Genomic DNA, 144,179 nt, shown 5'->3' with positions numbered 1-144,179 from the left:
GTTTTGGAGCAGTAATAGAAAAGGCCCTCTAGGAGACTGATGTTAGCCTAGATTTTTTTGGCTGTAGTAGATTTCTTCCAGAGGACCTTAGTGTGCAGGACGGACAATAGGGAAGAAGGCGTTCCTTCAGGTACTCTGGGTCCAAGCAACTTTAGGAGTCATCCTGTTCCGGACTCCCCACCCCCGGCGTTAGGGGAATTTGTGTATTCTTGGGCCCTATTTAAATGAATGGGACTCCGCGCAGTGGAGCGGCCACTCCTGCCACAGACACAGGCGCCATTAACCCTTATGGGGCACGTCGCCCCTTTTCCCAGTGTGGCTTTTAGTGTATGCTGAAATCCACGTAAGGTGTGCCCGCGTATGACACAGGTGCACTGTACACGCATGCACACACATATAGGTGTTCACAAAAACACACAAGAACTAGGTAACAAAGGTAGGATTGGTGAGTAGATGTTAGACTTTGCTAATGGTAATACATAACCTAGACGGAACTTGATTCCAATTGCTGAGGGTCCAAAATCAGGAGAGAAGTCAATAACTCCCAAGGCAAGTGGAGCTGGCGAGTGTAGAGAGCTGTTTAGCAATGTAAACCAACGAAATATCTGCCTGCAACTGGACTGATCCAGAAGAACAACCAGTTGGTATATTTATACTGATAATAATAATAATAATAATAATAATAATAATAATAATAATAATATGTTTTATTTATAAACCGCTATTCCAAATAGATCATAGCGGTGTACAAGAAATTTATAAAACAGTACAAGAAAAATCTACAATTAAGATACACTGTATCTTCAGGCTAGCCCCTGATGATGTTGGGCCAGCCTGTTCTCTCCCTCAACGGCCGAAAGATGACAGTTATGGAGGGAGGGCACTCTGTCTTCAGGCCAGCCCCTGATGACGCTGGGCCAGCCTGTTCTCTCCCTCAACGGCCGAAAGATGACAGTTACGGAGGGAGGGCACTCAGTCTTCAGGCCAGCCCCTGATGATGCTGGGCCAGCCTGTTCTCTCCCTCAATGGCCGAAAGATGACAGTTACGGAGGGAGGGCACTCTGTCTTCAGGCTAGCCCCTGATGATGTTGGGCCAGCCTGTTCTCTCCCTCAACGGCCAAAAGATGACAGTTATGGAGGGAGGGCACTCTGTCTTCAGGCTAGCCCCTGATGACGCTGGGCCAGCCTGTTCTCTCCCTCAACGGCCGAAAGATGACAGTTACGGAGGGAGGGCACTCAGTCTTCGGGCCAGCCCCTGATGACGCTGGGCCAGCCTGTTCTCTCCCTCAATGGCCGAAAGATGACAGTTACGGAGGGAGGGCACTCAGTCTTCAGGCCAGCCCCTGATGACGCTGGGCCAGCCTGTTCTCTCCCTCAATGGCCGAAAGATGACAGTTACGGAGGGAGGGCACTCAGTCTTCGGGCCAGCCCCTGATGACGCTGGGCCAGCCTGTTCTCTCCCTCAACGGCCGAAAGATGACAGTTACGGAGGGAGGGCACTCTGTCTTCAGGCCAGCCCCTGATGACGCTGGGCCAGCCTGTTCTCTCCCTCAACGGCCGAAAGATGACAGTTACGGAGGGAGGGCACTCAGTCTTCAGGCCAGCCCCTGATGATGCTGGGCCAGCCTGTTCTCTCCCTCAACGGCCGAAAGATGACAGTTACGGAGGGAGGGCACTCAGTCTTCAGGCCAGCCCCTGATGACGCTGGGCCAGCCTGTTCTCTGTTGCTAGTGGGCAGAAAGCAAGTATTCTATAAGGTTTAAATCATTTTAGAAAGTTTCCTGGGTGGGAAAAATATGGTCCAAAATCAAATTGAATGCAATGGGTGCTTGGTGCAAATACCTCAGACATAAGGGATTAGCACACCGGTCCTCAGGTCCTTGTTGGCTATGAATTTCAGTTCCGTTCACAAGCCAATGTACAGCGCAATGTGAACACGATGCTCCCAGATGCAGCTCAAGAATAACATAGCACAGTATGGAAACAACTTTCCAGATACAGGTATTGGCAATGCACTGACCACTTTTCACACTTAAAAATAAGTCACAGACACAGTTGATTTCATCCGAATCTTTGGAGGTTCTCTATCTTGAGTTGCAATATAATAAAAATATTTGCAAGCTCTCCTCTCTGACTTCCATCATGTTCACCATCTCTTCTATAAACAACTCCAATCCTATCCACAGCAATCCACATGTGACCTGTATACTCTATTGGTTGTGATTCATCTCCTGGTGCCACACAGCATGAAGCGTCCTCTGCAGTTAGCTTGCATCATGCCATGTGCTCAGGCTCAGCACTCTCTGGCCGTCTCACAGGATATGATGCCACTTTTCAATCAAAATCTTTTTACACATGTTTAAAGGAATCTTTTTTCAACAGTCTGTATGACTATCTGCTTGTACTGATTACCTCAAGGTAGTTCCTCACAATATCTTCTTTGCCAGCTCCTCTGAGTAAGGACGTAATGGTTTCATGGATTTGGGGCATCTGCAACAGAGTCATGCTCAGGTCACCCACTCCAACTTTATTAATTTAATATCAAATAGGGAGGTGTGAACGTAGGGCTAAATTTTGGGCTAACACTTTCCTCTCTTAACTCTGATATTCAGTATTATTTTCCTTGTTTACAGAAGAACTTGTCAGTCATGAGAGAGTCCACACATTAGCGAAGCCATACAACTGCCAGAATTGTGGGAAACATTATGCATACAAGTCGATCCTTGTCATGCATCGGAGAGTCCACACAGGAGAGAAGCCATACAAATGCCAGCATTGTGGGAAATGTTTTTCTTTGAAGGGAGTCTTAGTGAGACATCAGAGAGTCCACACAGGAGAGAAGCCATACAAATGCCAGCATTGTGGGAAATGTTTTTCTTTGAAGGGAGACTTAGTGAAACACCAGAGAGTCCACACAGGAGAGAAGCCATACAAATGCCAGCATTGTGGGAAATGTTTTTCTTTGAAGGGAGTCTTAGTGACACATCAGAGAGTCCACACAGGAGAGAAGCCACACAAATGCCAGCATTGTGGGAAATGTTTTTCTTTGAAGGGAGACTTAGTGAAACACCAGAGAATCCACACAGGAGAGAAGCCATACAAATGCCAGCATTGTGGGAAATGTTTTTCTTTGAAGGGAGACTTAGTGAAACACCAGAGAGTCCACACAGGAGAGAAGCCATACAAATGCCAGCAGTGTGGAAAATGCTTTTCTTGGAGGTCAGGCCTATTCAGTCACCAGAGAGTCCACACAGGAGAGAAGCCATACAAATGCCAGCAGTGTGGAAAATGCTTTTCTTTGAAGGGAGACCTAGTGAAACACCAGAGAGTCCACACAGGAGAGAAGCCATACAAATGTCAACATTGTGGGAAATGTTTTTCTTCAAAGTCATACCTAGTGTTACATCAGAGAGTCCACACAGGAGAGAAGCCGTACAAATGCCAGCATTGTGAGAAATGTTTTTATTTGAAGTCACACCTAGTGACACACCAGAGAATCCACACAGGAGAGAAGCCGTACAAATGCCAGCAGTGTGGAAAATGCTTTTCTTCTAAGGGAGACCTAGTGACACACCAGAGAGTCCACACAGGAGAGAAGCCACACAAATCCAAGCAGTGAACGAACATTATTTTTGTAAAGATGGAATACAAAAATATTTTTTCAATCCAGCGGTGCTAAAAAGCCCTTATGAATTTATTTGTACAGTTTTTCTGTCCATATGTCTGTTTATGTTTTAAAGTTATGTTTTGTTGAGTTTAGGTTTTAATTGCTACTAGTATAGATAATTGCTTTGGGTTATAAATTTGGCTGGGGATTATGGGTCATGGTTTAGTTTAGTTTAGTTTAGTTAGATGGGGGGCTGGGATTTGTTGTGGCTGGCTAGAATAGCAATGATCGCACTCGGAATTTGTGGGATGTTGGCTGAAGAAAGTTGGGGACCTGTAGTAACAGAAAGGGATCTAGCTTCTTTGAATGTCTGGGGCAGGGAGAGATTGCGCGTGTGAGAAGGATGGCAAAGTGGGGCTGGTTAATAATGGGGATAGATGGTGGGAATTGTAGGTGGGAGCTAGGTTTGGTAGAAGGTGGAGTTTTAGGTATTGGGGTTTCAATCTATTCTTTGGCTTGGGGAGGGCAGTTCTGGCTTAAATACTGATTTTCTGACTATGTGTTTTCAATAAAGGTCTTTGCTATTTGAACACACTGGACTCTTTGATGGACAGAAGTTGTGAATTTGCACAAAACTCACACTTTCTTCTCTCCTCAGTCCTCAGCTCCATTCCCAGCCATAAGAACAGCAAAGGCAAACACACACACGAGGTACGAGCGACTTGGATGCCAGCATAATATAATAATAAAAGATTTATTTCTAGCCCGCTCTATGAAGGAGAAACTGGGCTGTTTACAACAATAAAATACATTGAGGTTACAATAAAATCCCAAAGAAATCAATCCCTATGCCTACTCCCCTCCCGATCCCAGTACTAAAACTGGATTAAACAATGACAGTATAAATGTTGGGAGAAACTGCAGAGATGAACTCAGAGTAATCTTGGAAGCTTGTGAGTAGATAGACAAACTGGCAGACTGGAGCTTTGCCAGGAAACACAGCTGCTAGATTAAAGCACCGTAGGCTGGCTTTTCTCCAAAGAGGCACTGTTTATTTTTGGTTGCAAAACATACAGGAGAGCTAGACCAACACCATCCACCAATTACAAAACCCACACTGTACAATGATGATTTGAGCTTATATACACTTTTGCCATGTGGCAATCTAGCTCAACCCCTTCCTGTACAATTTCCTGTGTTACCTGGACTACTGTCAACCATTTCAGATGCACAGCATATTTCCATAAGTGCTATGCGCTCTCTGGCACACTCCGCCACAATCTTGGACAATCACCTGCTGTCTGGAGCCACAGCTGCACCAATTCCTGGTTAAGAGCAGTGAGTGTCCATTAGCTTCTCTGCCACATCTGAACATTTTCATTGCTGCTCCATACCTCAACAATAAAAACAGTAAAACAGTAAAAGCATTTGATTAAAATTATATAGGCTATAGGTGAGGTGTCCAGTGACTCCGTGAATAAGATCATACTGGATCAATTTGAATCTGTGAGTACCGAGGATGTGGACAAGCTCCTTGGAAGTGTGAAGAAGACAACTTGCCCTCTCAACCCTTGCCCTTCATGGCTGATCTTCCAAGGAGGAGATGCTTTGAGGACTCACCTGAGATATATCATAGATGCATCTCTTAGGGAGGCTATTTTCCATCTTGCTTAAAAGAAGCAGTGATACGGCTGCTTCTGAAAAAGCCCTCCCCAGATCCCTTGAACATGAAGAATTACAGAGCGGTCTCCCGTCTTTCATTTCTCTTCAACTCCAAATGGTCTTGGATGAAACAGATTACCTAGATCCATTTCAACCTGGCTTCAGGATGGTATACGGAGTCAAGATTGCTATGCTCTCCTTAGATGATCTCCGCTTGAGTATTGACAGGGGAAGTGTGACCCTGTTGATGCTTTTGGACCTCTCAGTGGCTTTTGATACTATTGACCATGGCATCCTTCTGGAAGGCCTGAGGGAATTGGGGATCGCGAGCAGTGCATTGCAATGGTTCCGGTCCTATTTCTCAAGCAGATTCCAGATGGAGATGCTTGAGGACAGTTGCTCCTCTAAAAGGATCTTAAATCCAGCATTGCCCAGGGCACCTTCCTATCCCCAGTGCTATTCAACATCTACATCAAACCGCCAAGAGAGTTCATCCAGAGGCATGGGGCGGGTGCTATCTGTATGCTCATGACATCCAGAGATATCTCAGTGACAACTAAAGAAGGCATCTCCCTCTGAATGAATGTCTTGAGGCAGTAATGGGCTGGATGAGGAAAAACAGATTGAAACTGAATTCAGATTAATCGGAGGTGTGTATTGTTGGAGGTCCTATTCTGGGTATGGGGGTCTGTCAACCGGTCCTGGATGAAGTCACACTTCCCCTAAAGGACTGTGTTTGCAGTTTGGGGGTGCTCCTGGATCGGTTGCTCCAGATGTCAGCTCAGATAGATGCGATGGCCAAGAGGGCCTGTTATCAGCTTCAGTTGATACGCCAACTGCGTCCCTTCCTGGAACCAGAAGACCTAAAAACTATGGTTCATGCGCTGGTGATCTCAGGTCTTGACTTCTGTAATGTGCTCTACATAGGGCTACCCTTGTATCAAGTCCAGAAACTTCAACTAATCCAAAAGATGGCAGACAGAGTGGTCACTGGAAGATCTAGAGGTGGCCATATCATACCTATACTAACGCCTCTTCACTGGCTTCTCATTAATTTCCAGGGACAGTACAAGGTGTTGGTTATAACCTTTAAAGCCCTTCATGGCTTGGGTCCAGCTTACTTACGGGATCTCCTCCCATACAATTTGCCCCAGACATTGAGGTCCTCTTGGAAAAGCTTACTGCAGCCAGCAATAACAAGGCTCTCTGCAGTTACCCAGAGGACCTTCTCTTCTGCCGCTCCCAGTTTATTGAATAGCCTCTGGAAGAGATCTGATATATCACCCGTCTTGAAGGCTTTGAAAAGGCGATCAAGACGTATATCTTCCGGCAGATTAACCTTACAGCAATCTCCTATTATTTTAATAAATGGTTCAACAACTGCTCTAACTGCCTCTGCTCTATTTTTAATAATTATTTTAATAATTGTTTAAGAATTTAATTGTATTTTAATGGGGAAGGGAGGAATTGGGAGAGTTCTGGATGCAACAATGTTTGTTTATGTGCTTTTTCATTTAATAAACTTTATTAAAAAAAGAAGAAATAAGAGAAGAAGGTAAACAATGGAATTGGCTTATTTTCAGGCAAATAAGAGAGAGGTTTTTGTTGGATATGAAAACATATGGAATAGAAATAATTAGTACAGAAATACAAGGAAATGTGCTTGCTATCGGGAAAGGTTCACTTGTGAGATTGTATACAATCCTGTTAAAACATGAGATGGAATCTGAAGTGGTTAAAGAAAACATGGTTCAATGGCCAAGAAATCTTGGACACAATATTGAGATGGAAGAATGGGAGTTAACCTGGAAAAGGAGGATAAAATAAACAGCTTCCCATGCTCTAAGGGAAAACTACTACAAAGTATTTTTCCATGGTATCTGAAACCTGAAAATATACCTTAAACATCTAAGACTTGTTCTGACGGGTGCTGGATCTGCGGAAATGAAAAAGGCACAGTTTTCCATCTCTGCTGGTCCTGTGTCAAAGTGAAAGAATACTGGAATATAGTACATTGTATAATAAGACTGGTAAAATGGGATAAAGTGATGGACTATAACAAAATGATGGAAGATTTAAGGGGATTCAAAGAATCATAGAGTTGGAAGAGACCCCAAGGGCCCTCCAGTCCAACCCCATTCTGCCATGCAGGAACTCTCAATCAAAGCATCCCTGACAGATAGTCATCCAGCCTCTGCTTAAAGGCCTCAAAGGAAGGAGACTCCAATACACTCCGAGGAAAAAGTCTGTTCCACTGTTGAACAGCTCTTATTAGCACAAAGTTCCTCCTAACGTTGAGGTGGAATCTCTTTTCCTGGAGCTTACATACATTGCTCCAGGTCCTGTTCTCTGGAGAAGCAGAAAACAAGCTTGCTCCCTCCTCAATATGACATCCCTTCAAGTAATTAAACAGGGCTTTCATATCACCTCTTAATTTCTAACTATACTTCTATTGATGCAGCCTAAAATCGCAATTTTAGCTGCCGCATTGCACTGTCGACTGATGTTCAATTTGTTGTCTACTTGGACTCCTAGATCTGACTTGACTTGCCTTGTAAAATTCATTGCATGGCTCTCACTAGAGACAAAGCTCTGTGTCCCATTGTATCCAACCCCCTTAGTGGTTTCCATCTTAGTGGGACAGTGAATCCATGTTGGTTTTAATCTTGACTGTCCAAGGCATTGAATTTATTGGGGGGGAACAGAATTCAGTAAAAAGTTTGGGGTGGATTTAATGTTCCCTTGCCCTGACCTCCATTACTATAAGGATAAATTCTCAGTGGGGAGGAAAAACTAACTCTCTTTGCAAGACAGCCAGATGTGAACACGCTGCCCAACTCTAAAACACATGGAAAGTGCATAGGCTTCTTCTGTACCTTGTCATTTAGTTCCAGGTCGTCCTCTGATTCAATGAGATCCATGTTTCTGTAGCCATGCCAGTAAGATCCCAGAGGAAAATGTGAGTCATCCTCCAATCCGCATTCAACATCCAAATGGCTGCTTTGACTCTGTAGGTCAGAGAAAACCTGTCCATTTGAACAAAGAGTAGAAAGATGAGGTGGTGCCCCTTTTCCATATTGCGGCTTTTCTCCTAAGGCCAAGAACCTATTGCATAAAAGTGTCCCAGACTCACTTGGCTCCTTCCTCTGGGTCAGAAAGAATTGTCTGGTTCACGATCGCTGTCTCTTCTTCATTTCACATGATGCCTTTGTCATCCATCTCAATGCCTGACAATTTTGTGGAGGGACCTTTTTCTTTCCAAGTCCTTTGGAGAAGATTTTTTTTAAAGGATAAGAACAGTCTAACAAATAAATACAATTTTACCTGAGCAAATTAAGTGAAACTCAGAAGAAGCATCATAGGATCCATCAGGCAGAACTCTCTTCATCATGTGAACGTTTAACAGGTTCGCTAGTGGTCAAGTTGAAGGCAGTTCTCCATTTGTCTGTGTTCAAAGGAGGTTTGTCATAGGCCACCTCCACCATAAAACTGTGGATGAAAAAGCCCACCAGCCTCTATGCCTAGAAAAGAAATTGAGGGCACCTTCCTGGTAGGATTTTTCTTCAACTGCCTCCCAAATAATATGTCTTCTGTGAAATATTACAAGCCTTGTGTTTTTTAAGGAGCAAAACTGTGACTAAGCATGGCCATGAAAGAGGTTCATACATTACTGCATGAGGTTGAAAAAGTGGAAGGAGACCCAGTTTTCTCCTTCTCTCTTCTTGCTTGATCTTGGGGTCATTTGGTGGAGATGGGAAATTCAGGACAGACAACAGCAAAACAAAAACCACATTTCACACAGTTCATGTAAACTTTGACAGACTGTGACTTCCATATTATTGGGGCATTGAATTTCCTCCAGGTTTTCATCCATGGGGCTGGAGCCCAGTTCCAAAATAGAGTCAGCACCAGAGAGAGCTCAGACTAAAAGACAGAGCAGATTCACCAACCCACTAACATGGAAGTCTCCATTCACTACTGTCTATGTGATACAACTCCAAACTATTGTCCTCCAATGTCCTCTTTCCCTCCCAGTTAACATTTGTAGATTATCCCTTGCAGATCTTGGAGAACTAACTTCCAACCAAAGGAATAGCAGCATCCTTATTTTACTAGCATGTGTTCTTTTTAAAGAAATGCTTTTGTTTAACCTTTATTTTGTATCCTAAGCCACCTTGAGACCCACCCATGGGAGAAAGGTGGGATGAAATGTAATAAATAACACAACCATACAGTTCAATGAATGTACAAAAGGAATGGATGAATAAGAAGGATGCTTTCAGGTGAGATCAACCAGTCCAACTTGTGATGCCTTCACAAAGCAGGAGTAGGTTCCCCTGTAAGAAAGACGGTACTCAAAACACTAACATAAAATAGGAAACAGGCAAAGTAACCCAGAGAAATGCTCTTGTCCTGAGGTCTCTCCTCCTTCTCTCACCTTCAACTGACTCAACTCCCACCTTGGCCAAGATTCTCAGTTCTTTCCAGGGAAACCAACCAAAGAAACACATTCTCCTTGGTTCCATCTGACCACTTCTCCATGAGTCCAATTACATGGGTTGCATTTCTCTTAATAGGATGATTTCAACTGCTTTTTAACATTTCACAGTCAGCTCTCAGGATCCACAGATTCTGCATCTCAATATATGCCCCAAAAGCCAGCCTTGATTTTGCCATTTTATGTAAGGCACATCATACTACAACCCCATTGTTTGTAATAGGACTTGAACATCCAGGGATTTTGGTTACTTCGTGGGGTCCTGAAACCAAACCTCAGCAGAAACTGAGGTCAAACTGTAAATAATGTTCAAATTCCTTTTATTTTCAGAATAAAGAACCATACAATCAATAAAATTACAATTCAAACATGCATCACACTTGTTCTTATTTTTGTTCTTATCATTACCATCTGCTTCTTCCATCTACATCTTTCTCCTTCCTACCTCCTCTATTCTTTAAACCACATGTCATCCTACCTTCCTACTACCTTCTTTCTCATTCTTTCCGCCTCTCTCCTCCTTTCTCTCTCTCTCCTTCATAACTGTACCACTCTCTTTCTCATCATTCCACTCTACCCAACTCTAACCTCTACCTTCTACACTTACAACTACCTTCAACTACACACATAACTCTCTTTTTACCAAATCAATCTTCTTTCTCCCTTTCTGTTTCACTTCTAGAAGACTAGGAAAGAAGAACTTATTTCAGCTTCCTCACTTCTAATTTAGTCTATACTTCACCATGTATCATAACTTTCCTTTCTTTCTCTATGTCATATTTACTTTACTACCACACTTCTATCTTGTTACTCAGTTTACATTCTTCTACTCTATCGAAAGTTCAGTTAATACACAGAAAAGAATCTCCAATGTCATCTCCTTCTATCTCCTTTGAAGGCTGACTTTATACAACAGTGATGACTCCACTCCACTCTTATGCCCTCTAACTCTGGCTGAATATAACAACAACAACAACAACAACAACAATAATTATTATTTATTTAAATTCCGCCTTTTCCCATAGGAATCAAGGTGGGTTACAAGAAAGAGTAATAAAATACAATATGTGTAAACTATCGAAGAAAAGGTCCTCTGGGTTGTTGTAGCCAATCTAGTCTTCTTAGGCTTTAGGAGATTTTTTCCAGTGCAGGGAGGATTGTGTGGAAGAAGGCACTTCCGCAAGTAGTCTGGACCCAAGCCATGTAGGGCTTTAAAGGTTACAACCAACACCTTGTATCTTGCCCAGACACTAATGGGCAGCCAGTAGAGGGATTTAAGAACCAGTGTAATGTGAGCAGTTCTAGAAACTACAAATTCCATGATTTCACAGGATGTTGCTATAAAAATTAAACTGGAACCAGTGTTGCATGCAATGTAGCTTTCTAGAGCACTTTCCCCCATTCTATAGGAAGGGCAATGGGTCCTTACCCACAGAAGACACATTTTCATAGGTTTCCATCATCACCTCTTTGTACAGAAATTTCTGCTTTGGACTCAAGGATGGCCATCCCTCCTCTGTGAAGAACACTGCCACATCTCAAAAGGTCATCTGCAATAGAAAATAGCCTTCGCTGAAAGACAGAGGATTGTAAATAACAGCCCCATTGCATCCTAGTCAGTCAAATTCCCAATGGCTCCACCACAAAAAAGGAGGTCTGGGCACTAACCTGTCCGGAGGTCTTCTTTCCTCCAGTTTCTTTCACAAAGGAGGAATTGAGGGTTGTTTCTCTTCTCTCCCTTCTTTGGAAGCCATCTTGGTTCTTTCCACACCTGCAGAAAATACAAAGTGTTTTTATGTGCACACATTTATGCAATCTTTCATGGACCACCGAAAATACAATTCAATAGCGCTAAGGGCAAATCAAACCTGAACCTTCCCTAAACTTCAAAATAAATCCATTGGAAAGCAGGATATTAATTAGTGATGATATTATTATTATTACTATTATTAGTCTCACCTCCAAACCCTCAGAGAGAGAATCTTGTGAATGCTGGAAGACTAAGACAGTTCACTGGGCCTTTTGGGGTGTAGAGACCAGCATCCTTAGCCGGCATGAGGGCGAAGATGGCGTCTGCACAGCGCACTCCCTGACTCTTCCCGCATGCCGGTGTGATGCTGCACATTGCACCACATCGCAGGTGATGTCACGGCGTTCCTCTGGTGCTACATCCAGATGACGCATTGCCAAAGGAGTGCAGAAAAGAAGCACCGTTGGCGGATATGGCACTTTTTCCCCAGTGCAGAAAGGAGCTCCTTTTTGCACCATGGAAAGGCCACATCAGGGCCACACTGTACCTTATCATAGTTCAAAAAAGAGCTGCAAAAAGCAGCGTGTTTGCCATGGCCTTGATCTGGCGCTAAAAGGGGTGGCCTGTACATCCCCTTAATTTCTAGAAAATGGGTCTAGGATTGGAGTCCTAGGGTTGGCCCCAGCCTTCATGACTCCCAAAGATGTCAATAAAAGGAGGGCTGGGTGGGAATCATGTGTCTGATTGATTTTAATGGGTCTATTTTTTTCTTCCAATAATCTACTAAAAATCATAATGTATAGATAGACAGCAATAACAACAACCCAATAACAACAACCATAGCAATTGCAATATTTAAATGTCTATATTTAATGTTTCCCATTGCCTTCCCCTAAGGCTGAGAGAGTGTGGCTTGCCCAGTCACCCAGAGAGTTTCTATGTTGGAGATGGGATTCAAACACTGATCTCCAGAGTTGTACTTCCACTATGCTCAAAACACTAGGCCACACTGGCTCCTATATCATGGACATCATTTCACTGGACCATTGTATGCCATGGACTTGGGCAGCTTCCTCATCCATGGAGGTCATTTTGCAAGCCCCCTCCTCCTCCTCCATTTCCAGGCCCAGCTCCTTCTGCATACCCTCCATCTCTCCCAGTCTGGCAGGGACCCTCCCCTTGTTCATCCTCTGCCCTCCCATCTTTTCAGCTGCTCTTCAAAGGCCACAGTTTCTTCCTCCTGCTGCCATTTCTCCCCTTCTCTTCAGCTCACTGCCATTGCTGCAAACTGAGTCCAAAGGGCAAAAGGAGTTTGCCCTCCATGAAGACAGTGAAGGAGAAAGGAGAAGAGGGGCCCTTCCCAGAGGCTCAGGCAAAAGCAAACAGCTGCAGCCTCTCCTAGTTTGCCTCTCCTTCCTCAGAAAGAACCTTGCAATCTTGATCATATTCTGAGGTTGTTTGGTCCCAGCCTCCCTTTGATTCTCTTGGATCCCTCTCCAAATTCTCAGGGCCCCACAGAGACTCCCAAGAGAGGAGAGGAGGCCTGGCAGCTGGAGAAGAGGGGAAGAGGAGGGGGGCTTCCTTGCTTCCAGCCCCCAAAGCTGCCTCCCTACCGAAGACCCTCCAGACCCCATCCTTGGCTCCAAAATGGGGGCTCTTCCCTTTAGCCATCCTTCTCACAGAAGACCCAAATTTGGGGGTCCCCCATCACCCTCTCGAGGCCCCCACCTTTCCTTCCCTGCCAAGGAATCCCAGAAGGAGCTCTTCTTCTTCCTAAGCAGCCAACGGTGAAAGCCACCAGCCTTCTAGAACCCTATTCAGGCTCCAAGCCAACCGCCAGCCTTTCCCAGAATTCCACGCTCTCCCTCCTCCCAGCGGAGGAGACCGGGAGACAGAGCAATGGGTGCAAACGCCAGGGAAAGAGAGTTTATTGTCTTAAACTTGTAATTCCAGTTGTGTCCCTTTATGAGGGAGAATGAGATTATTATTATTATTATTATTATTATTATTATTATTATTATCAACAACAATTATGATAATTAGTGTCTTGTTCCCAAAACCACAGAGCCTTGTGAAATCTCAAAGACTGTGTTTATCACACGGAGGTTTTTGCAGCTCTATGCAGCTCAGATCCGAAGCCACTGCGGGTCCAATGATGCGAATTCAGGCGACAACGTTTTGTGTTATCACACGCGATTCCTTTCTATGGGGCTCCTTCCGAGGGGCTTCCGAAGTGATTCCAAAGTCACCCCTCATTTTGCTGAAATCGGTAACAAGCGAATGCACAGAAATCGCTTCCAAGCTCACTCCGATTCCACTCCGAATTGGTCTGGTGTGGAATGTAGCTTCGCTTCTGCTCTGTTTCACCACCGCAAACCCCCCGGTTGCAAATTTCCCATGATGCAGCGCTGCAATTCCCCCCATTTCCTTCCGGTGCTCCTTTCACTTTCAGGGCAACCAGGGGGGTGCGTTGTTCGCTCCATTGTTGCTGGGATAAGGCTGAAACCTTTCGTGGGGAATAGGCAGCCAATGGGAGTGGAGGAAAGTCCAGGTAATGGGAAGGAGGCCACACCCCCTCAGGAATGGGGAGCCAATGGAAAATCACATTAGTCCCCATAGACTAATGTTTTAATCAATAAAGAACATTCCTAATTCAACGCTGCCCTCTGGTGGATACTCAGGGCACTGCAGCCTCTTTGGGCTTCTCACCAACTTCTATTCTGGAGCGCCACCTGGTGGCCACTCTTGGCAATTCACTAATAGCAGTTAACCAAATTAAACAAGCACTGGGCCCCGGACAGAACCCCACTGGTCACTTCTCTCCAGGATGAAAAGGAGTCATTCTTGAGCACCCTTTGGGTTCGGCCGGTCAATCAGTTACAAATCCATGTAACAGTTGCCTTGTCTAACTTGTTTCATGTTTTTGTTTTATATGCTATTCAACATCTTTATCAATGACTTGGAGGACAGAATTGGGGACATGCTTATCAAATTTGCAGATGATACCAAATTAGGAGGAGTAGCTAATACCCCAGAGGACAGGATCAAAATTCAAAATGACCTGAATAGACTAAGAAGCTGGTCCAAACCTAACAAAATGAAATTCAACACAGAGAAATGTAAGGTACTGAATTAAGGGAGGAAAAATGAAATGCACAGATATAGGATGGGGGACACCTGGCTGAATGAAACTACGTGTGAAAGGGATCTAAGAATCAAGTAGGCACAAGTTGAATATGAGTCCACAGTGCAATGCAGCAGCTAAAAAGGCCAATGCGATTTAAGGCTGTATCAATAGAAGTATGGTGTCTAGATCAAGGGAAGTAATAGTGCCACTCTATTCTGCTCTGGTCAGGCCTTACCTGGAATATTGTGTCCAGTTTGGGTGTCCCAATTCAAAAAGGATGTTGAGAAACTGGAGCACCTCCAAAGGAGGGCGACTAAAATGGTGAAGGATTTGGAAACCACAATGGGACAGTCTCAAAACTTCAGGCAAGGAGCATCAGACTGAAGTCACAATGGGACAGTCTCAAAACTTCAGGCAAGGAGCATCAGACTGAAGTCACAATGGGACAGTCTCAAAGCTTCAGGCAAGGAGCATCAGACTGAAGTCACAATGGGACAGTCTCAATGCTTCAGGCAAGGAGCATCAGACTGAAGTCACAATGGGACAGTCTCAATGCTTCAGGCAAAGAGCATCAGACTGAAGTCACAATGGGACAGTCTCAATGCTTCAGGCAAAGAGCATCAGACTGAAGTCACAATGGGACAGTCTCAATGCTTCAGGCAAAGAGCATCAGACTGAAGTCACAATGGGACAGTCTCAATGCTTCAGGCAAAGAGCATCAGACTGAAGTCACAATGGGACAGTCTCAATGCTTCAGGCAAGGAGCATCAGACTGAAGTCACAATGGGACAGTCTCAATGCTTCAGGCAAGGAGCATCAGACTGAAGTCACAATGGGACAGTCTCAATGCTTCAGGCAAGGAGCATCAGACTGAAGTCACAATGGGACAGTCTCAATGCTTCAGGCAAAGAGCATCAGACTGAAGTCACAATGGGACAGTCCCAATGCTTCAGGCAAAGAGCATCAGACTGAAGTCACAATGGGACAGTCTCAATGCTTCAGGCAAGGAGCATCAGACTGAAGTCACAATGGGACAGTCTCAATGCTTCAGGCAAAGAGCATCAGACTGAAGTCACAATGGGACAGTCTCAATGCTTCAGGCAAGGAGCATCAGACTGAAGTCACAATGGGACAGTCTCAATGCTTCAGGCAAAGAGCATCAGACTGAAGTCACAATGGGACAGTCTCAATGCTTCAGGCAAAGAGCATCAGACTGAAGTCACAATGGGACAGTCTCAATGCTTCAGGCAAGGAGCATCAGACTGAAGTCACAATGGGACAGTCTCAATGCTTCAGGCAAGGAGCATCAGACTGAAGTCACAATGGGACAGTCTCAATGCTTCAGGCAAGGAGCATCAGACTGAAGTCACAATGGGACAGTCTCAATGCTTCAGGCAAAGAGCATCAGACTGAAGTCACAATGGGACAGTCCCAATGCTTCAGGCAAAGAGCATCAGACTGAAGTCACAATGGGACAGTCTCAATGCTTCAGGCAAGGAGCATCAGACTGAAGTCACAATGGGACAGTCTCAATGCTTCAGGCAAAGAGCATCAGACTGAAGTCACAATGGGACAGTCTCAATGCTTCAGGCAAGGAGCATCAGACTGAAGTCACAATGGGACAGTCTCAATGCTTCAGGCAAGGAGCATCAGCTGCCCTCAGTTTGCTTCTGACGTCTTCCTCCTCCACATCTTTGTTATGCCCAAGTTTGTAAGGGCAACCTGTTTAACCTGAGAGCGTGTAATGAAAATGTCTCTTTCTGTGGACTGATTCAGAGAAGGGATAACACAGATAGTGAGACACCAAAATTTGAGTTTAAACATAATACATGTAACATTTATTAAATCACAAACATAATACAAACATTGATTATCAAGAGGTCTTTCATTCACTCACAGATTCATACAATACTCTCACACACTTTCCTTCCGCCGGACATTGATCAGTTGTCCTCGAAGGCTGGGGATGACATCATTGCTGCGCATTTGGTGCCAACGAAATTAGGGTGAAAGCCAAGGCTCCTTATACTTTTCTTCTCTCTGGCTTTTGGTTGCTGAAGTCTTGCAATATTGCCGCCCATTACTCAACTTCTTCTTTTCGGGAGGAGACAGCTGTTGAAAGGCAGGTCGTTCTGTTCAAATTAGTCCATTGTCCTGTCAGTTCCTCTTTATTGTGACTCGGGAGAAAAGGCACCTTCCCTGTCATAGTTCGACACACCTGAACAGCACCCGGCTTCAGCTTCCAAATTCCTCAGCCTTTCCTCATCTCAGTTGCCAAATCCCTCCTTCACATCAATGCTCTGTGCGGAACCATCTTGTTTAGTTCATTAGCTTGTTTTAAAACACCATTCCTTGGTTCTTTGGTTCTTCAGCTCTGGGTTTAAGTCAGAACTCACACATTTCTCTTACATCTTTAACTTGGACACCATCCCCTTCATACGGTCCTTTAATTCCTTTCTGTATTCCTCCATTCAATAAACTTCTACCTGGGGTTCTTCTTTGCTGGGGCGGCTATCAAGCGACTCCCCCACTGCCAGGTCCCAGGCTGTCACTTCCCCCCCCCCCCCGACAGCCTTCCTTTCCCCAGTTTGGGGCCGGAAACCCAAATCCTCCAGTGGTGGCCTGGGTGCTGTGAGCTTCAGGGGGTTTCCCAGTCTTGGGCTTGGCCCTAGTTCCTCTGAAGAAGGCACCTGCTCAGACTGAAGTCACAATAGTACCGTCTCAATCCTTCATCCAAGGACCATCAGACTGAAGTCACAATAGGCCAGACTCAGTCTCTCAGGCAACGAGAATCAGCCTGAGATCACAATGGGCCAGTTTCAATCCTTCAGGCAAGAAGCATCAGCCTCAGGTTGCAATGGTCAAGTCTCAAACGTTCAGGTAAGTAGCATTAGCCTAAATTCACAATGGTCCCATCTCATTGCTGCAGGTAAGGAGCATCAGCCTGAGGTTGCTATATGTCACGAATCCCTTTATTCATGCATTTATTAATTTAGGGATTCATGCCATAAGGGTTTAGGATTGAATTAGAGTTAAGATAAATGGGATTTATGGTGGGTTGAAATAATATGTTTGAATATGTGCTTTAATAGAAGATAATAGAAAGAGGTAGAGAGATCATGGCTAAAGTATGTTCTTGTTTGCTAGGACTGGAATGTGTGGGAATCACCCTTCTAACAGAAGCTGGAGTTTAAAAGACTGGTCTCTGTAAAAGGAGGGGGAACATAGAGAGTTATTGGTATTTTTATATTGTAATATGTTGTCATGGGTTTATGCTTATTATATTTTCATATGGTATCATATTAGATTGGGATTTATGGAGTTTCATATATATATTGTTAAGCCATGATGTTAATTAAAACTATTGTGTCGCTGAGTTCTGTGGTACAAGGCCACAGGTGCAGTGGTTGAGATAAGGCTCATGAGAGCTCAATTGTTTTTAGAAACACTGCCAGAATCCCGGATGAAGGGCTATCTAATTAATTAGCTTTATTGGTTATAGGATGGGGTTAACTGATATGGTTATAAAAGTGAAATGTATATACATACTTTCTTTCATTCCTGACCAAAAAAGTCACTTCTATTGCATGTATCTTCTTTTTCAATAAAAGCTGTTCCTTTTTCAAAGTACTGCCTTTTCTGTTGCAAGAGGGGCTGCAATTAGGACCCTGACAAATATCTCTCTCCCCTTCCATTCACCCTGCTATCCCAAAAGGGCTGGAGAGCATACCAAACCAACCACAGAACCTTTCCCTGCTCTTGTGTAATGCCTGGTCAGTCCAAAATAAAACGCACATAGTCATGATCTCCTTCTGGATGAAGAGGCTGACCTGCCTTGTTTCATGGAGACCTGTCTGGGTGATGATAGCTCAGCCACCTGGGATCAGGCCTTACCAGCCGGGTTCTCAGTCTTTGAGCAGGTAAAGGGACATCGCTTTGGTCCATAAAGACAATCTTGCTTTGGCCAGGATCCCTATCCGTAAGATGGACCACATCGAATGTATTTGCCTCAGCTTAAAGACTAGGGAAAGTCTGGGGATTCTGTTGGTTTAATGTCCACTCCGTTGCTTAACATGAATACTCTCTGGAAAAGATAACATCAGAATTAACACAAACCAGGGAAAGAGTGACATTCCTGGAGGAAGAATATTAAAAATTGGGAAAAGAGATAGAGAGATTAACAAAAGAACATACTGAAGATACAGCAGAAAGAATTAAATTAGAGCAAAGATTTAGGGAGGGATGTCTTAGAATAAGAGGTCTTCCCGAACAGAAGAAGATCTATATAAAAGGATAATACTGGCCTTGGCTGAATTTATGGACCTAGATAATGAAACCTTTCTCCTTGAGGTGGACAAGATGTTTAGAGTAAGCTCCTGGGTCGCAAAACAGAAGAGACTGCCCAGAGATATCGTGATTTATTTTGTTAGGACTCAAATGAAAGAAGCAATTCTTCAACAACACTTTCATACAAGATTGAAAAGTGAAGAAAATTTTATTGTTTAAAGATATCTCTGGGAAACTGTTAAGGAAGAGGAAGGAATATGGACCACTGACTAAGGTTTTGCGCAGCAATGGAATCTACTACAAATGGGAACTAACTCAGGACCTATCTTTTAAATTCAAGCAAAAAAGATACCAAATCAACTCCGTACAAAAAGCAAGACATTTTCTACATGAGAATGAAAAAGAACTTAATAAAGGGGACAGTCAGAAAGAAGAAATAAACAACCCCGGAAAAGGAGAAGAGGATAAGGAGGAAGAGAGCTTAGAAGAAGAAAGAGGAGAAGGAGAATTGCTTAGGAAACCAGATCCAAACACAAGAGAGGATGATATAGATGGAGAATATGAAGATGAAACGGAAAAAGACGGACATCCTATCATCGAATGTTAAAGGAATCAACAGCCCAAAAAACAAGGTAAACTTTTCCATTATTTAGGGAAACAGAGAGTTGATGTCATTTGCCTTCAGGAAACCCATATAAAGGAAGAGGATATAAGATTGTTGGAAAATGACAAATTGGGGAAAGAATACATAGCAGCCTCAAAAAAGAGGAAAAAAGGTGTAGTGATATATGTAAAGGATAAATGAGAATCTAAAGAGGTATTCTCAGACCCCAATGGATACTTGGTTGGTGGAGAAGTTACTTTACAAGACCAAAAGATCCTAATGGTGGGAGTTTATGTACCCTTAGGAAATAATGGCCTGTTTTTTGGAAAACGGAAAAAACAAATGCCAGACCATATTTGCTATAGGACCTTAATGATGTGAGATTGGGGTGGGGTGATATGCCCGCAGATAGATAAAAAAGCAGACAACAAAATATACTTATATAAGAAAGGGAAATTGCCGGAATCTTTCTTTGAATTAAAAGAAGCCTTCACGTTAGAAGATACTGGAGAATGAAGTAGGGTCTGTCTAAGGGATTCACGTTCTTTTCAAACACCCATCAATCCTGGTGGAGAATAGATATGTTCTTGACTTCCCCAACTATTAGCACAATGGTGGAAGCAGTAGAAACCTTACCAAAAATCCTATTGGATCACAATCCAATTTTATTGTCTTTGAAGAATAAACCTAAGGAACTGATATGAAGACTAAATGAGACTTTGGTGCTTTACAGACCGCCGCTTTGCCGGCGCTGTTGTTTGCTCCGCGAGGGAGCCGCAGCAGCCAAACTGTGCGACTCCCTTGCGGAGCAAAAAAGAAGCTCCAAAATGTCCAAAAACATCATAAGCGCTGCATGACGTGCAGACACACAGCGTCCGCTACGTCAAGATGGCGGCGGCCGTGTGGAACGGCCGCTGCCATTTGTTACAGACAGAGTCCGTAACAGGAGTAGGGGCATCTAGAAGAGATGCCCCCTTTTTAAACTGGGATGTCCTGGGGACGTCCCAAATGGCGGTATGTAACCCACCTTTGATTCCTAAAGAAAGTAAAGAAGTGCTGGCGGTCAAAAATTTCAGACCGATTTCTCTCCTTAACAACGATGATAAAATCTGTGCAATGGTCTTAGAAAGATTTTTAAAAACCCTACAAAATATCATAAACGGAGACCAAACGGGCTTCCTCCCAAAAAGGCACCTTAGAAACAACACGAGGAATTTACTGGATATTATAGACTTCTATGAGAAGAAAACAGATTAAAAAGCAGCTATGATTTTTCTTGAGGCCGAAAAGGCGTTCGATGAAGTTAATTGGAACTTCATGCTGGAAACCTTAAGAAACATGGTTCTAGGAGATAACTTTATAAGCTGGATAGATGCAATCTATAGAAAACAAACATTGAGACTTATTATTCATGGGGATAATAAGAGAGATACCCCTCTCACCTTTGTTATTTATGGCCCCTTTAGAGACTCTGAGTCCTAGCATTAAAGAAGATAAGAAGACCAAAGGCCTGGAAATAAAACAGGAAGAGTTGAAACTTAAACTATACGCGGACGATATGGTGATATACTTATCTGACCCAATAGAAAGTGTTAATCCCCAACTTCATAAATTAAAGGAATATAGACAGCATTCAGGTTTCTGGATTAACAGGGATAAGACAAAAATTTTACCAATGGATTTAACAAAAGAAGGATCAGGAAAATCTACAAGAGGAGACTGGCTTTAAAGTAGAAAAAAGGGTCAAATATCTAGGTGCTGAGTTCACCTCTAAAAACCGAGACCTCTTTAAAAGCAACTACAAGAAAATATGGGGTGATATCAACCAAGATTCCAATAGATGGGCTAAACTCAACCTATCCCTCTTGGGAAGGATCAGGGCAGTTAAAATGAACGTACTGCCTAAATTACTATTTTCATTTCAGACTATAATATCCTTCTTAATGACAAACCATTTTTAGAACGGCAGAAGGACCTGCAAAAATCCATCCGGGAAGGGAAAAAACCTAGAATCAGATTTAAATCTCTATGAGATGATGTAAGGATTCACAATCCTCTCTTCTATTTTGACCTGACACCTCTTTGGGTGTTTGAAGGACAGTCGTGTGGATGGATTTTAAAACACAGACCAAGCGGCTGATTTAACAACAATGTAAGTTTATTTTAAACACAGAATAGGCAAAGGTATCTTTGAGATGGAATTGTTACTTTGTCTTCTTTTGTTATTTATATACAGGTCTGGTTTTAACTCTATAGTAATAATAAGAATAATAACTCCGCCACACAGGCTATACTATCACTCAAGAAATGATGTAAGCCAAAGCCCTCTTCCTGAGTCTGGTTCCCCTGAGTCTCTCTTCTCCAGACTCTCCAGAACTAATACTGTCCCTCTCTGGACAAAGCTGTTCCTTAAGTAACCATCCCTCAGGAACTATGGGAACCCACTCCTCTCTTGGACTCTGCCGTTCCCATCCTCTCTATAACTATCTCCCACTGAACTCCCGCTTCATCCCTCAGGATTGCAAACCCTAACTGACTCCACCCAACTGCCAAGCGGAACCTTCGAACGCCTCAGCCAGCACCTGATTGGCTTAGAGTCTCTGGCTTCTGATTGGCTGGTTTGTAAGTCAGTCCGTCACACGCCTCCCCCTTTAATAGGTTCATTGAGACACAGAACCAAACGGTTCTATGGTCCAAGGAACTCCCAGTTATCAATTATACTTACCCATCATATATAACATTATACACACATCAGGTGACACAGGTGATATACTTCATATACCTGTTTTATCAATAACCATTACCAAATTAAATATCTTTGGTATTTTCCTGTATGTTCCCCTTTTAAACATATGTCTAATATCAGTTCTACCTGTTATAACAACTTACCATCATTTTCTGATAAGTTTAGCATATTATATCCATATCCCTTATCACTTGTTGGGTTTTAATATTTTAATAACACTTAAATAACCTTTTTCCCCAACTTTAGATCTTTATATGTTCCATTTAAATGCTGTTATCAAACATATTTAAGCTTTTAACTCTTTTCTCTTATTGATGGAGCATCATCTCCAACTACTTTGCCCCGTTCCCAGTATGGTTTTGAAAACATTTCATCTTCCATTATACTAATGGCAAACTACAATATATTGGTTTTCCAGTCTATCAACTCAATTATATCCTTGTCCTTTTTAGGAGTCTTCTCTGGATCAGTCCTTGTAACTGACCACGTGTTTCTTTTTACCGGCTGTGGACTTAACACCTCATCTAGTAAAAAGTCTTTGCTTCCTCCTGTTTCACTGGACCACATTCCTTGAGTGCGCTGAGCAATCTTTACATCTTCTTCTGTAGACCGTAAAGTGTCCCTTATCAAAATCATCCCGTTCTCTAGATAGTTCATCACAATCTTTGGTCTTTTTCCCTCTGTTGAATCTCCTTTTCCAGTTGGTTGATGGCTTTTGGGGTCCCACCAACGCTTGTCTGTCATCTGGTCGCCACCAGTATGTTTGACAGTGAAGTTTATAGACGTGAACATGTTCTGCATATACACATCTATTCTTTCAACTTTCACTTTAAGATTCTTCCAGTCTCTGTGAACTAAACCTTTTTCTTGGGTTATATCACCCATTTGCCAAACTACATATCTTTCAACACTGTCCTATTTAATATATAGCTTCCAGAACCCTGAACTCTTTATTAGAACCTACAAAAGCCTGCTGTGATGTTTTTAATAACTACTTGGCAGACAAAATCTCTCAGATAAGAGCCACTTTGGATGCTGGACTTACGACAGAGGCGACAGGAGAGGTATCCAGAGCTTTTGCCTATACTCTTCTTCTGGATGAATTTGAGTCAGTTAGTACAGAGGATGTGGCCAAGCTCCTTGGGAGTATGAAAAGGAAGACTTGCTCTCTCTCGATCCTTGCCCATATAGGCTGGCCATCCAGGGGAAAGATACCATCAAGAGGCTGCTAAAAACATAACTAATGCATCTTTGAGGGAAGGCTGTCTTCCATCTTGCCTCAAAGAGGCGGTGGTTAAACCACTTCTAAAAAAGCCTTCCCCTTGACCCTCTGGACAGAAACAATTACAGGCCAGTTTGGCTCTTACCATTCTTAGGCAAGGTAATGGAGAGGGAAGTGGCCATTCAACTCCAAGCAGTCTTGGAAGAAATGGATTTTTCTACATCCATTTCAAACTGGATTTAGAACGGGTTACAGAGTTGAGACGTCCATGGTCGCCTTAGTCGGCGATCTCGGTTTGAGCATCGACAGCTCTTTGAAAAGGGGAAGTGGGACCCTGCTGGTGCTCTTCGACCTCTCAGCGGCCTTCAATACCATTGACCACAGTATCCTTCTGGAACATATGGGAGAGTTGGGAATTTGAGTATTACATTTCGTCAAGGTTCCAGATGCTGTCACTTAGGGACAGTTGTTCGACCAAGAGAGAGCTCAAGTTGGGCGTCCCTCAAGGTGCAGTTCTGTCCCCAATGCTATTCAACATTTACATGAAGCTGTTAGGTGAGATCATTCGGAGACATGGGGCGGAGAGCAGGGAGACCTTGAAACAGTAGTACATGCGCTGCTCACCTCTCGGCTCAACTTCTGTAACGCACTCTACATGGGGCTATCCTTGTGCCAAGTTTGGAAACTTCAATTGGTACAGAATATGGCAGCCAGGTTGGTTACGGGCTCTTCTAGAACTGCCCACATTACACCGGTTCTTAAATCCCTTCACTGGATGCCCATTAGTTTCTGGACAAGATACAAGGTGTTGGTTCACTCTGGAATGACTTGCCAGATGAGATCCGTCCTATTAACACCTTGGAAGCCTTTAGGAAGGCTATTAAGACGGACCTCTTTCCAGACTAGATGAGATCTATTGACTTGCCTCCCCATCCTCCTGACCCTTACCTTGCCATCGTTAGTGTGATGGAAATTGCTATTGATGTATATCGTTCCTGCCCTCCCACCTCTCCTTCACAAAACGACCCATTTCTTGCCCCAAAAACTTTTTTTACTGTATTGTGTTATGAAAGTTTTTAATTTTCTTGCTGTTTAATAGGATTTTTAAGGGTTGATTAATGTTTTTATAATTGGGAGAAGGGTTGGGGTTTTGGCATTTTAATTGTATTTCTTAAATTGTTATTTTATTACTGTAATCCTCTTTGATTCCTTTGAGAAAAGGTGGAATATTAATAATAATAATAATAATAATAATAATAATAACATCTCTTCAAGGGGGTCAAAAGCCCTTTCAGTATGCTCCCAGAACTGGGGGGGGGGGATGTTTCTGGGGCTGTGGTTCTCTCTGTTGGTCCTCCTCTGCAGGGTTGTTGTGAAGGAAAAGGTAAGTATGTGAGGGAGGGTGCCCAATCTGGATCCTGTGGGTCTCTAAGCCTAGTTCCCAGGTTGACAGGGGATTGCCAGAGTTTTGAGGTCCCTCCATCTCCCTCCTCTTGGCTTTGGCCAAGAGGATTTTGGCTCTTCTCCCCCCCGCCCCCAGAGCCCCCTCTCCCAGGACTCCAGAGAAAACTCCCCCCCAAGAAAAATGCCATTGAATCCTATCCTGTGCGATGCTTTCTATTTGGCACAAAACTCTTGCATAAATGAGGCATCAGAAGAGAGGGGTTCTCCTCGGCCCCACTTTCCACGAGGGAGGGGGCTCCTCAAAGACCTTTTTCCCTTTGGATACCCCTCCCCTCCATGGCCATGCCTCTCTCCAAGGGTCCCACCGGCCTTCATTTCTAATAATAACTCCCCAAGTACCCGGGACCCAAGGAATCCCCCAAGGAGGGGGCAGGGAAGGAAAGAGGGAGAGGAGGCCTTGCAGGACCACAGCCTTTCTTTGGGGGGAGAAGAGGGGCTTCTCCCCTCCAGCCATTCCTCTGAATGAACAAGGGCTCTCCCCACTTCCCTCCCTCCCTCAGAACAGACTGTGAGGGCAGAAATGGCTTCTGGGGCTGAGACTGTGCAGGCGCATATAGCCCCAAAGGCCCCTCCTCAGCATGCGCAGGGATTGCCAGGGCCTAGATGCTGCTGCTTATTCCGCTGGCGGCCTTTGTGGCAAAGGAAGGTATGCGCCGGGGTTCAGTGGCCTCCCCTTCCTTCCCTCCTTTCTTCCTTTGAGGAGACCGCAATGGAGGCCAAGGTGCAGAGCTGGACTCAGGAGGGAAAGGCAGGAAAGGAAGGCTCTGCTTTGGAAATATAGCTCTCTCTGTGTATCCTGTATGTTTGTGTCTGTGTGTCTGTGCTGTTCTTATGGTTGGGAATGGAGATGAGAACTGAGGAGAGAAGAAAGGGTCAGTTTTGGGCAAATTCAGAAATTCTGTGCATCAAAGTCCAGTGTGTTGAAACAGTAAAGAACTTTATTGAGAACACATAGAAATTCAGTGTTTAAGCCAGAACTGACCACTCCAATACAAACAATATATTAAAACCCCTAAAACCTAAAACATCACCCTCTTCCAAACCTAGCCCCCACCTCCAATTCCCACAGTCTATGCCCCACAGGTAACTAGGCCCCCTTTTGCCATTCCCAGAAACTAGCCCTTTCTGTTAATACCTGCCCCCAACTTTCTTAAGCCAAAATCCCAAACATTGCAAAAGCTATAATTCCCATAACTATTCTAACCAGCTGCAACAAATCCCAACCTCCCATCTACCTAACCTATACCACAACCCACAATCCCCAGCCAAATTGACAACCCAAAGCAATTATCTATACTATTGGCAATTAAAACCTAAACTTAACAAAATCCAACTTGAAAACATAGAGACATATTGACAGAGAAATTTTACAAATAAGATCACAAGGGCCTTTTCTGTATTCTGTATTTTTTGTATTCGTTATTGACAAATATAATGTTAGGATTTGTGTGGCTTCTCTCCTCTGTGGACTCTCTGATGTTTCACTAGGTCTGACTTCTGAGAAAAACATTTCACACAACGCTGGCATTTGTATGGCTTCTCTCCTGTGTGGAATCTCTGATGTATCATTAGGGTTGACTTCCGAGAAAAACATTTCCCACAACGCTGGCATTTGTATGGCTTCTCTCCTGTGTGGACTCTCTGATGTTTCACTAGGTCTGACTTCGAAGAAAAACATTTCCCACAACGCTGGCATTTGTATGGCTTCTCTCCTGTGTGGACTCTCTGATGTTTCACTAGGTCTGACTTCTGAGAAAAACATTTCCCACAACGCTGGCATTTGTATGGCTTCTCTCCTGTGTGGACTCTCTGATGTTTCACTAGGTCTGACTTTGAAGAAAAACATTTCCCACAATGCTGGCATTTGTATGGCTTCTCTCCTGTGTGGACTCTCTGATGTTTCACTAGGTCTGAATTTGAAGAAAAACATTTCCCACAATGCTGGCATTTGTATGGCTTCTCTCCTGTGTGGACTCTCTGATGTTTCACTAGGTCTGACGTCTGAGAAAAACATTTCCCACAACGCTGGCATTTGTATGGCTTCTCTCCTGTGTGGACTCTCTGATGTTTCACTAGGTTTGACTTCGAAGAAAAACATTTCACACAACGCTGGCATTTGTATGGCTTCTCTCCTGTGTGGACTCTCTGATGTATCATTAGGATTGACTTCTGAGAAAAACATTTCCCACAACGCTGGCATTTGTATGGCTTCTCTCCTGTGTGGACTCTCTGATGTTTCACTAGGTTTGACTTCGAAGAAAAACATTTCACACAACGCTGGCATTTGTATGGCTTCTCTCCTGTGTGGACTCTCTGATGTATCATTAGGATTGACTTCCGAGAAAAACATTTCACACAACGCTGGCATTTGTATGGCTTCTGCCCGGTGTGGACTCTCTGATGTATGACAAGGACTGACTGGAAAGGAAAACATTTCCCACAATGCTGGCATTTTTGTGACCTCTTTCCTGTGTGGACTCTCTCATGACTCAAATGTTTTTCTGTAAAGAAGGACAATTACAGATGAGACTGAAAATCAGACTTAACAAAGGAGGGTGTTACCACATGATTTAGCCCTCATTAATCCCTCCTTCTTAGAGATTAAATTAATAAAGTTGCTGTGAGTAACCCAAGCATGACCCTGCTGCTTATGCCTCTAAATCCATTGAACGGTTGCATTCTTACTCATAGGAGCTAGCAAAGAGGAGACCGTATGGGGACTGCCTTGAGCGAATCAGTGGAAGAAGATAGTCAAAGGACTGTTGAAAAAAAATATTTAATTAAACATGTGCAAAAATACTTTGATTGACAGGTGGCATCATATCCTGTGAGACGGCCATAGACTGCTGAGTCAGAGCACATGGCATATGCAAGCTAACTGCAGAGGATGTTTCATGCTATGTGGCACCAGGAGATGATTCACAACCAATACAGTATGCAGCTCACATGAGGATTGGAGTGGATTGGATCTGAGTTGTGTGAGCAAGAGATGGTGAAGTTGATGGAAGTTGGAGAGGAGAGCTTGCAAATATTTGTATTATTTTGCAACTCAAGATAGAGAACCTCCAAGGATTTCAATTAAATCGACTGTGTTTGTGGCTTATTTTTAAGTGTGAAAAGTGGTCAGTGCATTGCAGATGCCTATATCTGGATATTTGCGTCCGTACTCTGCTATGATATTTTTGAGCTGTATCTGGGTGCATCACCCTCAGATTGTAGCGTACATTGGTTTGTGAACGCGATCAAAATTCAGAGCCAACAAGAATCTGAGAGGCAGTGTGCTAACCCCTTTTGTCTGATGTATTTGCATCAAACACCCATTGCATTCAGTTTGTTTCACACCATTCTTCCCCCACAAAGGAAATATTCTAATGTGATATAAACCTTTCTGAACCCACAGTTTCTGCTCCCAAGCAGAAACCAATTTCAGTATAAATATCAGCCCCGACTTGCTGTTCTTCGGTGTCAGTCCAGTTACAAATAGACACTCTGTTTGTTTTCATGGCTAAACACCTCAATGCACTCACCAACCCCAATTGTCGCAGGAACTACTGACCTCTCCTTATTTCAAATCCTCAACAATTGGAATAAAGATCTGGATAGATAACGTATCACCATTATCAAAATCTTATATCTATTCACCACTCCCACCTTTGTTACCTAGTTCTTGCGTGTGTGCGTGAACACTTCTATGTATGTTTCTGTGTGTTTTGCTTTCCCCCTAAATAAAACACAAAAAAATATTTCAAATCCCACTGAAGATCTGTTTGATTCAGGAACTGCTATAGATTGGCTGAGTCCAGAGGTCACTATTGCCCCAGTAAAACTATTTCACTCTATTGAGCTAAGTACCAAACTCCCCTAAAAGCATAGCGCTTGCGTCCCACAACATTCCAGAATTGGCAGTTTAGGATTGGATATTTAGAAACCTTACAAAGTGGAGACAATAGTGCCTCTCTAAAACTAGAAATTCCAAGATTCCACAGGAAGTTGTTATGTCAATTAAATTACGTGTGAAAGGGAACTAGGAATTGTAGTACAGCACAAGTTGAACATGTGTCAACAGTGTGATGCAGCAGCTAAAAAGGCCAAAGTGATCCTAGGCTGTATCAATAGGAGTATAGTGTCAAGATCAAGGGAAGTAATAGTTCCACTCTATTCTGTTTTGGTCAGGGCTCACTTGCAATGATCTTGTGTCCAAATCTGGGCACCACAATTCAAACAGATGTTGAGAAACTGGAGCATGTCCAGAGGAAGGAAACCAAAATGGTGAATGGTCTGGAAACCATGCTCTCTGAGGAATGACTTAGGAAGCTGGTCATGTTTAGCTTGGAGAAGAGAAGGTTAAGAGTGGATATGACAGCCCTGTTCAAATATTTGAAGAGATGTCATATTCAGGATGAAGCAGGCTTGCTTTCTGCTACTCCAGAGAAAAGGACATGGAACAATGGATGCAAGCCACAGGGACAAGAGATTCCACTTAACCTTTTGGAGGAACTTCCTGAGAGTAAGGGCTCTTCAACAGTGGAATATACTCCCTCAGAGTTTGGTGGAGTCTCTTTCTTTGGAGGTCTTTAAACAGAAGTTGGATGGCCATCTCTTGGGGGGGTGCTTTGAATGTCTATTCCTGCATGGCAGAAGATTGAACCGGATGATCCTTGTGGTCTATTTCAACTCTTTGATTATATCATTCTAAAGCAGAATCATAGCGCTCTGACAGTAAATTATGAAAGGGCCCTCAGTCTTAACGGGAAAGGCAATGGATTCAGGTTCCTTACCCACAGAGGCCACATTCTCGTAATTCTCCATCATCACATTACTGTACATAAGTTTCTGCTTCTTCGTCAACATTTTCCATTCCTCTTCGGTGAAATATACCGCCACATCCGCAAAGGTCACCTGCAAAGAAAATAGCCCTCATCCAGAGAGTGACTAAGTAAAAGGGGAGGAAAGCACATGGTGCATTGCAAATATTATTTGATCACTTTAGAATTCAGTCCAGGAAATAAACTTTAAATTCTGCAAGCCAGAAAAAAGCTGCAGCCTTTGAGATCCAGTTTGTCTCGAATCCTATCAATATAATATACAATATAATAAAGAATATAATTTAGGCCATGTCTGATATATTATTGATTGATTAGGATACTGACTATCACAACATTGTATAGTACATTTAGTCACCAATGAATTATAGTGCATTTAGCCATATCTCACCTAATTTGAGAGGTATATTTCATTGTTAAAAACAGTTCTGGGGAGTGCTCTGGGTCTGAGAGCCACTGGGCCCACCCTCAATTTAGGCCTAGACATATTCTCCCATATCCCCCAGCATTTCACAGATGAGGAAAGCAAGACACATGTGGCTAAGCAACACCAGAAGATGGTCAAGATGGCCAAAGTTGTATGATAAAGATCACACAAGCGAGGAAGGGTACCGCAGTTTGCTTTTGCCTCCGTCTCCTGGCAAGGGCAAGACCCTGCTTCCTCCTCTCCTCCCTTCTCCCCTCTTTTGAGTGGAAGGGATGAACACTCTTTTGAATTTGGAACAAATTTTTCAGCAACTGAACTGACCTGAGGAGAATGGGGAAAGTGGGAGGAGGAGAGAGAAATAGGACATTTTCTAAGCCCCTGAAAAAATGAGGTGACAGAGGATTACCCAGGACTCTTTCTGCCAAACTGGGACAGTATGTTCTCCGCTTGCTTTCATTAGCCGGACCAGACATAGATGAAACTAATAGTAAGGATGGCAACTTACCAAAGAGCTGTTGTACCTCAGGAGCCTCTTTCTGTTGGAGCCCGACTCCCTCCGCTTGGCCTCTGTTTCGGCCATCAGGTGGGCAGGGGGATCCTGGTGGCCCTGCACTTGAGTCACTTCTAGCAAGAGAGGCCCAAAGCCGTGTCCAAGGAGGCCGAGATGAAGGTCCTGAGAAAAGGGACCAGGATTATGATTGACTTGGCAAGAAACCCTGCAGTACTCAAAGACACAGAGAACAGCATCCTGCTGGTGACACACGCAGATGACATATGCCTCCTTTGGGCCGATGCAGAGGTGGGCATTCCCTTCCTCCCTCTCCACCAAACAAAGCTCCCTGGACCTAGCATAGATTTACTTCAGCTCCCCTACTCAACAGATACTCCATGCCTTATTAGAGTGGGGGGGGGGATTAGGGGATGGGGAATTGGAGAGGGCCCTGGTTATGTCCCCGTAGCTATATGTGAAATGAGGGCATCACAAATAAATAAATCATGTGCTGAAACCTCCAGAGGTCCCCAGTGCTTTCCCCCATCATCAGCCCCATTCCCAAGAAGGCTCCATCTGCACTACAGAAATAAGGCACTTTGACACCAGTTTAACCACTCAGTGCTATGGAATCCTGGGATTTTACATTCTCTGCCAGAGAGCTCTGGTGCCACAACAAACTACAAATCCCAAGATTCCACAAAATGGAGCCAGGAGAGTTAAAGCGGTTTCACACTGGATTATTTCTTCAGTGCAGATACAGCCTGAGTCGGTTGAAAAAGGGCAGAAGCACCCAAGTCTTGTTTTTACCTTCCTAATAATGGATTTACTTTTAAAAAATAAGCAGTTTGCTTATCTGTCTAATCCTTATTTTTGTTGTTCTTGTTTGTTTCTATGTTTATTTAGTAATAATATGAGTTATTCTGGTCTGCCTCCTTCCTTCTTCCCTGAAAATCTCTTAATAAGGAAACTGGGGAGACTTTTAAAACCTCCAAAAGGAGCTACTTTTGGCCTTTTTGGGGGGACAAGTCTCCTCTTAGAAGCCAAAGCCCAATGTTTGTGAAGAAGAAGAATAAGGCTTGTATGAAAACTCTCCTCCCCATTTCTGATCCCTTTTAAAACTCATGTTCCCCAGAAGGAGCAGAGCTGTGTAATAACAAAACCCTCTCAGAAAAGACACACAAAAGAGACACAAAGAGACACACTTCCTTCCTTTTGGCCCAAGGAGCCTGGCCTCCTTCTCTCTCTGGAGCCTCAGGAGAGAAAGAGAGGCCTCTGTTCAACTGAGGCTCAGAGAAGGTTCCGGAATATTATTCCCCACAGTCACAAGCAGAACAAAATGGCCGCCAGAACACAAAATGGCCACCTCTGGCTCAGCACTTGGAGGCCTCAGTGCAGTAGTGAAACCTACCACTTCCAGGCCTTGTCCCTCTGCTCCCTCTCCCCCCTCTCTCTGCCTCCTTCCTCTCTCTCTCTCTCTCTCTCTCTCTCTCTCTCTCTCTCTCTCTCTCTCTTTCCTTCCTTCCTTCCTTCCTTCCTTCCTTCCTTCCTTCCTTCTCTCTGTCCCCTTCTCACTCACTCTTCCACGTGCAGAGCTAAATAGAGAGGCAGAAGCTCCTCCCCTTCTTTAATCTGGCCAATGGGAGCAGAGGAGCTGGGAGGCCCCGCCCCCTGCCCCACCCTCACAGGCTCCTCCTGCAGTTAATATGGAACAAGGCAGGAGGGACTGAGGGACCCTGGGGCCCCAGCCACACTGGCGGCCATTTTGTGTTCTGGCAGCCATTTTGTGTGCTGTTTGTGACTATGGAGTATGTTCTAGAACCTTCTCTGAGTCCTCAGTTGAACATGCATAAACACACACAGATACACACAGAGAGAGAGAGAGAGACATATAGACACACATATACACACATTATATATATACACACACACACAGAGACATATATACACATACATATACTGTATATATATATACATACGTGTCACAACAAACTACAATTCCCAGGATTCCCTGATTTGAGAAGGGAATTGCCTCCACGCTTCCAGATCACAGCCCCAGAGAAAGAGTCTCTACAGTATATCAGCATTGCCAATTTAAGTCCACTTTTTCAGCTGCATTTGAATTTAATAATGATAATAATAATGGTGATGATGATGATAGATAGATAGATAGATAGATAGAGTAGCACATTTGAGACTCACTAAAAGAAAAGTTGGCAGCATGAGCTTTCCTAGACTTAAGCGTACTTCCTCACATGTATGGGAATTGTAGTTTATTGTGGCACCAGAGCTCTTTCTCACAAAACTACAATTCCCAGGGTTCCCTAGCACTGAGCCACGGCAGCTAAAGTGGTCTTGAACTGGATTATTTCTGCAGTGTGTCTTGGAACCAACTCAGGCTGCATCTTCACTCCAGAGACAATCCAGTTTCATACCGTTTTAACTGCCATGGCCCAGTGCTATGAAGTCCCGGTAATTGTAGTTTGTTATCATACCAGAGTTTGCTGAGAGAGAAGGTTCAATGTCTCACAGAACTAGAATTCCCAGGATTCCATAGCACCGAGCCTGGACAATTAAAGGGGTGTCAAACTGGATTATTTCTGCAGTGTGGTTGCAGCCGAACACGTTTCTATTTTGCATAAATCTTCCTGGCCCCCCTTCATGTCCAAATAAGTATCTTAAAGGTATTAGAAGGACTGAAAGATTCTTTGCTTGGTCCAATGGTAATTTTGAGAGTTGAAATAAGTTACAATTATTTTTATTCAATTAGGTTTACATTTATTTGCTAAAGATCCACCATATTAATAAAAATATAAATAAATCCTATTATTATTATTATTATTATTATTATTATTAACATTACGGGAACTTTCAAGGGATTTTGACTGAATATTCCGTGTAATATGGGGTGGATTCCATGGATTTTGGTAAAACATGCCGGGAAATACAGTGGTACCCCGGGATACGAATTCTCCGGGTTACGAAATTTCCGGGTTACGAAAAAAACCCATAGGAAATTATTGTTCCGGGTTACGAAAGTTTTTTCGGGTTACGAAAAAACTTTTGGTGCTTTTCGGCGCTATTTTGCACGGAATCGCGGCTTTTCCCCATTAGCGCCTATGGCGATTCGGCTTACGAAGGCTTTTCGGGTTACGAACGGCGCCCCGGAACGAATTAATTTCGTAACCCGGGGCACCACTGTAAGTTCAAGGCTTCTTACCAACACTGGTCCTGCCCTGCAGTAAGGCCACTCCAATCCCTCTCAACCGAGGACTACAACTCCCAAGTCTTCTTTCTTTCTTTCTTTCTTTCTTTCTTTCTTTCTTCGTTACTTTCCTTCTTCCTTCCTTCCTTCCTTCCTTCCTTCCTTCCTTCCTTCTTTTCTCCCATGCTGCCTTCTGTTAGTGCTGCTACTGCTCTTGTTGTCGTTCTGTGCTTCTAAGTTGTTTCTGACTTATGGTGACCCTAAGGGAAGTCCATTGAAGGCTTTTCTTGGCAAGATTTGTCCAGAAGTGGTTTTGCAAGTGCCTCCCTCTGAGGCTGAGAGAGTGTGACTTCTTGCCTAAGGTCACTCAGTGGATTTCTGTGGCCAAGAGGGCATTCGGACCCTGGGCTCCAGGGTCATAGTCCAATGCTCCAGCCACTAAACCACCGCTGGCTCTTTCTTGAGGCTTTGTAGTTTTTTGTGGAGTGGCTCTAAGTCATTGCCGACTTCTGGGGAGCCTTCCCTGGGGTTTTCTTGGCAAGAGTTGTTCAGAGGAGGTTTGCCATTGCCTTTCTCTGAGGCTGAGAGAGTGTGACTTCTTGCCCAAGGGACCCAGCTGGTTTCATGGAGGAGTGGGGCACTGGAGCCTGGACTCCAGAGTTGTAACCCAACACTCAAACCACTGTACCACACTGCCTCCCATTCCCATGTACAACTTGTGAAATAACTGCAGACATTTTCTGTTCTTCATGTGTGTCTTCAAGTCTAATCCAATTTATGGCAACCCTAAGGCAAACTTATCATGGGGTTTCCTTGGCAGGTTTATTCAGCGAGGGGATGCCATTGCCATCCTCTGAGGCTGAGAGAGTGTGACTTGCCAAGGGTCACCTAAGTCCAAAACACACTGCAGCAATAATCCAATCTGAGATTGCTTTAACTGCCCTGGCCCAGTGCTAGGGTATTGTGGGAGATGTAGTTTTGTGAGACATTGAGCCTTCTCTGTCAGAGGGCTCTGGTGCCACAATAAACTCCAGTTCCCAGGATTCCCTAGCACTGGGCCAGGGCAGTTAAAGCGCTCTCAAAATGGACTATTGCTGCCGTGTGTTTTGGACCTTACTTGGCCGCAAACTGTCCATAGCCTGCAATGCATCTCCTAATTCTGTTGGCAGTCCCTCCCTCCCAACACTTTCTCATTTACCCCCAAAACCAGCACAAAGCTGGCAGATGGAAAGAGGTTTTAAAGCAGCATTTAAATCTGCCATATTTTAATAAAAGACTAAATGTCCCAAATGCTATTATCAGTTTTGTAGCTATTATTACAGAAAGACGTAGAGTGCAAACTCCTCAAGTACCTTTATTTTCTGGAGTGAGATGCGTTTTTGCAACTGACTCTCTGTGATGATCTCCGGTGGTCCAAGCAGCCAAACTGCGGTTCTGTAATAATAATAATAATAATAATAATAATAATAATTTTATACCCTTCTCTTCAGCCAAAAGGCTATCAGAGTGTCTTACAAACTGTTAATTAGACATTTAGACATTATGGCTCTTAGCCCAGCAGACCCTTAAATTCCTTAAATCTCGCTGCCATCATCCAGCGAATTATAAAAGGACTTCCCTTAACCTACACTGGGACCAGTAAAGGAACCTTATTTCTCCTTCTTTACTGATCTTCCCAAGCATCAACTGAGCCAAAAGACGTGTAAAAGGAGCGTCGAGTAGTAGATACTCCAAGGAGATATTTACTATAAATAACAAAATATAGCTAAAATGTAAGTCCTACAAGATATTAAGAATCTTGCAGGTTACAATATTTGTAAGTATATAATATACAATTCACACAAGCTATTAAAAAATAAATAAACCCAAGCGTCCAATTCTGAGACTAACTTCCAAGATCCGCTCTTTAACTCTCTCTCTCGATCTCCAACCGACACAATTCCCCCAACTGCCTCTTGGTCTCTCAGGCCTTATATCTCCTTCTCACGGAAGCTTCCAGAAGAACCTTTATCTTGCTCTCTGATTGGTCAAGAGAGCCTTCTGTAGCAGTGATGTCATTCTGCATTTGCATAAACCTCCCTTTTCTGCCTGAAGGAGACCTCCATTGACTGGAGCCCAGTCATTACACTTTCCCAAGGCAAGGCTTGCACCTATTTTCCAATGTTGTTCTTGGGGTCTGCCTTCCAGTTGTTTCCAGGTCTTATGGTGACTTTATGGGAGTCTCTGAAGGGGTTTTCTTGGCAGGTTTCTTCAATGTGGGTTTCCCATGGCCATCCTCTGAGGCTGAGAGAGTGTGACTTGCCCAAGGCTTCAGTGGTTTTGAAGCCTTTTTGCTTTATCTTCTAGAAGGAAGCTGAGGTGTTGCTTCTTGCATTGAAGAATGAGAGGAACCTTGTGGCATCCAAAAGGCTAACATTCTCTGGTGTTATGTCTGATAATATGAATATATAGGATTGCAATCCGTGTTCGTTTATTAAAAGATTTATAGTGCACCCCATATCATAGAATCTCATAGCTATGTCCCTTAATAGCAGTTAACCAAATTAAACAGTATATAAAACAAAAACATGGAACAAGCTAGACAAGAGGCCTCCAGGCTGCACCTGGCTCTTTTGCATTGGTGGCGGCAGTGGAGCTGCGGCTGTGAGGAGGCCAAGCCTCAGACACCTCTCCGCCGTCGCCGCCGGCAACTCCTGTGGTGGTGATAGTGACGGCGGAGAGGAGGCCAAGGAGAGTGCCAGAGGCGTCCTCTCCGCCGCCGCCTTTGCGTGAGGGCCAGGTGCTGGGCTGGAGTCTTCTTGGCCTCCAACACCCAAACCTGGCTGTTTTGTGCTTGCGGTGGCAGCGAGGAGGCTGAGGAGGCATCTGGTGTTGCTGCTCCGCCACCTCGGGCTCCTCGTTGCCAAGGCCAGGGGAAAGGCGAGGTGTTTCTCCTGGAGGCCAAGTGTGCTGGCAGGAGACTGGGACTCCCCAAAGGGGATTTCATTGCTTTTAATGGTGGCTCTCATCCTGTAGCAAAGAAGAAGAAGAAGATAATGATGATATCAGGGTGGGGGTGGGGGTGGGGAAGATGGAGCTGCTGCCAGACCTTAATGACCCTTAATGTCGCCATCGCTGGGCATTCTTGCTTTGCTCCACTGTAATGGCCATGGCTCAGTGCTATGGGACTCTGGGAATGTTCTTTTGGTTTGGCATTTTAGGTGTTATTAAGGTTTGGAAATCCTGTTTGAGGACCCTTCTGACTTTGGGGCCCTTTCATCCTCCATTTTGGGTTCCCTAAAGGCCTCAAACTGCCATCTGCCAAGCGCTGAGACAGAGGCAGCCATTTTGTGTTCTGGTGGCCATTTTGTGCTGCTTGTGACTGTGGGGAATATTGTTCCAGAACCTTCTCTGAGTCTCAGTTGAACAGAGGCTTCTCTTTCTCTCCTGAGGCTCCAGAGTCAGAAGGAGGCCAGGCTCCTTGGGCCAAAAGGAAGGAAGTGTGTCTCTTTGTGTGTCTTTTCTGAGGGTTTTCTTATTACACAACCCTGCTCCTTCTGGGGAACATGGGTTTCAAAAGGGGTCAGAAATGGGGAGGATAGTTTTAATAGAAGCCTTATTCTTCTTCTTCACAAACATTGGGCTTTGGCTTCTAAGAGGAGACTTCTTCCCCAAAAAAGCCCAAAAGGAGCTCCTTTGGGAGGTTTTAAAAGTCTCCCCAGTTTCCTTATTAATAGATTTTCAGGGAAGAAGGAAGGAGGCAGACCAGAACATCTCATATTATGACCAAATAAACATAGAAACAAAGAAGAACAACAAAAATAAGAATTAGACAGAAAAGTAAACTGCTTATTTCTTTTAAAGGAAAACCATTATTAGGAAGGTAAAAACAAGACTTGGGTGCTTCCGCCCTTTTACAACCGACTCAGGCTGTATCTGCACTGCAGAAATAATCCAGTTCGAAACGGCTTTAACTCTCCTGGCTCCATTCTGTGGAATCCTGGGATTGTAGTTTGTTGGGCACCAGAGATCCAGAGCCACCCAAGGCAAGGCTCTCCAGGGCTCTCTTGGCCCTCCTTTCCTTGAGAATACTGACTATCTCAGGGAGTCTCTATAATAGAGCATCAAGAAAACCTTTAGGTATTGTTAAGGTTCGGAAATCCTGTTTGGGGTCACTTCTGACTTTAGGGACCATACATCTTCCATTATGGGTTTCCTGAAGGCCTCAAACTGCCGACTGTGAAGCGCTAAGGTTGAGGTGGCCATTTTGTGTTCTGGCAGCCATTTTGTGGTCCAAAGGCCATTTTGAGACTGGCCCGTTGTGACCTCAGTGTGATGCTCCTTACCTGAAGCATTGATAGTGTCCCATTGTAATCTCAGGCTGATGCTCCTTCCCTGAAGCATTGATAGTGTCCCATTGTGACCTCAGTCTGATGCTCCTTACCTGAAGCATTGATAGTGTCCCATTGTGACTTCAGTCTGATGCTCCTTACCTGAAGCATTGATACTGTCCCATTGTGACCTCAGTCTGATGCTCCTTACCTGAAGCATTGATAGTGTCTCATTGTGACTTCAGTCTGATGCTCCTTACCTGAAGCATTGATAGTGTCCCATTGTGATCTCAGTCTGATGCTCCTTACCTGAAGCATTGATAGTGTCCCATTGTGATCTCAGGCTGATGCTTCTTGCCTGAAGGATTAGAATCATAGAATCATAGAGTTGGAAGAGTCCAACCCCCCTGCCATGCAGGAAATCCAAATCAAAGCATCCCCAGTAGATGGCAATCTAGATTAAGATGGGACTATTGTGACATCAGGCTGATGCTCCTTTCTTGAAGACTGAGACTGGCCCAATGTGATCTCAGATTCAAGCTCCTTGCCTTAAAGATTTAGATAGGACTATTATGAGTTGAGGCTGGTGCTCTTTACCTAAAGGATTGAGACTGGCCCATTGTGACTTCAGCCTGAAGCACCTTCTCTGAAGGATTGAGAATGGCCCATTGTGACCTAAGGCTGATGCTCCTACCCTCATGCATTGAGTCTGCCCATTTTGATTTCTACTCTGATCAGGACTAAGTAAGAGGCATATGTCTTCTGCGTGTGTCACCAGCAGGATGCTGTTCTCTGTGTCTTTGAGTGCTGCAGGGTTTCTTGCCAAGCCAATCCTAACCCTGGGCCCTTTTCTCAGGACCTACATCTGGGCCTCCTTGTACACGGCTTTGGGGCCTGTCTTTCTGGAAGTGACCTAAGTGCAGGACCACCAGGACCCCTGCCCACCTGATGGCCAATACAGAGGCCAACCGGAGGGAGTTGGGCTCCAAGAGAAGGAGGCTGCCGAAGTACATCAACTCTTTGGTGAGTCACTATTCTATTAGTTTCATCAGTGTCACTGCTGGGCCAGTTTATGAAAGGAAGCAAATAAAGTACTGTCTGAGTTTGGCAGAGACAGTCCTGGTTAATCCTCTGTCATCCCAATATTTCAAGGGCTTTTAAAATGTCCTGGTTTCTCTCTTCTCCTCCCACTTTCCCAATTCTTCAACTCATTTCAATTCCTGCATAATGATTGCCAAGGAGTTTGCAGCCCATCAACTCAAAAGTGGGAGTTGGAGAAGAAAGAAGGGGGCAGGGACTTGCCCTTGCTAGGAGTCTGAGGCAAAAACAAACTGTTGTGCCCTTTCCCACTTGTGTGATCTTCTTCATAAACAACTTTGTCTATCTTCACCACTTTCTGCTGTTGCTTTTTAAAAATGACATTTGCCTCTGAAATTTGGCAACAGATGTCTAAATGCACTATAATCTTTGGAGGCTAAATGTACTATACGTGTCGGGATAGTCAGTATCCTAATCCATCATTAATATCCCAGCCATGGCCTAAATTATATTGTATATTACATTGAAAGAATTTGAGACAAACTGGATCTCAAAGGCAGTAGCTTTTTTCTTGCTAACAGAATTTAAAGTTTATTTCCTGGACTAAATTCTGAGGTGATCAAATAATTTTTGGGATGCATCATGTGCTTCTCCCTCCCCTTTTACTAGTCATTCTCTGGATGAGGGCTATTTTCTATTGCAGGTGACCTTTGCGGATGTGGCTGTATATTTCAATGAGGAGGAATGGAAGCTGTTGACAAAGAAGCAAAGACTTATGTACAAGGATGTGATGATGGAGAATTACGAGAATGTGGCCTCTGTGGGTAAGGAAGCTGAATTCATTGCCCTTTCTATGAAGACTGAGGGGCCTTTCATTCTGCATTATCATGGCACTATGATTCCACTTTAAAATTATAGAATCAAAGACTTTAAACAGATAACAAGGACCATGTAGTTCAACCCCTTGCCATGCAGGAATACACATTGAAAGCATCACCAGCAGATGGCCAGCTAGCCTTTGTTTAAAGACCTTCAAAGACCTTTAAAGACCTTCAAAGAAGGAGCGCTTTAGAAATTAATAACAACAACAACAATAATGAGATGCCACCATGCTCTGAGGGAGTATATTCCACTGTTGAATAGCACTTACTGTCAGGAAGTTCCTCCTAATGTTTTGGTGGAACCTCTTTTCCTGTGGCTTCCTTCCATTGTTCTATGTCCTTTGCTCTAGAGCAGCAGAAAGCAAGCTTGCTCCATCCTCATTATCTCTTCAAATATTTGAACAGGGCTATCCACTCTTAACCTTCTCTTCTCCAGGCTAAACATTCCCAGATCCCCAAACCATTCCTCATAGGGCTTGATGATTTCCAAACCCTTCACCATTTTTATTGCTCTCCTTTGGATAAACTCCAGCTTCTCAACATCCTTTTTGAATTGTGGTGACCAGAAATGGACACAGTATTCCAAGTGAGGGCCTGACCAAGGCAGAATAGAGTTGCACTATTACTTCCCTTCACCTATACCATAGAATCATAGAGTTGAAGGAAACTAGAAGGGTCATCCAGTCCAACCCCTGCCATAACACTATACCCATATTTATGTGTCCTAGGATCACATTGGCCTTTTTAGCTGCTGCATCACACTGTTGACCCAGGTTCAAGTTGTGGTCTACCAGGACTCCTAGATCCCTTTCACACATAGTTTGTCGTAGCAGCTTTCTGTGAAATCTTGGAGTTTGTAGTTTAGTGAGTCACTATTGCTCTCCACTTTCTAAGGATTTTAAATATCCTATCCTAAACTGTCAATTCTAGGATTTTGTGGGAAGGAACCATGGAGATAAATGCTTTTTGACTCCAAATGCTCCTCAGCCCATCCCTGACCAAGTTTCCTGGCTTTTTTGGCCCCTCTTCAAGCCTTTTGAGACTCTGGAGAGACTTCTTGAGTAAAATCCCTCTGTTGGCCCTGCAATGGCTTAGAGAACAATGGCAATGTTCTCTAATGTTTCTTTTCCTACCTGAGCTTGCTTACTTCCATGGTTGATTCAAGAGGCCCTTTGTTACCCAGAATGCTGGAGTCTGGGGAGGACAGCTGCAAGTGCTATGCTTTTAGAGAAATTTGTTACTTAGCTGAAAGGAGAGATATAGTTTGTCTGGGGCAAGAGCAACCTTGGGATTCAGTTCAACTATACCAGGCCTGGAAGCACACAGAACTCCAAAGGCATTTGAAATAGGTTTTTTATTTTTTATTCAGGGGAAAAGCATAATACACACACACACACACACACACGTTCACACACACACACGCACAAGAACTAGATAACAAGTGGGAGTGGTCAAGAGATGTAAGACTTTCATAATGGTAATACTTTACCTAGGTGGATCTTGATTCCAATTGCTGAGGGTTCGAAATGAGAAGAGAAGTCAGGACAGGAGCTCATGCAACAAATGGGGTTGGCGACTGCATTGAGGTGCTTAGCCATGTAAACCAACTGTCTGTCTGTCTGTAATTGGACTGAAGTCAAAGAACAGCCAGTCAGGGCAGATATTTATGCTGTAATTGTTGCTTGTGGGCAGAAACCGAGTGTCCAAAAGGGTTTAAATCGCTTTAGGATGTGTCCTGGGGGGAAGAATGGTCTGAAACCAAATTGAATGCAATGGGTGCTTGGAGCAAATAAATCAGACAAAAAGGATTAGCACACTGGCTCTCAGTCCTTCTTGGCTCTGAATTCCTATCGTGTTCACAAGCCAATATACAGCACAATCTGAGGGTGTTGCTCCCAGATGCAGCTCAACAATAGCATAGCAGAGTACGGAAGCAAATATCCAGATATAGATATTGGCAATGCACTGACCACTTTTTACACTAAAAATCTATCTCTCTTGAGTTACAAAATAATACAAATATTTGCAACCTCTCCTCTCCGAGTTCCTTCAGCTTCACCATCTCTTGTACACACAACTCCAATCCAATCCACACCAATCTGCATGTGAGCTGTATACTGTATTGGTTGGGAGTCATATTCTGGTGCCAAAGAGCATGAAGTGACCTCTGCAGTTAGCTTGCATCATGCCATGTGCTCTGACTCAACACTTTATGGCAGTCTCACAGGATATGATGCCACCTGTCAATCAAAGTATTTTTGCAAATGTTTAACGGAATATTGTTTCAACAGTCCTTTGACTATCTGCTTCCACTGGTTCCCTCAAGGCAGTCCCCATTCTTTGCTAGCTCCTATGAGTAAGGATACAATCGCTCCATGGATTTACGGGCATAAGCAGCAGGGTCACGCTTGGGTTATTCAAGGCAACTTTATTAATTTAATCTCAAATAAGGAGGGTTTAATGAGGGCTCTCTTAACTCTGATTTTCAATCTTATCTATCATTGTCCTTCTTTGCAGAAGAATATTTGAGTCATGAGAGAGTCCACAGAGGAAAGAAGTCACATAAATGCCAGCATTGTGGCAAACGTTTGGCTTACAAGTCTATCCTTGTCGTGCATCAGAGAGTCCACACCGGAGAGAAGCCATACAAATGCCAGCATTGTGGGAAATGTTTCTGTCAGAAGTCATACCTAATGACACATCAGAAAGGTCACACTGGAGAGAAGCCATACAAATGCCAGCATTGTGGGAAATGTTTTTCTACAAAGTCATACCTAGTGACACATCAGAGAGTCCACACAGGAGAGAAGCCATGCAAATGCCAGCATTGTGGGAAATGTTTTTCTCGGAAGTCAATCCTAGTGACACATCAGAGAGTCCACACTGGAGAGAAGCCATACAAATGCCAGCATTGTGGAAAATGTTTTTATTCGAAGTCAGACCTAGTGAAACATCAGAGAGTCCACACAGGAGAGAAGCCATACAAATGCCAGCATTGTGGGAAATGTTTTTATTCGAAGTCAGACCTAGTGACACATCAGAGAGTTCACACAGGAGAGAAGCCATGCAAATGCCAGCATTGTGGGAAATGTTTTTCTCGGAAGTCAATCCTAGTGACACATCAGAGAGTTCACACAGGAGAGAAGCCATACAAATGCCAGCATTGTGGGAAATGTTTTTCTCAGAAGCCATACCTAGCAATACATTGGAGAGTTCACACAGGAGAGAAGCCATGCAAATGCCAACTTTGTGGGAAATGTTTTGCCTACAAGTCAGTCCTTGTCATGCATCGGAGAGTCCACACAAGAGAGAAACCATACGAATGCCAGCATTGTGGGAAATGTTTTTCTCAGAGGTCAAACCTAGTGAAACATCAGAGAGTCCACACCGGAGAGAAGCCACACAAATCTCAGCAGTAAACTAACATTATTTTTGTCAAAAAGGAAATTAAGAAAAATATTTTTGTTTCAGTGGTGCTAAGAAAAGCCCTTTTGATTTGTTTGTAAGGTTTGTCTGTCCGTATGTCTGTTTATGTTTTAAAGTTGTATTTTGTTAAGTTTAGGTTTTAATTGCTAATAGTATAGATAGTTGCTTTAGGTTCTAAATTTGGCTGGGGATTATGGGTCGTTTTATAAATTAGCTAGATGGGGGGTCTGGGATAATTTTACAACTGGCTTAATAGTTATAGGGATGATAACTTTTGTAATGTGTGGGATGTTGGCTGAAGAAAGTTGTATGCTGGTATTAACTGAAAGGGGGCTAGTTTCTGGGGATGACAAAGGGACCTTGTTTCCTGTGGGGCAGAGACTGTGGGAACTGAAGGTGGGGGCTAGGTTTGGAAGAGGGTGGAGTTTTAGGTTTTGGGTTTTAATGTATTGTTTCTCTTGGAGTGGGCACTTCTGTCTGAAACACTGAATTTCTGACTCTGTGTTCTCAATAAAGTTCTTTGCTATTTCAACACATTGGACTCTTTGATGCACAGAAATTCCGAATTTGGGCGAAAATGACCCTTTCTTCTCTCCTCAGTCCTCAGCTCCATTCCCAGTCATAAGAACAGCAGAGGCAAACACACACACACACAAACATACAGGATACACAGAGCTTGATGTCCAAAGTAGAGCCTTCATTTCTGCCTTTCCCTCCTGAGTCCAGCTCTGCACCTTGGGCTCCATTGCAGTCTCCTCAAAGGAAGAAAGGAGGTGTTAGAATCCTAGTTGTATTCTACCAGATATATGCTTCATATTCTGTTGGTGGGGATGGTGGGGGTTGCTTTTGCTGGGGCTAGTTTAGTTAGAGCATGTAGGAGCTGAGGGGTGCCAGGTGGGTCTTATCTTAGTGGCCTTGGAGATCTCTCTCTCAGAGAGTTGGAATGCAGCATAGAGCAGAGGGAGTTGGAAGCTGAGGGGGGAGAGAGATGGACGAAGTAGTAACGGTGGGAAAGAGGTGGAGATGTTCTTTTGCGTGCTTTTGGCTGGGGGTGGAGTAGACCTGATTGAGGGTTTTAGCTACTGCTTCTGCGGGGAGGGGTCAGTCTCAGCTAAGACGCTGAATGATTTGGAATTGCTGATTCAGGAGCTATTAATAAAGTTCTGTTTATTCTTCATGAAGCTGACTGGTTCATTTTCCTGGATTCTGGTCCTGCACTCTGACAGGAGGGAAGGAAGGGGAGGCCACTGAACCCCCGACACATACCTTCCTTTCCTGCAAAGGCCTTAGCGAAAAAAGAAGCAGCAGCAACAGCTAGGCCATGCGCAAGCTGAGGAGGGTCCTCGAGGGGGATGTTGCGGTCAGCCAGGACCAAAAGCCTAGGCAACTCCAGCTCAGAGACCAGTTGTGTCAGCTTGGCTAGGGAGTCTGTTAAGGAACGGGGCGGAAGTAAACCAACAATCCCCAGACTTTCCTAGTCTTTGAGCTTAGTAAATACATTCAGTGTGGTCCATCATACAGATAGGTATCCTGCTCAAGGCAAAATTGTCTTTATGGACCAAAGGCATTCCCTTTACCTGTTCACTGACGGAGAACCCGGCTGGTAAGGCCCAATCCCAGGTGGCTGAGCTATCATCACCCAGCCAGGTCTCCGTGAAACAAGGCAGGTCAGCCTCTTGATCCAGAAGATGATCATGGACTATGTGTGTTTTATTTTTGACTAACCTGGCATTACACAAGAACAGGGAAAGTTTCTGTGGTTGGTTTGGTATGCTCTCCAGCCCTTTTGGGATAGCAGGGGGAATGGAAGAGGAGAGAGATATCTGTCAGGGTCTTAATTGCAGCCCATCTTGCAAAACAAAAAGCAATACTTTGAAAAAGGAACAGCTTTTATTGAAGAAGAAGATACATGTAATAGAAGTGACTTTTTTGTCAGGAATGAAAGAAAGTATAAACATATTCTTTTATAACCATATGAATCCACCCCACTCCATTTACCCATAAAGCTAATTAATTGGATAGCCCTTTCCCGCACAGCGTTCTCCCACCCTTTTCTGTGCAGTGTCCTCCCATCCGGGATTCTGGCAGCTTTTCTAAAAGCAATGAAGCTCTCATGTGCCTTTTCTCAACCACTGAACCTGTGGCCTTGGACCACAGAACTCAGACACACAACAGTTTTCATTAACATTATGGCTTAACTATATATATATATATATATATATATATATATATATATCACCATCGATCCCAATCTAGTATGATACCATGTGAAAAGATAATAAGCATAAACCCATAGCAACATAATACAATATAAAAATACCAATAACTCTCTAGGTTCCCCCTCCTTTTCTAGAGACCAGCCTTTTAAACTCAGTCCTCTGTTAGAAGGGTGATTCCCACACATTCCAATCCTAGCAAAGAAGCACATTCTTTAGCCATGATCTCTCTACCTCTTTCTAGTATCTTCTATTAAAGCACATATTAAAACATATTATTTTAACTCACCATAAATCCCAGCTATCTGAATTCTAATCTAAACCCAAACCTATAACCCTTATGGCATGAATCTCTAAATGAATAAATGCACGAATAAAGGGATTCATGACATATTGTGACTTCAGGCTGGTGCTCCTTCCCAGAATAAGACTGGCCCATTGCGACCTCAGGCTGATGCTCCTTGCCTGCAGCAATGAGATGGGACCATTGTGAATTTAGGCTAATGTTGCTTACCTGAAGGTTTGAGACGTGGCCATTGGAACCTGAGGCTGATGCTGCTTGCCTGAAACACTGAGACTGGCCAATTGTGACCTCAGGCCGATGCTCCTTGCCTGAAGGATTGAAACTGGACCATTGTGATCTCAGCCTGAATTTCCTTGCCTGAAGAATTGAGACAGTACTATTGTGACTTCAGGGTGGTGCTCTTTACCTGAAAGATTTAGACTGGCCCATTGCAACATCAGGCTGGTGCTCCTTGCCTGAACAATTGAGACGGGAGAATTGTGACTTCAGACTGGTGGTGTGTCCCAGAAGGATTGAGAAAGGTCCATTAGGTGTCAGAGCTAGTGTAAAAGAGTTCTTTCATAAAGGATAAAAATGTTAGGGTTTGGTTATTAAAGTAGGAGTTATAGTTGTAGTTCATAGTAGGTAGTGTAGAGTGATGGGTTATAGAAAGGACATCATGGAAAATGATAGAAGGGCAGATGGAGTGGCTTTTAGATGAAGGAGGGCGTTTGGAGAGAGGGATGGGGTTGGGAACACTGCTCTTCAAGTTGAGGCTGTCTGGGAGAAGGGAAAGGTATCTATGCAACCTCCGCTTGTGTTGCTTTAGCTTGGGAATTGGGGGCTGGCTTAGGGAGGGGTTGAGCAAGTTCCTTTGGACTTCAGACTTTGCAAAAAGGTGTTGATGGATGTTTCTGCCTGGATTCATCAATAAAGCTTCTTTTGTTTCAAATGAGTTTTATTTTTTGAGCACAGGACTGACTCCAGATCTCACCGTTTGCAAAGTCTCACAGTTTTAACTCCAATGGAGACCCAGGAACAAGAAGAGTTCTTGGGGAACCCAGTGGTTCTGGAGATCCCGGTGGTGGAGGAGCAGGTGGCTTTTTCAGAGGAACTAGGGCCAAGCCCAAGGCTGGGAAACCTCCTGAAGCTCACACCATCCAGGCCACCACTGGAGGATTTGGGTTCTGGCCCCAGACTGGGGAAAGGAAGGCTGTCGGGGGGCAGAGTGACAGCCTGGGAGCTGGCAGTGGGGGAGTCGCTTGATAGCCGCCCCAGGATAGAAGAACCCCAGGTAGACGTTTATTGAATGGAGGAAGACAGAAAGAAATTAAAGAACCTTATGAATTGGATGGTGTCCAAGTTAAAGATGCGGAGGAGAAAGATGTCAGTGGTGAACCGAGGGCAGCTGATGCTCTTTTCCTGAAGCATTGGGACTGTCCCATTGTGACTTCAGTCTGATGCTCTTTGTCTGAATCATTGAGACTCTTCCATTGTGACTTCAGTCTGATGCTCTTTGCCTGAAGCATTGAGACTGTCCCATTGTGACTTCAGTCTGATGCTCTTTGCCTGAAGCATTGAGACTGTCTCATTGTGGTTCCCAAATCCTTCACCATTTTAATCGCCCTCCTTTGGGTATGCTCCAGTTTCTCAACATCCTTTTTGAATTGTGGTGGACAGAACTGGACACAATATTCCAGGTGGGGCCTGACCAGAGCAGAATAGAGTGGCACTTTTACTTCCCTTGATCTAGACACTATACTTCTATTGATGCAGCCTAAAATCGCATTGGCCCTGTTAGTTGCCGCATCATACTGTTGACACATGTTCAACTTGTGGTCTACTTGGACTCCTAGATCCTTTTCACGCATAGTTTCATTCATCCAGGTGTCCCCATCCTATATCTGTGCATTTCATTTTCCCTCCCTTAATACAGTACCTTACATTTCTCCGTGTTGAATTTCATTTTGTTAGCATTGGCCCAGCTTTCTAGTCTATTCAAGTCCTTTTGAATTTTGATCCTGTCCTCTGGAGTATTAGCTACTCCTCCTAATTTGGTGTCATCTGCAAATTTGATAAGTATGCCCCCATTTCTGACATCCAAGTCATTCATAAAGAGGTTGAATAGCACTGGGCCCTGGACAGAACCCCATTGGACACCCCACTGGTCACTTCTCTCCAGGATGAAAAGGAGTCATTGTTGAACACCCTTTTGGTTCGTCCTTTCAACCAATTACAAATCCAGGTAACAGTTTCCTTGTCTAGCTTGTTTCATGTTTTTGTTTTATATACCGTTTAATTTGGTTAACTGCTATTAGTGAATTGCCCAGAGTGGCCACCAGATGGCGTTCCAGGATAGAAGTTGGTGAGAAGCCCAAGGAGGCTGCAGTGCCCTGAGTATCCACAAGAGGGCGGCGCTGTATTAGGAATGTTCTTGATTGATAAAACCAAAGTCTATGGGGACTAATGTGATTTTCCCATTGGCTCCCCATTCCTGAGGGGCCGTGGCTTCCTTCCCTTTCCCTGGACCTTGCTCCGCTCCCATTGGCTGCCTATTCCCCCCCCCCCTCGGTTACCCTGAAAGTGAAAAGACCACCGGAAGGAAATGGGGGGGAATTGCAGCCCTGCATCATGGGAAATTTGCAACCGGGGGGTTTGCGGTGTTGAAACAGAGCAGAAGCAATGCTGCATTCCAAACCAGGACAATTCGGAGTGGAATCGGAGTGAGCTTGGAAGCCATTTCTGTGAATTCACTTGTTACCGATTTCCCCAAAATAAGGGGTCACTTTGGAATCACTGAGGAAGCCCCACAGAAGGAGCCCCATAGAAAGGATAACACTCACGTTGTTGCCTGAATTTGCATCGTTGGCCCCACAGTGGCTTTGGATCTGAGCTGCAAAGAGCTGCAATAACCTCCATGTGATAAACACAGTCTTTGAGATTTCACAAGGCTCTGTGGTTTTGGGAACAAGAAACTAATTACCATAATTGTTGTTGATGATAATAATTATTATATCCCTTTCTCCCTCATAAAGGGACACAGCTGGAATTACAAGTTTGAGCAAACAAACTCTCTTTTCCTGGCGTTTGCACCCATTGCTCCGTCTCCCGGTCTCCTCCGCTGGGAGGAGGGAGAGCGTGGAATTCTGGGAAAGGCTGGTGGTTGGCTTGGAGCCTGAATAGGATTCTAGAAGGCTGGTGGCTTTGACCGTTGGCTGCTTAGGAAGAAGAAGGGCTCCTTCTGGGTTTCCTTGGCAGAAAAGGGAAGGTGGGGGCCTCGAGATGACAATGGGGGACCCCCAAATTTGGTTCCTCTGTGAGAAGGATGGCTGAGGGGGAAGAGCCCCATTTTGGAGCCAAGGATGGGGGTCTGGAGGGTCTTCTGTAGGGAGGCAGCTTTGGGGGCTTGAAGCAAGGAAGCCCACCTCCTCCTCCCCTCGTCTCCGGCTGCCATGCCTCCTCTCCTCTCTTGGGAGTCTCTGTGGGGCCATGAGATTTTGGAGAGGGATCCAAGAGAATAAAAGGGGGCCTGGGACCAAGGAACCTCAGAATATGATCAAGATTGCAAGGTTCTTTCTGAGGAAGGAGAAGCAAACTAGGAGAGGCTGCAGCTGTTTGCTTTTGCTTGAGCCTCTGGGAAGGCCCCTCTTCTCCTTTCTCCTTCACTGTCTTCATGGAGGGCAGACTCCTTTTGTCCTTTGGACTCAGTTTGCAGCAATGGCAGTGAGCTGAAGAGAAGGGGAGAGATGGCAGGCTGTCTCAAAGCCATGGGTTCAATGCTCTTTTAGGAGGAGAAGAAGTCCTCTTGAGGACACGCTATGGTCTGGGACTGGAATCCCAGTCCCTCCCACCATCCCTGGCCCTGATTGGCTGGAATCCCAGTCCCTCCCACGATCCCTGGCCCTGATTGGCTGGGAGGGGAAGCAAGGGCAAGATCGCAGGAACCACGGATCAGCTAATTACTGATGTTTATCACACTATACTCTTATAGTGCTACTATTCCACTTTGACTGCTCTAGCTGCCTCCTGTTGCATTCTGGGATTTGCAGTTTTAAGGAGGGGTATTTAGAATTATCAGGCAGTGATAAACATCACTGAAAGACAGAGGATTGTACATAACTGGCTCCCATTGCATCCCAGTCTGTCAAATTCCCAAGGGCTTCACTATAACAAAGAAGGGCTGGACATTAACTGTCCCAGGCCTTCTTTCCTCCAATTTCTTCCACGAAGGAGGGACTGAGGGTAGTTTCTCCTCCCTTCCTTCCTTTGGAGGCCACCTTGGTTCTTTGCACACCTGCAGAAAGTACAAATGGAGGTGTTTTACATGTGCAACATTTATGCAGTCTTCCATGGACCACCAAAATTATAATTCAACAGCTCTCAGAGCAAATCAAGCCTCAACCTTCCCTAGAAGTCCAAATAAATCGAGTGTATGGGACTTTAGGCATAGCTCTAAAATTCCACTCCCAGAATTCCATGCTCTCCCTCCCCCCAGAAGACCCTTCCAGAGACCGGGAGAAGGAGCAATGGGTCTCTATAGGGAAAAGAGACCCCCTCAACATTTACCCCTTCCCTAGGGTTGCCATAACCCGGTTGCAACTGGGTTTTTCCTGGTTTTGGCTGCACCTGTCCGGTCACGGCATGGGTGCAGCCAAAAACCGGGAGAAGCCCGGTTGCAGCGGGGTTGCTGGGCAACCCTGGGGCCTCGCTGCCCTCCTCCTCCTCCACCGCGCATGGCCGCGCGGAGGAAAAGGAGGGCAGTGAGGCCTGGGGCGGAGGAGGCTGCAGGGAGGCGGCACCTCTTGGGCGCAGCCGCGCCAAACTCCCCGCCTCCCTGCAGCCTCCTCCCTCCTTCCTGGCCTCCGCGGGGGCCAGGAACGAGGCAAGGCTGCGGCGATCGCTGCCGGGCTCCCCGCCTCCTTCCTGGCCTCCGCGGGGGCCAGGAACGAGGCAAGGCCGCGGCGATCACCGGCGGGCTCCCCGCCTCCTTCCTGGTCCCTGCGGAGGCCAGGAACGAGGCAAGGCCACGGCGATGGTCAGCGGCCTGCTCGCCTCCTTCCTGGTCTCCGCGGGGGCCAAGAAGGAGGCGAAGCCCCGGCCATGGCCGGCGCTCTCCTCGCCTCCTTCCTGGTCCCTGCGGGGGCCAGGAACAAGGCGAGGCCCCGATCCTGGCCTCCGATCGCGGTGAGGCCCGGGGCCCAGGCGGGGAGGAAAAGCCTCCTTAAGCGGAGGCTTTCCCTCGCTGCTTGGCCTCCACTCCCCGCTGCGATCGCGAGGGAAATGTAGGACAGAATTTTCAAATGTAGGACACATTTTCCGTGTGCCCTACATTTGAAACTTCTGTCCTACATTTTTCCCGGTTTGGAGGTCCGGCGCTATGGCAACCCTACCTTTCCCCCTTCTTCCCATTTAATGTCCCTTCCAGGCCTCTTTGCTTACACTTTCCAGAAAGGGAGCTGCGTTTGTTCAATTCGGTTTTAATTCTATTTTAATGTCTACTTTTTATGTTTTTATTCAATTTTTATTATTTAATTGTTATTTCATTCTATTTTTATTTCTATTCATCATTATTAATATATTTGTAATTATTAGTCTCTTCTAAACTACAAAGCCTTATGAAACTTCAAAGACTAAAAGAGGTCCAAAAGACACTGCAGAAATAACCTAGTTTGGGACTGGTTTAACTGCCCTGCGACATGATAGGACTCATTGAAAGAAAGATGATGGTCTGTAAGGTGGAAGGCAGCAGGAAAAGAGAAAGAGTGCACTCCAGGTGGACTGAGTCAACAAAGCCAAAAGGTTGAGCTTGCAAGACCTTGTTCAGCCAGTGAATAGCAAGGCATTTTGGAGGTCCCTCGTTCTTAGGGTTGCTCTAGAGCAGGCCTGCAAACCATATGGCCCACGGGCCGCATAAGGCCCACCAAATGATTTCAGGTGGCCCGCAAAGATTTGGAGGATGTTGGTGGCTATGGTCAAGGCTGCATGTTGTGCTGACCTGCACCAAGCCCCATAACCCTTGCAAAACAGACCCTAGTAGCCATTTTCTTCCCTTCCTCCCTATGCCTCCTCTTCCTCCTCCTCCTCAGGCCCTGCCCCCAAGCCTTCAGACTCCCATGGGGCTCTGAAGCTTCCTCCCTCTCCCTCTTGAGTCCCTGGGGCTTCTGCCCCATGGGATTCTGAGCCCCCCCCCCACACACACACACACTCCCCCCACATGCACACTGCCTCCTGAGTCCTGGAGGGGGACATGCCAGGGAATTCAACCCTGGTCTCCAGAGTCCTAGTCCAATGCTCAAATCACTGTGCCACACTGGCTGGCCCCACAGGAAAGTAGCATAAAGTTGGAGTAGTGGGGCACCTCCCTCTATTCCTTTTCCCTCTCCTTTACTCTGAAGGCCTGGGGGTTGGAAGCAGCAGTGCCTTTGGAGATCCACCAGGCAGCAGCTATGTGGGGCTCTGAAGGCTGGGGGGAGGCACTGCCAAAGGCACCTCTGCCCATCTTATAGCACCTCTGAGACTAACTCAAAGTTCATGCATCTGAGGAAGTAAGCTCAAATCTACAAAAGCTCATGCTTCCAACTTCTTCCTTTCAGGCTGCATTTACACTATAGACCTCAATGCTTGCCCCGCAAGGCTTTCCAGCTTTCTCCTGGAAAGGAGCTGGACATTGGCGGCAGAGGAAGGGTCAACACTCGCCTTCAAGTGAAAAGTTGGAAAGCGAGCCATTAAAAACCTATCTGCGGCCCAAATAAGTTCAGCCTTCAAAATGCTGGCCCTTACCGACTGCCACGTTGAGCAGTCCTATTCTAGACTGAAACCAACTGAACAGAACAGAGGAACAGGAAAAGGGTCTTGTGTTCCTTCTTTCTTCAACAGAAAAACAAAACCCCTCTAGCTGGGATTACGCACAAGGCTTAGTCCTAAACTAGGGATGGGAATTCAGGTGTCAGGTACTACAATTCCCAGCTGATGAGAGCTATAGTCTGTCAATATCTGGTGGGCTATAGGATGTCCATCCCAGTTGAAAGAGAACCAGCTGTATGCAATGAAGGAAACAGAGTCAGAGGCCCCTTCCTCCGGGTTTCAGCCTTCAGTGAGGAGTCTGCAAAGAGATTCAACAACAGAGTAGTCTTCTTTTTCCTGAAACATCCATATAGAGTCTGAAACAGTAGATAGATAGATAGATAGATAGATAGATAGATAGATAGCATCACCCAAAAATCTGTACCCAGTGAGCAGCTTTTTTTCCTCATAAAAACAAGAGTTTCTGCCAGGAAACTGGCTCCTCAGTCCCTCCAGAAGAAGGAGAAAGAAAGAGGAGGAGGAGGAGGGGGCCTAGGCCATTCCCAGGAGGAAAATGGCTGCCAAAAGGAAGAAGATGATGCTCAGTCCCTCCTCCTCAGCCTGGGATCCAGTAGCCCTTCCCAGTCCAGCCCCACTGTCTGTCTCTCTCTCTTTGTAGGGAGAAGGAAGGGAGACCCTTCCCTTCTCAGTCTCAGGCATTTCACAGGAGCCTTTTGTGGGATTTGAAGAGGATGAACCTTGGTCCTCACCTGGGACGATGATGCCTCCATTTCCAGCAGAGGAGGTCCGAACATCCCAGTCTATAGGAGGACCTGGCCTTCTCTGCTGGGAAGCCTGCCTTTCACCAAGGAGTCTGAAGAAGAGGATGGAGATCCATGGAGCTCAGGCTGAAATAAACAAGTTGGCTTCAGAGCAATTGCTTTTCAAGTTTGCTTCCATACCACACATGCATCTTCCCTTCTTAATCCTGGCCCCAAAAGCTCCACCAGGAGCTCGGGAATAGGAGACAGAGAGGAGAAAAGAGGCTCTTGTGACAAAGGGAGCCAGGAGAGCAGTGCCTTGGACCCACCTGGCCACCTGCTTGCCATCTGGTGGCTTATACGGTGGGCCAGGTGGCAACACATAGGCTGCATCCACATGGCAGAAGTAATCCAGTTTGACACCACTTTAACTTCCATAGCATTTCCAAGGTTCCTCTCCTGTGTGGACTCTCTGATGAACTGAAAGGTTTGAACTGTGAGCAAAGCATTTCCCACAAGGCTGATATCATTAGCTTTGGCCCAGCTTTGCAGTTTATTCAGGTCATTTTGAATTTTGTTTCTGTCACAATAGAGACTTCAGGATTGCCTGTCACAATAGTGACTTCAGGCTGATGCTCCTTACCTGAAGGATTGAGACAGGACCATTGGGTGCTCATACTGATGCGCCTTGTCTGAAGGATTGAGACTAATCCATTGTGATCTCAGGCTGATGCTCCTTGCTTGATGGATTGAGACGGGACTATTATGAGTGCAGGCTGGTGCTCCATACCTGGAGACTGGTCCATTGTGACTTTAGCCTGATGCTTCTTGCCTGAAGAATTGAGACGGTACTATAGTGATTTCTCTCCCTTAACATCCCTGGTTCCCGGTGGCTGGAACACGGTGGTGACTGGTGGCTGTGGCTGTGGGTGCCACTATAAAGGGTCCCTTCAGCCTGCCCCGGGAACAACCCTCACCGGTCCAAGGCCAGAGGATGCCAATTGGCTGTTCTCTTTTTCCTTATGTACTATTATTTCCTATGTTCTTGTACAGATCTGTGGTGGGAAACTTGGAGGGAGATGGGAATGGACAAGGAGAATATCATTCAGATGGCGACTTGGGGGAGGCAAGGGATATTGATTATGGAGTGGCTATACAAGTTGTGTGGGGTAACGGAAGATATGGTGCTAACAGGGTGAAATGTCGTTACAGAGGAAGGAGAGATCAATGTTTGATATCTCTCTCCTCTTCCATTCAACCTGCTATCCCAATAGAGCTGGAGAGCATACCAAATTAACCACAGAACCTTTCCCTGCTCTTGTGTAATGCCAGGTCAGTCAAAACTAAGACGCACATAGTCCATGATCACCTACTGGACAAAGAGGCTGACCTGGCTTGCTTCACGGAGACCTGGCTGGGTGATGATAGCTCAGCCATCTGGGAGCAGGCCTTACCAGCTGGGTCCTTTGTCACTGAGCAGGTAAAGGGATGTGGGTGATGGGGAAAGTGGCTTTGGACCATAAAAACAATCTTGCTTTGGCCAGGATACCTATCCATAAGATGGACCACATCGAATGTATTTACCTCAGCTTAAAGACCAGGGAAAGTCTGGGGATTCTGTTGGTATACTGTCCACCCCATTGCTTAACAAGGCACTGCAACAGACAGAACATTCAAGAAAATGTACAGTATTACATACATTCGTTTCATATGGCTTATTGACAGCTATATTGCATATACTGTACTATATTTTATTATGTGTCGTTGTTGTTGTGTGGCTTCAAGTTGTTTCTGACTTATGGCAACCCTAAGACATTCACTTATCTTTGGGTTTTCTGGGCAACTTTCTTCAGAGGGGGTTTGCCATTGCTATCCTCTGAGGCTGAGAGAGTGTCACTTGCATGAGGTCACCCAGTGGGCTTCTATAGCCTAGCCATGAGTGCCCTAGTCCAACACTCAAGCCACTAAGCCAAGCTAGCTCTCATTTTTAATTATTTAATTATCTCATTTTATTATGTACTCAACTGTATTCTTCTGATGCAGCTAGCTTCATTAAAATGCCTTGTTGGCTTGCAATATACCTATAGAACTCTGAGCAAGGCAAATGCTTAAAGTCATACTTTACTAGCAACAACCTCTTGCTGGATCTATATTTAAATTATTCCTTTCATCTGTCCCTTATGCTGAAATTAAGGAGGGGGAACCCTTCCAACATTTGCATTGTGTCCTCAAGGAGCCCATTTATTTGGAAAAGTGGGATGAAGTCTATGTATACATAAAGAAGAAGTGGGGAGGATTTCCCATTTATAAGTATCTGGGGGGAAAGGGGGGAAAGAAAGTGAGCAGAAATCAGAGTACCAGAGTATAAGACGATCATGTAGAAAGTGGAAAGATAAACTGATTAAAATATGGAAAAAGAACTATTTAAAGAAGATATGCTTTAGTGAGTAAATGAATCGGTGAAAGGTTAGTTTTAGGAAGTATCAAATGTACTTTATGAGTGATTTGTTTGTTTGTTTTTCTATGTATTCTTTGTTATTATATATATATATATATATATATATGAATAAATTTGATTTTTTTAAAAAGCTTGTGAAATGGAGTTGTCCGCCAGGAAGGGTGGTATGATCCCAATTTCACCTTCTTCCCCCAGTTTTTGAAAGTTGCCCTAGGTCTCCTCTTCCTCCTCCTCTGGCCTTTGTAGACTCTTGCAGCCTAGATGGTTCTTTGTCTCCATGCCCCCACCTTCACAACCTCCAGAATTACCATAGAAACAGAACTAAACCATTTTTCATCTTCCTACTGGCCATTCCTTACTGGACACTTCAACAGTGAGGAGGCCAGGAGTCCAGGTCTCCAGCCATTTATAAAAGAAACTGAGAGGATCTTTGATTTCAGCATGGCAGGTAGGCAATGAGGATACCTAGATGTTCAGATGGACCATCAATTCATTTATTGCAGTTAAAACCTAGCGGTGGAAAAAGGTTTGGAGAAAGGATAAAGTCACAGGGCTAGCCTAGGGAAGGGGAAACTCTTGGAAACGGAGGGAGAAAAGGGTGACAGTAAATCAATAAAAGGGGGGGGGTAAAGGAGATCCAGAACTAGAGGACACAGTGCTGCCCCAATAAGATCGGCAGGAGTTAGGTTGACCAAAACCTTCCAGGTTCAGTAGGACCTTGCCTTGACCAATAAGACAAGAAGTACTGAATCTCTATATGTTAAATTTGAGTGAAAATACCAAGAATTGAGAGAAAGAGGAGCAAAGACACAGCAGAACTGAGGGGGTTCTCTTATTTATTTATAGCACAGGGGAAGTACTGAAGTGTCTTTGAAAGGTGACGGGAGATTTAGAAGACTGCCAGTGTTGTGTCGTGGTTTGGGTGTTCGACTATGGCTCTGGAGACCAGGGTTCGAGTCCCAGCCATAAAACCCACTGGATGAGCTTGGGCAAGTCACTTGCTCTCAGCCTCAGAGGAAGGCAATGGCAAACCTCCTATGAACAAATCTTGCCAAGCAAACCCTATGACAGGTTTGCCTTAGGGTTGCCGTAAGTTGGAAATGTCTTGAAAAGCACACAACAACGGATTCATTGAAGAGTAGTTCTGATGTCTACAGAAAATACAGATATGTATCTGTATTAGGAGAATATTTAATTTAATTCAGGTGCTGATTTTTACTCTTGTTTTGGTTTGAGTTGCATAACAGACATTAGTCCTCCAGGCACCTTCAGTTCAGTTCAGTTCTAGCCAACTGACTGTTGCTCTGGAATCCATGTTGCATCAAAACATTCTCTGGCTTCCTAGGATCCAGGGGTTACTCTGGAATGTGGAGGTGGTCCTAGTTCTATGGGGTCTCTTGGTTGCAAGATGGATCGATCCAATCCCTCTACATTATTTTCTCTTAGGATGGGTCTACACTATAGAAATACAGTGGGCCCTTGGCATCCACTGAGGTTTGGTTTCCAGAATACCTTGTGCATACCAAAATCCATGGATGCTCAAGTCCCACTAAATGCAATGGCATAATCAATTGGTGTAGTTTAGGTCAAGTGTCTTCTTATGGCTGATCAGGAAGGGCCACCATTTATGTGCCTGTCTTCTTCCTTTTTGTGTATTACAGATCAGTCGCCAAACACACAGCCAGCCGAGGGTTCAACCCAAACATCTCAGAGCAACTCCTCAGTGGTGATGGTCATGCCAAGAGCAAATGGAGGGCAAGCTCCTTGGAGCATTAGTGCAACTTCACCTCCATCACTGAGTGCCACTTCTGTCCAGGTTGAGTCCGTTCCGCCGAACCCTGAAGGACAAGGCGATGGTGACGGCTGCTCCAAAGGCAAAGCCCCAAGACCTAAAATCTGAGAAAGGTTTGTCTAAGACTGTTGATCAAGGCAAAGGGAAGCCCAATGCTCCTGTCAGAGGCGTTCAAGGGAAGAAGAGACACATGAAAATGGCAAAAGCAGAACCGCCCAAGACATCCCCAAGAGCAGTCTGGCTCTGCAAATGATGGAGTCCGTCCATGTGTTCTACCCCTTGGGGAAGAAGCTTCCAAGTGTCCCCAGGAAAATGACTCACCCCGAAAAGAGGCCACCATCGGGAGCCATTGCAGAGAAACACCTGCCTATACTGGCCTTCTTGGGGGGAGGCATGGGGAAGCCACTGCCCAAAATACCACGGAGCCCGAGCTCAAGATCAGTAGCGGAGCCACCAGGATCTTCCTTGCCTCAGCCAACCTTACCCAAAATGAAGCCGTCTCTGCCGAAACAGGTGCCTTTCCCTTCTGTGCCATCACGGCCGTACGCAGGGACCTCAACCAAAGCCACACAGCTGAGGCCACCAGAAGCTCTCTGCTCCCAGTCGCCACCACCAGCAACAAGGAAGCCAGCCCTACTCAAGCCTGCCGACATATCCTTTTTTGCAACCCAGATACCTCATCCCAAGCTGCCTTCTTCTCAGCCTTTCCAAACCAGAAGAGACAGAGTGCATCACCCCAAAACAACAACTCTCTATTCTGGGCCAGCTTTGACCATGGAGAAGATTTGGAGGCCTACCTGCAGATCTTCCTCACCCCCAGCCAGAAGAAGTGACCTTCTCCCTGTTGACCCTCCTCCATCTCCACCCTACAAAGGGGACACCTTCATCCCATGGAGGACACCCCCTCCTGACCTGGAGGTCTCCAAGCCCATCACGGAGGAGCAGTGGCCCATCCGAGAGAAGATGAAGTGGCAGGCCCAGAGGGAGAGAGCAGAGGCGGCCTGCTGGACCAAGCTGGGCAGGGACAGGTTTAGGGAAAGGGAGAAAGAAATGGCGATTGCCGACCACTACGGCTACCCTTAGGCTGAGGACTCTTAAAACTAAAAGAACTCTATTTAGGCACTGAATAGCTTCCCATCCTACAATTAGGGACACATTAGTTCATTTGTGGTCAACTGTCATCAAGTCGACTTTGACTTATGGGAACCCTATAAATGACAGACCTCCAAATCTCACCTTCTTTATCAATCACCTTGCTTAGGTCCTGCAGGCTCAGGGCAACCGTGATTGAGTCTATCCTTTCATTCATAATCTTGGGAAATTATCCTGCCTTTAGTTTCATTAGTATTCTTAAAACATATTCACATTTATTTCCAATAAAATATATATATTCCTATTTATTATTTGTTGCCTTGATTGTTACCTTTAAGGTTACTTCCCATTGGAATGATAGTACCAGGGAATGTCTGAATTCGTGGCTGAGGTTGCAATCCAGGGCTTGCTTAAGTAGGAGTAGGTCCCATTGGCCTTACAAGAACTGATATCCATTATAGCAGTGCTTCCCAAACCTTGGCCCTCCTAGTGTTTTGGACTTCAGCTTCCAGAAGCACCCACCAATTTGGTCCAAAGTCAGGAATTCTGGGAGCTGAAGTCCAAAACATCTGGAGGAACAAAGTTTGGGAACCACTGCAATATAGGATGGCTCAGTAAAGGTTCATTACAGTGTGCAGGGATGGGAGGTGAATTTTGATCACTTGCCTTCAGTAGTGGGTTTCAAAAAATTATATTATTTCAAATATATATATATATATATATATATATATATATTGCACTGTTGAACATTTCCTCTGGTTCTGATGCTCAGTTGTCACATAACTGGGTTCAATTGTACTTTTACCTTTAGCTGCTAGATAGTTAATAGTACACTAGTGGAAATCAGGAAATGTATTAAACGTCATCTCATGGTATGTAAGAATATGGAACTTTGCTCTATTGGAAAAGTTAACACAAACAGTCAAGGAACTGAATGAAAAGTACATTTTCTGCAGAGGGAGTTTGAATAGATGCAATTTTGCATGGAGGGCTTTAAAGGTTATAACCAACACCTTGTACTGGAACTTGGTGAAAAATAACACTTGAGATCTGTGTAAGTATGTGAATATCTGAATATATAAAATTATGTTGTGATAGATAAGATTTAAAAGGTATACAAAGAAAGATATGCAAAATAAATTAAATAACAAGAAATGTTAATGGTGAAGTAATTTAGGGGGTTAGATAGACTGAGATAATGTAATATGATAGACTGCGATATAGATTTCGACTTCAGATACATACGTACATATATATGATCAAGGATAAGGACCTAGAAGTATAGATTAATATGTATGTATATAAGGAAATAAAGGAATAATAGATATAAAATAAAGTAAGGAAATATAGAAATCACCATTTTAAGACATATATATGCAAAACAATTACATTTTTATTATGAATAAGGTTTATATAAAAGCCAGTATACATAAATATAAGAACCAACAGAGAGGAGTGGAAGTGATATATTTCCATGGTATTAGTGTGTTTTATTTGTATTTTTGTTGTCTGATGAGTTAAGTTTTATGTTTATTGTTTCTGACTTTTAATAAAAAATATATTTTTAAAAAATACTGATGTTCCATAATTAATGCTGTCTTTCACAGATTCAAGATATGAAATGAAGAATGAGAATGCTTCAATTAATGCAAAGGTTTATTGAATGTCCCTATAAGGGCAAGATACTTTCAAACCAACAATTTTGTAGCAGAAGTAGTATAAATGAAGACCTTTAAAAAATACAACAAAATATATGAAGGTTGCTTCTCCAAAAAAGTATTTTCAACCACTAACATTTGCACACTTTGTCCCTAATGTGGATTTCTGGATGCCTCTAAAAGTGTAACTTCTGAGAAAAACATTTTCCACAGTCTTTCTTTTCTATAGCTTCTCTTCTATATGAATGCTATGGTGGCGTGTAAGGTTGGTACCTGAATCAAAACACTTGGCACACTCCTGGCATTTGGATGGTTTTTCTCCTGTGTGGACCCTTTGATGTCTCAAAAGGTCTAAGCAAAGCATTTTCCACACTGCTGGCATTTGTAAAGTTTCTCTTCTGTGTGGACTCTCTGATGTTCCATAAGGTGAGTTCTGAGGAAATCATTTCCCACACTCCTGGCATTTGGGTGGTTTCTCTCCTGTGTGGACTCTTTGATGCCTGAAAAGTGTTGACTTGCAAGCAAAGCATTTTCCACACCGCTGGCATTTGTGTGGTTTCTTTCCTTTGTGGACTCTCTGATGTAAAACAAGGTGAAACCTCCAAGCTAATCATTTTCCACACTGCTGGCATTTGTATGGTTTCTCCAGAATATCGATTCTCTGGTGAGCCACAACTTCTTCTACAAAGAAGAGGAAAGACAGAAAATACTCATCTCAGCATCATGAGAGGAGAGGTCTCTGGAATCTACAATGGATCTAAGCAAGCTCTACTATGAAAAGAAACAAGAGAGATAAAGGATGTTTAGTGTTCCCTTTCCCTCTCTTCATAGATATGAGTCATAATTGCTACATGGAATACCTTAAAATGTCTGAAAACAAGGACTTGAGCTGGTTCCCACCAGTTTACTTATTTAGTTGTTAATGTTTTTCAGGTTCATGGCTGTCTGACAATACTCCTCTAGCTGTTTTATGGACACCTCTCCTGGCTCTATTGTGGACTTTCCCTGAGTTACTTTCCTGTCCAAAGAGAGCTAGACTTTGCTCCTGCTCTCTCCTCCTGGCTTCCACTTTCCTGATCTCCTTCCATTTCTCCCTCCTCTCTCCAATTTTCCTTCCTGCTCTCTTTCCATCTGCACTGCTTCTGTATTTCAGCTTCAGCATCTCCTCCTGCCATTCTGTCTTTCACATTCTCTCTCTCTCACACACACAAAAAGTATGGTGCAGGAAAGAGACATTTTCATTCCCATTTAGTGAGACATGTAAGATAATGATATAGCAATCAATCCATAGGAAGGCTGAGGAAGGGACCTGAGGACTCCCAATTTGGTGGGGTTAGGGCTCAAGAGAGGAGCCTTGAAACAACCTGAAGACACCTCCAAGACAGGGCTGGGCAGCTGTTGGGGATTAGGAGCCAGACTGGGCCCAAAAGGGACCTCAGAGGCAACCCCCATTGGACCACCTTGAAAAAACCTAAATGACGTTTTGCCCCTCAATATCCCCCAAATGCCTTAGGAGAAGCGGAGGCAGTTTTGTCACCGTTGGGCCACTCTGAGCCCTTGTAGGAGGACCAAGGGAGGCCTTCTTCCCAAGAGGCTATTAGAGGCCTCTCCAGAACAGAGAAACACTGAAACACAGATCAAAAAGACCTGAAACCTTGCTAAGGGATGTAATGAAGAGCATTTGGGTCCAAAAGATATCAAGTGCCATGGTTCTTTCCTAGTATATCCTAAGATTTGCAGTTTAGCAAAGGGCATTTACAATCATAACTAGAGAGCTCTATTGGCTCCGTAAAGTAAAGTACAAATCCCAAGATTCCCAGGATGTTGCTTTGACCATTAAAGTGGAACCATAGAGCCATGTATGTAGCATGCAAGGCCCCCTGTTCTGAAGCAAGAGCAATGGATCCAAGTTCCTTTCCCAGAGAGGAGACATTTCCATAGGTTTCCATCATCACGTCATTGTACAGAAACTTCTGCTCCGGACTCAAGAGAGGCCCTTCCTCCTCAGAGAAGAAGACTTCCACGTCTCTGGAGATCTGCAACAGAAAGTAACCCTCATCCAGAGACTGACTGAGCAAAAGGGGAGGAAGAACACAGAGCATCCCGAATATGATTTGATCACTTCAGGATATCAATTGAGTGGGATACATTGGGATATCCTCCCTTCCCTTTTCCTTGGCTCCCTGGATCTTCAAGAATGGGGAGAGAGGGAAAGACAAGGCTGCCATCTGGGTCCCTGATCCTCTAGATTTCTCCTTGATGGAGACTGTGTTTAGCAATGGAGGCTCTTCCCTGGAACTCTTCCCAATCTGCTTCACTGAACTGACAGAAGTCTAGGGCAGCCTTTGTAGTCTGTCTGGAGGCCAAGTTCTCTTTGGATTCAAGGCAGAGAGCACTCCAGGGCCCTCTTCCCTTCCCTGGGAATAGAAATAGGAAGACCACTATTCAGTCATTAGGAATGGCTTCCTTTCATCATGGCTCCAAACCAACTGCCTTCATCAGGAGCCTCACTGCATCAAGCCCTATCTCAAAGCCATGGGTTCAATGCTCTTTTAGGAACAGAAGAAGTCCTCCTGAGGACACTCTGAGGGCTGCCATTGGCTGGAGTCCCTGTCCCTCCCACCATCCCTAGATCTCATTGGGTGGAATCCCACATCCAACACAGAGTGACATCACTGCTACGGAAGGCTCACTTGACCAATCAGAGAGCAAGATGAAGGTTCTTCTGGAAGCTTCCGTGAGAAGGAGATATAAGGCCTGAGAGACCAAGAGACAGTTGGGGGAATTGTGTCGGTTGGAGATCGAGAGAGAGAGAGTTAAAGAGCGGATCTTGGAAGTTAGTCTCAGAATTGGATGTTTAGGTCTATTTATTTCTTTAATAGCTTGTAGGAATTGTATATTATATACTTACAAATGTTGTACCTGCAACACTCTTAATATCTTGTATGACTTATATTTCATTTATATTTTGTTATTTATAATAATCATCTCCTTAGAGTATCTACTACTCGACGCTCCTTTTACATATGGAGCCCTGGTGGCGCAGTGGTTAAATGCCTGTACTGCAGCCATTCACTCGAAACCACAAGATTGCGAGTTCAAGACCAGCAAAAGGGCCCAAGCTCAACTCAGGCTTGCATCCTTCCGAGGAGGGAGCTAAAATGAGTACCCAGACTGTTGGGGGCAAATTAGCTTACTTGCTAATTAGCTTACTTGCTGTTCACCACTATGATCTTTGGAATAGCAGTATATAAATAAAACAAATTATTATTATTATTATTACACGTGTCTTGGATCGGTTGATGCTTGGAAAGATCAGTAAAGAAGTAGAAATAAGGTTTTGAGTTCCCTAAAGGCCTCAAACTGCCAACTGCCAAGCACTGAGGCAGAGGCGGCCATTTTGTATTCCAACCACCATTTTGTGCTCCTTGTGACTGTGGGGAATAATGTTCCAGAACCTTCTCTGAGTCTCAGTTGAACAGAGGCCTCTCTTTCTCTCCTGAGGCTCCAGAGTCAGAAGGAAGCCAGGCTCCTTGGGCCAAAAGGAACGAAGTGTGTCTCTTTGTGTGTCTTTTGTGTCTCTTTTCTGAGAGGGTTTTCTTATTACACAGCTCTGCTCCTTCTGGGGAACATGGGTTTTAAAAGGGACCAGAAATGAGGAGGATAGGTTTAATACAAGGCTTATTCTTCTTCACTAACATTGGGCTTTTGCTACTATCCCTGTTTTAATAACTATTTCAATAACTGTCCAATAATTTAATGGTATTTTATTTTGGATGGGAGTCTTAGGGTTTGGAATATCATGAAACATGTTTTTATTGTATTGTATGGATCTTTTTATTGTAAGCTGCTAAAAGGTGGCCATTCTTGTGTAGCAATTGTCTTGTCATTAACTCCCACAACAACCTTGTAAGGTAGGCTTCATAGGCTCCTAGAGCTGGAAGGGAGTCCCAGGGGCCAAACAGTCAGCCCCATTCTGCCCTCCAAGTCCTCCGAAGAGATGGCCATCCAGACAGAGACTCCTCCAATGCTCTTTGAGGCAGCATCTCCCATAGATTTGCTCAGAGGTCATGGGGCCCCATGGGAACTGGTCCTTTCAACCCACTTTGGGAAAGGAGACAACCGCCCCCCCTCAGCCTCCTGGACTATTTACTACCAGGAGTTACTATGGCTGTGACTCAGGGGAGTTTCCTAGGCACTGTCACCTTCTGCCCTCCATGGCCATTGGCACTGACCTTTCCCCATTGCCTTCCCTCCCTCAGCCCTTGGACCTCCTCCTCCTTCGCACTCAGAACAACCCTTCTCTACGGCTGAGGAGACGGCCTCTGACCCAGGGAAGCTCCAGCCATAAAAGACTGAAGGAGAGGCCTTTCTGGGGCTGCAGGAATCAGGGTCTTTGTACTGAAGGTAGGCCTTTATTCCTGGAGCTGAAAGAGGACCTTTCTTTAAATGTTTCAGTCCAGGATTGTGTGGAAGGGCTGCAGCTGAGAGACTGAGCCCAGGCTTTGCAGGCATAAAGCCCCAAATTCAGTCTCTGGGAGCATTGTCTTCCCAGAAGGTGGAAGGGAGATTTCCAGACCTCAGACACACTGTGCGCCAGTGAGTTCTTTGTGTGGGGACTCTGTGTGTCCATGTTGTTTACTAGAGCTTTGTGAGATATTTGTTTCACTGGGTTTACAAAATGAATTTACATAGGTCTTCACTTCCCAAAAATGAGCATAATCAAGGATGCAATCTTCACTCATAAACCTATACATTTATAGATTTTTGTTGTATAAGTGCAATATATTTAGCATTGTGCATCTTTTAAAAAAATATACAAGGAAAAGTGAAGAAATTGTGATTTTGACAATAGATCCATTCAGAAACAATGCACACAAATGTACATGCCTCAATTTCTATGTGGCTTTAGCAAGAAGAGGGAGGAGGTGCATACTTCATGCTCCTGCTATGACTGACACACACAAACACACAAATCTTGTAATTGTCCATTTGTAAACTGCTTTGATCTTTTTGGAAAAGTGGCATATAAATAAATGTATTATTATTATTATATTATTATATTATAAACACAGCAGTTAAGCTCAGAGATTTGTCTCATTTGTAAAAATGAAATGATTATTTTCACCAGTGTCTAAATGGGGAAGTGGCGTAATGAGGGGAGGCCATTGATCAGATCATTGAAGAAATGCAGGTCTTATCCAGCCCAGGGACCGGAGTTTCTCCATCTGGGAAATAAATCATAGAATCATAGATTCATAGAGTTGGAAGAGACCCCAAGGGCCATCCAGTCCAACCGCATTCTGCCATGCAGGAACTCTCAATCAAAGCATCCCTGACAAATGGCCATCCAGCCTCTGATTAAAGACCTCAAAGGAAGGAGACTCGACTGCACTCCAAGGAGGGAGTTTGTTCCACTGTTGAACAGACCTTACTGTCAGTTAGTTCCTCCTAATGTTGAGGTGGAATCTCTTTTCCTGTAGTTTCCATCCATTGTTCTGGGTCCTAGTCTCTGGAGCAACAGAAAACAAGCTTGCTCCCTCCTCAATATGACATCTCTTCAAAAATTTAAACAGAGCTATCATATCACCTCTTAACCTTCTCTTCTCCAGGCTAAACATCCCTAGCTTCCTAAGTCATTCCTCATAAGGCATGGTTTCCAAATTCTTCACCACTTTAGTTGCCCTCCTTTGGACAAGCTCCAGTTTCTCAATGTCTGTTTTGAACTGTGCCCAGAACTGGACAAAATATTCCAGGTGGGGCCTGAGAGAGCAGAATAGAGTGGCACTATTACTTCCCTTGATTTAATATTTATTTAGGTATTTATGCCCTGCCCTTCAGCCCTAATAGCTCTCAGAGCGGCTTACGATTATTATTTTTAATCAGACTGTTCCCTGCCCTCAGGCTTACAATCTAAAAGACACGAAACAAAAGGAGAAGGGAATGGTGGAGGGAAAGGGGATGAGGTCCAGTGGTTCTTCGCTCCCTCTGAGGCCTGGACCAAGGCAGATAATAATAATAATAATAATAATATGTTTTATTTATATACCGCTATTCCGCGATGATCATAGATGGATTGGAGGGGGGGCTCTTCCTTCTTCCAAGCTAGCCCTGATGGAGCTGGACCTGCCTAGCGAACTCCCTCTCAGGCTGGCAGATGGCAGTTATGGAGGGCGGAGTCTCCTTCCTTCAGGCTAGCCCAGATGGAGCTGGACCTGCTTGGTGAACACCCTCTCAGGCCGGCAGATGGCAGTTATGGAGGGTGGAGTCTCCTTCCTTCAGGCTAGCCCAGATGGAGCTGGACCTGCCTGGTGAACTCCCTCTCAGGCAGAAGGATGGCAGTTATGGAGGGCGGAGTCTCCTTCCTTCAGGCTAGCCCTGATGGAGACGGACCTGCCTGGTGAACTCCCTCTCAGGCCGGCGGATGGCAGTTATGGAGGGCGGAGTCTCCTTCCTTCAGGCTAGCCCTGATGGAGCTGGACCTGCCTGGTGAACTCCCTCTCAGGCCTGCGGATGGCAGTTATAGAGGGCGGAGTCTCCTTCCTTCAGGCTAGCCCTGATGGAGCTGGACCTGCCTGGTGAACTCCCTCTCAGGCTGGCGGATGACAGATTTAGACACTATACTTCCATTGTTGCAGCCCAAAATCGCTTGTTTGCAAGAATGACAAGGGGATACTTGTCAAAGGCCTTACTGAAATCAAGATATACTATATCCACAGCATTCCCTTCATCTACCAGGATCATCTATGGAGATTAGATTTGTCTGGCATGATACCCACCTCTGCATCGGCTCAAAGGAGATATATGTGACCTGCGTATGTCACCAGCAGGATGCTGTTCTCTGTGTCTGAGCGCTGTAGGGTTTCTTGCCAAACCAAGCCTAACCTTGGTCCCTTTTCTCAGGACCTTCATCTCGGCCTCCTTGTACACGGCTTTGGGCCCTCTCTTTCTGGACATGACCCAAGTGCAGGACGACCAGCCCCCCCCCCCCCCCGCAGACCTCATGGCTGACACAGAGGCCAACCGGAGGGAGTTGGGCTCCAAGAGGAAGAGGCTGCCAAGGTACAACAGCTCTTTGGTGAGTCACTATCCTATTAGCTTCGTCTGGATCACTGATGGGCCAATTTATGAAAGGAATGAAATACAATACTATCCGAGTTTGGCAGACACAGTCCTGGTTAATCCTCTGTCACCCCATTATTTGGGAGGCTTTTAAAATGTCCTGGTTTCTCTCTCCTCCTCCCACTTTCCCCCTTCTTCAGCTGACTCCTATTTCCGCATAATGAATGCCAAGGAGTTTGCACCCCATCAACTCAAAAGTGGGGAGAGGAGAAGAAAGAAGGGGGCAGGGACATGTCCTTGCTAGAAGTCTGAGGCAAAAGCAAAGTGCTGTGCCCTTCCCCGCTTGTGTGATCTTCCTCATAAACAACTTTGACCATCTTCACCACTTTCTGGGGTTGCTTGTCCACATGTGTCTTGTTCTTTCCATCTGTGAAATGTTGGGGGATATGGGGAAATGTCTCTGGATCTAAATTGGGGGTGGCCCCATGGCCCTCAAGCCCACAGTGCTCCCCAGAACTGCTTTTTAGAAATGACATTTGCCTCTGAAATTTGGCAACAAATGGCTAAATGCACTATAATGTTTGGAGGCTAAATGTACTATATGTGTTGGAATAGACAGTATCCTAATCCATCATCAATATCCCAGCCATGGTCAAAATTATATTGTTGATTATATTGTATATTACATTCAAAGAATTTGAGACAAACTGGGTCTAAAAGGCAGTAGCTTTTCTCTTACTAACAGAATTAAAAGTTTATTTCCTGGACAAAATTCTGAGGTGATCAAATAATTTTTGGGATTTGCTCCTCCCTCCCCTTTTATTAGTCATTCTCTGGATGAGGGCTATTTTTTATTGTAGGTGACCTTTGCGGATGTGGTGGTATATTTCACTGAGGAGGAATGGAAACTGTTGACAAAGAAGCAAAGACTTATGTACAATGATGTGATGATGGAGAATTACGATAATGTGGCCTCTGTGGGTAAGGAAGGTGAATTCATTGCCCTTACTATGAAGACTGAGGGCCCTTTCATTCTACATTATCATGGCACTATGATTCCACTTTAGATCTGGAATAGACCACAAGGACCATCTGGTTCAACCCCTTGCCATGCAGGAAACACATTGAAAGCATCCCTGACAGATGGCCACCCAGCCTTTGTTTAAAGGCATTTACAGACCTTCAAAGAAGGAGAACTTTAACAATTAATAATAATAATAATAATAATAATAACAACAACAACAACAACAACAACAACGAGATGCCACCATGCTCTGAGGGGGTATATTCCACTATGGCATAGCTCTTACTTTCAGGAAGTTCCTTCTAAAGTTTAGGTAGAACCTCTTTTCCTGTGGCTTCTGACCATTGTTCTATGTCCTTTGCTATAGAGTAGGGTTGCCATATTCTTCTTGGGCTAAACCAGGATGGGGTGGACGCTCCCCCTTCCCAGCCTCGCAACCAATCAGAGAAGCTTCTGGGGGCGGAACTTCAGGTCGCAATGACCGCTGGGGCTTGTAATCACAGTGGGTTCCTATTGGAAACTACAAGCTTCAAGGGCCAGGAAGAAGGCCAAAATGGAGGAGGTTAGTGGGCTGGAGGACAAGGGCAGCAGGCTGGAGGACAGGAGGCCAAAACATGGGATTGTCCCACCTAAATCCGTGACATAGCAACCCTACTCTAGAGCAGCAGAAAGCAAGCTTGCTCCATCCTCAGTATCTCTTCAAATAGTTGAACAGGTCTAACATATCCACTCTTAACCTTCTCTTCTCCAGGCTAAACATTCCCAGCTCCCTAAACCACTCCTCATAGGGGCTTGATGGTTTCCAGACCCTTCACCATTTTCATTGCTCTCCTTTGGATACACTCCAGCTTCTCAACATCCTTTTTTGAATTATGGTGACCAGAAGTGGACACAGTATTCCAAGTGAGGGCCTGACCAAAGCAGAATAGAGTTGCACTATTACTCCCCTGAATCTCTAACATAGAATCATAGAGTTGAAAGAAATTAGCTTAGCTGAAAGGAGATATATAGTTTGGTTGGGGCAAGAGTGACCTCGGGATTGAGCCCAACTACACCAGGCCTGGAAGCCCACAGAACTCCAAAGGCATTTGAAATAGGTTTTTATGTTTTATTTAGGTGAAAAGCAAAATACACACACACACACAAGCATTCACACACACGCACAAGAACTAGATAACAGGTGGAAGTGGTGAAGAGATGTAAGACTTTCATAATGGTAATACTTTACCTAGGTGGATCTTGATTCCAATTGCTGAGTGTGTGAAATGGGAAGAGAAGTCAGGAGCTCCTGCGACAAATGGGTTTGGCGAGTGCATTGAGGTGCTTAGCCATGTAAACCGACTGTCTGTAATTGGACTGACGTCAAAGAACACACACACACACACACACACACACACTGGAATTGTTGCTTGAGGGCAACAAGGTTTAAATTGCTTTAGAATGTTTCCTGGGGGGAACAATGGTCTGAAACCAAATTGAATGCAATGGGAGCTTGGTGTAAATATCTCAGACAAAAAGGATTAGCACACTGGCTCTCAGTCCTTCTTGGCTGTGAATTCTGATCGCGTTCATGAGCCAATATACAGCACAATCTGAGGGTAACGCTCCCAGATGCAGCTCAACAATAACATAGCAGAGTACGGAAGCAAATATCCAGATATAGATATTGGCAATGCACTGACCACTTTTCAAACTTAAAAGTAAGTCACAAACACAGTTGATTTCACTGAAATCTTTGGAAGTTCTCTATCTTGAGTTACAAATTAATACAAATATTTGCAAGCTCTCCTCTCCGACTTCCATGAACTTCACCATCTCTTGAACACACAACTCCAATCCAATCCACACCAATCCGCATGTGAGCTATATAATGTATTAGTTGTGACTCATATCCTGGTGCCAAACAGCATGAAGTGACCTCTGCAGTTAGCTTGCATCATGCCATGTGCTCTGACTCAGCACTCTATGGCAGTCTCACAGGATATGATGCCACCTATCAATCAAAGTATTTTTGCACATGTTTCCTGGAATATTGTTTCAACAGTCCTTTGACTATCTGCTTCCACTGATTCCCTCAAGGCAGTCCCCATCCAGCCTCTTCTTTGCTAACTCTTATGAGTAAGGATACAATCATTCCATGGATTTAGAGGCATAAGCAACAGGGCCATGCTTGGGTTCCACACAGCAACTTCATTAATTAAATTTCAAATAAGGAGGGGTTAATGTGGGCTAAATCATGGGGTAACTCCCTCCTCTATTAAGTCTGATTTTCAGTCTTAACTGTCATTGTCCTTTTTTACAGAAGAATATCTTAGTCACGAGAGAGTCCACACAGCAAGGAAGTCACATAAATGCCAGCATTGTGGAAAATGTTTTTCCTCGAAGTCACACCTAGTGACACATCAGAGAGTCCACACAGGAGAGAAGCCATACAAATGCCAGCATTGTGGGAAATGTTTTTCTTTGAAGTCACACCTAGTGAGACATCAGAGAGTCCACACAGGAGAGAAGCCATACAAATGCCAGCATTGTGGGAAATGTTTTTCCCAGAAGTCAAGCCTCCTGATACATCAGAGAGTCCACACAGGAGAGAAGCCATATAAATGCCAGCATTGTGGGAAATGTTTTTCTTTGAAGGGACACTTAATGACACATCAGAAAAGTCACACAGGAGAGAAGCCATACAAATGCCAGCATTGTGAGAAATGTTTTTCTCAGAAGTCGCACCTAGTAAGACATCAGAGAGTCCACACAGGGGAGAAGCCATACAAATCTCAGGAGTAAACTAACCTTATTTTTGTCAATATGGAATATAAAATACTTTAATTCAGTGTTACTAAGAAAAGCCCTTGTGATTTTGTTTGTAAGGCTTGTCTGTCCATATGTCTCTTTGGGTTTTAAAGTTGTATTTTATTAAGTTTAGATTTTAATTGCTAATAATATAGATAGTTGGTTTGGGTTATAAATTTGGCTGGGGATTATGGGTCATGGCTGGGGATTATGGGTCATGGTATAGGTTAGCTAGGTTAGCTAGATGGGGGGCTGGGATTTGTTGCAGCTGTCTAGAATAGTTATGGCAATAATAGCTTTTGCAATGTTTGGGATGTTGGCTGAAGAAAGTTGGAGGCTTGTATTAACAGAAAGTTTCTGGGGATGGCAAAGAGGGGCTTGTTTACTGTGGGGCATAGACTGTGGGAATTGGAGGTGGGGGCTAGGATTGGAAGAGGGTGGAGTTTTAAGTTTTGGGGTTTGAATGTATTGTTTGACTTGGAGTGGGCAGTTCTGGCTTAAAGACTGAATTTCTGACTATGTGTTCTCAATAAAGTTCTTTACTTTTTCAACACACTGGACTCTTTGATGCACAAAACTGACCCTTTATTCTCTCCTCAGCTCCATTCCCATCCGTAAGAACAGCAGAGGCAAACATACAGGATACACAGAGAGAGCTTTATTTCCAAAACAGAGCCTCCCTTTCCTGCCTTTCCCTCCTGAGTCCAGCTCTGCACCTTGGGCTCCATTGCAGTCTTCTCAAAGGAAGAAAAGAGGGAAGGAAGGGGAGGCCGCTGAATCCCTTTCCTTTCCCACAAAGGATGCCAGCGGAATAAGCAGCAGCAGCAGCTAGGCCCTGGCAATCCCTGCGCATGCTGAGGAGGGGCCTTGAAGGGGATGTTGCGGTCGCCCAGGACCAAAAGCCTAGGCGACTCCAGCAGCAGCTCTGAGACCAGTTGTGTCAGCTTGGCTAAGGAGTCTGTTACGGAACAGGGAGGATGGTAAACCAACAGATTCCCAAGACTTTCTCTAGTCTTTAAGCTGAGGTAAATACATTCGATGTGGTCGATCATACGGATAGGTATCCTGCTCAAGGCAAGATTGTCTTCATGGACCAAAGGCATTCCCCTTACCTTCTCATTGATGGAGAACCCAGCTGGTAAGGCCTGATCCCAGCTGGCTGAGCTATCATCACCAGCCAGGTCTCCATGAAACAAGCCAGGTCAGCCTCTTGGTCCAGTAGGAGATCATGGACTATGTGCGTTTTATTTTTGACTGACCTGGCATTACACAAGAGCAGGGAAAGGTTCTGTGGTTGGTTTCGTATGCTCTCCAGCCCTTTTGAGAAAGCAGGGTGAATGGAAGGGGAGAGAGATATCTGTCAGGGTCCTAATCGCAGCCCCTCTTGCAACACAAAAGGCAGTACTTTGCAAAAGGAAGAGCTTGTATTGAAGAAGAAGTAATGGAAGTAACTTTTTTTTCACGAATGAAAGAAAGTATAAAGATATCCAGTTTATAACCATATGAATCCACCCCACTCCATTTACCAGTAAACCAAATTAATTGGATAGCCCTTTCCCGCACAGCGTTCTCCCGCCCTTTTCTGCGCAGTGTCCTCCCATCCGGGATTCTGGCAGCTTTCCTAAAACCAATTACGCTCTCATGTGCCTTTTCTCAACCACTGCACCTGTGGCCTTGGACCACAGAACTCAGCCACACAACAGTTTTCATTAACATTATGGCTTAACAATATATATAGCTATCTATAATACAAAACCCCATCAATCTCCACATAATATGGTACCATATGAAAATATAACAAGCACAAACCCATAGCAACATAATGCAATGTAAAAAATACCAATAACTCTCTAGGTTCCCCCTCCTTTTACAGAGACCAGTCTTTTAAACTCAAGCCTCTGTTAGAAGGGTGATGCCCACACATTCCAATCCTAGCAGAGAAGCACATTCTTTAGCCATGATCTCTCTACCTCTTTCTAGTATCTTCTATTAAAGCAGATATTAAAACATATTATTTTAACCCACCATAAATCCCATCTATCTTAAGTCTAATCTACACTAAAACCTATAACCTTTATGGCATGAATCCCTAAATGAATAAATGCATGAATAAAAGGATTCATGACATATTGTGACTTCAGGCTGATGCTCCTTGCCTGCAACAATGAGATGGGACCATTTTGAATTTAGGCTAATGCTGCTTACCTGAAGGTTTGAGACGTGACCATTGCAACCTGAGGCTGATGCTCCTTGCCTGAAGGATTGAAACTGGCCCATTGTGATCTCAGCCTGAGTTTCCTTGTCTGAAGAATTGAGACATTACTATTGTGACTTCAGGGTAGTGCTCTTTACCTGAAAGATTTAAACTGGCCCATTGCAACCTCAGGCTGATGCTCCTTGCCTGAACAATTGAGATGGGAGAATTGTCACTTCAAACTGGTGGTGTGTCCCTGAAGGATTGAGAAAGGTCAGAACTTGTGTATAAGAGTTCTGTCATAAAGGGTAAAAATATTAGGGGTTGGTTATTAAAGTAGGAGTTATAGTTGTAGTTCTTAGTAGGCAGTGTAGAGTGATGGGTTATAGAAAGCACATAATGGAAAGTGATAGAAGGACAGATGGAGTGGCTTTTAGATGAAGGAGGGCGTTTGGAGAAGGGGATGGGGTTGCAGCTGTAGACTGGTTATCAAGGAGGAGTGAAGCAGGTTTGGGAAGACCGCTCTTCAAGGTGAGGCTGTCTGGGAGAAGGGAAGGGAAGTATAGACAACCTTGGTATCTATGCAACCTCTGCTTGTGTTGTTTTAGCTTGGGAACTGGGGGCTGGGTTGAGTGAGTTAAGAAGGGAGCAAGTTCCTTTGGACTTCTGACTTTGCAGAAAGGTGTTAATGGATGTTTCTGCCTGGATTCATCAATAAAGCTTCTTTTGTTTCAAATGAGTTTTATTTTTTGAGCACAGGACTGACTCCAGATCTCACAGTTTGCAAAGTCTCACAGATTTACCTCCAGTGGAGACCCAGGAACAAGAAGAGTGGTTCTGGAGATCCCGGTGGTGGAAGAGCAGGTGCCTTCTTCAGAGGAACTAGGAGCCAAGCCCAAGACTGGGAAACCTCCTGAAGCTCACACCACCCAGGCCACCACTGGAGGATTTGGGTTTCCGGCCCCAGACTGGGGAAAGGAAGGCCGTCGGGGGGCAGAGAGACAGCCTCGGACCTGGCAGTTGGGGAGTCGCTTGATAGCCGCCCCAGGATAGAAGAACCTCAGGTAGACGTTTATCGAATGGAGGAAGACATCAAGGAATTAAAAGACCTTATGAAGTGGATGGTGCCCAGGTTAAAGGTGCAGAGGAGGAAGATGTCAGAGGCGAACCGAGGGCATCTGATGCTCCTTGCCTGAAGCATTGAGACTGTCCCATTGTGACTTCAGTCTGATGCTCCTCACCTGAAGCATTGAGACTATTCCATGGTGATCTCAGGCTCTCATGGATGACTACGTTGGGGCACGTCCATGACATACAATGGACCAGTGAAACGATGTCCATGATATAGGAGTCAGTGTGGCCTTGTGGTTTGAGCATAGTGGAACTACAACTCTGGAGATCAGGGTTTGAATCCCAGGTCCAACATAGAAACTCACTGGGTGACTGGAGAAGTCACACTCTCTCAGCCTTAAGAGAAGGCAATGGGAAATATTTAATAGCAACATTTAAGTATTGCAATTGCTATGGTTGTTGTTACTGGGTTGTTGTTATTGCTGTCTATCTATACATTATGATTTTTATGTAGATTATTGGAAGAAAAAAATAGAACCATTAAAATCAATCAGACACATGAGTCCTACCCAGCCCTCCTCCTCTTGACATGTTTGGAGTGATGAAGGCTGGGGCCAGCCCTAGAACTCCAATCCTAGACCCATTTTCTGGAAATTAAGGGGATGTACAGGCCGCCCCTTTTAGCACCAGATCAGGGCCATGGCAAACACACTGCTTGTTGCAGCTCCTTTTTGCACTATAATAAGGCTACGCTGTGGCCCTGATGTGGCCTTTCTATAGTGCAAAAAGGAGCTCCTTTCTGCGCCAGGGAAAAAGTGCCATATCCACCAACATTGTGGCTTTTCTGCACTACTATGGCACTGTGTTATCTGGATGTAGCGCCAGAGGACTAGCACTACGTCGCCTGTGATGTAGTGCAGTGTGCAGCGTCACACTGGCATAGGAGAAGAGTCAGGGAGTGCGCTCTGCAGACGCCATCTTTGCCCTCATGCCGGCTAAGGATGCTGGTCTCTATGCCCTCAAAGGCCCAGTGAACTGTCTTAGTCTTCCAGCATTCACAAGATTCTCTCTCTGAGGGTTTGGAGGTGAGACTGATAATAGTAATAATAATAATATCATCACTAGTTAATATCCTGCTTTCCAATGGATTTATTTTGAATTTTAGGGAAGGTTCAGGTTTGAATTGCTCTTAGCGCTGTTGAATTGTATTTTCAGTGGTCCGTGAAAGATTGCATAAATGTGTGCACATAAAAACACTTTGTATTTTCTGCAGGTGTGGAAAGAACCAAGATGGCTTCCAGAGGAAGGGAGAGAAGAGAAACAACCCTCAATTCCTCCTTTGTTGAAGAAATTGGAGGAAAGAACACCTCCGGACAGGTTAGTGTCCAGACCTCCTTTTTCGTGGTGGAGCCATTGGGAATTTGACTGACTAGGATGCAATGGGGGTGTTATTTACAATCCTCTGTCTTTCAGCAAAGGCTATTTTGTATTGCAGATTACCTTTTGAGATGTGGCAGTGTTCTTCTCAGAGGAGGAATTGCCACTCTTGAGTCCAAAGCAGAAATTTCTGTACAAAGAGGTGATGATGGAAACCTATGAAAATGTGTCCTCTGTGGGTAAGGACCCATTGCCCTTCCTATAGAATGGGGGCAAGTGCTCTAGAAAGCTACATTGCGTGGGACACTGGTTCCAGTTTAATTTTTATAGCAACATCCTGTGAAATCATGGAAATTGTAGTTTCTAGTTTCTAGAACTGCCCACTTTACACCGGTTCTTAAATCCCTCCACTGGCTGCCCATTAGTGTCTGGGCAAGATACAAGGTGTTGGTTGTAACCTTTAAAGCCCTACATGGCTTGGGTCCAGACTACTTTCAGGAGCGCCTTCTTCCACACAATCCTCCCCACACTGGAAAAAGTCTCCTAAAGCCTAAGAAGACTAGATTGGCTTCAACAACAGAGAGGACCTTTTCTTCTGCCATTCCTAGGCTTTGGAATGACCTGCCAGAAGAGATCCATCACATCACCACTTTAGAAGCCTTTAAAAAGGCTGTTAAGATGGATCTCTTTCGGCAGGTCTTTCTAGAACACTGTCACCGACACTGTTATTGATACCGATACCCCGGCTGCCCTGCATAGATAGAAGTTCTCCCCTCAGCCTCTCCACCCAATCTAGTCTTCACATGTCTTTAAAGAACAAAGGAGGTAGGAAGGAGAAAGATGTAGATGGTAATAATAAGAACAAAAATAAGGAAAAGTGTGATGTTCGTTTGAATTGTAATTTTATTGATTGTATGGTTGTTTATTCTGAAAGTAAAAAGAATTTGAACATTATTTAAAATTTGACCTCAGTATCTGCTGAGGTTTGGTTTCAGGACCCCACTTAGTAACCAAAATCCGTGGATGTTCAAGTCCTATTACAAACAATGGGGTTGTAGTATGATGTGCCTTACATAAAATGGCAAAATCAAGGTTGGCTTTTTGGGGATATATTGAGATGCAGAATCTGTGGATACTGAAAGCTAACTGTGAAATGTTAAAAAGCAGTTGAAATCATCCCATTAAGAGAAATGTAACCCATGTCATTGGACTCATGGAGAAGTGGTCAGAGGGAACCAAGGAGAATGTGTTTCTTTGGTTGGTTTCCCTGGAAAGAACTGAGAATCTTGGCCAAGGAGGGAGTTGAGTCAGTTGAGGCTGAGAGAAGGAGGAGAGACCTCAGGACAAGAGCATTTCTCTGGGTTAGTTTGCCTGTTTCCTATTTTATGTTAGTGTTTTGAATACTGTCTTTCTTACAGTGGAACCTACTCCTGCTTTGTGAAGGCATCACAAGTTGGACTGGTTGATCTCACCTGAAAGCATACTTCTTATTCATTCATTCCTATTGTACATTCTTTGAACTGTATGGTTGTGTTATTTATTACATTTCATCCCACCTTTCTCTCATGGATGGATCTCAAGGTGGCTTAGGATACAAAATAAAGATTGAACAAAAGCATTTTTTAAAAAGAACAGATGCTAGTAAAATAAGGATACTGCTATTCCTTCAGTTGGAAGTTCGTTCTCCAAGATCTGCAAGGGATAATCTACAAATGTTAACTGGGAGGGAAAGAGGACATTGGAGGACAATGGCTTGGAGTTATATCACATAGACAGTAGTGAATGGAGACTTCCATGTTAGTGGGTTGGTGAATCTGCTCTGTCTTTTAGTCTGAGCTCTCTCTGGTGCTGACTCTCTTTTGGAAATGGGCTCCAGCCCCATGGATGAAAACCTGGAGGAAATCCAATGCCCCAATAATATGGAAGTCACAGTCTGGCAAAGTTTACATGAACTGTGTGAAATGTGGTTCTTGCTTTGCTGTTGTCTGTCCTGAATTTTCCATCTCCACTAAATGACCCCAAGATCAAGCAAGAAGAGAGAAGGAGAAAACTGTGTCTCCTTCCACTTTCTCAACCCAGTGCAGAAATGTATGAACCTCTTCCATGGCCATACTTAGACACAGTTTTGCTCCTTAAAAAACACAAGGCTTGTAATCTTTCACAGAAGACATATTATTTGGGAGGCAGTTCAAGAAAAATCCTACCAGGAAGATGCCCTCAATTTCTTTTCTAGGCATAGAGGCTGGTGGGCTTTTTCATCCACAGTCATACGGTGGAGGTGGCCTATGGGAAACCTCCTTTGAACACAGGCAAATGAATAGCTGACTTCAACTTGACCACTAGTTAACCTGTTAAAAGTTTACATGATGAAGAGAGTTCTGCCTGATATATCCTATGATGCTTTTTCTGAGTTTCACTTAATTTGCTCAGGTAAAATTGGATTTATTTGTTAGACTGTTCTTATACAGTTCTCCAGACAAAGGACTTGGAAAGAAGAAAGGTCTCTCCACAAAATTGTCTGGCCTTAAGATGAATGGCAAAGGCATCATGCGAAATGAAGAAGAGACGGCGATCGTGAACCAGACAATTCTTTCTGACCCAGAGGAAGGGATCCAAGTGTGTCTGGGACACTTTTATGCAATAGGTTCTTGGCCTTAGGAGAAAAGACGCAATATGGAAAAGGGGCACGACCTCATCTTTCTACTCTTTGTTCAAATGGACAGGTTTTCTCTGACCTACGGAGTCAAAGCAGCCATTTGGATGTTGAATGCGGATTGGAGGATGACTCACATTTGCCGCTGGGATCTTACTGGCATGGTTACAGGAACATGGATCTCATAGAATCAGACGACGACCTGGAACTAACTGAGAAGGTACAGAAGAAGCCTATGCTCTTTCCATGTGTTTTAGAGTCGGGCAGCATTTTCACATCTGGCTGTCTTGAGAAGATAGTTATTGCTCCCCACTGAGAATTTATCCTTAAAGTAATACAGGGCAGGGCAGAACATTAAATCCACCCCAAACTTTTTACTGAACTCTCTTCCCCCCAATAAATTCAATGCCTTGGACAGTCATGATTAAAACCAACATGGATTCACTGTCCCTCTAAGATGGAAGCCACTAAGGGGGTTGGATACAATGGGACACAGACCTTTGTCTTTAGTGAGAGCCGTTCAATGAATTTTACGAGGCAAGTCAGGTCAGATCTAGGAGTCCAAGTAGACAACAAATTGAATATGAGTCGACAATGCAATGCGGCAGCTAAAAAGGGAATGCTATTTTAGGCTGCATCAATATAAGTATAGTTAGAAGTTAAGAGGTGACATGATAGCCCTGTTTAAATACTTGAAGGGATGTCATATTGAGGAAGGAGGAAGCTTGTTTTCTGCTGCGACAGAGACTAGGACCCAGAACAATGGATGCAAGCTACAGGAAAAGAGATTCCAGCTCAACATTAGGAGGAACTTTGTGCTAATAAGAGCTGTTCAACAGTGGAACACTTTTTCCTCGGAGTTTATTGGAGTCTCCTCGCTTAGAGGTCTTCAAACAGAGGCTGGATGGTCATCTGTCAGGGATGCTTTGATTGAGATTTCCTGCATGGCAGAATGGGGCTGGACTGGATGGCCTTTGGGGTTTCTTCCAACTCTATGATTCTATGAATCCCCTTAAATCTTCCATCATTTTGATATAGTCCATTACTTTATCCCAGTCTTATTATACAATGTACTGTATTCCAGTATTCTTTCACTTTGACACAGGACCAGCAGAGATGGAAATATGTTCCCTTTTCATTTCCGCACATCCAGCACCCATCAGAACAAGTCTTAGATATTTTATGTATATTTTCATGTTTTAAATACCATTGAAAAAAATACTTTGTAATAGTTTTCCGTTAGGGCTTGGGAAGCTGTGTATTTTATCCTCCTTTTCCAGGTTAACTCCCATTCTTCCATCTCAATATCGTGTCCTAGATTTCTTGGTGATTGAACCATGTTTTCTTTAACCACTTCAGATTCCATCTCATGTTTTAACAGTATTGAATACAATCTCCCCACAAGTGAACCTTTCCCGATAGCAAGCACATTTCGTAGTATTTCTGTACTAATTATTTCTAATCCATATGTTTTCATATCCAACAAAAACCTCTCCCTTATTTGCCTGAAAATAAGCCAATTGCATTGTTTACCTTCTCTTATTTCTTCTAATGTTTTTCAATTTAAAACATTAGCTTGGCTTATTGCCTTGCTTATTTATCATTGTATTATTATTATTATTATTATTTATATCGCGCTTCTCCAAACAGATCAAAAGAATCAGTAAAATGCAATAGCAACTTATCATTGTTGCGTCCAAAACTCTCCCAATTCCTCCCATCCACATTAAAATACAATTAAATTCTTAAACAGTTATTAAAACAATTATTAAAAATATAGCAGAGGCAGTTAGAGCAGTTGTTGAACAATTTATTAAATTAATAGGAGATTGCTGTAATGTTAATCTGGAAAGGCCTGCCGGAAGATATACGTCTTGATCGCCTTTTTAAAGCCTTCAAGACAGGTGATATATCAGATCTCTTCTGGAGGCTATTCCATAAACTGGGAGCGGCAGAAGAGAAGGTCCTCTGGGTAACTGCAGGCAGCCTTGTTATGGTTAGCTGCAGTAAGCTTTTACTAGAGGATCCCAGTGTGTGGGGCAGATTGTATGGGAGAAGGGGATCCTGTAAGTAAGCTGGACCCAAGCCATGAAGGGCTTTAAAGGTTATAACCAACTCCTTATACTGTCCCCAGAAATTAATGAGCAGCCAGTGAAGAGACGTTAGTATAGGTGTGATAGGGTCACCTCTAGATCTTCCAGTGACCACTCTGGCTGCCATATTTTGGATTAGTTGAAGTTTCCGGACTTGATATAAGGGTAGCCCTAAGTAGAGCACATTACAGAAGTCAAGATGTGAGGTTACCAGCACATGCACCATAGTTTTTAGGTCTTCTGTTCCAGGAAGGGACGCAGTTGGCGTATCAATCAAAGATGATAGCAGGCACTGTTGGCTTACTTGACATCTGGAGCAATGGATTCAGGAGCACCCCCAAACTGCAAACACAGTCCTTTAGGGGAAGTGTGACTCCATCCAGGACCGGTTGACAGACCTCTATTCCCAGAATAGGACCTCCAACAATATACACCTCGGTTTAATCTGAATTCAATTTCAATCTGTTTTTCCTCATCCAGCCCATTACTGACTCAAGACATTCATTCAGAGTAGAGATGCCTTCTTTCGTTGACACTGAGATATCTCTGGTTGTCATGAGCATACAGATAGCACCCTGCCCGACGCCTCCAGATGAACTCAATTGGCGGTTTCATGTAGATGTTGAATAGCATTGGGAATAGGATGGCGCCCTGAGGAACGCCTGACTTAAGCTCCCTTTTAGTGTAGCAACTATCCCCAAGCATCTCCATCTGGAATCTGCTTGAGAAATAGGACCGGAACCATTGCAATGCATTGGCCCCTATCCCCAGTTCTCTCAGGAGTTCCAGAAGGATGCCATGTTCACTAGTATCAAAAGCCACTGAGAGGTCCAAAAGCATCAACAGGGTCACACTTCTCCTGTCGATACTCAAGTGGAGATCATCTAAGGAGACCATAGCAATCTTGACTCTGTAGCCAATTTGAAGCCAGTTTGAAAAGGGTCTAGATAATCTGTTTCATCCAAGACCACTTGGACTTGAAGAGCAACTGGCCTCTCACTCACCTTGTTTAGAAATGGAAGATGGGAGACCGGTCTGTAATTGTTCATGTCCAAGGGAACTAGGGAGGGCTTTTTCAGAAGCAGCCGTTCCACCACTTCTTTTAAGCAAGATGGAAAATAGCCCTCCCTAAGAGATGCACCTATGATATAGCTCAGTCCTAAGTGCATCTCCTCCTTGGAGGACCAGCCATGAAGGGCAAGGGTCGAGAGGGCAAGATGTCTTCTTCACACTTCCAAGGAGCTTGTCCACATCCTCGATATTCACAGATTCAAAATGATCCAGTATGATCTTATTCACAGAGTCACTGGACACCTCACCTATAGCTTCTGCAATTTGAATAGAATATTTTTACTGTTTCCTGTTTTTATACTATCGTTGTTTAATCCAGTTTTTGTATTGGGATCGGGGCATAGGGATTGATTTCTCTTCGATTTTATTGTAATCTCAATGTATTTTATTGTTGTAAACTGTCCGGTTTCTCAGTGATAGGGCAGGCTAGAAATAAATTATGCTAGCAGCCAAGTCGGCTCTTATTTTAGAGGTTTTATCTGTGAAATGGTCATTTAAAGCATCACACTGATTTGTGGTAGGCTCTAATAATGCATTCTGGGAGGTGGATTTCTGTATCAGGTCCCAGATGCTCCCCACTTCAGCCGTCCCTTTATGCTTCTCTTCCCTTGGCACTATCCCTTCCTCTCTCCTTCCTTCCTTCTCATCCATTCTCTTACATCCCTTCAAGGAGGTCCAAGGCCCTTTCAGCATTTTCCCAGAACCGGGAGGGGGGGGGTAATCTTTCTGGGGCTGAGGGTCTTTCTGCTGGTCCTCCATCACAGGGTTGTTGTGAAGGAAAATCCAGATCTTGGGGGCCGCTAAGCCTAGTTCCCAGGTTGCCAGGGAGGTGTCCCTCTCCCCAGAAGGGTCTTGGGTCCCTCCGTCTGCCTTCTCTTGGATGTGTCCTAAATTGGGGCTCTTCTCTCCCGTCCAGATAGAGCCCCTTCCCCCTAGACCCCAGGGAAAACTCCTCCCACCTGAAAAATGTTGTTTCCAATGCTATCCTGTGTGGTGCTCTTTATTTGGCGCAAAAATATTCTCCAAATGAGGTATCAGAATGGAGGGTCTTTCCTCTGCCTCACTTTCCAGGAGGGAGAGGGCTCCTCAAAGCCCCTTTTACATTTGGATCCTGATCCCCTCCATGGCCATGTCTCTCTCCAAGGCTCCCTCCTGCCCTCTTTTCTCAGAATAACCCCACAAGTAGCTGGGCCCCAAGGAATCCCCCGAGGAGGAGGCAGGGAAAGAAAGAGGGAAGGGAAGCCTGGCAGCCCCCTGCCTTTCTTTGGAGGAGAAGAGGGGCTGCCTTCCTTCGTATAACTCCCAGGGCCCCCCAGAAGACCCTTCAGCCATTCCTTGTCCCCCATGTCCATCCCTCAGAACAGACTGTGAGGGAAACAATGGCTTCAGGTCTGAGACTGCGCATGCACACATACATCCAAAGGCCCCTTCTGATCATGCACAGGGAGCATCAGGGCCTTACTGCTGGTACTGTTTATTTCACTGGCAGCCTTTGAGGGAAGTGCGCCAAAGGTTCAGCAGCTTCCCTTTCCTTCCTTCCATTCTTCCTTCCTTCTTTTGAGGAGCCCAGGAAAGGCAGGAAAGGAAGGCTTTGCTTTGGAAATAGTCTCTCTGTGTATACTGTATGTACAGGTTTGTGTGTGTGTGTGTGTGTGTTTGCCTCTGCTGTTCTTATGGCTGGGAATGGAGCTGAGGACTGAGGAGAGAAGAAAGTGCCAGTTTTATGCAAATGCAGAACTTCTGTGCATCAAAGAGTCGAGTGTGTTGAAATAGCAAAGAACTTTATTGAAAACACATAGTCAGAAATTAAGTATTTAAACCAGAACTGCCCACTCAAAGCCAAACAATACATCAAAACCCCAAACCTACAACTCCACTCTCTTCCAAGCCTAGCTCCCACCCACAATTCCCACCATCTATCTCCCACTATTAACCAGCCCCACTTTGCCATCCTTCTCACATACACAATCTCTCCCTGCCCCAGACATTTGAAGAATCTAGCTCCCTTTCTGTTACTACTGGTCCCCAACTTTCTTCAGCCAACATTTCACATTGCTATCATTGCTATTCTAGCTAGCTGCAACAAATCCCAGCCCCCCATCTAGCTAACCTATACCATGACCCATAATCCCCAGTCAAACTGATAAACCAAAGCAATTATCTATACTAGTAGCATTTAAAACCTAAACTTAACATAACATAACTTTAAAACATATACACACACATGGACAGAAAAAACATACAAATAAAACCATAAGGGCCTTTTCTTAGCACTGCCCGACTGAAACAGAATTTTTGTATTCCTTCTTTACAAAAATAATGTTTGTTCACTGCTTGAATGTGTGTGGCTCCTGTCCTGTGTAGCCTCTCTGGTGACTGAATAGGCCTGACCTCCAAGAAAAGCATTTTCCACATTGCTGGCATTTGTATGGCTTCTCTCCTGAGTGGATTCTCTGGTGTGTCAGTAGGGTTGACTGCCGAGAAAAACATTTCCCACAATGCTGGCATTTGTATGGCTTCTCTCCTGTGTGGATTCTCTTATGTGTCACTAGGTGTGACTGCTGAGAAAAACATTTCTCACAATGCTGGCACTTGTATGGCTTCTCTCCTGTGTGGACTCTCTGATGTCTCACAAGGCCTGACTTCAAAGAAAAACATTTCCCACAGTGCTGGCATTTGTATGGTTTCTCTCCTGTGAGGAGTCTCTGGTGTGTCAGTAGGTTTGACTGCCGAGAAAAACAGTTCCCACAATGCTGGCATTTGTATGGTTTCTCTCCTGTGAGGAGTCTCTGGTGTGTCACTAGGTTTGACTTCAAAGAAAAACATTTCCCACAATGCTGGCATTTGTATGCCTTCTCTCCTGTGTGGATTCTCTTATGTGTCACTAGGTGTGACTGCTGAGAAAAACATTTCCCACAATGTTGGCATTTGTATGGCTTCTCTCCTGTGTGGACTCTCAGATGTATCACTAGGTTTGACTTCAAAGAAAAACATTTCCCACAGTGCTGGCATTTGTATGGCTTCTCTCCTGTGTGGACTCTCTGATGCTTGACAAGGACTGACTTGTTAGCAAAATGTTTCCCACAGTGCTGGCATTTATGTAACTTCTTTCTTTTGTGGACTCTCTCATGACTGACAAGTTCTTCTGTAAACAAGAACAATGACAGACAAGACTGAATCTCAGCATTAAGAGAGGAAGATGTTACTCCAAGATTTAGCCCCACGTTCCCCCCTCCCTATGTGAGATTAAATCAATTTGGATGCGTTACAGTCATGCCGAAAGTACACGCTCCGCACATATTAGGGTTAGGAAGGTACATACTAGGGTTAGAAAGGGACGTCTATTCTAGACACCTCTGAACCCTAGTACATGCAGAGCACGTACAAAATGGCAGCATCCTTCCATACGGGCGCCGCCATTTTGATGTCGCGGACGCATAGCGTCTGGACATCGCGCGGTGGAAGTGATGCCACAAGTGCACAACTAGCACCTCATGGCACCACTTCTGGGGTGCAGAAAGAAGCACCATTTTCGAGCTTCTTTTTTGCTGCGTCCAGGAACCACGCCGTTTGACCGCTGCGGTTCCCGGATGCAGCAACCAGCAGCGCCGGCAAACCACCACTTTCAGGTGGTCTGTAACGTGCCATAGTGGGTGTGAGTGACCTAAGCATAATCCTGTTCTGGATGCCCCAAATCCATATAATGATTGTATCCTTACTCCTAGGTGCTAGCAAAGAAGAGATTGTAGGTGAACTGCCATAAGGAAATCAATGGAAGCAGATAGTCAGACAGTTGAAAAATATTCCAATAACTACATGTAAAAATACTTTGATTGAAAAGTGGCATCATTTCCTGTGAGACTGCCATAGACCAGTGTTGAGTCAGAGCACATGGCATGATGCAAGCTAACTGCAGAGGATGCTTCATGCTGTGTGGCACCAAGAGATGACTCACAACCAATACAGTATACAGCTCACATGCGGATTGATGTGGGTTGGAGTTGTGTGTACAAGAGATTGTGAAGTTGATGGAAGTTGGAGAGGAGAGCTGGTACATATTTGTTTTCTATTGCAACTCAAGCTAAAGAACCTCCAAGGACTTGGAGGAAATCAACTGTGTCTGTGAGTTATTTTTTAAGTGTGGAAAGTGGTTAGTGCATTGCCAATACCTATATCTGGAGATTTGCTTCTGTTCTGGCTGTGTTATTGTTGAGCTCTGGGAGTCAGAGCCAAGAAGGACCTAAAAGCCGGTGTGATAATCCTTTTTGGCTGAAGCATTTCCACCAAGCACCCATTTAATTTAATTCAGTTTCAGACAATTCTTTCCCCACACAAAAAACTTTCTAAAGCAATTTAAACCTTTTTTAATGCTCGCTTTCTGCCCTCAAGCAACAATTTCAGTATAAATAGCAGCCCCAACTGGCTGTTCTTAAGCGTCAGTCCAGTTGCAGACAGACCTTCTGTTGATTTACATTGCTACACACTTCTCTACACTTGCCAGCCCCACTTGCCATTGAAATTACTGTCTTCTTTCCTCATACTGGACCCGCAGCAATTGGATTCGAGATCCATCTAGGTCAGTGATGGCGAAACTATGGCACAAGTGCCAGAGGTGGCACTCAGAGCCCTCTCTGCAGGAACGTGTGCCATCACCCCAGCACAGATTTTGCCAGAGTTTGTTACTAGAAAGCCAGAGGGACATGGCAATTTGCAATAAATAAGTGGCTTTTGGGTTGCACTTTGGGCACTCAGACTCTAAAAGGTTCACCATCACTGATCTAGGTAATGTATTACCTTTAGCAAAGCCTCACACTATTCACCACTCCCACCTTTGTTACCTAGTTTGTGTGTGTGTGTGTGTGTGTGTGTGTGTGTGTGTGTTTTACTTTCCCTCTAAATAAAACACAAAAACATATTTGAAATGCCTCTGGAGTTCTGTGTGTTTCCCGGCCTGGTATAGTTGGGATGAATGAGGTAACTCTTGCCCTAATATCTCTTTTGAGCTAAATATGAATTTCCCCTAAAATCATAGCACAATGATGGCGAACCTTTTTAGGTTCATGTGCCAAGGGGCGGGGCTTCTGCCCCCTCGGAATGGGGCTGTGTGTTGGGGCGGGGCTTCTGGCCCAGGGGATGTGGCTTCCACCCTCTAGGTGGGGCTTACCAGAGACAGCTGGGGGTCAGCAAAGGCCCATGAGGGGGCAGAGGTATGAGCACAGCCCCAGTCCTCCTCTTCCCGGACCTTTCTTCACCCCAAGGGGCTCTCTGGAGCCCTTTGGGCATGAGGAAAAGCAAAAGGGGAAGAATAGGAATGGGCAGGGCCCCTCTCTTCCTTCCAACAGATCTTTCCCTGCCTTCCAAGTGCCCCATTTGGGACACCTGGAGGGCAGGAAGGGTAAGTGGAGAGATAGGTGGCTGGGGAGCTCACCTGCCTCCCTCCCCCTGGATCTTTCCCTGCCCTCCAAGTTCCCCGTTTGGGACACTTGGAAGGCAGGAAGAGTAAGTGTAGAAAAAGAGGGTTGGGCAGCCTCCCTGCCATCCTCCCCACAGACATTTCCCTCTCCAAGTGCCCTCTTTGGGAGACTTGGAGGGCAGGAAGAGTAAGTGGAGTAAGTGGAGAGGAAGGGAACAGGGCAGACCCCGTGCCTCCCTCCCCACGGACCTTTTCCTGCCCTCCAAGTGCCCCATTTGGGATACTTGGAGGGCAGGAAGGATAAGTGGGGAGGAAGGTGGTTGGGCAGCCCCCTCCCTCCCTACAAACCTTTCCCTGCCCTCCAAGTGCCCCATTTGGGGTACTTGGAGGGCAGGAAGGATAAGTGGGGAGGAAGGGGGCTGGGCAAAGTGCCACTTCTGGCACGCGTGGCATAGGTTCACCATCACTGTCATAGCACTTGTGAGTGTCCTCCCCAGACTCCAGCATTTCGAGTGACAAAGAGCCTCTGGAATCAACCATGGACCTAAGCAAGCTCAGGTTGGAAAAGAAACATTAGAGAAAAAGGAATTTATGTGTTGCCATTTTCTCTCTTCATAGACATTGCTCATAACTGCTAAATGGAACCCCTAAATATGTCTGAAAAGAAGGGTCTGAGCCGGTTCTCACCAGTTCAGTTCTTAAAATCTGTCAGGTTGGTGGTTGCCTCCCAATCCCCAAGGCCTCTCTCCTGGCCCTTCCCAGAAGTCCCTTCATCTCCGCACAGAGCTAGGAGATCCTGGCTTTGCTCCTGCCTTCCCCTCCTGGCTCCCAGAGGCCTGAGCCCCTTCCCTTTCTCCCTCCGCTCTCCAACCTTCCCTCTTGCCCATCTGCACTGCTTCAGCATTTCACCTTCATCATCTGTTCCCTGCCTTTCTGTTTTTCATATTCCCTCCTTCTCTCTGTCACAGACACACACCCACAGAGTGTGATGCATAAAAGGGACACTTTGAGGCCCATTTGTTGAGAAAGGCAGTATAATCAATATACAAATGATTCATTGGGAAAGGCAGAGCAAGGAGGCTGGGAACTGGACTCGAATTTTGGTGAGGATCAAGCACCAGAGAGCAGCCTTAAAACAGCCTAAAGACATCTCTAAGACAGGGATGGACTACTGTCACATGGGGGGGGGGGTCATATTGGCTCCCAGGGGATCTCAGGGGCACCCCCACATTGTATTGCCTAAAAATATGGAATAATGTTTTGCCCCTCAGTATCCCATTGCATCCCTTTGGGGAAGTGGAGGCCGTTTTACCACTGTTGAGCCCTCGCTGATCCATTGCATGGCCAAGGGAGATATTTTCCCCAAGAACCCTCTCCAGAGCCTCAAAAGGATGGAAGAGGGACCAAAAAGGGTAGGAAACTTGCTCAGCGATGTGCTAAGTACCATTTGGGTGAGGAAAGCATTAATCTCCATGCTTCCTTCCCACAAAATCCTAAGTTTCAGAGTTAAAAAGTCCTTTGCTTGAACCAAAAGGTTTATTGAGAAACTCCGTCAGAAGCATCCATTAAGATGTCTAAGCAGTCTCTGAAGAGTCGAAATCTTTTCCCTCCGTCATTTACTATCTCCACACTCCTCCCTTTCCTCCCCCTTCAGCCTCTAACCAACCCAGCTGCCAAGGTACCTCTTGCCTTCTCCTTCCACCGTTCTCATATGCCTCTCCCCCTGGGGCATGCCTGCCACCCAAATCTCACAAACCAGGCAGTTAATAGCCTCCACAACTGATTCCCTTCCCCCAAGCCGTTCTAGGCCCCATTATACTTACCTACTATTTAAAACTACTAACATTTAAACTACTAACAATTCCCCCCTAAATCCCAATACCATTGTGGATCAACCACAGAAGCTGGTTCGGAAAATTGGCCGTTTACAATGGAGTATTTAGTATCCTTATAAAGTGGAGAGCAATAGTGCCTCACTAAACCACAAATTCAAATATTCTACAGGATGTTGCTATCTCAATTAAACTACACTTGACAGGGATCTAGGACTCTCAGTAGACCATAAGTTGAACATGGGCCAAGATAGTGATGCGGCAGCTAAAAAGGCCAATGTCATTCTAGGCTGCATCAATATGAGTATAGTTTCTTGATCAAGTTAAGTAAGTGCCACTCTATTCTGCTTTGGTAAGGCCTCCCTTTGAATAATCCTGTGTCCAGTTCTGAGCCCCACAATTCAAAAGGATGTTGAAAAGTTTGAACATGCCCAGGGGAGGGCAACCAAAGTGGTGAAGGATCTGGAAACCATCAAGCCCTATGAAGAATGGCTTAGAGAGCTGGGTACGTTTAGCCTGGAGAAAAGAAAGTTAAGAGTGGATATGATATCCATGTTTAAATATTGGAAAGGGTCGTATTGATGGAGCAAGCTTGCTTTCTGCTGCTACAGAGAAAAGGAGACACCACAATGGATGCAAGCCACATAGAAAAAGGTTCCACCTGAACATTAGGAGGAACTTTGGGACAGTAAGAGCTCTTTGACAGTGGAATATACTCCCTTAGAGCTTAGTGGAGTCCTCTTCTTTGGAGGTCTTTACACAGAGGCTGGATGGTGCTTGGAATGTGTATTCCTGCATGGCAGAAGGGGGTTGAACTGGATGGCCCTTGTGGTCTATTCCAACTCTATGCTTCTATAATTCTAGTGGAATCATAGCACCATGATAATTTAGCATAAAAGGGACCTCAGTCTTCATAGAAAGGAGAATGGATTACGGTTCCTTACCCACAGAGGCCACATTCTGATAATTCTCCATCATCACATAACTGTACATCAGTCTCTGTTTCTTCGTCAACAGTTTCCATTCCTCCTCAGTGAAATAAACCGCCACATCCGCAAAGGTCACCTGAAATAGAAAATAGCCCTCATCCAGAGAGTGACTAAGCAAAAGGGGGGGAAAGCACATGGTTCATCCCAAATATTATTTCATTACTTCACAATTCAGTCCAAGAAATAAACTTTAAATTCTGTCAGCAAGAGAAAAAAAAAACTACTGCCTTCAAGATCCAGTTTGTCTCGAATCCTTTCAATATAATATACACTATAATAAACAATATAATTTAGGCCATGGCTGGGATATAGAGGATGGATTATGATACTCACTATCCCAACACATACAGAACATTTAGCCACCAAAGAATTATAGTGCATTTAGACATTTCTTGCCACATTTCAGAGGCAAAAGTTAAGTTTAAAAAACTGTTCTGGGGAGCACTGTGGGCTTGAGGGCCACTGGGCCCACCCCATATTTAGACCCAGAGATGTTCTCCCATATCCCCCAACATTTCACAGATGGGAAAAGGAAGACACATGTGGACAAGCAACACCAAAAGGTGCTCAAGATGGCCAAAAGTTGTTTATGATGAAGATCACACAAGCTAGGAAGTGCACAACAGTTTGCTTTTGCTTCAGCCTCCTGAGAGCAACTGGGACATTTTTAAAAGCCCCTGAAAAAGTGGGGCGACAGAGGATTAACCAGGACTGTCTCTGGTAAACTGGGAGAGTATTTTCTTCATTTGCTTTCATGAACTGGCCCAGCAGTGACACAGAGGAAACTGATAGTCAAGAACCTTGACTCACCAAAGAGTTCTTGTACCTCTGCATCCTCTTTCTCTTGGAGCCCAACTCCCTCCGCTTGGCCTCTGTATCGGCCATCAGGTGGGCAGGGGTCCTGGTGGTCTTGCACTTGGGTCACTTCCAGCAAAAGGTGCCCCAAAGCTGTGTCCAAGGGGACCGAGATGAAGTTCCTGAGAGAAGAGACCAGAGATTCAAAAAAGGACGCAGATTGGATCTCTTATAAAGAATCAATGCAAATAGAACTGGTTATAGAATAAAGACACAAGAAGATCCTAATGATCACGGTTATGATCTTTCATGGTTCTTTTACAGACAATTAAAAGAGCTCTTCCTAATGGATAAAAAACAATATGGTATTTACAAATCAGACTCTGATCTGGAACAGGAAATAATGTCGAATAACGATGACTTATTAGCAAGACTTTATAATTGTACAGAAGAAGTTATTAAAGAAAATGTGATGAGATGGTCTCAAAACTTTGGTTTTGCAATTGAATTAGACCATTGGGAATACACTTGGGAAAAAAGACTGAACTATACTTGCAGACAAAACATCAAAGAGAGTTAATATAAAACATTTAGATGGTATTTAACACCAGAGAGAATAAGCAAGATGTATAAGAATTGCAGTAATTTGTGTTGGAAATGTGAAAAGGAGCAGGGCTCAATCTATCAAATGCTTTGGACTTTGGGAAAGCGATACAACTTTGGAAGTTGATTTAATTTGAAATTAAGAAAGTTGTAACTATATCTTTTAAAATCTCACCTGATTTTTTTTTCTTTTTCTTAATAAAATAGAACAATCCATAGGGGGGAAAAACATGGCAAAATATTATTTTATATATTGTCAGCTGCAAGAATAGTGTTTGCTCAGAGATGGAAAACTAAAGATATACCTTCAAAAGAAGATTGGATATTTAAGCTTCAGGACATGATGGAAATGGACAAAAGAGGAATTAGAAACGAACCATCAAATTTATATAAAAGAGACTGGAATAATATAATTGAATGTCTCCAGAAGCATGGAGGGAAAATGCTACTTTAGAGACAGAACTAATTTAAGTTGAAGTGTTTTAATTTATTCAAAGAAATATAACAGCTGTAAAACAGAAGTATGTTGGGAGGTTAAAAGCCCAATGGTGTTTAGTTTAATCTAATTGGAGCGATTTTGTATCAACTGTTTTACAATTTAAATGAGGACTGCAAGAGAAAATAAATGATTCGTAAGGATAAGTATAAGTAGAACAATATATATTTACTTTCTACTTATTAACAGATAATTAAAAATGAATGAGACAGGAATAAAAGTTAGTCTAATAGTTTGGAAGCAGCGGATGGTAAATGCGAGTAATAGGTTTGTCTTCAACCCTCAGTGCTATGGAATCCTGGGATTTTACCTTTGGACACTTAGCCTTCTCTGCCAGAGAGCTCTGGTGACACAACGAACTACAAATCCCAGGATTCCACAGGAAGGAGCCAGGAGAGTTAAAGCGGTTTTGAACCGGATTATTTCTGCAGTGCAGATACAGCCTGAGTCAGTTGTAAAAGGGTAGAAGCACCCAAGTCTTGTGTTTACCTTCCTAATAAGGGATTTCCTTTAAAAGAAATAAGCAGTTTGCTATTCTGTCTCATCCTTATTTTTGTTGTTCTTGTTTGTTTCTATGTTTATTTGGGAATAATATGAGATGGTCTGGTCTGCCTCCTTCCTTCTTCCCTGAAAATCTATTAATAAGAAACTGGGGAGACTTTTAAAATCCAATGTTTGTGAAGAAGAAGAAGAAGAAGGCTTGTATGAAAACTATCCTCTCCATTTCTGATCCCTTTTAAAACCCATGTTCCCCAGAAAGAGCAGAGCTTTGTAATAAGAAAACCCTCTCAGAAAAGAGACACAAAAGACACACAAAGAGACACTCTTCCTCCCTTTTGGCCCAAGGAGCCTGGCCTCCTTCTGACTCTGGAGCCTCAGGAGAGAAAGAGAAGCCTCTGTTCAACTGAGGTCTCAGAGAAGGTTCCGGAACATTATTCCCCACAGTCCCAAGCAGCACAAAATGGCCACCAGAACACAAAATGGATGCCTCTGCATCAGCGCTTGGCAGTTGGCAGTTTGAGGCCTTCAGGGAACCCAAAATGGAGGCTGAAAGGGCCCCAAAGTCAGAAGGGTCCTCAAACAGGATTTCCAAACCTTAACAACACCTAAAATGCCAAAGCAAAAGAACATTCCCAGAGTTCCATAGCACTGGGCCATGGCCATTACAGTGGTGCAAACCAAGAAGGCCCAGTGATGGTGGCATTGATGATGATTAAGGTCTGGCAGCAGCTCTATCCTCAACCCCCCAGGCCTGATATCATCATCATCATCATCATCTTTGCTACAACATGAGAGTCACCATTAAAAGCATTAAAAATCTCCTTTGGGGAGTCCCAGTCTCCCACCTTCAGAGAGAGTGGGCCTTGCCTAGAAGGACTGCTGGGCCTCCTTCCTCCCCTCCTTAATGGCAGTGGCCAAAGGAGAGCAGCAGCAGCAGTAGACCAAGCCAGGCCCAGCCAGACCTCAGGGCAGCAGTGAAGCCTAGTGGTTCCAGGCCTTGTCTCTCTGCTGTCACTTCACTCCACTCCCCTCTCTCTCTCCTTCCTTTCCTCCCTTAATGTCTGTCTGTCTCTTTCTCCCTCTAAAACTCTGCTCCTCTCTTGCTCTTCTGTGAGCAGAGCTAAATAGAGAAGCTGAAGCTCCGCCTCTTCTTGAAGCTGGCCAATGGGGCAGAGCAGCTGGAAGACCCCGCCCACTGCCCCAGACTCACATTTTGTGTTCTGGCGGCCATTTTGTTTTCCAGCACCCATTTTGTGCTGCTTGTGTCTGTTGGGAATAATGTTCCGGAACCTTCTCTGAGGCCCCAGTTGAACAGAGGCCTCTCTTTCTCTCCTGAGGCTCCAGAGTCAGAAGGAGGCCAGGCTCCTTGGGCCAAAAGGAAGGAAGTGTGTCTCTTTTCTGAGAGGGTTTTCTTATTACACAGCTCTGCTCCTTCTGGGGAACAAGGGTTTTAAAAGGGTCCAGAAATGGGAGGATAGTTTTCATACAAGCCTTATTATTATTATTCACAAACATCAGGCTTTGGCTTCTAAGAGGAGGACTACCCCTAAAAAAAGGCCAAAAGTGGCTCCTTTGGGAGGTTTTAAAAGTCTTCTCAGTTTTCCTATTAAGAGATTTGAACTCATGAAGGAAGTTGACAAACCAGACCATCTGATATTACCAAGAATGAAACAATCAAATATAGAAACAAACAAACAACAACAAAAATAAGGATTAGACAGAAAAAACAAAGTGGTTATTTTTTGAAAGTAAAACCATAATTAAGAAGGAAAAACCAGACTTGGGTGCTTCAACCCTTTTACAACCAGCTCAGGCTGTATCTGCACTGCAGAAATATTCCAGTTCGAAACTGTGTTAACTCTCCTGGCTCCATCCTATGGAATCCTGGGATCTGTAGTTTGTTGCGGCACCAGAGATCCATAGCCACCCCAAAGCAAAGCTCTCCAGGGCTCTCTTGGTCCTCCTTTGCTTGAGAATACAATCGGCCCCTGGTATACGCGGCGGATCCGTTCCGGACCCCCCCTCGCATATACCAAAATCCGCGTATGCTCAAGTCCATGCGCACCGACATTGGGGATAAAAGTCCCTCTCCCACCCTCCCCAGCTTTTTCCCTCCTCGCCGCCACGGTTGGAGGAAAGGTCACTTTGGGGTGTTGTAGGTCTTCCCAGAAAGTGGAAGTGAGATTTCCAGACACACAATGCACCAGTGAGTCCTTTTTATGGGGACTGTGTGTACATGTTGTTTATTAGAGCTTTGTGAGATATTTGTTTCACTGAGTTTACAAAATGAATTTACATATGTCTTCACATCCTAAAAAATGAGCACAATCCAGGATGCAATCTTCCCTCATAAAGCTACACAGAAGAAGCAATGGAAATACAGAATAAACTTAGATATCTAAAACAAAGGAATTTTGAACAAGCGAACAAGTCAAGAAGATGGCTTGCCAATAAAATAAAGAAGTTAAAAGAACAAAACATCATAACACAATAAAAAAAGATTCGACATTAACATCTGGCCAAAATAAAATTAAGAAGACCTTTTAAGAATTCTATGCTAAACTGTATAAAGGATCTCAAACGTCTAGAGCTAAAATAGATGGGTTTTTGGAAATTAGTGTGTTTAAAGTGGGAAAGAAAGTTAAATATCTAGGAATCAACTAAACAAATAAAAACTCAGATCCATTTCACAATAACTATGAAACACATGGAAGGAAATCAGAAAAGACCTAGAAAAATGGGGGAAATTACACTTATTGCTATTAGGAAAAATATCACTGATCCAAATGAGTTTCCTTCCTGAAATGCTGTTTCTGTTCCAAGCGATACCCATCATCCAGAATGAAAATCCATTGAATCTAAGGCAAAAGGAAATCTCAAAATTCATTTGGAATAAAAAAGAGCCATGGTAAAAATGAAAATACTTTGTGATGACAAAAGTAGAGGAGGACTTTATTATGCTGCTTGTTGTTTAGTTTGGATTAGAGTTAAAGAAGGAACAGTTGTTATGTCTGGAGGGTGAACATTTCAGATTTGGGTTGAATGGATACCTAATTTACGGCAAAGAGAAAGTTCATAAAGAAAGCTCAAATCATTTCATGAGAAAAGCTCTATTGAAGATCTGGGGAAAACAAGTGTAGAATATGTCCAAAAATACCTTTATGGTTGTAGTAAGGTACTCACCCAGGTGGAGAGAGCTGAAGGGGCTAAGGGCAGCCAGGTGGTGGAGGTTGAGGGGAAGGAGGAAGTTAACCCAGAGGTGGAGCCAGTGGAGGAAGGAGGAGGAGCTGGAAGGACTATAAAAGCAGAAGGGCTGAGGCGTGCGGGGAAAGAGGATGGATGCGGAAGAGCTGTTCGGGCAGCGGCGGCCGGGGAAGGGAAAGAACAGGGTTTAAGGAGGCCAGAGAGGGACAGAGTCCCTGTGCCTCTTCCAAGAAGGGCCCTACGGCCAAAGCAGAGACCCCAAGAGGAGGAGAGGCTACAGAACCCTCAAGAGGAGGGAGCCTGGGCTTTTGCGGGCTCTAGGGAATGGACAACCAGAGACCTTGAGGATTTGGAGGATGAGTGGTGGAGTCCACATGAGAAGCTTTGAGAAACAAGCCATGTCATAATGGGAAGTAGGAATGTCTGACTTGAAGACTGGACTTTATGTTTTGAGTTATCATCTACTTGATACGAAGCTATTTTCTTATTAAAGGTACAGTTGTACCACACTTGCCTGAGTAAGCTTGTTGTGCATGTGGGAGAGAACATAAGGGGAGGAGTCTGTTTCCTTGCAAGATGGAGTCTGCTATGCCAGCCCCGCCCACAGTGGTGTTTGCCGCATGAGGCTCTTTTCAGGAGGAAAGGTATCCAGAAAACTAACTGGTTAAGATAAAAGGATGTAATGAAAGAATCGCAAGGAAAACTAGAGATCAAAACACAAGAAGAACTTAAAGAATCTGGCCTAGATTGTCACTGGTCTCTTTATCGTCAAATGAGGGAGAGGTTTAAAATAGATGTGAAATTAGAAGGAATACAAAATGAAAAGTGGGAATTGTGGAAGCCATGCTCCATGTTCATTCCATGCCTGATGAGAGTGTTGGGTGCGAGGCATTGGAGAAGCATCCAGCTGTGTTTCTCTAGCCAGAAGCCAAAGGAAGGCATTCTCCTCTGAGGGCCACTGGGGAGGTCAGGAGGTTTCAGCAGATGATGCGCTCATTTCACATCTAGCTACAGAGACATAGCCAGGGTCCTCTCCAATTCCCCATCCCCTGACCCCCCTCCACTCTCACAAGGCATGGAGTGTCAGGACCATGGTGAACAGGTCTCAGGAAATGACATGCATGTGGCCACTAGGTGGAGCTGTTGTGGAAGTCATTTATAGCTCTAGTGGCAGTTAGATGTCTCAGCATTTAAACAGTGCATCATTGGAATGTTGATGCAACTGTCAACTGTCATTCTCAACTGTCACTGAGGAAGAGTCAGACAGTGTGTGCCTCAGAGTGGGTTGTTACTGGTGTGGGTGGTGTCGATGTATATAGTGTTGTACACGCTGGAACTTCTTATATGAATAAAAGCCTCATCTGAGAGAAGATTACAGTGTCTCTTTGCTCATTGAGAAAGCGACAGGTGTTTCTTCAGCTCACAATCTACTGACTACAGTCAAGGTGGAGTATCTGGCGTCATATGTTAACGTGTTGCCTCACGTGCTGCGCAACATAGCAACGTCAAAAGTGTTTTAACATGGAGTATGTGTTGTGTAGGAGAGTTGCAGTGAAGCTATGCTAGGTCCATGGGGCTTTGTTTGGTGAAGAGGGAGGAAAGAGATACCCACCTCTGCATTGGCCCAAAGGAGGCATATGTCACCTGAGTATCTCACTAGCAGCATGCTGTTCTCTGTGTCTTTGAGTGATGCAGGGTTTCTTGACAAACCAAGCCTAACCCTAGTCTCTTTTCTCAGGAACTTCATCTCGGTCTCCTTGTACACAGCTTTGGGACATATTTTGCTGGAAGAGACCCAAGTGCAGTGCCACCAAGATCACCCCTCCCCTGCCCAACTAATGGCCAACACAGAGGCCAAGCAGAGGAAGTTGGGCTCCAAGAGAAAGAGGCTGTTGAAGTACAACAACTCTTTGGTGAGTTGCCATCCTGACTATTAGTTTCATTTGTGTCATTGTTGGGCCAGTTCATGAAAGTGAGTGGAGAACATATTGTTCCAATTTGGCAAAGAAAGTGCTGGTTAATCCTCTGTCATCCCACTTTTTCAGGGGCTTTAAAAAATGTCCCGGTTTCTCTCTCCTCCTCCCACTTTCCCCCTTCTCCTCAGCTCTCTTGAGTTGCTGCAAAATGACTTCCAAGGTGTTTGCACCCCATCAACTCAAAAGGGGGGAGAGGAGATAAGTTGCCAGGGTCTTCCCTTGCCAGGAGGCTGAGGCAAAAGCAAATTGCTGTGCCCTTCCTAGCTTGTGTGATCTTCCTCATAAACAACTTTGGCCATCTTCACCGCCTTCGGGTGTTGCTTGTGCACATGTGCCTTGCTTTTCCTGTCTGTGAAATGTTGGGGATATGGGAGACCATCTCTGGATCTAAATTGGGGGTGGGCCCAGTGGCCCTCAAGTCCAGAGTGCTCCCCAGAACTGTTTTTTAAAAAGGAAGCCACCCACCTCGGCGGGCCGGCCCGGTTGCCGCTGAGGGACGTCCCCGCAGCGGGAAAGGGTCCTTCCCAGCGAGCGGCTCCCAGCAGACTTGGCGCGGGGGCCGCTCGAGCCGTGATTGGCTCCGGGGGGGGACCATAGGTGGGACTTCCACCCGCGCTGTTGGGACTACAGGTCCCAGCAGACATCGCAGGAGGAAGGGCTCGCCGATTGGGCGGCGTCATCGGATGGCGCCGCCCGTTGATTTGGGGAAGGGTCGGGAGGCGGGCGTTGCAGCCCTTTCCAGGCCTCCCATTGGTTCGTGGGCCTACAAAAGGCCCACGAGGCGGCAAGGCGGGCGCCATTGCCAAGGAGCTCACCCACCCACCCTCCCTATGTGGGTTGGGCTATTGTCACAACTTTGTGGGGCGGTTGCATAGGTCTTGGATCTGGTGGGCGTGGTTTCCAGGGCTGCGTAGCACTGGATCGGGAGTCCGTCCAGACACGGAGGTGCTGCAAGAGAGGCGGTGTTGCCATTGCGGGGGCATCATCAACACAGCGTCCCCGGTGGCAAGGGATAGTTATGTGTCGATGCACATCTGCGGATATGTGATCAATCACTTGGGCGACCGTTGGTACAGGAGCGTAAAAGAAATCCCTTGCCATCCCGAAGCTTGGCCATGACCAAGCACTGGGGTTCATCCACTCAGCACTGGGCTGATGAATGACAGATCCAGACCTCATGCATTGGAGCCAACCCTACCTTATGGATTGGGGATATACCTTTTGTTATGCTAATAAAGTTGTGGCCTTTCCTCCAAATATGTGCTGTTCTCTTTTGTCCGTGGCGGCGTCCCTCTTAGGCAAATGACATTTCCTCTGAAATTTGGCAAGAAATGGCTAATTGCACCATAATTCTTTTGTAGCTAAATGTACTATATATGTGTTGGAAATGCCAGTATCCAAATCCATCCTCAGTATCCCAGCCATGGTCTAAATTATATTTTTTGTTATATTTTATATTATATTTAAAAGATTCAAGACAAACTGGATCTCAAAGGCAGTAGCTTTTTTGCATATGTATGATGGGTATGATGGGCACAAATGGGACAAAGTCTTTAAAGAACATCTATTGAGGAAACCTTTCATTAATAACTGGCTAACTGTGAAAAAATGTTTTACATTGGACTTCCACTTTGGGTTTCCCCATAGGAGGCTTTTTTAGGCCAATGGGGAAAAGATCAGAGACATATTAACTCATAATAATGAAGGAAATGTTATATTAAGGTTAAAGGAAGAAATCATATCTAAAATAGGCCATATGAACTGGTTGAATTATATTCAACTTGAAAAAGGAATCATAGAATCATAGAATTGTAGAGTTGGAAGAGACCACAAGGGCCATCAAGTCCAACCCCTGCCATGCAGGAATTCACAATCAAAGCATGCCCAACAGTATGCAAAGGAATCTTATAGCACCTTGAAACCAACTAAATGGAAGAGATTTTCAACATGAACCTTCATGGCCTTGTTCTCAATTCATCATGTGCATGATAGAGCTTGTCACAATAGGTCTACCAAGCCAGATTTACACAGGATAAGAGTTTATTTGGTTTTGAGAAAAAATATAATGAATATTAATGAAAGAAGATGAAAAAGATATATTATGTAAAATATATAACATCTTACTGAAAAGATCCCTTGAAGAAGTGGAAATTAAAGGTTCGATGATAAAATGGGCACAAGAGTTGGGATACAATTTAGACTTGGAAAAATGGGGAAAAGCTAGATTAAAAACAAAAAAAATTACTGTAGCACAAAAAATAAAAGAAAATTATTTTAAAGTTGTAAATAGATGGTATCAAACACCATTCTCAGTAGAAAAAAATATAAAGTAAAGGATAACCGGTGTTGGAGATGCCAAAAAGAAATGGGTACATATTTACATATGTGGTGGCAAAGCACTTATATAAAGTCTTTTTGGGTGAAGATTCATTTGGAAATAAAGTTAATATTAAAAATTGATTTTGAGTTTGGACCAGAAATATATCTGTTAAACAAGACCTCATTACTAGACCCAGAGGAAGAAAGGAAATATTGGAAAATATTATTATACTTAATATCGGCTGCCAGAAGGATAATAACAAAGAACTGGAAATTACCTATCACCCCACAAACAGAGACTTGCCAAAATGAAATCCGGGAATTGAAAGATCTAGACAGATTAACAGCATTAATAAACAAGAAGGATATGATTAAATGGGAAAAGGATTGGGAAGCTGTCAGACTTTATTTAACGGCTGCTCAATACCTCAAGGAGAGGTAAAAGAAACAAAACCTTTTTACAGTTTCTTGTGGAGAGTTATCAGGTATAAGCCTAATATATAACAGATTTGTAGCTTGTTGATATATGTTTTTATTTATCTTGTTGTAAAAATGCAAGCTTTGTAAAAAGAAAGATATATTACCACAATAAAAAAGGGAGGAAAAGACAGTAGCTTTTTGCTTGCTAACAGAATTTAAAGTTTATTTCCTGGACTGAATTCTGAGGTGATGAAATAATATTTGGATGCACCATGTGCTTCCCTCCCCTTTTCTTAGTCACTCTCTGGATGAGGACTATTTTCTCTTTCAGGTGACCTTTGCAGATGTGGCAGTATATTTCTCTGAGGATGAATGGAATCTGTTGACAAAGAAACAGAAACTTTTGTACAATTATGTAATGATGGACAATTACGAGAATGTGGCTTCTGTAGGTAAGGAACCTGAATCCATTGCTCTTTCTATAAAGACTGAGGGCCCTTTCATACTGTATTATCATGTCGCTATGGTTCCACTAGAATTATAGAATCGTAGAGTTGGAATAGACCACAAGGGACATCCAGTTCAACTCCCTTCTGCCATGCAAGAACACACATTCAAATCACCCCCAAGAGATGGCCATCCAGCCTCTGTTTAAAGACCTCCAAAGAAGAGGACTCCACCAAACTCTAAGGGAGTATATTCCACTGTCAAAGAGCTCTTACTGTCACGAAGTTCCTCCTAATGTTTAGGTGGACCCTCTTTCCCTGTAACTTGCATCCATCGTGCTGTCTCCTTATCTCTGTAGCTGAAAAAAAGCAAGCCTGCTCCTTGCACAAGATGACACCCTTTCAACTATTTAAACATGGATATCATATCCACTCTTTATCTTCTTTTCTCCAGGCTAAACATAACCAGCTCTCTAAGCTGCTCCTCATAGAGCTTGATGGCTTTCATACCCTTCACCACTTTGGTTGGCCTCCTTTGGACATGCTCCAATTTGTCAAAATCCTTTTTGAATTGTGGGGCCCAGAACTGGACACAGGATTATTCCAAGTGAGGCCTGACCAAAACAGAATAGAGTGGCACTATTACTTCCCTTGATCTAGAAACTATTCTTGTATTGATGCAGCCTCGAATCACATTGGCCTTTTTAGCTGCCGCATCACACTGTTGGCCCATGTTCAACTTGCGGTCTACTAGGAGTCCTAGATCCCTTTCAAGCCTAGTTTAATTGTGATAGCAACATCCTGTAGAATATTTGAATCTGTACTTCAGTGAGGCACTATTGCTCTCTAGTGTCTAAGGATCCTAAACTGCCAATTCTATGATTTTGTGGAAAGAAGCCATGGAGATTAATGCTTTTTACACCCAAATGCTACTCAGCACATCCCTGAGCAAGTTTCCTAACATTTTTGGCCCTTCCTCTATCCTTTTAAGGCTCTGGAGAGTTTTCATGGGGGAAAGCCCTCCCTTGGGCCTGCAATGGCTCAGAGAGGGCCCAACAGTGGCAAAATGGCCTCCTCTGCCCTAAACAGATGCTGTTGGATGTTGGGGGCAAAATATTATTTCATCCCCCCCAGGCAATACGGTTGCCCCTGAGATCTCCTCCAAACCTCACCAGTAGTCCATGCCTGTCTTATAGATGTTTTAAGGCTGCTCCCTGGCACTTGACCCTCACCAAAATTTGAGTCCAGGTCCCAGCCCCCTTACTCTGACTTTGCCAATGAGTTATTGGAATCTGACTCCAACTTAATTTAATATCAAATAGGGAGGAATAAACATAGGGCTAAATCTTGAGCTGACACTTTCCTCTCTTAACTCTGATATTCAGTATTATCTATCATTGTCCTTCTTTACAGAAGAACTTGTCAGTCATGGGAGAGTCCACACATCAGAGAAGCCATACAAATGCCAGCATTGTGGAAAATGCTTTTCTTGGAGGTCAGGCCTATTCAGTCACCAGAGAGGCTACACAGGAGAGGAGCCACACACATCCAAGCAGTGAACGAACATTATTTTTGTAAAGAAGGAATACAAAAATACTGTTTCAATCTGGCAGTGATAAGAAAAGGCCCTCATGATTTTATTTGTACATTTTTTTCTGTCCATATGTCTGTTTATGTTTTAATGTTATGTTTTGTTAAGTTTAGGTTTTAATTGCTGCTAGTATAGATAATTGTTTTGGGTTATAAATTTGGCTGGGGATTATGAGTCATGGTATAGGTTAGTTAGATGGGGGGCTGGGATTTGTTGCAACTGGCAAGTATAGCAATGATAGCATTCTGAATATGGAATGTTGGCTGGTAGTAGTAACAGAAAGGGAGCTTGCTTCTTCAAATGTCTGGGGCAGGGAGAGATTGTGCATGTGAGAAGGATGGCAAAGTGGGGCTGGTTAATAGTGAGGGATAGATGGTGGGAATTGTAGGTGGGGGCTGGGTTTGGTAGAAGGTGGAGTTTTAGGTTTTGGGGTTTCAATATATTCTGGGCAGTTCTGGCTTAAATATATTTCTGATATGTTTTTTCAATAAAGGTCTTTGCTGTTTCAACACACTGGATTCTTTGATGCACAGAATTTGTGAATATGCACAAAACTGACACTTTCTTCTCTCCTCAATCCTCAGCTCCATTCCCAGCTGTAAGAACAGCAGAGACAAACACACTTCTATCTATCTATCTATCTATCTATCTATCTATCTATCTATCTACAGTATACACAGAGCTACTATTTCCAAAGCAGAGCCTTCCTTTCCTGCCTTTCCTGGGCTCCATTGCGGCCTCTTCAAAAATTTCCTCAAAAGAAGGAAGGAAGGAAGAAGGAAGGAAGGGGAGGCTGCTGAACCCTCGTACACTCCTCCTTCCCTCAAAGGCCACCAGTGGAATAAACAGCAGCAGCAGTAAGGCCCTGGTCCCTGCACATGATCAGAAGGGGCCTTTGGATGTATGTGTGCATGCGCAGTCTCAGACTCAGACCTGAAGCCATTGCTGCCCTCACAGTCTGTTCTGAGGGATGGAAATGGGGGACAACCCTCGTTCGTTTAGAGGAATGGCTTGAGGATCTTCGGGGGGGGGGGTTGGGGGTTATAAGAAGGAAGGAAGCCCCTCTTCCCTCAAAGAAAGGTACGGGGCTGCCAGGCCTCCTCTCCCTCTTCCCTTCCTTGCCTCCTCCTCGGAGGATTCCTTGGGGCCCAGGTACTTGGGGGTTATTATGAGAAAAGAGGGCGGGGGTCCCTTAGAGAGAGACATGGCCATGGAAGGGATCATGATCCAAATATAAAAAGGTATTCGAGGAGCCCCCTCCCTCCTGGAAAGTGGAGCAGAGGAAAGACCCTGGAATAATGTGTCCAGTTCTGGGCACCATAATTTAAAAAGGATGTGGAGAAAGTGGAATGTGTCCAAAGGAGTGTGACTAAAATGGTGAAAGGTCTGGAAACCATGCCCTATGAAGAACACCTTAGCGAACTGGGGGTGTTTAGCCTGGAGAAGAGACGGTTAAGAGGTGATATGATAGCCCTTTTTAAATACTTGAAGGGATGTAATATTGAGGAGGGAGGAAGCTTGTTTTCTAATGCTTCAGAGACTTGGACCCGGAACAATGGATGCAAGCTCCAGGAAAAGAGATTTCACCTCAACATTAAGAAGAAGGAACTGACAGTAAGAGCTATTTGACACTGGAACACACTCCTTCCTCAGAGTGCAGCTGAGTCTCCTTCCTCAGAGGTCTTTAAACAGAGGCTGGATGGCCATCTGTCGGGGATGCTTTGATTGAGATTTCATGCATGGCATAGTAGGGTTGGACTGGATGGCCCTTGGGGTCTCTTCCAACTCTATGATTCTATGAGTACATACAGCATAGCCCCCAGGATTCCAAAGCATGGAGCCATCAATCTGCATTAATCCTAAAGTGTAGGTGCAGCTTTATTATCTGTCTTTTATTGCTCTTTGTCCATATGAGCAAGAACGGGAAATGGCATCTGCCTGCATTGAGATCCTTCACTATCATCTTAACTGAGAAGCTCTACAGACCAACCCAAAGGGACGGCCTGCAGTCGCCCCTTTTTGTGATGGATCAGGACTGCAGCAGGCTCACCCCGTGGCCCTGATCTGGCCTTTCGAGGGTGAGAAAAGGAGCTGCAAAAAGCAGCTCCTTTTTGCACCCTCAAAAGGGCCACCATAGCCGCATTGCCACAGCTATTCAGCACTTGTTTGGGGCTGCGTGATGTGGAGCAGCACATGGCATCCGGGCATCCTGGGAGGCAGAGTTGGGCATGCAACTTGAGGACACTATGCCCTGACACTGCCCCTATGCCAGCCTTAATGGCCGGTGTGTACAGGGCCTGAGTAACATCAGAGGCAGCATGTAGGCCTGTGGCTCCATCGCAGAGTGGTTTGAGCACTGGTTTATGACTCTGGAGACCAGGGTTCGAATCGTAGCCCAACCATGAAAGCCACTGAGTGACCGTAGTCAGGCTACACTCTCTCAGCCTCAGAGGATGATCAAGGCAAAGCCCCTCTGAAGAAATGTGACAAGAAACCTCCTGATAGGGTTGCCATAAGTCAGAAATGACTTGAAGGCACACAACAACTGTTATTTATTCATTTATTGTAACCTAAAACATAACATAAACATGACATGACAGACAAAATGACATAAAATATATAATAAGAATTCCTTTCATTCTTTCTCTCCTTCCTGAGATATCTATGCTTGGTGTTTATACATATTTTTGGTAATGTTCCTTCCTTATATACACATGATAATAGATAATAATAAAGGCTGCACCTACAATGTAGAATCAATGCTGTTACTTATATACAAGTGATTTTTGGATCTATCTTAAATATATGGATCATCCCAAGTTCTGAATAACTATACAACAGCTTCTCTTACTTAATCCTGAAAACCAACAGTTGACATTTCTCCCAACATGTTACTTAAATATTTCATTACCAGTTCTCAAATACTGACAAGTTTCCCCAGGGTTTCGGGTTTCATGGCTTTTATATGGGGTAGATGTATTAGATAATGCGTTTTCACTTTTGTATGTTTTTAACCTTCATTTTAAACTGTTTTAATGGTCTTATTTTAAATTGGTTTTTTTAAAATTGTTTTAAAGGCGTTTTATCTTCAGGGCCGCCTTGGGAGAAAGACGGTGTATAAATAAATAAACAAATGCATGAGACATATCCATTTGTCTATTTCAGCCATTTCCAATAGTTTTAATGACCAATCTTGCACCAAAAGGATTGAACTCTCTTTCCATTTCGATGCTATTAAGATTCTGGCTACCAATGTCACATAACTCAATATTTTAGCATCTCTGCCGGACGAAGAAGCCAGTGAAGCTTTGAAAATTTGCACGATGCATTTTTTTCCCCATTTTGGGTGGCCAATAAAGGTATACATTTTGTATTGTGGACAAGTCTTGGTTTCCAAATCTTTGATCATCTTCACTCATCCTTCCCTGGAGACATTATTCCAGCTTGTCCACATCCTCTTGAATCGTGGTGCCCAGAACTGGACACGGGATTCCAGGGGAGGCTTGACCAGAGCAGAATACAGTGGCACTATTACTTACTATGATCTAGAGTCCTGCTGATTCATATTGGAATCATACTAGCTCTTCTGGCTGCTGCTCCACACTGTTGACACGTTTAGCTTGGTGTCTACTAAGACCCCAAGATCCGTTTCACAAGTGCTCTTTTCAAGCAAGGTGTCACCCATCCTAAGCTGAGCCTGTCATACTTTGGACATGCCACGAGAAGACCTGAATCACTAGAAAAAGACAATAAAGATTGGCAAGGTAGACCACGGGAGCCAGGGTGCAGTAGTGGACTCCTCCTGCCCTTCCCCTGGCCTCCAGTTGTGGACGATGGATCTGGAGACCAGGGTTCAAATCCCCGCTCGGCCATGTAAACCCACTGGGTGATCTTGGGCAAGTCATATGCTCTCAGCCTCAAGGGAAAGCCATGGCAAACCTCCTCTGAACAAATCTTACAAGAAAACCCCATGATAGGCTCAACTTGGGGTCACCATGACATCCTGCATTTTGCATTGCCTTGGCCTCCTTTGCGGTGATGGCGAACATTTCTAGGTCCGAGTGCCGGGGGCGGGGCTTCTGCCCTCTGTGGGTGGGACTTCTGCCATCCATGGGCAGGGCTTCCACTATCGGAGGCGGGGCTTCCAGGGCAGGAAGAGACAGCTAGAAGCCGGGGGAAATTAGGCGGTGATGGGCACATGGTGTTGCTCCTGCTCCTCCTGCCCTTCCCCTGGCCTCCAGCTGTCTCTCAGCTGGGGGAGAGTAGGGGCCCGTGGTGGGGAGGAGCAATGGGCCTCTGATGCCCTCCACGAGGCTTTGCCAGTCCTGAGGTGTACTTCCAGGGACCATTGGATTAGATTCACATTTCTGTATGTCTTTCGCTTCAAATGGTTTTAAAAGGCTGCTGGCTCTTCTCTTTTAATTTGCCATATTTTAAAATACAGATTAAGCCCACTTAAATCACTCTTGTCTTAAATTGCATTGCCATCTTGTGGCACCTGTGAGACTAACTGAGCAAAAGAAGCTGAAGCATAAACTTTTGTAGACTTGGTCTCCGTCCTCAGATGCATGGAGTCAACAGGTGCCCAGGAAAGACCTTAGATCCTTCCTGAGCACCCTCTCACTCCTTGCATCTGCCGAAGGAAATCAAGTCTACAAAAGCTAATGCTAAAACTTCTTTCGAAGGCAAAAGACCTGGTCCAGCTCCTCTTGGCTTCTCCACTGGGTTTTTGGCACAACTGGCCTCACTTTTATCTTTCACACTGTCCTTTTTCTCCTCCATTTCTAGACTAAATTCAGCAGGTAGTCAACTCGGGCTTGGAGCTTCTTCTTCTGTGGCCTTTTGTATCTCTCAACTAACATGACCTTTGGATGGGAAAATAAAGAACAAAAAGAAAAGAAAATCTCACCTATTCTTTAATAAAAATTCCCTGCCGGAGCAGGAGAAGCAAGAGTTGGAAGGTGAGATTCTGAACCTGATGTGAACATTGTTTTCCTGGGAGCAGGTTGTAGGTGACACATCTGGTTCACATGGTCATCATGGTATTACTGGTTGCTCTTTTGTAATTGGAAAACAACAATGCATGCTCTTTGGTTGCAGTTTTTCTCCTTCTCATTCTGTATTAATAAACATAACACTGAGAAATAACAGACACGTAAAGGTAATGATGCAATAATCAAACAAATGAGTTTCGACAACAATTTCCAAATCATGTCAGATAGGAAAACCCAGCGAGACAAATCATTTGGACCTGTGTACCTTTCTACAAATAGATGCAGGAGGTTTAAAGGGAGATGTGTCTATTTTTGTTTACATATGCAATGCAGATATCCCAAATCTCAAACAAAAATGTTGTATAGTGAAATATTCTCTTGTATCTGGGAAATGTCTAATTAACAATTTGTAAGCCACTCTGATAGCCTTGGTTGAAGAGCGGGGCATAAGTAAACTATTATTATTATTATTAGTTGTGTGTTTATTTTGGTAAGGAATTCACTTTATATACTTCCCCCCCCAGTAGTGATAGGCATTGATTTGCACCTTTTAATATATCTAAATGATAAGCTCTGACCTGCACCTTGATATCAAAAGTGCATCTTGACCTGAGTAGCTGTATGGCCCTAGCATGGGATCCAAATAACAGGTTCCCACTGAAACAAGGGGAAGCCATGGGTTTTGATATGTAAACGAATTTCCTTTCCCAGCTCTGAAGATGGGTGAGATCATGCCAGGAGCTGCTTAGCTGCTATCAGGCAGATGCCTTAAGGAAGTGTTTCTCTCTTGTGATTGAGGGGGAGCCATTTGAATCAAAGGAATGGCATTTGCATAGCCATTTGGGTCCCTACTCTAGCAGAAACATTTGGTGAGATCAAAACATGGACCTAAGATGTGAAATACACTTCAAACAGTTTCAGACTGATTGCCCTTTGTCTAGAGACCCTGTTAAACCCTTAAAAGGTCTCCTAAATTTAGAGATGTGCTGCTGCCATCCACTCTCAGCTGCCTCCCTCACCCAGGTCAGTCACCGCCTGTCTCTGGTCATTTTGCAGCCAACATCTATGTCAGACTAAAATCAGAGTCGCTCTGACCTGGTCTGCTAAGCCTTAAATATTAAGCAGACTTACAAACCCTCACACAAATTGGACTTCCCAAGATAGAACCTCTACATCAGGTGAGTATTACCATGAGAAAAGCCTATTATCTATCCCACATCTACCAAGTTATTTCCTGAGCCTTGTATGAATGCATGTGCGTATGCGCCTGTGAGTGTTTGAACTCCTGTTTCCAATAAAAGAGACATTGATTGTACTTGGAGCCTCTGCCTCATTTCTGGATTTCTAGTTCCTGGTATCCAGATCGAAGGGCCGATCCCTGAGGTGTAGTAAAGGCCTCCTCTTGTGACCCTGAGCTAATTAAATTCCCCATTGATAATATGGTCACTGTTCACTGTTACAGTAGAAAGGTGGTATGTAAATAAACCTGACTTGCCTCATAAAATTCATTGAATGGCTCTCACTAAAGACAAAGGTCTGTGTCCCTTTATGTCTAAGCCCCTTAGTGGCTTCCATCTTAGTGGGACAATGAATCCATGTTGGTTTTAATCTTGACTGTCCAAGGCATTGAATTTATTGGGGGGAAGAGAGTTGAGCAAAAAGTTTGGGGTGGATTTAATGCCCTGACCTCTGTTACTTTAAGGATAAATTCTCAGTGGGAAGGAATAATTAACTCTTTTTCCAAGACAGCCAGATGTGAACATGCTGCCCAACTCTAAAACACCATGGAAAGCGCATAGGCTTCTTCTGTACCTTGTCAGTTAGTTCCAGATCTTCATCTGATTCTATGAGATCCATGTTTCTGTAGCCATGCCAGTAAGATCCCAGCGGCAAATGTGAGTCATCCTCCAATCCGCATTCAACATCCAAATGGGCTGCTTTGACTCCGTAGGACAGAGAAAACCTGTCCATTTGAACAAAGAGTAGAAAGATGAGCTGGTGCCCCTTTTCCATATTGCGTCTTTTCTCCTAAGGCCAAGAACCTCTTGCATAAAAGTGTCCCAGACTCACTTGGCTCCCTTCCTCTGGGTCAGAAAGAATTGTCTGGTTCATGATCGCCGTCTCTTCTTCATTTCGCATGATGCCTTTGTCATTCATCTTAAGGCCAAACAATTTTGTGGAGGGACCTTTCTTCTTTCCAAGTCCTTTGTCTGGAGAAGATTTTTTTAAAGTATAAGAACAGTCTAACAAATAAATACAATTTTACCTGAAGAAATTAAATGAAACTCAGAAGAAGCATCATAGGATCCATCAAGCAGAACTCTCTTCATCATGTGAACGTTTAACAGGTTTGCTAGTGGTCAAGTTGAAGGCAGTTCTTCATTTGTCTGTGTTCAAAGGAGGTTTCCCATAGGCCACCTCCACCATAAAACTGTGGATGAAAAAGCCCAGCAGCCTCTATGCCTAGAAAAGAAATTGAGGGCACCTTCCTGGTAGGATTTTTCTTGAACTGCCTCCCAAATAATATGTCTTCTGTGAAAGATTACAAGCCTTGTGTTTTTTAAGGAGCAAAGCTGTGTCTAAGCATTGCCATGGAAGAGGTCCATACATTTCTAAATGGGGTTGAGAAAGTGGAAGGAGACACAGTGTTCTCCTTCTCTCTTCTTGCTTGATCTTGGGGTCATTTAGTGAAGATGGGAAATTCAGGACAGACAACAGCAAAACGAAAACCACATTTCACACAGTTCATGTAAACTTTGACAGACTGTGACTTCCATATTATTGGGGCATTGAATTTCAACAACAATTATGATAATTAGCTTCTTATTCCCCAAACCACAGAGTTTTCTGAAATCTGAAAGACTGTGTTTATCACACGGAGGTTTTTGCAGCTCTTTGCAGCTCAGATCCGAAGCCACTGCAGGCCAAACGATGCGAATCCACGCGAAAATGTGAGTGTCATCACACAGGATTCCTTTCTATGGGGGCTCCTTCCGTGGGGCTTCCGCAGTGGTTCCAAAGTGACCCCTCATTTTGGTGAAGTAGGTAACAAGCGAATGCTCAGAAATTGCTTCCAAGCTCACTCCGATTCCACTCCGAATTGGTCTGGTGTGGAATGCAGCTTTGCTTCTTCTCTGTTTCACCACTGCAAAACCCCCGGTTGCAAATTTCCCATGATGCAGTGCTGCAATTCCCCCCACTTCCTTCCGGTGGTCCTTTCGCTTTCAGGGCAACCAAGGGGGGGGGGGAATAGGCAGTCAATGGGAGTGGAGGAAGGTCCAGGTAAAGGGAAGGAGGCCACGCCCCCTCAGGAATGGGGAGCCAATGGGAAAATCACATTAGTCCCCATAGACTTCGGTTTTATCAATAAAGAACATTCCTAATACAAGGCCGCCCTCTTGTGGATACTCAGGGCACTGCAGCCTCCTTGGGTTTCTCACCAACTTCTATCCTGGAGCGCCATCTGGTGGCCACTCTGGGCAATTCACTAATAGCAGTTAACCAAATTAAACGGTATATAAAACAAAAACATGAAACAAGCTAGACAAGGTAACTGTTACATGGAATTGTAATTGGTTGACCAGCCGAACCGAAAGGGTGCTCAACAATGACTCCTTTTCATCCTGGATAGAAGTGACCAGTGCTGTGTCCAGTGGGGTCCTTTCCTGGGCCCAGTGCTATTCAACATCTTTATCAATTATTTGGATGACAGAATTGGGGGCATACTTATCAAATTTGCAGATGACACCAAATTAGGAGGAGTAGCTAATACCCCAAAGGACAGGATCAAAATTCAAAAGGACCTGAATAGACTAGAAAGCTGGGTCAAAGCTAACAAAATGAAAATTAACATGGAGAAATGTAAGGTACTGCATTAAGGGCAGAAAAATGAAATGCACAGATATAGGATTATGGGGGACACCTTGATGAATGAAACTATGTGTGAAAGGGATCTAGGACTCCAAGTAGACCACAAGTTGAACATGAGTCAACAGTGCGATGTGGCAGCTAAGAAGGCCAATGCGATTTTAGGCTGCATCAATAGAAGTATAGAGCCTAGATCAAGGGAAGTAATAGTACTACTCTGTTCTGCTCTGGTCAGGCCCCACATGGAATACTGTGTCCAGTTCTGGGCCCCACAATTCAAAAGGATGTTGAGAAACTGGAGGACACCCAAAGGAGGGCAACTAAAATGGTGAAGGATTTGGAAATCACAATGGGACATCCTCAGTGCTTCAGGCAATGAGCATCAGCTGCCCTCGGTTCGCCTCTGACATCTTCCTCCTCCATATCTTTAATTGTGACACCATCCACTTCATAAGGTCCTTTAATTCCTTTATGTCTTCCTCCATTCGATAAACGTCTACCTGGGGTTCTTCTGTGCTGGGGCGGCTATCAAGCGACTCCCCCACTGCCAGGTCCCAGGCTGTCACTCTGACCCCCGACGGCCTTCCTTTCCCCAGTCTGGGGCCGGAAACCCAAATCCTCCAGTGGTGGCCTGGATGGTGTGAGCTTCATAAGGTTTCCCAGTCTTGGGCTTGGCCCTAGTTCCTCTGAAGAAGGCACCTGCTCCTCCACCACCGGGATCTCCAGAACCACCGGGTTCTGCAAGAACTCTTCTTGTTCCTGGGTCTCCATTGGAGTTAAAATTGTCAGACTTTGCAAACGGTGAGATCTGGAGTCAGTCCTGTGCTCAGAAAATAAAACTCATTTGAAACAAAAGAAGCTTTATTGATGAATCCAGGCAGAAACACCCATTAACACCTTTTTGCAAAGTCTGAAGTCCGAAGGAACTTGCTCAACCTTCTTTAATCGAGCCCCCAATTCCCAACCTAAAGCAACACAAGCGGAGGTTGCATAGATACCAAGGTTGTGTATACTTCCCTTCCCTTCTCCCAGACAGCCTCACCTTGAAGAGCGGTCTTCCCAAGCCAGCTTCACTCCTCCTTGATAACCATCTCCAGCTGCAACCCCAGCCCCTCTCCAAACGCCCTGCTTAATCTAAAAGCCACTCCATCTGTCATTCTATCATTTTCCATTACGGGCTTTCTATAACCCATCACTCTACACTGCCTACTATGGACTGCAACTATAACTCCTACTTTAATAACCAAACCCTAATATTTTTACCCTTTATGACAGAACTCTGACACACAATGGGCCAGTCTCAATCCTTCAGGGACACACCACCAGTTTGAAGTGACAATTCTCCCGTCTCAATCCTTCAGGCAAGGAGCATAAGCCTGAGGTTGCAATGGGTCAGTCTAAATCTTTCAGGTAAAGAGCACCACCCTGAAGTCACAATAGTACTCTCTCAATGCTTCAGCCAAGGAAACTCAGGCTGAGATCACAATGGGCCAGTCTCAGTGTTTCAGGCAAGCAGCATCAGCCTCAGGTTGCAATGGTCACATCTCAAACCTTCAGATAAGCAGTATTAGCCTAAATTCACAATGATCCCATCTCATTGCTGCAGGCAAGGAGCATCAGCCTGAGGTCGCAATGGGCCAGTCTCATTCAGGTAAGGAGCACCAGCCTGAGGTCACATTATGTCATGAATACCTTTATTTATGCATCTATTCATTTAGGGATTCATGTCATAAGGGTTATAGGTTTAGGTTTAGGTTAGAGTTAAGATAGATGGGATTTATGGTGGGTTAAAATAATATGTTTTAATATGTGCTTTAATAGAAGATACTAGAAAGAGGTAGGGAGATCATGGCTAAAGAATGTGCTTCTTTGCTAGGATTGGAATGTGTGGGAATCATCCTTCTAACAGAGGCTTGAGTTTAAAAGACTGGTCTCTGGAAAAGGAGGGGAAACATAGAGAGTTATGGATATTTTTATATTATATTATGTTGCTATGGGTTTAGGCATATTTTATTTTCATGTGGTATCATATTATGTGGAGATTGATAGGGTTTTATATTATAGATAGCTATACATATTGCTAAGCCATAATGTAAATTAAAACCGTTGTGTGGCTGAGTTCTGTGGTCCAAGGCCACAGGTGCAGTGGTTGAGAAAAGGCACATGAGAGCTTCATTGCTTTTAGGAAAGCTGCCAGAATCCCGGATGGGAGGACACTGCACCTAAAAGGGCGGGAGAACGCTGTGCGGGAAAGGGCTACCCGATTAATTAGCTTCATTGGTAAATGGAGTGAGGTGGATGCATATGGTTATAAAAGGGATATGTTTATACCTTCTTTAATTCCTGACAAAAAAGTCACTTCCATTACTTCTTCTTCAATAAAAGCTATTCCTTTTTCAAAGTACTGCCTTTTGTGTTGCAAGATGGGCTGCAATTAGGACCCTGACAGATATCTCTCTCCCCTTCCATTCACCCTTCTATCCCAAAAGGGCTGGAGAGCATACCAAACCAACCATGTGTAATGCCAGGTCAGTCAAAAATACAACGCAGATAGTCTAGGATCTCCTACTGGACGAAGAGGCTGACCTGGCTTGTTTCATGGAGACCTGGCTGCGTGATGATAGCTCAGCCACCTGGGATCAGGCCTTACCAGCCGGGTTCTCCCTCAGTGAGCAGGTAAGGGGACATCATTTTGGTCCATAAAGACAATCTTGCCTTGAGCAGGATACCTATCCATATGATCGACCACATCAAATGTATTTGCCTCAGCTTAAAGACTAGGCGAAGTCTAGGGATTCTGTTGGTTTAATGTCCACCCCGTTCCTTAACAGACTCCCTAGCGGAGCTGACACAACTGGTCTCTGAGATGCTGCTGGAGTCACCTAGGCTTTTGGTCCTGGGCGACCTCAACATCCCCCTCGAGGCCCCTCCTCAACATGTGCAGGATTTGCAAGGGCCTCTCTGCTGCTTCTGCTGCTTATTCCACTGGTGGCCTTTGCGGGAAAGGAAGGTATGCGCTGGGGATTCAGCAGTCTCCCCTTTCTTCCCTTCTTTCTTCCTTTGAGGAGACTCCAGGCGAGCCCAAGGTGCAGAGCTGGACTCAGGAGGAAAAGGCAGGAAAGGAAGGCTCTGCTTTGGAAATAAAGCTCTCTCTGTGTATCTTCTATGTTTGTGTTTGTGTGTGTTTGCCTCTGCTGTTCATATGGCTGGGAATGGAACAGAAAACTGAGGAGGGAATAAAGGGTCAGTTTAGCACAAATTCACAACTTCTGTGCATTTAAGAGTCCAGTGTGTTGAAATAGTAAAGAACTTTATTAAGAACACAGAGTCAAAAATTCAGTGGTTAAGCCAGAACTGCCCATTCCAAGCAAACAATACATTAAAACCCCAAACACCTAAAACTGCTCCCTCTTCCAAGCCTAGCTCCCCCCTCCAATTCCTACAGTCTATGCCCCACAGGTAACAAGCCCCCCTTTGCCATCCCTAGAAACTAGCCCTTTCTGTTAATAGCAGCCTCCGACTTTCTTCAGCCAACATCCCACACAATGCAAAAGCTATCATTCCCATAAATATTCTAGACAGCTGCAACAAATCCCAACCCCTCATCTAGCTAACCTATACCATGACCCACAATCCCCAGCCAAATAGACAACCCATAGCAACTATCGATACTATTAGCAAATAAAACCTAAACTTAACAAAATACAACTTTAAAACAAACAGACATATGGACAGAGAAACCTTACAAACAAAATCACAAGGGCCTTTTCTTAGCACCGTCGGATTGAAAATATTTTGTATTCCTTACTGACAAAAATAATGTTAGTTTACTGCTGAGATTTGTGTGGCTTCGCTCCTGTGTGGACTCTCTGATGTGTCACTAGGTTTGACTTCGAAGTAAAACATTTCTCACAATGCTGGCATTTGTATGGCTTCTCTCCTGTGTGGATTCTCTGATGTGTCACTAGGTTTGACTTCAAAGAAAAACATTTCCCACAACGCTGGCATTTGTATGGCTTCTCTCCTGTGTGGATTCTCTGATGTGTCACTAGGTTTGACTTCAAAGAAAAACATTTCCCACAACCCTGGCATTTGTATGGCTTCTCTCCTGTGTGGATTCTCTGATGTGTCACTAGGTTTGACTTCGAAGTAAAACATTTCTCACAATGCTGGCATTTGTATGGCTTCTCTCCTGTGTGGACTCTTTGATGTGTCACTAGGACTGACTTCTGAGAAAGACATTTCCCACAATGCTGGCATTTGTATGGCTTCTCTCCTGTGTGGACTCTTTGATGTGTCACTAGGACTGACTTCATATAAAAACATTTCCCACAACGCTGGCATTTGTATGGCTTCTCTCCTGTGTGGACTCTCTGATGTATCACTAGGTGTGACCTCCGAGGAAAACATTTACCACAACGCTGGCATTTGTATGGCTTCTCTCCTGTGTGGACTCTCTGATGTCTCACTAGGTCTGACTTCTGAGAAAAACATTTCCCACAACGCTGGCATTTGTATGGCTTCTCTCCTGTGTGGACTCTCTGATGTGTCACTAGGTGTGACCTCCGAGGAAAACATTTACCACAACGCTGGCATTTGTATGGCTTCTCTCCGGTGTGGACTCTCTGATGTTTCACTAGGTCTGACTTCTGAGAAAAACATTTCCCACAATGCTGGCATTTGTATGGCTTCTCTCCTGTATGGACCCTTCGATGCATGACAAGGATTGACTTGTAAGCAAAATGTCTCCCACAATGCTGGCATTTATGTGACTTCTTTCCTGTGTGGATTCTCTCATGACTCAAATATTTTTCTGTAAAGAAGCACAGTGACAGATAAGACTGAAAATCAGCGTTAAGGGAGGAGGGTGTTACCCATGATTTAGCCCTCATTAACCCCTCCTTATTAGAGATTAAATTAAGAGAGTTTCTGTTAGTAACCCAAGGATGACCGTACTACTTATGCCCCTAAATCCATGGAACAATTGTATCCTTATTTATAGGAGTTAACAAAGAAGAGATTGGAGGGGGACTTAAGGGAATCACTGGAAGCAGATAGTCAGAAAAAGGAATGTTGCAAAAATATTCTATTAAACATGTGGAGAAATAGTGTGATTGGCAAGTGGCATCATATCCTGTGAGACTGCCATAAAGTCCTGAGTCAGAGACCAAGGCATGATGGAAGCTAACTGCAGAGGTCCCTTCATGCTGTGTGGCACGAGGAGATGACTCACAACCAATACAGTATACAGCTCACATGTGGATTGGTGTGGATTAGAGTTGTGTGTACAAGGGATGGTGAAGTTGATGGAAGTCGGAGAGGAGAGCTTGCAAATATTGCAAAAAAGACTGCCTGAAGGAAGAGGCCCCTCCCTCCTCAACTGTCATCTCGGCCTCAGAGGGAGCCATCAGGCAGACCCAGCAACATCTTGGACTGCCTGAAGGAAGAGGCCCCTCCCTCCTAAACTGTCATCTCGGCCTCAGAGGGAGCCATCAGGCAGACCCAGCAACATCTTGGACTGCCTGAAGGAAGAGGCCCCTCCCTCCTCAACTGTCATCTCGGCCTCAGAGGGAGTCATCAGGCAGACCCAGCAACATCTTGGACTGCCTGAAGGAAGAGGCCCCTCCCTCTTCAACTGTCATCTTGGCCTCAGAGGGAGTCATCAGGCAGACCCAGCAACATCTTGGACTGCCTGAAGGAAGAGGCCCCTCCCTCCTCAACTGTCATCTCGGCCTCAGAGGGAGTCATCAGGCAGACCAGCAACATCAGGGACTGCCTGAAGGAAGAGGCCCCTCCCTCCTCAACTGTCATCTCGGCCTCAGAGGGAGCCATCAGGCAGACCAGCAACATCTTGGACTGCCTGAAGGAAGAGGCCCCTCCCTCCTCAACTGTCATCTAGGCCTCAGAGGGAGCCATCAGGCAGACCCAGCAACATCAGGGACTGCCTGAAGGAAGAGGCCCCTCCCTCCTCAACTGTCATCTCGGCCTCAGAGGGAGCCATCAGGCAGACCCAGCAACATCTTGGACTGCCTGAAGGAAGAGGCCCCTCCCTCCTCAACTGTCATCTCGGCCTCAGAGGGAGCCATCAGGCAGACCAGCAACATCTTGGACTGCCTGAAGGAAGAGGCCCCTCCCTCCTCAACTGTCATCTCGGCCTCAGAGGGAGCCATCAGGCAGACCCAGCAACATCTTGGACTGCCTGAAGGAAGAGGCCCCTCCCTCTTCAACTGTCATCTTGGCCTCAGAGGGAGTCATCAGGCAGACCCAGCAACATCTTGGACTGCCTGAAGGAAGAGGCCCCTCCCTCCTCAACTGTCATCTCGGCCTCAGAGGGAGAGATCAGGCAGACCAGCAACATCTTGGACTGCCTGAAGGAAGAGGCCCCTCCCTCCTCAACTGTCATCTCGGCCTCAGAGGGATCCATCAGGCAGACCCAGCAACATCTTGGACTGCCTGAAGGAAGAGGCCCCTCCCTCCTCAACTGTCATCTCGGCCTCAGAGGGAGCCATCAGGCAGACCCAGCAACATCTTGGACTGCCTGAAGGAAGAGGCCCCTCCCTCTTCAACTGTCATCTTGGCCTCAGAGGGAGTCATCAGGCAGACCCAGCAACATCTTGGACTGCCTGAAGGAAGAGGCCCCTCCCTCCTCAACTGTCATCTCGGCCTCAGAGGGAGAGATCAGGCAGACCAGCAACATCTTGGACTGCCTGAAGGATGAGACTTCTCCCTCCTTTAACTGTGTTTTTTATTGTATTATGATTTTACTGTACACCGCTATGATCATCGCGGAATAGCGGTATATAAATAAAACATATTATTATTATTATTATTATTAGGAGCAGGTAACTGTTAAAGTTGCCAGATATTGTGCATCTGTGATTATTTGTAGCAGATTTTTTTTGGAACAGATGTAGAAACACCCATGAAATATCTTGAAATAATTATGACCCAGAGTCAGGTTATTACATTTTTATACAACTTCCATTTTGGAATTAATAGGATTGTATACGGTGTTTTCTGCACTATATCCATTTGACTGTTCTGTTTTATATGAATCATTTTAGAAGTTTGAAGTTAATGAGTGGGTTGCCACTATAAACACTATAAACACGCCATGTGCAGCTTGTATTCTGCTTGAAATGTTATATAACTCAGCTTGGGAGATACTTGATTAGGATACAACTTTCTAAGCAACCGTGCCAAAGTTACTATTTTAAGTCTATATTTCTCAAAGTTATTTGGGACAATTTTTACCTGCCAGGTTTAGGATTTCATTTTATGGATTGATGTTTACCCTTATTGCTACAATGCAAATTACTTCTTGTGATGCTTTGTGTGTTTTTCAAGCTAGGCGATCCTGGCTTTGCTCCTGCCTTCCCCTCCTGGATCCCAGAGGCCTGATCCCCTTCCTTTTCTCCTTTCACTCTCCAACCTTCCCTATTGCCCATCTGCACTGCTTTACCATTTCATCTTCAGCATCTCTTCCCTGCCTTTCTGTTTTTCACATTGCCTCCATCTCTCTATGACAGACACACACCCACAGAGTGTGATGCACAAAAGGGACACTTTGAGGCTCATTTCTTGAGAAAGGCAAGACAATCATTATACAACTAATGCATTAGGAAAGGCAGAACAAGGAGTCTGGGACCTGGTTTCTGATATTAGTGAGGGTCAAGTGTGAGGGATGAGCCTTAAAACAACCTTAAGGCATCTCTAAGACAGGGATGAACTACTGTTGGGAAGTGGGGTGGTCACATTGGACCCCAGGGGATCTCAGGGGAAACCCCAAATTGTGTTGCCTAAAAATATGGTTTAATGTTTTGCCCCTCAATATCCCACAGCATCCCTTTGTGGAAGTGGAGGCCATTTTGCCACTGTTGGGCCCTCTCTGATCCATTGCAGGGCCAAGGGAGGCCTTTTTCCCATGAAGCCTCTCCAGAGCCCCAAAAGGCTGGAAGAGGGGCCACAAAAGCCAGGAAACTTGCTCAGGAATGGGCTGAGGACCATTTAGGGGCAAAAAGCATTAATCTCCATGGCTCCTTCCCACAAAATTCCAGAATTGGCAGTTTAGGATTGGATATTGAGAATCCTTACAAAGTGGAGAACAATAGTGCCTCACTAAAACTAGAAATTCCAAGATTCCACAGGAAGTTGTTATGACAATTAAATTACGTGTGAAAGGGAACTAGGAATGGTAGTAGAGCACAAGTTAAACATGTGTCAACAGTGTGATGCAACAGCTAAAAAGGCCAATGTGATCCTAGGCTGTATCAATAGGAGTATAGTGTCAAGATCAAGGGAAGTAATAGTTCCACTCTATTCTGTTTTGGTCAGGGCTCAATTGCAATAATCCTGTGTCCAGTTCTGGGCACCACAATTTAAACAGATGTTGAGAAACTGGAGCATGTCCAGAGGAAGGAAACCAAAATGGTGAATGGTCTGGAAACCATACTCTCTGAGGAATGACTTAGGGAGCTGGGTATGTTTAGCTTGGAGAAGAGAAGGTTAAGAGTGGATATGACAGCCCTGTTCAAGTATTTGAAGAGATACTGAGTATGGAGCAAGCTTGCTTTCTGCTGCTCTAGAACAAAGGACACAGAACAATGGACACAAGTGTTAGGAAGGATCGAATCAGGGGAATTTAATTAGCTCAAATTTACAAGAGGCGTGTCCTAACAACGCACGCAGCGGATTGGGTCCCTATGTGTATACCAGAGGTCATATAGTCCAACCTGAAGAAACAGAGACTGCAATGTCAATGAGTTGCAATTAAAATATAAACATTTATTAAAGCCACACAACTAAAAAGGGATCACACACGCACATGCACATTCAATGCTAAAGCAAGGGAGGGGAAGAGTTGGGGGTAAAGGAGAAAGGATAGAGGCACCGTTGAAATATTTACCTTAGGAGTCTTCTCCAAGCGACAGATGTTAGGGATGTTGGTAAGTGAACACGGCAGCGGGGAACAGAAAGCAAGCGGCAACCGCGATGGCTAGGAGCTAAGTTCCAGCGGGCTAAGCTAACAAGAGGCCCGAAAGAGACAGTGGGCTTTGGCTTGCCCAAGTGATTTCAGCAGGGCACAGTGCCCAAGACAGCTCCGGAGCGATTGCTCGACAGAGTTGAGGTTTGGAACTGCAGCTCACAAAGCCCAAAGGAGGGCTGGAATCTGGGTCTTATTTATACTGCGAAACGTATCCTCAGGCTATAGCTACCTGCAGAACAAAGGTCTTCATGGCTATCTATTGACTAAGACTAAAGTTAAACAATGGATACACAAAAGGGTCTGCCACTTCTTTGGGAGAAGACTACTATGTAGATGGCTGGGTACTTAATACCATCAATAGGTGAGGCAAACTTCCTTTGTCCTCATTCATGTTGCCTGCGACAATGGCAACTCCCAGAACTGGTTTTAAAGGTTTAAATCTACCTTTCTGCTTTAGCCATGGCCTGCTAGGCTTGTCTGGCTACGTGGTCAGCTCGCTTTTGGGATAATGGCGGCTGTGATGGGGTCAGTCAGGGGTCATGGTTTTTGATCGCTTGGTACCCAAAATTTATATAAATCCAAACTCGATCACACAAGCCACAGGAAAAAAGGTTCCACCAAAATATTAGGAGGAACTTCCTGACAATAAGAGCTATTCAACAGTGGAATATACTCCATCAGAGCATGGTGGCATCGCATTACGGTTTATTATTATTATTATTATTATTAATTTCAAATTAATGGACATGGAACAATGCATGCAAGCCACAGGGACAAGAGATTCCACTTAAACCTTAGGAGGAACTTCCTGATAGTAAGAGCTCTTCAACAGTGGAATATACTCCCTCAGAGTTTGGTGGAGCTTTCTTTGGAGGTCTTTAAACAGAGGCTGGATGGCCATCTCTCAGGGGTGCTTTGAATGTCTATTCCTGCATGGCAGAATATTGAACCGGATGGTCCTTGTGGTCTATTTCAACTCTTTGATTTTACAATTCTAACGTGAAATCATAACACTCGGACAGTGAATTATGAAAGGGCCCTCAGTCTTCACAGGAAGTGAAATGGATTCAGGTTCCTTACCCACAGAGGCTACGTTTCCATAATTCTCCATCATCACATAACTGTACATCAGTCTCTGTTTCTTCGTTAACAGTTTCCATTCCTCCTCAGTGAAATATACAGCCACATCCGCAAAGGTCACCTGCAATACAAAATAGCCCTGATCCAGAGAGTGACTAAACAAAAGGGGAGGAAAGCACATGGTGCATCGCAAATATTATTTCAACACTTCAGAATTCAGTCCAGGAAATAAACTTTAAATTCTGCAAGAAAGCAAAAAGCTACAGCCTTTGAGATCCAGTTTGTCTCGAATCCTTTCAATATAATATACAATATGATAAACAATATAATTTCGGCCATTTCTGGAATATTATTGATTGATTAACATACTGGCTATTCCAACATGTATATTAGTTTTCATATAGCCATATTTCACCTAATTACAGAGGCAAATTTCATTTTTAATAAACAGTTCTGGGGAGTACTCTGGGCTTGAGGGCCACTGGGCCCACCCTCAATTTAAGTCCAGAGATATTCTTCCATATCATCCAGCATTTCACAGATGGCGAAAGCAACACACATGTGGACAAGCAACACCAGAAGTGGGTCAAGATGGCCAAAGTTGTTAATGATAAAGATCACACAAGCGAGAAAGGGTACAGCATTTTGCTTTTGGCTTAGACTCCTGGCAAGGGCAAGACCCTGCCCCCTTCTCTCCTCCCCTCTCCCCTCTTTTGCATTGATGGGCTGTAGACTCTTTTGAACCTGGAATGCACTTTGCAGCAACTGAACTGACCTGAGGAGAAAGGAGGAAATGGGAGGAGGAGAGTGAAATAGGACATTTCCTAAGCCCCTGAAAAAATGAGGAGACAGAGGATTAACCAAGACTCTCTCTGCCAAACTGGGACAGTATCTTCTTCGCTTGCTTTCATGATCCAGCCCAGACAAAGATGAAAATAACAGTCAGGATGGCAACTTACCAAAGAGCTGTTAACCCTCGGCAGCCTCTTTCTGTTGGAGCCCAGCAACGTCTGCTTGGCCTTTGTGTTGGCCATCAGGTGGGCAGGGGGATCCTGGTGGCCCTGCACTTTGGTCACTTCCAGCAAACAATGTCCCAACGCTGTGTACAAGGGGATCGTGATGAAGTTCCTGAGAAAAGAGACCAGGGTAAGGCTTGGTTTAGCAAGAAACCCTGCAGCAGTCAAAGACACAGAGAAAAGCATCCTGCTGATGACATACGCAGGTAACATATGCCTCTTTTGGGCCGATGTAGAGGTGAGCATCCCCTTCCTCCCTCTGCACCAAACAAAACCCCCTGGACCTAGCACAGACTCACTGCAGCTCCCCTACACATCAGTTACTCCATGCCTTGTGAGAGTAGCTGGGGATGGGGAATTGGAAAGGGTCCTGACTATGTCCTCATAGCTGGATGTGAAATGAGTGCATTATCTGCTGAAACCTGCAGAGGTCCACAATGCCCTCAGAGGAAGATTTCTTCATTTTGCTTCTGACTACAGAAACACAGCTGGATGCTTCTCTAATACCGCACACCAACACTCTCACCAGGCATGGAATGGCCATGCGGGATGGCTTCCACAACTGTATGGTAGGACCTGGGTCACTGAATGGCCAGTTGTAGTCTGATTCCACTCGGAGCAACACTGGAGCATAGAGGGTTTTGCTGGGTCAGGCTGTCTGGCCTGGTGGTTCCTCATTCTCCCAATGGCCAAACCGGCAGAACTCTCTATGCTCCAGTCTTGCTCTGGGTGGAAAGGGTCTACAAATGGTCCTTCCCCAGGGAGGCCCCCGGTCAAGAAGGGCAGGAAAGGAGCTCTCTCTTCTCAGGCTGCTCCCCTTCCATGGGATCCAGCCCTTCTCCCAGGATCAGGGGGCACCAGAGGATTGAGCTGATGGAAAGGGAGCACCCAATTCCCATGGCAGCCTTCTGCATGCAGAGAAGTCACAATTCTGAGAGTGTCTTTGCCCATGTGGAGAGTGCCCATTTTCCACACTGTTGTCTATCCATCTTGTCTTGGGAATATCCTGTTCCAGCCACATGCAGGTCTAAATTTTAGCCTGTATCCTATGCCTAGTCCTGATCAGAGTAGAATCACTGAATCAATTGGGTTTATCTACATGTTGACCCACCAGTCACTTATGGTTTCAGTGGGTCTGCTCTCTAGGGTTAACCAACAGGATTCTGGACTCCTCAGATTTTTAAATTCAGGAATACAAATTTTTCATGCTGTGTCATCATCACTGATGAGAATTTGACTTCTCTTTCACACAGAGGAGGAGGGGGAGGACCTGCTTTATGTCCCAGGTGAAGAAGCTCTAGCTCTAGGGCTGGATGAGACATGAATTACCTTACAGATCTAATCCATGTCCTCCCCTCATCATGGCCCCCTCCCCATTTAAACACTGGTCAAAATAATTACTGTATTTTTGCAGATGAGACTATTTTTCTAAGTTTAAGTGCTGCGTTTCCTATGTCAGTCATAGCAGGAGCATGAAGTATGAACCTCCTCCCTCTTCTTGCTAAAGCCACATAGAAACTGAGGCATATACATTTGTGTGCATTGTTTCTGAATGGATCTATTGTTAAAATCACAATTTCTTCATTTTCCCTTGAATATTTTTTAAAAAGATGCAAACTGCTGAATATGTTGCACTTGATATAACAAATATCTATAAATGTATAGGTTTATGACTTGAATATTGCACCCTGGATTATGCTCATTTGGGGTAAGTGAAGACGTATATAAATTCCTTTTATAAACCCAGTGAAACTAATATTTCACAAAGTTCTAGTAAACAACACATACACACACAGTTCCCATAAAAAGGACTCACTTGCGCACTGTGGGTCTGAGGTCTGGAAATCTCCCTTCCACCTTCTGGGAAGACAATGCTGTTAGAGAGCGAATTTGGGACTCAATGCCTGCAAAGCATGGGCTCACTCTCTCAGCTGCAACATTTCCATACAATTCTGGACTGAAACATTTAAACAAAGGTCATCTTTCAGCTCCAGGAATAAAGACCTACCTTCAGTACAAAGACACTGACTTCTTCAGCCCCAGAAAGGCCTCTTCTGCAGTCCTTTATGGCCGGAGCTTCCCTGGGTCAGAGGCCGTCTCCTCAGCCATAGAGAAGGGTTGCTGTGAGTGCGAAGGAGGAGGAGGTCCACAGGGCTGAGGGAGGGAAGGCAATGGGAAAAGGTCAGTGCCAATGGCCATGGAGGGCAGAAGGTGACAATGCCTAGGAAACTCCTCTGAGTCCCAGCCATTCTAGGAATGAGTGTCAGGAGTTAGTCCAGGGGCTGAGGGGGTCTCCTTTCCCAAAGGGGGAGGCAAGGACCGGTGGACCCTCCCTAGCTAGGGCCCAAAGGGAGGGTCTCTTTCCCCACCTCTCTCTCTCTCAGCCCCCAAAGCCCAGCCTCTCCACTGGTCCTGCCTCCCTTCCTCAGACCCCCACAGGCCCCTTCCTTCCTTCCTTCCTTCCTTCCTTCCTTCCTTCCTTCCTTCCCCCCAAAATGGAGGGTCAGAGGCACAAAGGGACACACAACCCTCTTTTTGGCCTCCTTCTCGCTCTGGAGCCTCAGAGAGAGAAAGAGGAACCTCTGTTCTGTTGGGGCGTGTGGAAAGACGTGCTTTGTCCACCACGACCACCTGCAGAGTTGAACCACATCGACAGGACGCCAGGGAGAAGGAATCTGTGGAGATGTCTGCAAAGGTATTCTGGTCAAGAAGGAAATATTCCTTCACCACTGCAAACGGTCATGAGCTCCAGGCTTGAGAAATAACCACAGAACAAGCCTTCACTCTTCATGAGGACTTTAATCTTCGTTTGCAATATTTACAATATATATATATATATATATATATATATACACAGTGTATTGGACAACCGTCTCTAATACACACTATTTACACCAACCAACAATAATAACACAACCTGTGACGCAGCCACAGTAACACCATCCACAGAGAGGCAGTTGCTCTCACACACCAACTGTCTCACTCTGTCTCTCAGTGACAGTTAGGAAGGACAGTTGACAGTTGCATCAACATTCCAATGATGCACTGTTTGAATGCTGACACATATAACTGCCACTAGAGCTGTATATATATATAACTTGCACAACAGCTCCACCTAGTGGCCACATCCATTTCATTCCCTGACATGTTCAACTGAGGCTTCAGTGAATGTTCCGGAACATTATTCCCCACATTCACAAGCAGCACAAAATGTCCACCAGAACACAAAATGGCTGACAGAAACGAAAAAGTCCACCGGGACACAAAATGGCTGCCAGGACACAAAATGGCTCCCTCTGCCTCAGTGCTTGGCAGTTGGCAGCCTTCAGGGAACCCAAAATGGAGGATGAAAGGGCCCTAAAGTCGGAAGGGACCCCAAACAGGATTTGCAAACTTAACAACACCTAAACATTTTCCTGATGCTATTGAAAGGAGGAATCTGATCCCCTCCTTAATTACAATCAATAGTGAAAGATATTAATATTGATATTAAGAGTGCCCATTGTCCACAACCCAGCTCAGGTCTTGACCGCTCAGGGAGGCCAGTCCAGCTGCAGGTGGCCCTCCGTCCGTCCTCCTTTCCTTCTGCATTCCTCCTCTCTTCTCCAGCATCAGCCCCTTTCCCAAGAAGGCTGCATCCGCACTTAGAAATAAGACACTTTGACACCGCTTTAACTGCTCGGTGCTATGGAATCCTGGGATTTTACCTTTGGGACATTAGCCTTCTCTGCCTGAGAGCTCTCATGCCACAACAAACTACAAATCCCAGGATTCCATAGGATGGAACCAGGAGAGTTAAAGCAGTTTCGAAACAGATTATTTCTGCAGTGCAGATACAGCCTAAGTTGGTTGTAAAAGAATAGAGGCACCCAAGTCAAATTTTTATCCTGTAAAAAATGGTTTTGCTTTTTTAAAATATAAGCAGTTTGTTTTTCTGTCTAATCCTTATTCTTCTTGTTGTTGTTTGTTTCTCTTTTTGTTTGTTTCATTCTTGGTAATATGAGTTATTCTGGTCTGTCTCCTTCCTTCTTGCCTCAAAATCTATTAATAAGGAAACTAGGGAGGCTTTTAAAACCTCCCAAAGGAGCCACTTTTGGCCTTGTTTGGGGGACTAGCCTCCTCTTAGAAGCCAAAGCCTAATGTTTGTGAAGCAGAAGAATAAGGCTTGTATTAAAACTATCCTCCCCATTTCTGATCCCTTTTAAAACCCATGTTCCCCAGAAGGATCAGAGCTGTGTATTACGAAAACCCTCTCAGAAAACATACACACAAAAGACACACAAAGAGACACACTTCCTTCCTTTTGGCCCAAGGAGCCTGGCCTCCTTCTGACTCTGGAGCCTCAGGAGAGAAAGAGAAGCCTCTGTTCAACTGAGGCTCAGAGAAGGTTCTGGAACATTATTCCCCACAGTCACAAGCTGCACAAAATGGCCACCTCTGTCTCAGCACTTGGCAGTTTGAGGCCTTCAGGGAAGCCATAATGGAGGAGGAAAGGGCCCCAAAGTCGGAAGCGTCTTCAAACAGTATTTCCAAACCTTAACAACACCTAAAATGCCAAACCAAAAGAACATTCCCAGAGTTCCATAGCACTGAGCCATGGCCATTACAGTGGTGCAAAGCAAGAAGGCACAGGAAGGTGACATTAATGATGATTAAGGTCTGGCAGCAGCTCTATCCTCCCCCCTAGGCCTGATAAAATCATCATCATCATCATCATCATCATCATCATCATCATCATCATCATCATCATCATCATCTTTGCTACAGCATGAGCGCCACCATTAAAAGCACTGGAATCCCCTTTGGGACTTCAGAGAGAGTGGGCCATGCCTAGAAGGGCTGCTGGGCCTCCTTCCTCCCCTCCTTAATGGCAGTGGCCAAAGAAAAGCAGCAGCAGTAGACTCAAGCCAGGCCCAGACAGACCTCAGTGCATCAGTGAAGCCTAGTGGTTCCAGGCCGTGTCCCTCTGCTGTCGCTTCACTCCCCTCACTCCTTCCTCCCTTCCTCCCTTCCTGTCTGTCTCTTTATCTCTCTTACACTCTGCTCCTCTCTCCTTCCTTCCTTCCTTCCTCCCTTCCTGTCTGTCTCTTTATCTCTCTTACACTCTACTCCTCTCTCCTCCTTCCTTCCTGTCTCTCTATCTGTCTATTTCTCCCTCTGACACTCTGCTCCTCTCTCCTTCCTTCCTTCCTTCCTCCCTCCCTCTCTGTCTGTCTCTTTCTCTCTCTTACACTCTGCTCCTTTCTCCTTCCTTCCTTCCTTCCTTCCTTCCTTCCTTCCTCCCTTCCTGTCTGTCTCTTTATCTCTCTTACACTCTACTCCTCTCTCCTCCTTCCTTCCTGTCTCTCTATCTGTCTCTTTCTCCCTCTGACACTCTGCTCCTCTCTCCTTCCTTCCTTCCTTCCTCCCTCTCTGTCTGTCTCTTTCTCTCTCTTACACTCTACTCCTCTCTCCTTCCTTCCTTCCTTCCTTCCTCCCTTCCTGTCTGTCTCTTTATCTCTCTTACACTCTACTCCTCTCTCCTCCTTCCTTCCTGTCTCTCTATCTGTCTCTTTCTCCCTCTGACACTCTGCTCCTCTCTCCTTCCTTCCTTCCTTCCTCCCTCTCTGTCTGTCTCTTTCTCTCTCTTACACTCTACTCCTCTCTCCTTCCTTCCTTCCTTCCTTCCTCCCTTCCTGTCTGTCTCTTTATCTCTCTTACACTCTACTCCTCTCTCCTCCTTCCTTCCTGTCTCTCTATCTGTCTCTTTCTCCCTCTGACACTCTGCTCCTCTCTCCTTCCTTCCTTCCTTCCTCCCTTCCTGTCTGTCTCTTTATCTCTCTTACACTCTACTCCTCTCTCCTCCTTCCTTCCTGTCACTCTATCTGTCTCTTTCTCCCTCTGACACTCTGCTTCTCTCCTCGGTCACTTTTCCGCACGCAGAGCTAAATAGAGAAGCAGAAGCTCCTCCTCTTCTTGAGGCTGGCCAATGGGGGCAGAGGACCTGGAAGACCCCACCCCCTGCCCCAGACTCACATTTTCTGTTCCAGAGGCCATTTTGTTTTCTGGCAGCCATTTTGTGTCCCTGGCCCTGATTGGCTGGAATCCCAGTCCCTGCCTCCTTGTGTTCTGGCGGCCATTTTGTGCTGCTTGTGACTGTGGTGAATAATGTTCCAGAACCTTCTCTTAGGCCTCAGTTGAACAGAGGTCTCTCTTTCTCTCCTGAGGCTTTAGAGAGATAAGGAAGCCAGGCTCCTTGGGCCAAAAGGAAGGAAGTGTGTTTATTTTTGTGTGTTTTGTGTGTCTTTTCAAATAGACACAGCTCTGCTCCTTCTAGGGAACATGGGTTTTAAAAGGGATCAGAAATGGAGAGGATAGTTTTAATACAAGCATTATTATTATTCTTCATAACATCAGGCTTTGGCTTCTAAGAGGAGGATCCCCCCCCCCCCCCCGCCAAAAGGCTAAAAGTAGCTCCTCTGGGAGGTTTTAAAAGTCTCTTCAGTTTTATTATTAAGAGATTTTAATGCATGAATGAAGTTGACAAACCAGACCATCTCATATTACCAAGAATGAAACAAACAAACAACAACAAAAATAACAAAACAAAGCGCTTAGTTTTTGAAAGTAAAAGCATTATTAAGAGAGGAAAAAAACCAGACTTGGGCGCTTCTACCCTTTTACAACCAGCTCAGGCTGTGTCTGCACTGCAGAAATATTCCAGTTCGAAACTGTGTTAACTCTCCTGGCTCCATCCTGAGGAATCCTGGGATTTGTAGTTTGTTAGGCACCAGAGATCCAGAGCCACCCCAAGGCAAGGCTCTCCAGGGCTCTCTTGGCCCTCCTTTGCTTGCAAATATAGTGGGGCCCTGGTATACGTGGGGGATCCGTTCCGCCCCCCGGCGTATACCAAAATCCGCGTATGCTCAAATCCACACGTGCCAACATTGGGGACAAAAGTCCCTCTCCTCTCCTCCCCTCCCCAACTTTTTCCCTCCTCACCGCCACGGTCGGGGGAAAGGCCGCGTGGGGATGTTGGAGGCCAAGAGGGCTCCAGCCCACCATCCGTCCCTTCTGCGGAGGTGGCAGTGATTGCTGTGGTGGCAGCGAAGAGGAGGCAGAGGATCAGCGCCAGAGGCCTCCTCTCCACCTCGGCCTGCATGCCCCCACTGCTGCCACCGTGGAAGGGCTGGGTGGTGACCCAGAGGCCTCTTGGCCTCCAATAGCCCCACACGGCCCTTGCGCCATGGCGGCAGTGGAGAGGGGGCCGAAGAGGCCTCTGGCAGTACTCCTCGGCCTTTGCTCCACTGCCAGCACACTTGGCCTCCAGGAGAAACACCTCGCCTTTCCCCTGGCCTTGGCAACGGGAGCCCGAGGTGGCGGAGCAGCAACACCAGATGCCTCCTCAGCCTCCTCGCTGCCACCGCAAGCACAAAAGGGCCAGGTTTGGGTGTTGGAGGCCAAGAAGACTCCAGCCCAGCACCTGGCCCTCACGCAAAGGCAGCGGCGGAGAGGACGCCTCTGGCACTCTCCTTGGCCTCCTCTCCGCCGTCACCATCACCACCACAGGAGTTGCCGGCGGCGACGGCGGAGAGGTGTCTGAGGCTTGGCCTCCTCACAGCCGCAGCTCCACTGCCGCCACCAATGCAAAAGAGCCAGGTGCAGCCTGGAGGCCTCTTGTCTAGCTTGTTCCATGTTTTTGTTTTATATACTGTTTAATTTGGTTAACTGCTATTAAGGGACATAGCTATGAGATTCTATGATATGGGGTGCACTATAAACCTTTTAATAAACGAACAGGGATTGCAATCCTATATATTCATATTATCAGACATAACTCCAGAGAATGTTAGCCTTTTGGATGCCACAAGGTTCCTCTCATTCTTCAATGCAAGAAGCAACACCTCAGCTTCCTTCTAGAAGATAAAGCAAAAAGGCTTCAAAACCACTGAAGCCTTGGGCAAGTCACACTCTCTCAGCCTCAGAGGATGGCCATGGGAAACCCACTCTGAAGAAACCTGCCAACAAAACCCCTTCAGAGACTCCCATAAGACCTGGAAACAACTGGAAGGCAGACCCCAAGAACAACATTGGGAAATAGGTGCAAGCCTTGCCTTGGGAAAGTGTAATGACTGGGCTCCAGTCAATGGAGGTCTTCTTCAGGCAGTAAAGGGAGGTTTATGCAAATGCAGAATGACATCACTGCTACGGAAGGCTCTCTTGACCAATCAGAGAGCAAGATAAAGGTTCTTCTGGAAGCTTCCGTGAGAAGGAGGTATAAGGCCTGAGAGACCAAGAGACAGTTGGGGGAACTGTGTCGGTTGGAGATCGAGAGAGAGAGTGTTAAAGAGCGGATCTTGGAAGTTAGTCTCAGAATTGGATGTTTAGGTCTATTTATTATTTTAATAGCTTGTGTGAATTGTATATTATATACTTACAAATATTGTAACCTGCAAGATTCTTAATATCTTGTATGACTTACATTTTAGTTATATTTTGTTATTTATATTAAATATCTCCTTGGAGTATCTTCTACTTGACGCTCCTTTTACACGTGTTTTGGCTCAGTTGATGCTTGGGAAGATCAGTAAAGAAGTAGAAATAAGGTTCCTTAACTGGTCCCAGTGAAGGTTAAGGGAAATCCTCTTATAATTCACTGGATGATGGCAGCGAGATTTAAGGAAGTTAAGGGTTTGCTGGGCTAAGAGCCATAATGTCTAAATGTCTAATTAACAATTTGTAAGACACTCAGATAGCCTTTTGGCTGAAGAGAGGGGTATAAAAACATTATTATTATTATTATTATTATTATTATTATTATTATTATTACAGGGCCGCGGTTTGGCTGCTTGGACCACCGGAGATCATCAAAGTGAGTCAGTTGGAAAAGCCCATCTCACTCCAGAAAATAAAGGTACTTGAGGAGTTTGCACTCTACGTCTTTCTGTAATAATAGCTACGAAACTGATAATAGCATTTGGGACATTTAGTCTTTTAAAAACAAATAATGCATATTTAAATGCTGCTTTAAAACCTCTTTCCATCTGCCAGCTTTATGCTGGTTTTGGGGGGAAATGAGAAAGTGTTGGGAGGGAGGGACTGCCAACAGAATTAGGAGATGCATTGCAGGCTATGGACAGTTTGCGGCCAAGTAAGGTCCAAAACACACAGCAGCAATAGTCCAGTCTGAGAGCGCTTTAACTTCCCTGGCCCAGTGCTGGGAACTGGAGTTTATTGTGGCACCAGAGCTCTCTGACAGAGAAGGCTCAATGTCTCAGAAAACTAAATTTCCCAGAATTCCTTAGCACTGAGCTCAGCTAGGGCAGTTAAAGCAATCTCAGATTGGATTATTGCTGCAGTGTGTTTTGGACTTAGGCGGCCCTTGGGAAGTCACACTTTCTCAGCCTCAGAGAATGGCAATGGCAACCCCTCTCTGAAGAAACCTGCCAAAGAAACCTCATGATAAGGTTGCCTTAGGGTTGCCATAAATTAGAAGTGACTTGAAGATACACATGAAGAAAAAAACCTGCAGTTATTTCTCAGGTTGTACATGGGAATGGGAGGCAGTGTGGTGCAGTGGTTTATGTGTTGGGTTAGAACTCTGGAGGCCAGAGTCCAGTGCCTCACTCCACCATGAAACCAGCTGGGTCCATTGGGCAAGAAGTCACACTCTCTCAGCCTCAGGGAAGGCAATGGCAAACCTCCTCTGAACAGCTCTTGCCAAGAAAAACCCAGGAGAGGCTCCCCAGAAGTCGACAATGACTTAGAGCCACTCCACAAAAAACGACAAAGCCTCAAGAAAGAGCCAACATGGTTTAGTGGCTGGAGTATTGGACTATGACCCTGGAGCCCAGGGTTCGAATGCCTTTTTAGCCACGGAAACCCACTGAATGACCTTAGGCAAGTTACACTCTCTCAGCCTCAGAGAGAGGCACTTACAAAACCACTTCTGGACAAATCTTGCCAATAAAAGCCTGCAAAGAGCTTCCCTTAGGGTCAGCATAGGTCAGGAACAACTTGGAGGCACACAACGACAACAAGTCCAGTAACACCACTAACACAAGGCAGCTAGGGAGAAAGAAAGAAAGAAAGAAAGAAAGAAAGAAAGAAAGAAAGAAAGAAGATGTGGGAGTTGTAGTCCTTGGTTCAGAAGGATTGGAGGGGCCTTACTGCAAGGCACGACCCCTCCTCTCTCTGGCCATGTGGATGCTGGGAGATCCAGTCCAGGAAATACACTTTAAATCCCATTGGTAAGAGAAAAGGCTACTACTGCCTTTCAGGTCCAGTTTGCCCCAAATCCTTTATGAGGCCAGAAACCCCTTTGTTAAGAAGTGAACACCGAATATCTCAGGAAGGCCCTATATCTCCCAAGGCCCCCTCCCTCCAGGACCTCCTTCCACTCTTCCCTCGGTCTCTCTCTCCCTGAAGGCCTCCAACTGCCAACTGCCAAGCGCTCAGACAGAAGTAGCCATTTTTTGTCCCAGCGGCCATTTTGTGTTCCAGTGACCATTTTGTGTTCTGGCAGCCATTTTGTGGTACAGCAAACATTTTGTGTTCCGGCAGCAATTTTGTGTTCTGGTAGTCATTTTGTCTTCTAGCAGCCATTTTGTGTTCTGGTGGCCATTTTGTGTTCTGGCAGCCATTTTGTATTCTAGCAGCCATTTTGTGTTCCAGTGACCATTTTGTGTTCCGGCAGCAATTTTGTGTTCTGGTAGTCATTTTGTCTTCTAGCAGCCATTTTGTGTTCTGGTGGCCATTTTGTGTTCTGGCAGCCATTTTGTATTCTAGCAGCCATTTTGTGTTCTGGTGGCCATTTTGTGCTGCTTGTGACTGTGGGGAACAATGTTCCAGAACCTTCTCTATGGCCTCAGTTGAACAGAGGCTTCTCTTTCTCTCCTGAGGCTCCAGAGTCAGAAGGAGGCCAGGCTCCTTGGGCCAAAAGGAAGGAAGTGTGTCTCTTTGTGTGTCTTTTGTGTCTCTTTTCTGAGAGGGTTTTCTTATTACAAAGCTCTGCTCCTTCTGGGGAACATGGGTTTTAAAAGGGATCAGAAATGGGAGGATAGTTTTAATACAAGCCTTATTATTATTATTCAGAAACATAGGGCTTTGGCTTCTAAGAGGAGGTTAGTCCCCCAAACAAGGCCAAAAGTGGCTCCTCTGGAAAGTTTAAAAAGACTCCCCAGTTTTCTTATTAATAGACTTTCAGGCAAGAAGGAAGGAGACCGACCAGAATAACTCATATTACCAAGAATGAAACAAACCAACATACAAAGAAACAACAACTAGAAGAATAGGGATTAGACAGAAAAACAAACTGCTTATATTTTAAAAAAGTAAAACCATTTTTAACAGAATAAAAATTTCACTTGGTTGCTTCTATCCTTTTACAACTGACTTGGGCTCTATCTGCACTACAGAAATCATCTGATTAGAAACCACTTTAACTCTCCTGGCTCCATCTTATGGAATCCTGGGATCTGTAGTTTGTTGTGGCATGAGAGCTCTCTGGCAGAGAAGGCTAAGTGTCCAAAGATAAAATCCCAGGATTCCATAGCACTGAGCGGTTAAAGCGGTGTCAAAGTGCTTTATTTCTATAGTGCAGATGCAGTCTTCTTGGGAAAGGGGCTGATGCTGGGGAAAAGAGGAGGAATGCAGAAGGAAAGGAGGACGGACGGACGGACGGACGGACGGACAGACGGATGGAGGGCCACCTGAAGCTGGACTGGCCTCCCTGAGCGGTCAAGACCTGAGCTGGGTTGCGGACGATGGGCACTCTTAATATTAGTATTAACATCCTTCACTATTGATTGTAATTAAGGAGGGGATCAGTTTCACTTTCAATAGCATCAGGAAAATGTCTAGGTGTTGTTAAGGTTTGGAAATCCTATTTGGGATCCCTTCCGACTTTGGGGCCCTTTCATCCACCAATTTGGATTCCCTGAAGGCCTCAAACTGCCAACTGCCAAGCGATGAGGAAGAGGCAGCCATTTTGTATCCCAGTGGCCATTTTGTGTTCTGGTGGCCATTTTGTGTTCTAGAATCCCAGTCCCTCCCACTATCCCTAGAACTGATTGGTTGGAATCCCAGTCCCTTCCACCATCCCTGGCCATTTTGTGTTCCGGAGGCCATTTTCTGCTGCTTGTGACTGTGGGGAATAATGTTCCGGAACCTTCTCTGAGGCCTCAGTTGAACAGAGGCTTCTCTTTCTCTCTTGAGGCTTCAGAGTCAGAAGGAGGCCAGGCTCCTTGGGCCAAAAGGAAGGAAGTGTGTCTCTTTGTGCCTCTGCCCCTCCATTTTGGGGGGAAGGAAGGAAGGAAGGGGCCTGTGGGGGGCTCTGAGGAAGAAGAGGCAGGGACTCAGGGCCAGTGGGGAGGCTGGGATTTGAGGGCTGGGAGAGAGAGTTGGGAAAGAGACCCTCCCTTTGGGCCCTAGCTGGGGAGGGTCCACCGGTCCTTTCCTCCCCCTTTGGGAAAGGAGACCCCCTCAGCCCCCTGGACTCACTCCTGCCATTCATTCCTAGAATGGCTGGGACTCAGAGGAGTTTCCTTGGCATTGTCACCTTCTTCCCTCCATGGCCATTGGCACTGACCTTTTCCCCATTGCCTTCCCTCCCTCAGTCCTTGGACCTCCTCCTCCTTCGCACTCAGAGCAACCCTTCTCTACGGCTGAGGAGACGGCCTCTGACCCAGGGAAGCTCCGGCCATAAAGGACAGAAGGAGAGGCCTTTCTGGGGCTGCAGGAATCAGTGTCTTTGTACTGAAGGTAGGCCTTTATCCCTGAAGCTGGAAGAGGATCTTTGTTTAAATGCTTCAGTCCAGGATTGTGTGGAAGGGTTGCAGCTGAGAGACTGAGCCCATGCTTTGCAGGCATAAAGCCCCAAATTCAGTTTCTGGCAGCATTGTCTTCCCAGAAGGTGGAAGTGAGATTTCCAGACCCCAGACACATGGTCCTTTGTGTGGGGAATATATGTGTATGTGTTGTTTACTAGAGCTTTGTGAGGTATTTGTTTTACTGAGTTTATAAAATGAATTTACATATGTCCTCTCTTCCCAAAAATAAGCATAATCCAGGATGCAATCTTTAATCTTAAACCTATGCATTTATAGAATTTTATTGCATCAAGTGGTGTGCATACCTTTTAAAAATATACAAAAAGAAGTGAAAATGAATGTGATTTTGACAATGGGTCTGTTCAGAAACACTGCACACAAATATACATATAAGGATTTCTGGATGGCCTCAGCAAGCAGAGAGAGGAGCTGCACACCTCATGCCCTAGCTATGACTGACAGACAGAAACACAGCAGTTAAACTTAGATGAACACTCTCATTTGTAATAATGAAATGATTATTTTCACCAGTGTCAAAATGAGGATGGGAGCATGATGAGGGGAGGCTGTGGATCAGATCCATAAAGTAGTGCATATCTTATCCAGTCCAGGAGCTAGATCTTCTCTACATGGGACATAAAACAGGTCCTCCTCCTCCTCCTCTACATGAAAGAGTAGTCTAATTCTCATCCATGACTTTGAAACAGCATTTCTTCATTTAAAAAAACTGAGGTGGCATGAATCCTGTTGGTTAACCCTAGAGATTAGACCCACTGAATCCATAAGTGACTGGCGAGTCAAACTATAGGTAATGCCAACTGATTCAGTGATTCTCCTCTGATCAGGACAAAGCATAGTATAGGTTCCAGGTTAGGATTTAGTCCTGCATGTGTAAATCAGGTGCTCCCTTCCCATCAGCTCAATCCTCTGATGCCCCCCAACCTTGGGAGGAGGGCATGATACAATGCAAGGGGAGCAAGAAGAGAAGAGAGAGCTCCTTTCCTGCCCTACCTGACCAGGGGCCTCCCTGGGGGATGGAGGGCAACTGGTTTGGGAGAATGAGGGGCCCACTAGACCACACAGCCTGACTCAGCAAAACCCTCCACGCTCCAGTGTTGTTCTGGGTGGAATGAGGCTAAAACTGGCCATTCACTGACCCAGGTCCTACCATAGAGTTGTGGATGCCATCCCGCATGGCCATTCCATGCCTGCTGAGAGTGTCGGGTGCGAGGTATTCGAGAAGCATACAGCCGTGTTTCTGTAGCCAGAAGCAAAATGAAGACATCTTCCTCTGAGGACCACTGGGTACTTGTGGAGATGGTGCACTCATTTCACATCTAGCTACAGGGATATAGACAAGGCCCTTTCCAATTCCCCATCCCCTGATTCCCCACCACTCTCACAAGGCATGGAATAGCTGTTGTGTAGGGGAACTGCAGTGAATCTATGCTAGGTCCAGGGGGCTTTGTTTGGTGCAGAGGGAGGAAGGGGATACCCACCTCTGCATCGGCGTAAAGGAGGCATATATAACCTGCGCATGCCATCAGTAGGATGCCATTCTCTGTGTCTTTGAGCGCTGCCGGGTTTCTTACCAAGCCTACCCTAACCCTGGTCCCTTTTGTCAGGAACTTCATCTCGGCCTCTTCGTACACGGCTTTGGGCCTCTCTTTCTGGAAGTGACCCAAGTGCAAGACCACCAGGACCCCTGCCCACCTGATGGCTGACACAGAGGCCAAGCGGAGGGAGTTGGGCTCCAAGAGAAAGAGGATGCAGAGGTACAAGAACTCTTTGGTGAGTCTAGGTTCTTGACTATTAGTTTCATCTGTGTCAGTGCTGGGCCAGTTCATGAAAGCAAGCGGAGAACATACTCTCCCAATTTAGCAGAGACAGTCCTGGTTAAGCCTCTCTCACCCCACTTTTTCAGGGACTTTTAAAAATACCCCATCCCACTTTCCCCCTTCTCAGCTCACTTCAGTTCCTGAGTGCCATTCAGTTTGCAGCCCATCAACTCAAAAGTGCGGAGAGGAGAGGAAAGAAGGAGGCAGGATATGCCCTTCCCAAGAGGCTGAAGCAAAAGCAAACTGATGTGCCCTTCCTAGCTTGTGTGATCTTCCTCATAAACAACTTTGGCCATCTTCACCCCCTTCTGGATTGCTTGTCCATATATGTCTTGCTTTTCCAATCTGCGAAATGTTGGGGGATATGGGAGAATGTCTCTGGATCTAAATTGGGGGTGGGCCCAGTGGCCCTTATTTAAAATGACGTTTGCCTCTGAAATTTGGCAAGAAATATCTAAATGCACCACAATTCTTTGGTGGCTAAATGTACTATATGTGCTGGGATAGTGAGTATCCTAATCCATCCTCAATATCCCAGCCAAAATTTAAAGTTTATTTCCTGGACTGATTTCTGAAGTGATGAAATACTAATATTTCGGATGCACCATGTGCTTTCCTCCCCTTTTGCTTAGTCACTCTCTGGATGAGGGCTATTTTCTATTTCAGGTGACCTTTGCAGATGTGGCAGTATATTTCTCAGAGGATGAATGGAATCTGTTGACAAAGAAACAGAAACATTTGTACAGTTATGTAATGATGGACAATTATGAGAATGTGGCTTCTGTAGGTAAGGAACCTGAATCCATTGCTCTTTCTATAAAGACTGAGGGTCCTTTTATCCTATATTATTATGTTTCTATGGTTCCACTAGAATAATAGAATCATAGAGTTGGAATAGACCACAAGGGCCATCCAGTTCAACCCCTTCTGCCATGTAGGAATACACATTCAAATCACCCCCAAGAGATGGCCATCCAGCCTCTCTTTAAAGACATCCAAATGAGAGAACTCCACCAGACTCTAAAGGAGTATATTCCACTGTCAAAGAGCTCTTACTGTCACAAAGTTCCTCCTAATGTTTAGGTGGAACCTCTTTCCCTGTGTCTTGCATCTATTGTAGTGTCGCCTTTTCTCTGTAGCAACAAAAAGCAAGCTTGATCCTTGCGCAACATGACAACCTTTCAAATATTTAAACTTGGATATAATATCCACTCTTTATCTTCTTTTCTCCAGGCTAAACATAACCAGCTCTTAAAAGTGTTCCTCACAGAACTTGATAGTTCCCAGACTCTACACCACTTTGGTTGCTCTTCTTTGGGCATGCTCCAATTTGTCAACATCCTTTTTGAATTGTGGGGCCCAGAACTGGACACAGGATTATTCCAAGTGAGGGCTGACCAAAGCAGAATAGAGTGGCACTATTACTTCCCTTGATCTAGAAACTATTCTTGCATTGATGCAGCCTAGAATCACTTGGGCCTTTGTAGCTGCCGCATCACACTATTGGCCCATGAAGAGATGAAAGGGCGACACAAAAATCCCTTTTTCTCTAATGTTTCTTTTACAATCTGAGCTTGCTTAGTTCCATGGTTGATTCCAGAGGCCCTTTATTACCTGATTGCTGGAGTCTGGGGAGGACACCCCCAAGTGCTATGCTTTTAGGGGAATTTCATACTTAGTTCAAAGGAGAGATTGGGGCAACAGGGACCTCAGTAGTTCCGGACCCCCTCCCCCCCCCCCCCGGCATTAGACGAATTCCGTATATTCCCGAGCCCTATTTAAATGAATGAAGCGCCATTAACCCTTATGAGGCATGCCGGCCCTTTTCCCAATGTGACTTTTAGTGTATGCTGAAATCCGTGTAAGGCATGCCCGCGTATGACGCAGGTGCACTCTACACTCAGGCACACGCATATAGGTGTTCACGCACAAAAACAAGAACTAGGTAACGAAGGTGGGACTGGAGATGTTAGGCTTTGCTAATGATAATACATAACCTAGACAGAACTTGATTCCAAGTGCTGACAGTCCAGAATGGTGAGAGAAATCACTAACTCCCATGGCAAGTGTAGCTGGCAAGTGTACTGAGGTGTTTAGCAATGTAAACCAACAGAGTGTCTGTCTGCAACTGGACTGACGCTAAAGAACAGCCAATTGGTATATTTTTACTGAAATTGTTGCTAGTGGGCAGAACTTGAGTTTCTATAAGGTTTAAATCGTTTCAGAAAGTTTCCTGGTTGGGGAAAATATGGTCCAAAATCAAATGGAATAAAATGGGTGCTTGGTACAAATACCTAAGACATAAGGGATTAGCACCCCGGTTCTCAGGTCCTTCTTGGCTCTGAATTCCAGTCCCGTTCACAAGCCAATGTACAACACAATGTGAGCACGATGCTCCCAGATGCAGCTCATCAATAACATAGCAGAATATGGAAAGAAATTTCCAGATACAGGTGTTGGTAATGCACTGACCACTTTTCACACTTAAAAATAAGTCACAGACACAGTTGATTTCATCTGAATCTTTGGAGGTTTTTTATCTTGAGTTGCAAAATAAAAAATATTTGCAAGCTCTCCTCTCTGACTTCCATCATGTTCACTGTCTCTTGTATAAACAACTACAATTCAATCCTATCCACAGCAATCCACATGTGACCTGTATACTGTATTGGTTGTGATTCATTTCCTGATGCCACACTATGAAGCGTCCTCTGCAGTTAGCTTGCATCATGCCATGTGCTCTGACTCAGCACTCTCTGGCCATCTCACAGGATATGATGCCACTTTTCAATCAAGATATTTTTACACATGTTTAAATGAATATTTATTCAACAGTCTGTATGACTATCTGCTTCTACTGATTACCTCAAGGTAGTTCCCCACAATCTCCTCTTTGCCAGCTCCTCTGAGTAAAGATATAATCATTTCATGGATTTGGGGCACCTGCACCAGAATCATTCCCAGGTCACCCACTCCAACTCTATTAATTTAATCTCAAATAGGGAGGCGTGAACGTAGGGCTAAATGTTGGGCTAACACTTTCCTCTCTTAACTCTGAATTTCAGTATTATCTGTCATTATTCTTCTTTACAGAAGAACTTGTCAGTCATGAGAGAGTCCACACATCAGAGAAGCCATACAACTGCCAGAATTGTGGGAAACATTTTACGTACAAGTCTATCCTTGTCATGCATCAAAGAGTCCATACTGGAGAGAAGCCATACAAATGCCAGCATTGTGGGAACTGTTTTTCTCAGCAGTCTCTTTGTGGGATGTTGGCTGAAGAAAGTTGGGGACCGGTAGTAACAGAAAGGGAACTAGCTTCTTCGAATGTCTGGGGCGGGGAGAGATTGTGCGTGTGAGAAGGATGGCAAAGTGGGGCTGGTTAATAGTGGGGGATAGATGATGGTAATTGTAGGTGGGGGCTAGGTTTGGTAGAAGGTGGAGTTTTAGGTTTTGGAGTTTCAGTATATTCTTTGGCTTGGGGAGGGCAGTTCTGGCTTAAACACTGAATTTCTGGCTGTGTTTTCAATAAAGGTCTTTGTTATTTCAACACATTGGACTCTTTGATGCACAGAAGTTGTGAATTTGCACAAAACTGACCCTTTCTTCTCCCCTCAGTCCTCAGCAACATCCCCAGCCATAAGAACAGCAGAGGCAAACACACATACATCTATATATATATCTATATATCTATATACATACAGTATACACAGAGAAGCTATTTCCAAAGCAGAGTCTTCCTTTCCTGCCTTTCCTGGGCTCCATTGCGGCCTCTTCAAAATCTCCTCAAAAGAAGGAAGGAAGGAAGGAAGGAAGGGGAGGCTGCTGAACCCCCGGCGCGCTCCTTCCCTTCCCTCAAAGGCCGCCAGTGGAATAAACAGCAGCAGCAGTAAGGCCCTGGTGATCCGTGCACATGATCAGAAGGGGCTTTTGGAAGTATATGCACATGCACAGTTTCAGATTTTAAGGCAACTATTGACGGTGCTGAACCATATCCCTCAAACTCAGCATCTTAGAGGGTATTAAAACTGAGAACAGGTCGACATGGAAGCCAAGACCCATGATTGCTCCTGCATTCAACTATGTTCCAGACTGCAATCTGCCGTGTCCATTGGACCTCAAGGGGAGCCACCGAGAGCCAAACAAGCTCCCTTTCTATAGCCCAGTCCTGGGTTTTCCGTCGGGGTCATTGGATTCCATGGTAAAAGGCCTGGCAGGAAAGTAGCTGAGGCTTTCCTTCGCCAAAGTATAGTTTCCTGCTTGTTGGAATAAGCTTTCAAGCACTCGCCGATGTGGTCGCCTATCTCAACAGACAGCTGAGCATAAGATTCTCCAGTTCTTCCACCAAGAGCCCCTTGCCTGGGTTGTCCAGATCTTGTATGGCCTTCCTGACTGGCTGCATCTTCTCTTCGCACTGAAGAGGGGAACAAACAGAGAGGAGCCATGTGAAAGTGAAGGGTTGGAGGGAAGGTGGGAGGAATTTTTTTAACTTGCCTATTGCTTTGGACAGCTAAGTAAAGAGGAAAATCAGCTCATCTAAAATGTGATGCAGGAGAAGAGTTCAATGGATACTCTTTTCTGCATGTTTTCAGCATGATATGAGTGGCAGAAAACGTACAATGTCAAATGTTTCCTGGTTATATACTCTTCCTCCTCTTCTTCCTCCTGTTCCGCAATGGCTATGGGCTCACTCCCAGCTGCAACGTAGACAGGGCCCTGTGGTGGGTTCCCTTTATCTCCAACTTTGGCCTCACTGTCTTTGGCCAGTGAAAGAAGAAAATTGGGCAGATTAGTCCTAAAGCAAAATTAGGGATGTGACAAAATCAGGGATCTGACCATTGAAAGAAAGGTGGGGAAGAAGGTGTGACATTGCCTTGTTGTGGTTCTGCTGCTGGTGGTGCTGGTGTGTCTCCAAGTCATTTTGGACTAATGGAGACCCAAAGATGCTTTTGTTCATTCTACATTTTGTATTCTAAGCCACCTTGAGACCCACCCATGGGAGAAAGATGGGATGAAATGTAATAAATAACACAACCATACAGTTAAAAGAAGGTACAATAGGAATGAATGAATAAGAATCATAGAATCATAGAATCGTAGAGTTGGAAGAGACCACTAGGGCCATCCAGTCCAACCCCCTACGATGCAGGAAATCCAAATCAAAGCATCCCTGACAGATGGCCATCCAGCCTCTGCTTAAAGACCTCCAGAAGGATGCTTTCAGGTGAGATCAACCCGTCCAACTTGTGATGCCTTCACAAAGCAGGAGTAGGTTCCACTGTAAGGAAGACAGTACTCAAAACACTAACATAAAATAGGAAACAGGCAAACTAACCCAGAGAAATGCTCTTGTCCTGAGGTCTCTCCTCCTTCTCTCAGCCTCAACTGACTCAACTCCCACCTTGGCCAAGATTCCCAATTCTTCCAAGGAAACCAACCAAAGAAACACATTCTCCTTGGTTCCATCTGACCACTTCTCCATGAGTCCAATGACATGGGTTACATTTCTCTTAAGAGGATGATTTCAACTGCTTTTTAACATTTCACAGTCATCTCTCAGGATCCACAGATTCTGCATCTCAATATATCCCCCAAAAGCCAACCCTGATTTTGCCATTTTATGTAAGGCACATCATACTACAACCCCATTGTTTGTAATAGGACTTAACATCCACGGATTTTGGTTACTTCATGGGGTCCTGAAACCAAACCTCAGCAGATACTGAGGTCAAACTGTAAATAATCTTCAAATTCCACCATACAATCAATAAAATTACCATTCAAACATACATCACACTTGTTCTTATTTTTGTTCTTCTTCTTATTATTATTATTATTACTGTTCAGATGACACATGCATTTTAAGAGGCCAGAAGCTGCACCAAAGCTGCGCTCCAGTCCTTAGGATTGTAGTGTGGCTTTGTCATGGCTTCTGGCCTCTTAGGACACATGCATCATTTAAATAGCATACCTCCAAAGTGACCAGAAGCAGCTTTATTTTGGCCTGTCTATATCGGCTCTAAGTAAGATAAATTACAATACAGATAAGAAAAAGGAAAAATGGGCTAAAATGAGGGTGGAGAGGCTGAGGGGAGAACCTCTATCTATGCAAGGTAGCCAAGGTATTGGTAGCAATAAAAGTGTCAGTGACAGTGAAAAGCCCTAATCTGGAAAGGCCTGCTGAAAGAGATCTGTCTTAACAGCCTTTTTAAAGGCTTCTAAGGTGGAGATGTGATGGATCTCTTCTGGCAGGTCATTCCAAAGACTAGGAGTGGCAGAATAAAAGGTCCTCTGGGTTTTTGTAGCCAATCTACTTTTCTTAGGCTTTAGGAGACTTTTTCTAGTGAAGGGAGGATTGTGTGGAAGAAGGCACTCCTGCAAGTAGTCTGGACCCAAGCCATGTAGGGCTTTAAAGGTTACAACCAACACCTTGTATCTTGCCCAGACACTAATGGGCAGCCAATGGAGGGATTTAAGATCCGGTGTAATGTGGGCAGTTCTAGAAACTACAGACTACAAATTCCATGATTTCACAGGATGTTGCTATAAAAATTGAATTCGGACCAGTGTTGCATGCAATGTAGTGTTCTAGAGCACTTGCCCCCATTCTATAGGAAGGGTGATGTGTCCTTACCCACAGAGGACACATTTTCATAGGTTTCCATCATCACCTCTTTGTACAGAAATTTCTGCTTTGGACTCAAGAGTGGCCATTCCTCCTCTGTGAAAAACACTGCCACATATCAAAAGATAATCTGCAATAGAAAATAGCCTTCGCTGAAAGACAGAGGATTGTAAATAACACCCCCATTGCATCCTAGTCAGTCAAATTCCCAATGGCTCCACCACAAAAAAGGAGGTCTGGACACTAACTTGTCCGGGGGTCTTCTTTCCTCCAGTTTCTTCCACAAAGGAGGAATTGAGGGTTGTTTCTCTTCTCTCCCTTCCTTTGGAAGCACCTTGGTTCTTTCCACACCTGCAGAAAATACAAAGTGTTTTTATGTGCACACATTTATGCAATCTTTCATGGACCACAGAAAATACAATTCAACAGCA

The 144,179-nt window shown here is 44.8% G+C and overlaps 3 protein-coding genes across 3 annotated transcripts in view; 2 read left to right on the top strand and 1 right to left on the bottom strand.

The window, feature by feature from the left end:
- The window catches only part of LOC149273992 (uncharacterized), a 12,577-nt gene extending 8,647 nt beyond the window's left edge, over window positions 1-3,930 (top strand). Inside the window, exon 3 of the mRNA XM_089505941.1 lies at window positions 2,634-3,930. Within this exon, the coding sequence (XP_089362067.1) occupies window positions 2,729-3,619 (891 nt within the window). The 5' untranslated portion in view covers window positions 2,634-2,728 and the 3' untranslated portion in view covers window positions 3,620-3,930. The remainder of the gene's footprint in view (window positions 1-2,633) is intronic.
- A 38,563-nt stretch (window positions 3,931-42,493) lies between these two features.
- LOC149273991 (uncharacterized) lies at window positions 42,494-44,203 on the top strand. The gene is made up of 2 exons (XM_089505945.1): window positions 42,494-42,497; window positions 42,593-44,203. The coding sequence occupies exons 1-2, from the start codon at window positions 42,494-42,496 to the stop codon at window positions 43,558-43,560; spliced, it is 972 nt and encodes a 323-aa protein (XP_089362071.1). The 3' UTR covers window positions 43,561-44,203.
- A 51,849-nt stretch (window positions 44,204-96,052) lies between these two features.
- On the bottom strand, window positions 96,053-136,789 carry LOC149273990 (uncharacterized). Its single transcript, XM_089505944.1, has 6 exons — window positions 136,782-136,789; window positions 122,417-122,585; window positions 121,458-121,578; window positions 115,476-116,204; window positions 98,220-98,517; window positions 96,053-96,095 (listed from the first exon to the last, which is right to left on the bottom strand). The coding sequence occupies exons 1-6, from the start codon at window positions 136,787-136,789 to the stop codon at window positions 96,053-96,055; spliced, it is 1,368 nt and encodes a 455-aa protein (XP_089362070.1).
- Between the last annotated feature and the right edge of the window lie 7,390 nt (window positions 136,790-144,179).

This window comes from Sceloporus occidentalis, unplaced genomic scaffold (assembly GCF_023333645.1).
Source record: "Sceloporus occidentalis isolate IW3139 unplaced genomic scaffold, rSceOcc1.0.p SCAF_354, whole genome shotgun sequence".
NCBI lineage: Eukaryota > Metazoa > Chordata > Lepidosauria > Squamata > Phrynosomatidae > Sceloporus > Sceloporus occidentalis.
Note: the sequence above shows the minus strand (reverse complement) of the source record. Positions and strands in the feature narration are given on the sequence as shown.

Coding starts and splice junctions, on each gene's coding strand:
- LOC149273990 (XM_089505944.1), bottom strand. Junction 98,518..115,475: donor GAAGCCATACAAATGCCAGG/GTTGTGGGAAAT, acceptor GGCCTTTTGTAG/GCCCACGAACCAATGGGAGG. Junction 96,096..98,219: donor AACCGGGCCGGCCCGCCGAG/GTGGGTGGCTTC, acceptor TCCATTCCCTAG/AGCCCGCAAAAGCCCAGGCT.